Source organism: Pinus tabuliformis, chromosome 5_2, assembly GCF_031772625.1.
Source record: "Pinus tabuliformis cultivar Carrire ecotype Pingquan chromosome 5_2, CPIR1, whole genome shotgun sequence".
In the NCBI taxonomy this organism is placed as follows: domain Eukaryota; kingdom Viridiplantae; phylum Streptophyta; class Pinopsida; order Pinales; family Pinaceae; genus Pinus; species Pinus tabuliformis.
In genome coordinates, this window is record NC_142306.1 from 455,877,783 (window position 1) to 456,021,961 (window position 144,179).

Sequence of the window (144,179 nt, forward strand, 5' to 3'; positions counted from 1 at the left end):
TGAGCCTTCTGATGCAATCCCTTCAAGAAATGTATTTCCTTATGATACACTATAAACTGTACGAAACCCAACAAAAACTAGAGTAGCAGGTCTTCTCTAAAGAACATTAGATTTATTATTGAGATTATTACAAGTTTGATTTTAAAAAGTTGATAGCCATCACACTATTTTCTTGTGCTTGGTGGGCGTATGTATTTGTTTGCGTGTGTTGTGATTCTACTTTTGATAATGCAAATGATGTAACCTATTCTAGGTGTTCTGGAAGTAAGAAGGATATGCACAGACATTAGGTACACCCTTTCAATTTGAAAAATAAAAAATAAATAAGCACATATCAAACAGAGAATATATGACTAAATACCTAGTGGAAGCTACTTATTTAGTATGTTGGCTCGGTTGGCATGCTTCATTTGAATGTAACTTTGTTTATGAAGGTCTAAGCAGGCCTTTAAGGTGCATGCAACAGTGTCCCAACTACAAATGCAGTCTCCTCGAGACTTCACACATGAACAAAATAGACAAACCTCTCTAGGCATCAGCAGCAGCATAGTCTTCTGAAATCTCCCATGGCTAGCTCCTAAAACGTCGTTAAACCATGCACTGAATCATTGTAAACACTCACTATATCTTAAAAAATTATTATTACTTGTAAAATTTGTCATTGAAAACAGAATTTTTGTGCGACAGGATAAACAAATTAGTGCAGCACGGACAATCAAGTGAGGATCCGCAGGTTGTTAAAAGGCGAGCCCGTTCGAAAATGCACCTCCCCTTTGAACTTTCTCATTACATAATTTTAGGTCGAGGGGACCCATGTGAAGGCTTCATAGCAGCACGGATTAAGAACATATGGATGCTGGTTATATGGATCTTTCAATTTTTGTAACATGTCAAAGGTTGTACTTGAATGGAGTGGTGTTCATTTTTTATGAAATGAAATAAAGTGCGAGGTTGAACTGCAGGGAAAATGGACACCATTTTTTCCAATAGAATTAATTTAGATTTATTTTAAATATAAATCTAACATGAGTTTAGAGGGATTTAATTTATTTAACAAATATTATTTTAATGTTTTGTGTGGTTATTTTTTTTATTTTTGTTTTTGTAAAGTTTTATTTTTTATTTTATTTTGGTGGATATGAGCAAAATTTCAACTTTGATGATGGAGGGACACCCTTACACATCATACTCGATCGGTTTAATGAGACAAGTAAGAAACTTGCAAACTAATGACACTAAGTAAGTTAAAAGACAGGAGAATGGAAAAAAGGGATGCATGGAAGGTGTTGAGTATGAAATGATATAGCCACTCTATTTTAATTTATTTAGGCTTATTATTCTTAATGAGGTTGGACAAGTCCCTATATGGTTACACTTCACTAGAAGGAGGATATAACCACAAAAATGAAATAATGCAACAAGTATAACTTCCAAGCATCATGATTCATTTCCAACTTCAACCCACAATCTTTACATCCCAATATACTAAATGAAAAATATTCTTATGAATAAATGACTAATGTACCTCATGCGTGTTGAGTCTCCATCATTGGATGAGTACACTTATTTCAAAAAATGACCTGAGCATATGAGGAAGATGCATCACAAGAGTTGTGTATGTGGATAATGTCAATTATTATTTCTATAATGTGAATCATGGAGGGATGATGATTATTATCTCATGATGCCCATGGCTTCTTTCAGTCTGCCCTTCACCAGGTACCACCGCGGGGACTCCCAAACGAATGGCAGAACGAAGATGCAATACACGGCCGAGGGAATCGAACCCGCGACGTACAGATATCTCCAATTGCTGGAAAAGTAGGACAGAGCCGGCAGCACTGCTATGCCGAGAGAAAAGAAGTAGAAAGTCGACATGCCAACCGGTGCTCTCTTGGACGGTCCGACGACTTCCGTCGCCAAGACGAACAACGACAACCCCAGGCCACCATTGCTAATTCCAGTCAATAGACGGAGAATTAAATAAACCCAGAAATTCGGCGACATTGCCGTTAAGAAACCAAAAAATGGCATTGCAGATGCAGACCAACTTCAGGACACCCTCACGCCCCAGCGAAGAATCCGATAGATGCCCAGATATCCCTGCACCTGTATCAAAAAATAAATCAGAAACTGAAAGAAAATCTTAATGGCGATCAGCCGTCAGATATAAAAGCGCACAGGGGCTGAAAATATCAATTACCGAGCAAACACCCGACAAAGAACGCAGACTGCAGAAACCCAACTTTGTATTTCTGGCCGCAGACGAGATCCCATCCGCAAACCGTCGAAACCCCGGGGCCTCCGTCCTAGTCCCATGAGGCCGGGTCCATGGAGCATATAGATCCCGTCGGGCTGCAGGATTCGAACCTTGGCTTCACGGAAAGGAAATCCTCTGGAGTTTTCCCTCCATTGCAATGCCAATGGGGTTCATAGTCGGCGAAAATCATGACCATCGTAGGAAAGGCCTCCAGTGTCCGTGCGAGGCTCGACAGCAAGAAATGCTTAATCTGCCACCGCCCGAACAATAACTCAGAAGACACAGAGGCCATTGGGTTGGGAGACAAAAGGACAGTGTGAGGATCAACGACCAAACTTCCTTCAATCGTCTGACACCACAAATCTACGGTCAACAATAAGACACGGCATCGGCTGGGGCAATTCATTTCAAAGGGAAACGCCTTATGGCGTAATGAATTGAATTTTGTATCCCAAACTCGGTCAACAATAAGACACGGCATCGGCTGGGGCAATTCATTTCAAAGGGAAACGCCTTACGGCGTAATGAATTGAATTTTGTATCCCAAACTGTTTTCGAAATTATATCCATATGGATTAACTGTTAATAGTTTTTGTGAAGATCTATGATAAACACTTCACTGTTTTTGTGGAGATCTATGATAAAGATCTATGATAAACACTTCACTGTTTTTGTGGAGATCTATGATAAACACTTGCACTAGTGGATCACTTTGAAGAATACCTGCAACCAGGGCAAAGCCATGTCCAAATGACTTGGTCAGCTAGCCAAATAATGCTAGAACATAAATTATAAACTAATGAATATATTCTCTATTCTCAGGAATCCTCTGCTTTTTATATTCGGATCATATAGATAATGAGATCAACATAGATGAGTCAGAATAAGTGATTAATAAACCAACACAAATCCACAATACAACGAAAGTCACCTTCCTGATCTTAAAATGACCTTGCATTCTGCCACCAACCAGCATTTTCTATTAATTAATTTAACAAGAGTTCTCTCTTGTTTATTTAAACTGCATGACTCCATTCCATTAGGCCTGCACAAAATTTAATTTGAATATTATTAAATGCAGGCCTGCTAATGGTGATGGAGTAGTTGATGGCCACCATTTCCAAATCTTATATTAAGTCGTAGAGATGGAAATCGTGCTATAAGTATATATATATATATATATATATATATATATGTATATATTTAGTCACATTAGCAATTATAATTCAATGGTGCTGGCTTGGGCATTGATTTTGAGAATATCATCATTCAAATTCAAAATTCAAGTAAGCAACCTGCCTACTCTTTCCGAATCAAAAAGGGAAGTTATTGGTTTTTTCTCATTTCAAGGATAATCTGTGTTATGAACTCACAAAGAGTTTATTATAGATAATAGAATTTTTCGTCCAATTTCTGTGTTGCAGGGTTTTTTTCTTTTCTTTTCTTAGTGCTGTTCCCTGCAATTGGAAGTTATATTGAGTGGTAGAGTCATTGTAACTGCTATGTATTAATCATGGATAGGGATCATTATGAATAATATGTACATGTGCATGGGAAATGATAAGCTCTTGCTGCTTGCTCTATTAATGATGAAGGGAAAGCGTGAACTTTCACAGGAAGTCCTCAATTTTTGGAATATTTGATGGCGTCTAAGCTGGCGGTAGAGGATAACTTTGACTTTCTCCATCCATGGCACTGAAATTCTATCTTCGCACAGATTTTCCTAAAGCTATAATCTCATCAGAAAGCCTTTTCAACCTTAAATTTCCGATAAAACGTTAATGCTTTTAAACTGTTTAGGTGTGCGTATTATATGACTTGGAATTCTGAAACTGAGTCTAACTTGAGAGATTTTGAACCAGAACTCCTTGATGTGTCAGTCTTAATTATTCAAAATCATTGAAATTGGTACATCCAGGAATTTTACGAAGTAAAGATGGAATTGTACCACTAAGTAAGATAAAAGAAGATGGATTTCTGCGACGAATTAATAGATCAAAACATCATAATGAGAGTCCATGAACTCATGGGTATCTTAACGTAGATAAAACTGAGTGAATGAGGAAACTTGCAGGCATAAAGTAGAAACCTGAGCTTAGAGAAGCCAAAAAGCACAGTAGATTTTGGAATGGAAATAAGCTTTCCTATTTTGGGTATTCTAAGATATCTGTTTTTGTATTTGAAAAATCAGGTGACGTGGCAAATTTATCTCGACACCAGACTTGTGACTGAATTCTGATACTGTTGGTCTGTGATGAACAATTGAAAGGCTACAGTCCTTAATGTGAATAACCTATGAAAAATTATCTTTAACTGCTTCAATATAAATGAGTTCCATGGCCTTACAAGAAGGAAAAGTGTCTGATACCAACTTGACAACTTCTGATAAAAACAACATACATGATACAGTACAGAAAATCATACAAAATATTAAGAGTTCAAAAAGAGAATTTGTTGGTGGAAGTACTCTGGTAGAGGATCTCGATGCTGAAGGTGCACTCAAATATCATAGAAGGAAAAGCAACCGAAAAAATCCCAAGTACTTTCAGAAAAGAAAACTTGTTGCTGGAAAGAGCAAATCTACATCTTCAAGATCATTCAAAATATACCAGGGATTTACCGATGAAAACCATCCTGCAGCTCTGAATTCCTTCCATGAGTTTACACTGCCTGTAGATGAAGATGATTTTTCATTGATTAGTTCTCCCACTAATACTTGCAAAGAAGAAAGCTTCGAACTTGTTTTAGATGACAATGGGGCTTATACTATAGACCCTTACATTGGGCCTTATGATCATAAAACTTTAAGGGAGGAAAATCTGCAAAACAACATCGATATACAAAGAAATGTTGAAGAGTTTGGGGGTTGTCAAACAATTTCAAGAAATGGATGCAGACTTCCTTGGTCCTGGTCTGGAAGGCGAAATGGTAGAGGTAAAAAATTGAAGGGCATCAGAGGGAAGAGGTTTTCATGTGGTGTGCTGGTTGCCAATAGGAGAAAATCACTCTCTGATTCTGCTAGTACTCTGCACTATCAAGAACCTATTCAATTTGAATATGTTACAGATTTTTCTTCCTCGGATTGCTCCTATTCAAAGGATGAAACCCCATTGGTCAGATCCCCCCCCCCACACGAATGTTTTAACCTTGGACTGGCCTCTGGACGATTATGGTGATTCTCCCCATGTAAACAACAGACGTTTCAGTGAGCTAGATCTCCATCCTCTCATCAAAACTCATCACAGGACTAGAAAGTCAGGGATTAGTGAATATGAGACAGAGGAGGAATCCTTACAGATGAGGACTAACGAAAACATGTTAGTGAATAGAAGCTTGAGTCAAAAGTACAGTCCCAAGTCTTTCGAGGAACTGGTTGGGCAGAGCATTATTGCTCAAGCTCTTTCCAGTGCAATTAACAAAGATAAGATTGCACCCTTTTATCTTTTTCATGGGCCCAGAGGTACAGGGAAGACATCTGCTGCAAGAATATTTGGTTTTTCTTTGAATTGCATGGCTGATTGCAATGCAAAGCCCTGTGGAAATTGCAACGGGGGAAAGAATAAGAATAAAGAATAAGAAAGCTTTCGCCAACAGAGAATGAGAATGCCGAGGAGCCATGAAATGAGTGACCACAAAGTAGAGCGATCAAGTGAAGAACTGGTGTGAATATTCGGCTGACTGTGTACCATGGGTTTTCTGTCACCTTCTTCACCGCCGAATGGATGGACGGCTCTCCTCACCACACCCTGCCATCTTCGTCAAGGGACATGATCCGCTTCATAGAGCTCCCTGATGTTCAGATCGAAGGGGATCGAGGTGCCTCAGATTGCTGTCCTCTCTCATCCATCCACAGACGCTTGGCCTCTCTTCGCTGACGCTTGGTTTCTAAAAAGGCTGATGATCTAATGGTTGGATTTTATTCCATCGTCTAACAATCGATCTAAGGGCCGATAACGAGACACCGCGGCACGGAGGGGAGTTCCTCTCAGAGAGAACGCCTTACGACGTAATTACGGTATTCCAACCACTATTTTCTGCCATTTTGGCTCCGAAAAATGACATTTCCTAAATTTAAGATCAATTTTCTTTCCTGATTAAAAAATTGAATGATATAAATCAAGTACATTGTTGTAATAATTATTTGCAATTGGTATAAATTTAAATAGTCTAAAAGGTTTGGAGACTAATTGAATCCTATGAACTTGGAGTTTGACTATTAAAGATAACACATGAATGAACTGCCAATGAACTGTGTTCAGAAGCTTCCTTTTAACCTCTGAAAAGTAAAGAAACTTTACACTGCCAGGAAACAACACGGGTCCCAAGAGATTTCGAAATTTCCAAAAAGAATAAAATGATAACTCTATAATATGACATTTGGCTGTCAGCGACCTGAAGTTGAAAAAAAAATGTTATTTAAAATGCATTTATGTTACAAATATCCATCAAAGACGCTAAGCGAGATGAATATGCTAACATTACAGATAAAATTAACAAGATCCAACCATCCGCCAAAATGTAGAGAGACCAAAAATACAATTCGCAATATTTTAGTATATATTTCAGTTGTGCTGTAGGGATCTCCCCTCAATACATAAAGAACCAGCCCAGAGATGCTGCATAAAGCTATACTCGCTTAACAAGTTGATATTCCAGATTCTCCTGTAATGTACACTTTTGAGAAAAGCACAGCCTTTCTCTAAAATCTATATACAGCTTCTAGCCATCACAACTTGACGACATGGCTCTCTAAAACTGATAAACTGAGATCTTCTCTTGATTGTGATCGTCGACTCTGCAACCGCATTTGACCTCTGTGAGGCGTCCACAAGGGTCCAGTATCAGTTTGTATTTGCCCCAAATTGCTTGGAAAACACAATCCAGCTGACACAGTTGACTGGTGCTTGAGAGAATCAGCATGTTGCACACTTCCACCCGCAAGGCTTTGCGCAAGTCCACATGGTTGCTGACACCCTGAATTTGAAGGGCTAAGTGGTATCTTTGCTCTTCCATCCCCTGAAAATAATGAAGAAAAATAATTCCAGTTACATTACAGAATATGATGCTTGGGAAAACACAGAGAGAAATCATATACAATTTGCAACATCATGATTCATAACTGTTTTAATTTCATTTCAAGGAAGAATAAACAACATTATTAGAATTACATGACAAATGAATTTGGAAGGTTTCCTGTGATGAGATCAATAAAGTAGATACAAAATCCTTCTTGTAAAGTAAAACTAAACAATAGAAATCTTAATGGCGACCACGTGAATTTCTATCCCATCCAATCAGGATTAGTAGACTGAGCATGTTATTAAAAGAAGCAAAGCTTCTCCCCCGAACCACTTATAGGGAAGGCAGTTTCACAACACATGAGACAGAATAAAATGGGGGAAACTAGTTGAAGGATCAAAGCACCAAAGACAATAGAAACAGATCTACAAACTGTAGTCCTGGACTTAAATTTCAGTTCAATGATAATACATGAGAAGAGTAGAACATGCAGCCTACCTCCTACAATGGATGTCAGCCCATCCCCTAGAATTGCCTTATTTGATCCTTTTTTAGTTTTTTATAGTAGCTTCAACCACACCAGTTAGCAATTCTGGAAATGAGTTCAAACAACTTTAGGAAAATGGAAAAGAAGAGATGAAATTCCTCATTGTAAATAAATGTCAGTTGCATCAGAACCAAGCCCATAAAAAAAGAAATCCAATCAGATCCAAAACGTATCCATGTTTACAGTATGTGTAAACAAAGCTAAAGCTTTTGGAGAGATGCAAAAGTGGTGAACTTCTATTCGATCCTTGCTAATTCTGTCCATGATATGAACAACTTCCCCATATAACTCCGTTTGTCAAGAATAACTTAGAGCAATGCCTTTGGAGAAAAAAGGAAATGATAAGCAAATAATGAGCATGTAAGAGGTTGGGGAAAGTTAAGCCTAGATCACACGTGAAACACATTCAACTTGAGTTTGTCACCATGTTGATGGTTATCCCCTGGATTAACTACCTACGAAGGTGCACTGTCTTCGATATCTCTTGCATGTAAAATTTTCCCTCAATTTCCAGGATCGAAGAAGTATGCATTGTATTAAATTATAACCAAAATTGGAATCAAACTATTCTAATGTTAAAAACTTCTTCTGAATGTCACTCATCAGAAAAGGAATGCATTGCCATGGATCAGTGGCCAATGAAGAGGAGCATAAAAAAAATAGTGACAAGCATGATCTGCAATGTTACAATTGATGTTATAGCTCAGATCTTTTTGACACATTTCACAAGCAGGGAACAAGGAAAGAATCGTGAGCATATGACCAGAAACAAGGGTCAACTAAGATGCCCTAAGGCACTTGCCAAGAAACGTGTTGGTGTGAAAACAGAACTAGAGAGGACACTCCTTTGTGACCAGATGCTGAAAAGAGTCATGGCTATGCAGGTTAGCCCAGTAGCAAATTGAGGCACTATGGATCTGGTCTTGAATAGAAAAAACGAAATAACTAATTGCTAGATTCCTGTTTGCATATTAAATACAAGGGGTGAAAAACATATCATTAATAATTTCTCAGTACTACAAGGTACCTCCAGGGAAATACACTTGCTGTTTCTTCAATTTGGTCGCTTCTTTAACATAGTTACGACACATACTAATGACCACACAACATTTCAAATTCAAGTTAGCCTCTTTTCCTAAATGACTATCTCGTCCGTAGAAAAGATCAGCTCTATAAACTCTATTATAAGGTTTATTAAGGAACACACACATGGTATGACTTCTACATTTGAGAAATATATGTGTTTTATAATTAAACAAGCTTTGGGAAGTATCCTGTGTACAGTGTTAAATCTTTTATATTTGCTTTAAGGAAGGCATGCTTTTTGAAATTCATGGAATCTCCAAATGTTTCATTGTCCACTTTGACTGTTTGACATAATCCAACAACGTCAACGATATCATGTAGAATGTCATCGAGTATCCCATTCTTCATATCCACAGTTCTTGACTCACGCAAATGGTGCATCAAAGGCACTTGGTTTCATCCTTGTGAACAAAGCATCCAGGAAGGGAGGCACCTCAGCTCACTTGGAATCCCAGAAACCTGATTATGAGGAAACATTAGATGCAGCCACAATGCCACATTATAATATACCCATTTTCCACACAATACTGCCATAGGTGTTCCCAATCATCTGAAACACTTCATAGACTTTAAACCTGTTCTGCATTTAATTGTGTAGTAATCACAAAAATGAAAAATGTGGAACAGCAATAGCCAAACATATCAAGAGCCCATGAGCTTTTAGTCTTGAACAGCTCATGACCTGAGGATGCCTCTTCTGTGGTTTTACCCTTGTTGAGATTAGTGGAACATGAGAAAATTAATTGACATCCTCAACGGGAGTGAGCTGACTTTATTCCACATACTACAGGTTCACATGTACAGATCCTTTGTTGTGTGTTATTTTTTCATGGAACAAATCATCATCATGAGTATAGTTACAGAAATTATAAACTATTGCTAATACTCAGCTGAGCACTAGTCCAAACTAATCGTATTAATCTTCTCAAAACCTTTGGCAAACCAAAGACAACCAAGCATGGCACTCAAGCAACAAACACTTGTAAATTCAATAAGAAACTTAAGTGAAAATTTTATGCAAACATATGCAGCGGACTTGTGGAAAAAGCAGGGGAATCAACATTTCTGTAACCACGGAGGTTAAAAACTTGACATAAGCATAAGATGCAGCGATGAGTAATAAATGCATAGCCTCTGAAAGAAAAGAGAATTAAAAGGCAACATAAACACAAACATATAGAGGCAGATTGTCAAGTGAGTGAAGGAAAAGAAAAATGATCAATCAAGATTATTCAATTGGTAAAATAAGTTTTTTCTAAGTTAAGGCTTCTGTGATATGAATAACTTTGATTAATTTTTTTTGGATCCATCACACTGAGTTTTTTGAGTTGATATTTGGAGGCTTCGAGCCAGCAAGTGTTTTTTGAGTCCTGATGGTGAGCCACTCTGGCTGGATCAAAATGTCAACTCAAAAAACTCACTGTGATGGATCTGGAAGAATTTAATCAAAATGGAAAAAAAACTGTTGAAGATGAATAATTTAAAGTTTCAGTTACAGAGCTTACCAGAACGACTTGGAGAAATTCCATTACCGATGGAATTACGTCCTTGGAAGCGAAAAGGCGATGGAATTTTGATAATGGGGCTGCCACTTGAAGTGTGTTGTCCAAAAAGAGGCAAATGCGGTTTACGCCACAGCCTCAAGATCCCTTTACGAAGGCACGATAAAGCAAATATTATTATTAAAAAGAACATAAAGAGCACTGCCGTAAGAGTAGTTGGATCTAAATCGAAATGTCTTTTCTCAAAAATGTGAAAATTAGCCTGGCCTCCCACTGTCGGCCGTTTTAACAAAAATGTTCCAGCTTCAAGCAATGCAGCACCTAAAGTCCAAGTAATGCTACCAGACCCCACAACTACTTGTTGCTCCTTCAATTGCAAACCATCTCTCAGGAGTGATACTATATATGGAGCACGAAAACAATATTGTTCTATAAAAGGCTGTGGAACAACACTCCGCTCAGCATCTTGCCAAGTTTTAGTGCAGAACTCCCGACCCTTCTCTAGAACATCATTAAATGAAGCAGCAGCAGATAGATTAAAAAACTTGAACACAACAAAGAAACCTGACATAGCATAGAATTGCCCTTGAGATTGTTGCTGCTGATCACTGATAGCACAAGGATGTTGTTTGCAGTCTGTCCCTGCCCCCGAATGTGACCATTCAGAGGCATTTATGGTTGATTTCGCTAGAGCTTCACATTCTTCCCAGTTGGGCTCACCAATCAACTCAAGCCCTACTCGAGATTCTTCTTTACTTATGTCTCTTCCACCAACCAGAGGACTTCCATTCTGGAGTAAGAAAGAACACTGAGAACATGAGTATTGCTGTCTATAACCAGCATGTATGCAAGGATGATTGAGATGCAACTGACCACCAGAGAATTTCCCACTGTCAGTTTTTAAATTTTTTCTGAGTAGAAGTACAACGGACTTTTCAAAGGCATCATTTAGGCCATAACCTGTAAGAGAATATGCATTTAGATGGCGTTCCATTGTTCCAATGGTCAGATTCAAGCCATATTTAGATTCAAATGTCACCTGTAATGAGGAACCCCCTAAGTCAAGTGCACCAAACGTCTCCAGAATCGGCATATTCTGCAATCTACCCATCATATAATTAAGAGCTACCCATCCATAGTAAGCCTCTTCTACCCCAGTAATTATCCTAACCCAATTTCTTCGACACATAAATGGAGATTCTTCTAGAATTGACCATGCCTTGTCCAGGATCCATTCTGAATCTGAACTTGGCATCCTGCGAAGCCCTGCTGTGGCCAAAAGGAAAAGAGGGCTATTTTTATGAGCATGAGCCGGTATTTGCTTTTCAGCCCACTGGAGCAGTGGTTCCATGGCTGACCTCAACCCTGATTCATTGTGTAAAAGTTTATCAAAACCAGGTTCAGTTTCCATGCGATGATAAGCTCGACCATTCTGTTGCCTTGACTTGCCATCAGTACCTTCAGGAAATGGGCGCAGCACCATTGGAAGACTCCCTTGATGCTTGCCATCATTCCGCACCCACTCATACACATAAACTCGGGTACCAGTGCTCCCACAGTCCAAAACTATAGAAAAATGTGATGCCTCTGTACTCCGATAAGATTTTAACCAACCAAATCCCGCAATGATCAGAATTAAAAGCATTAAGAGAAGTAAAAACCCAACAGCCACCTTTAACCAGCATTGTTTTCTCAATGGTGTTGAAGGTAGGCCCTTCTCCTTTGAAAAGCTAGTGCCTCCTCCTGTGCCCTCCCTTATCGATGAAGGTTTTGTTCGAAGAATACCAGCACCGCTCAAGGCTAAATCCCCTTCTTCAGAACCAACCTTGCGGTATGTTGAGAAGTCTTGGAGAGACGATGAATGCCGCAGGCCACCTGTCTTTCCATAACCTGCCCATGCAGACCTGAAGGGTGAAGCTAAGGGCGGCAATGCAGAAGATGAAACAGAAGAGCCAGAAGCTGATGAAGATGCAGAGAAATGACTCGCCCTGAGCCGGTATTCTCCTCACCACACCCTGCCATCTTCGTCAAGGGACATGATCCGCTTCATAGAGCTCCCTGATGTTCAGATCGAAGGGGATCTGAGCCTGCCATCTTCGTCAAGGGACATGATCCGCTTCATAGAGCTCCCTGATGTTCAGATCGAAGGGGATCGAGGCGCCTCAGATTGCTGTCCTCTGTCATCCATCCACAGACGCTTGGCCTCTCATTCATCTACAGACGCTTGGCCTCTCTTCGCTGACGTTTGGTTTCTAAAAAGGTCGATGATCTAATGGTTGGAGTTTATTCCATCGTCTAACAATCGATCTAAGGGCCCATAACGAGACACTGCGGCACGGAGGGGAGTTCCTCTCAGAGGGAACGCCTTACGGCGTAATAAAAAAATATAGAGATGTGAAATTTATATAAATACAAATGATATTATAAAGAATCAACATAGATTTATCTTAACTTTGTTGTTTTGAGAGGGATTAAATTTTTAGAGGTACAAACTTTTCCTCAAATTTACACTCAAAAGAAAAAAAAATTACATTTCTTGCTCTCAACACTTATAAATTTAAGATTAAAATAGATTTATGTTGGTAATATATATTATGCAACCAATTAAAATTAAGATTAATGAAATTCAAACTAATTACATGACATATAATGTGGTTTGATTTTTTAAATTAAATATTGACTTTTTTTAATTAAATTATTTTTAATAATTTAATAATTAATTTTCCATATATTTAATAAATGATTATTAATGAATTTTGTGTATAATTTTACTCGATATAGTGTAACTAACTTTCCTAGATGGATTGTATTTTATTATTATGAAAGATGATAATATATTCCTCATACGTGCTTGACACAATAAATAAAAATACTTTATTTAAGTATACACATGTATATAAATATTGTAAAAACGTAAATGTAAAATTACTTCGTAATGAAGTTGAATTATATAATTATATAAACATGTTTATGGTTATTTTTTCATATATATATAAAAGGATAAAGTTTTAATTATATAAAATTTAATTTGGAAAGAAATTAGGCTATTCATTCCTATTTACTATTTATTAAATTCATGTTAAATAATTATGTATATTTGTTTGAAATGATTAAAATTTTTAAAAAATATTTATATATGAAATCTATTTTGAAAATTTTCTATAAAAAGAATATAATATATAATATTGTTTATTTATGAGTATATTTATAAATGATTTAAAAATCATTTTTCAAGTATATTCTTTTCCTCCTTTCTCTTCCCGCTCTCAACTATAGAAATATAAAATTTATAATATATTTGTGAATAGATAAAACTTTGTTATATATACACAATTTCAACTCCTATCCTCCTCGAAATGAAGGTACGCACAATTCTACATCTTCACCGCCTAGGAAAGTGGGGGTCAAAGTGTTGCATTTGTGTAAAAGGCCTCCTCCCTAGTGATGGAGTGAAGGTATATATTGTGCATTTATGTGGTGGGGAGTGTAAATATGCATGGTGTTCGAAAAGAAATATATGTTATATGAAGTTATATTGTCGTTTAATTAATGACCCATGATTTTGGACAAAATTAGTGTATTTTTTAAATCGTAATATTTGAAACTAGCTTCAACAACATTAATTTGAATGATTATTAAATCCCTCTAGCCACATATCATATATAAATATTAAATTAATGTATTTGTTAAATCATATTTATAATATTTAAAACTAGCTTCAACAACAAAATGTTGAGTGATTATTAAATCCTTCTATCCCCATATCATATATAGATTTGTTATAGTTGGAAATTTCCCAAATAAATTTGTAATAATTACAAAGTAATATGGAAAATTTGATCCATGCCAAAATCTATGTAGTTTACTTTATGTAAAAGTTTGTTGTAAGATTATTAAGGAATGTGATGATTTTGAATGAATCTATTCATGGGATAGTGAAAAAGTGATTTTCCAAAGTTAATTTTGTATACAATATATAAATTTAAGGAATTTTACATTAATTTGAATATGTTTCTAGGTATGAAGGAGAAATCAACAAATCTATCGAATCACAAAACCTAATGATGAGGCCCAAAAAAACACATTCTAAGTTTATAGCTCCAATAAAAGAACCCATTCCACCTTCTAAAAGATGTGTTGTTGATAAAGATATAAACCTGAGTAAGGAATCTCCATCGTAGTTTTCTTAATATCCTTGGAGTGAAGGGTAAACATAAATCAAATAAATTATGAAAGCAATCAACCCTTTTACTCCATTCAATAATCTACTAGAGTTAATATGGTCTTAGCCTTTGGTAATTGAATCAAAATTTTAAATTATGAAAGGAATCAACTCTTTTACTCCATTAAGTGATGTACTAGAATTAATATTCTCTTAGCCTTGTTAATTGAATCAAATTTCCTAATAATTATAATTTATTATTTTTTATATATAAAATTAAAAAAAAATCAATAATAATTTTTTATAATTAATTTAATATAAGGATTGAAGTGTATAAATTTTCATGGGTTGGGGAGTGATGGAGGTTAGGGTTTTATAGAGTCTAGACATTTGTAGCAATGGATATGATATTGACAATGACTCACCCTGGTTATTGGTGTGTTGGTTAATGATACTTCTAGCTACGAAGTTTGATGGGGGGTTATTTCATTTGTTACAGTTTCCATAGTATTCTATTGCTTGTCAGTGTCTTTTCCTCAGGTCAATGACAGGTCTGTTTTATTATCCTATTTATTTTTGCGAAGTAAAAATGTAGAAGTTTTTTTTTCTTTTCTGCGGTATTTTTACTGTGAATCACTACTTCCCTATTTGTCTTGCCCTAGAACGGTGTTGGTGGTTTGAGCTGAGTTGGTAGGTTTATCGTTCCAAGAGAGGATGGAGATGGTGGACTATGAGCTGGAAAGCCCTACCAATGGGTCTATTTTTACTTCCCCAACAATTATTAGGGTTTCTAGTGCTGAGAAGTCAGTGAGTCAAGGACCAACTGCAATTCCACAACACCAGGTGGATGGTTTTGATAGGTTTGGAGGTCAGATGCATGCTGTTGGCCACTTGATGGAGGTGGTGGTGAATTCTAATGAGGTATTTTTTTTTGCAAATTTATGTGGGGCGAATTCTGTGATTGAGTTGTGGAAAATTTCTCCACAGTAGACATATTTGAATGTTTACGTTTCGAGTCTACAACAAGACTCATCGGCTTGTCCTAAATATGGGTCTTGTTGTAGACTCGAAACGTCGACATTCAAATATGTCTACTAGGGAGAAATTTCCAACAACTCAGTCCAGTGGGGTAGTCGGACCACAAGGTTCATGCAATAATCCTTTCTCTCCTCTTACAAGTATTCCTAGTAGCCTCTTACATGCATTCTGGGGGCCATGGGGTCGGTCTTGGAGTGGATAAGGGTTTCATGGAGCCATCGGCTACTAGTTTTCTGGGTCTAGGTATTTTTGATCATCCAGGTGGGGGAGGTCTTGTAGACATCTTTGGATCAAAGAAGCAGGCCAGGGTTTTAGGGGGAAGGGATATATACCAGTCTCAAATGTCTATTGCATAAGATCTTCAAGCTTTATTCCACAACCAAGAGTTCGGGGTCTACTCTCTATAGTTCAAATTTCTTTGGAGAGTGCTCTTTCGGGGACATTGGTTGGAGCGGATGAGGGAGAAACACTACAACAAATCCATACACAAGGCAGTGGTTTCTAGGGCAGAGTAGTAGGTGAGGGGAGGAGTACAAAAGAGACCGGGGGAGCGGTTAAGTGACCAGAAAAGAAAAGAAAAAAACCATAAAAAGAAGCACAAGGTCTTGAAGAGTGAAAGCAGGTGAATTAAGTATAACACTTGTGTAGGGGAAGATGTGGAGATGGCCCATGCCTCTGAGTTAGCTAAAAAAATTCTTGTTGGGAGGGCACGAAGAAGGTTGTTTAATGTGTAAACCGTGGAAGGGTGGATGAATGAAAACATCAATGATAGGGTTTTGGACTCTCTAATAATTCGTCTGCTTGCGAAGAGGTGGATTCAACTATTCTTTCATTCGAGGGTGGATGTAGAAGTGTTAGCCAAAGAGGTATGGTTTATTGATTCCACCCCTATTGCCTTCAAATTTTGGAATCCCTTATTTGATGCACGTCTAGAAAGAATGGATGTGATGCTTGTCTAGGTTCACATCCTGGGTCTACCTATACATATGTGGAATCCAAATAGTTTCATGAATATCGAGAAAAACTTGGGGAAGTTTTTGGGAGTGGATTACTCTTACAAAGAGACCAAGGACTGGTCGGTGGCAAGAATCTTGGTCATTATGGACTTGAGATCAAAGTTATATCAAACAATGAATATAGGGAAAGAAAAGGAATGGCTGTTGGAGCTCAACTATGAAGGGATTCCCTTTAGGTGTAATAGGTGCCACAAATATAGACACCTTTTAGACAATTGAATAATGTCCTTCAAAGAAAAACAATTCCAGGCTAGACCAAATAAAAACCAGAGGAAGGATGAGGGGGTAGGTGTTATAGGTTCAAAATCACAGCGTGAGGAAAAGATCCCAAATGAGTCATTGGTGGCCTTAGTGGGGGTACAAACAGATCATGAAAAGGACATGGAAGGGATTGGGAATGAAGGATTGGAATCTATAGGGGATGTGGTGCTCTTTTTAGCCCTAGGGGGGAAGGCTTGGATGCTGAAGGATTAAAGGATAATGTTGAGGATGAAGCTAGGTGTATGGAGGTAGAAGTGGCAACGATGCAATATTTAGAGGTATTAGACCATATGCAACAGATTGAGGAGCTCATGGATATGGCATGTCAGTTGAAAGAGGATGTCATCTTGTAGGGTACTTCTCTTCCCCTCCACTATTTCCATTTATTTTATTGTCCTTCTTAAGTATTGGATCATCACTGGGATGAGGTGTGTAATGAGCAAAAAGTGGATTCCATACAAATCCTTGTAACATCTCTTTCCTTAGGACAAGTTCCATGTACCCTTCTGAATGTTATGGGAGGGCTCTCATCCCCCTTAGTTTCCTTCAATTAATTCTTATGAGAAGATGAAGGCATTATTCTATTCGCTACTATCTAAGATCAAGGTAGGTCCTCCCTGCCTTCGTTGGTATCCACAGTGGCTTAGGAAAACTCCTGACTCCTTGTGGTATAGGGAGAGGTCGGGGAAGGAAATATCATATTTCTCTTGCAAAATCCCACATTAGGGAAGAGTTGGCTTCGGGTAGACAATCCTCAATTGATCGGGCCCTTAGAGCATTGAAGGCCCATGAAGCTGTTTCCCAATGAAAGTGCTCACCTTTAGTTGCAGAAGGTTAGCAAGTAACCCTAAAAGGCTTGCTTTCAAATAATGATTAAATCAGAAGGTCCTCAAGTTATTTTCCTTCAAGAAACTCTGCAAGAAGGGGATACCATCATTGCTTTCCTTAAGCATTCTATGCCTTTCTGGAAGTTTACATGTCTAGATGTTCATGGGAGATCTAAAGGTTTGGATTTGGGGTGGGGTTCTCGCAAAATCCAAGATCAAAATACTTGGAGTGTTCTCTCTAGATCGAGGATGGAAGGTTTTTCCTCGAATCTAGACTCTACTTACACCTTTATTAATATCTACGGTCTACATGAAGAAAATATAGGTTTTTGGACTGATTTGTTTGGGAAGTCAATGTTGAAGCGAGACAATCTAACCTTAGGTGGAGATCTAAACTTTTCATTGGGAGCTGCCAAATCCTGGGGAGTGAGGGCTAGGTTGGATGTTCTCACAAACTTCTTCTCCCATCATCTAGGCTTGTGCAAGCTTGTTGATGCACATCCTATTCGGATCAATCCTACCTAGTGAAATCAAAGGGCAGGAGAGGGTAGGGTGGAAAAGTGTATTGATAGATTCTTGGTGGCAGAGGCCCTATTCTAAAATTTTGGGTTTATAAGACAATGGATTGACATGGGAGAAGTTTTTGATCACTCCTTGATTCTGCTGGAAGTTAAGGGACAATTATAGAAGCCTGCCAACCCTTTTAAGATGAATTCGGAATGGTTGCAGGATGACAGTTTCAAAATTATGGTTTCCGTAAACTGAAGACATCATGATCAGAGTAATGGAATCTCTACAACTCAACAATTTGTGGATAGTCTAAAAAATCTCAAGTTGATGTCTAAGGTGTGGGAAACAAAGAAAAACATAGGGAGGATGAGGTACCTTTAAATATTGAACAACAGTTGGGCCTAGCCTCAAACTCATCGGAGGAGTTTTTTAGGGATCAAGTCTTTAGGGAGGTTTTGGTCAGATTACTCACAAAGAAAAAAGATATCCTTTCTTCTCGGGAGGCAGATTGGAGATTAAAGCAGAGCGATCTAGCTATAAAAGGGTGATGAAAATACCAATTTTTTTTAGTCTTATGCGAAGAGACAGAAAATGGCAAATACAATATGGGAATTAAATGTTCACTTAGGAAGATAGGTTACTAGTTTTGAAGGACTGGTTGACCTTGGAAGGAATCATTTTGTAAACCTCTTCAAAGCTTTGGGGGGAATTTCCATTGCAAAAGTCATAAGGGTGGATTATTATTATCCGAGATTTGTGGAAGTGGAAGACAACCTTGATCTAATGTAGGAAATGACTTAAGAAGAACAAAAAAACCCCTCTCAAGTTTTCAAAAGGATAAAACTCTAGGGCTGGATGGGTGGATAATGGAATTCTTTAGTGGCTTATTTGACTTGCTGGGTGGGGATTTATTGAAATTGATCAATGATAGTTGAAGGGAGGGTAGAATTCTTCCAGCTTTAAACTCAACCTTCATCTTCTTAATTCCGAAAGCTGGTAACACTTCCTCCTTTGATGAGTTCATGCCTATTTCTCTGTTCAATTGTGTATACAAAATAATCTCTAAGGTGATAGCTCATAGAATCAAGCCCATTCTTTCGAAAAATATCTCTAATGAGCAATTTGGTTTCTTGGAAGGAAGGCAAATTCATGAGGTGATAGGGGTGGCTTAAGAAGGTATCCATAGCATTAAAACAAAAATTAAAAGGAATAATTCTCAAAATCGACCTCTCTAAGGTTTATGACCAAGTCAATTGGATCTTTATTTGCCTCCTTCTTACACATGTGGGGTTTGAGGTCCACTTCATTAACTAGATTATGAGCTGTTTACATACAATATGCTTTGCAGTTCTCATAATTGGTGCAACTTCTCCTTTTTTTTGAGAAGAACGGGGTCTTTGACAAGGATGTCCCTTATCACCTCTCCTTTTGCTTATAGTGGTTGAAGGACTTAGTTGGATGCTAAAATATGCCAAGCATAGAGGTGACTTTAAAGTGTAAGTGTTTCCAGAACTCTTGCTATTACACACTTGCTCTTTGTAGATGATATAGTAATATTTTGTGATGGATCAAGAAGGGATGTTCAAACTCTACATGTTATCCTTAAACTTTTCTGTAGTGCAACTATGATGGTTATCAATCAAGAAAAATACACTATTACTACTCACAATCTGGATATGCAACAGGTTAATTTTATTAGAATGTTCTTTCAATTTGAGTTTCTAAATTTTGACTCAGCTCTTAAATATATAGGGTTCCACTTAAAAACCAAATTTTTACAAAATTGAAGATTCTTTTTGGTTATCAGTAAAATTGGAAAATAGGTTGTCCTGCTGGACTCATAAATGGATGTCTATAGCTAGTCGTCTGGTGCTTGCTAAATCTGTGTTGGAAGCGATCCTAATATATTGGATGTCGTTGGCATAGATTCTGAAGGGCGTTTTAGAAAAAATTAGGCGGGTTTGTTTTAAATTTCTATGAGATGGTACTCGAGAGGTTTCTATCCTCCCATGAGTAAAATGGTCAATAATTACAATTCTAAAACTCCTGGGGGGATGGGGTCTAATTTTTATTTTTATTTTTTTTTCCAGTTCTCCAAAGGGCCAGCATCAAAACCGGGATGGTGACTTCTCACTACTACCATCTTGTGGATGAAGGTTGTTATCCAAAAGTATATAAGGCCAAACTCGCTAGAGGACCGAGTTAGGAGATAAAATAGATCCAAAGGTAATATCTCATCATTGTGGAGGGAGATTTTAAATTCTTTCAAGTTAATTGCTTATGGTTTGGCTTGGAAAATCAGGGATGGGAATAAGGTAATATTGGGGATCCCTGGCTAGGCAGCTGGGGAAATCATTTAATTTCCTAAAATATTATTCTGCACTTATGGGATAAAGGCTATACCAAACTCAGCCAGATTGGGAACCTGATGGAAACAAATTTATGGAGACAAGGTTGGCTTGTTGTTGATGTCTTAAATATTCCTGAAGTTCTTCAAGAAGAATGGAAAATGTACTTGAGTGCCTTGTCTAGGGATCATATCAGACTCAATAATTGAGGGGATGAGTTGGTGTGGGCATCTTCTCCTTTAGGTATTTACACTCCAAAATTGGGCTACATTTTCTTAAATATTCAGGCACATATGGGTGAGGTGGAGTACTGGTGGAGAGCAATTTGTAAGGAAAAATTCCCTCAGAGGGCCAATCTATTGGGTGGGTGCATCATGGAAAACAAGGTCCCTACATGGGAGGTAATGCAACAAAGACATGCCATTAGTCCAGGGTGGTGTTCCTTGTGCAAAGGGGCAAATGAAATGACTAACCATCATTTTGTAATGCGTCCATTCACTCAGCAAGTTTGGAATGGATGCAGAGTCAGTTTAGGGATACATTGCAGATGGGAGGGTCATACCTTTGCTATCTCTTGGTTAAATTGGACATAAGATCGGGTGAACAAAATTATAAAGGCTCTTCCTCTTATTGTTTGCTGGGGAGTTTGGATTGCTAGAAATATAGAGATTTTCTAGGGGATTTCCTCCTACCCGAGGATCCTGGTCACGGAGGGCCTTGCCATCCTTAAACATTTTCCCCAAATAAAGGACATGCCAGTGATCAAGGATGTCCTTGAAGTGCTTCTTGACACTTATATACCTTGGGGTTTCTTCGACGAGGCTTCCCAAGAGGATGGGAATTTAGCTAGTGGGGGTTTTATTCTTAATTTGTCAGAACAACATGCTTATCATGTTAAATTTGGTTCAGGTTTGGGTACAAACAATTGGGCAGAAACACTAGCCTGCATATCACTGATTGCTTTTGCTATTGAGAAGGGATGTGATAGGATTCAAATTTTTGGTGACTCCTTATTGGTGGTTAATTGGGTCAATGATGTACAACAATGCAAAAATATCCATTTGGTCAACATTGTGGAGGACATTTGCAGATTGAGCCTTTCTTTCCATCATTTCTCTTGTAGGCACATTTCAGATCAAGGAACCAGGAAGCAGACACACTATCTAAGGCACACACTTTCTTGGATAGGGGGCTTTGGCAGGTGACCAAAATTTGGGGCCGGGACAAATCAAAATAATATCACAGGCCATTCATGGATGAAATTCCAGATATTTGAGACATGGACCAACACATGTCTTCTTACTTTTCTTTGTGATTTTTGGGTTCTTATGATACAATTTTCTGGACATTGTTTTTTATACCGTTCGAGTTTTTATTTTCTCTCTGTCTTCAGAGGGCAATGTTATATACATATTCTACAATTACATTTCATGTGCCAATTTTGGAACATATTTTTTATCTGATGTTTTATTTTTGATGATATTTCTAAATTGGTTTATATAACTGGTGTATTTGTATTTAATATAATAAATGTTAAAGGTATTACTAGTATAAAATGTGGATACATCTTGATGAATGCACCAATTTTCTTGTTATATATTCTTTGAAATAAATAAAATTAAGATTTTTTCTATGAAAAAATTAATTTAATATTTTTTTTCTTGATTATTAAGACATAAATGGTATTTATAATTTTTTAAATAATCTTAAAAACCATATATCTTAAATGCCTACAATCAATAATGAAGCAAAATGAATACATAATAATATCATGCACTATTAAATTTACTTTTTCATTATTTCATACGAGTATTAAATGATTATATGAAAATGACACTGCCTCGATATAACTAACAAATGACAAATGATTATAATGAGAATGACACTACCTCAATATAACTTTCTTTTTAAATATACAATAAAATTGTTTTTTCTACTCCTTGAACTTTTATGTTTTAAATTTATTTATTATTATTTTATGAGTATCAAATGATTATAATGAGAATCACACTATGTCAATATAATGTTCTTTTCAAATATATAGTAAAATTGTTTTTGGTTTTTGTTCTACTACTTTATAACATAGCCAATTGGTTATCATATTTTGTATTATTATGATAGGTTATAGTACTTTATATTATTATGGTAGTTTTATGATACCTATTTTATTAGTCTTTGTCTTATTAGGGACTATAGTACTCGATTTGTAGTTAAAGTGTATTGATTTTCTATTATTTTACTGAGTTTTTGTAATTTTAATTAAAGTTTAGGGAAAATGTTAAAGATTTTTATTTTTTTGTAAATTTTAAAATAATTTTCTAATTCCTTGAAATCTTGTTTCTAATTTTCGATTAGCTGAGGAGCCTTGATGCCACATAATTACTCTAATGGAGGATGATTTATTTTCGGTATTTGTCAGTGCATGACATTATTTTAAAATAAAAAAGGTAATTTGTAAGTCACCATTATGTCGATGAGTGTGTTGACACTGACATTGATAGAATGTTTTGAGCAAGTCCTTTACGTAAGCAGGGGCGGGTCGGGGCGACAACCAAGGTGCATTTCTTTGGTTAATGCTTTAGCATTGACAATAAGATAGGTATTGCTAGCGCCTTTATCTCTTATTTCATTTTAAACTTTTATAGATTTAGCTATGCGAGAGAATAGTTACATAGAACTGTGACTTTGTTCAGAATGAAGGATCTGTGGAGGAGGGGGTATGTGTGGGAGAATGAGGGTGCAAAGGGACCTTTATTCTGCATACACGAAATTATTTTAACTTTAAAAATAAACTTGGTATCCAATATTAAATTAAGCCTTTTTTTAATGTGTGTGATAAAGGAGTGTTGTGCAGGACAACAAGTGTGTGAAGCAAGGAACAAAAACTTTAATTTGCAATGTTCTGCATCTTCGGAAACATTTTCCCTTAAGGGTGGATTGACATGGGATGTGCAGTTTTCAAAACTATGTTCAATAGCTTTGATCGCTTAAAAACTAGAAAAAATGAATCTTGGTATTCAAGGTTTTCAAATATTAAGCACATTTGTGGATTAAATACTTATTATTAAGCCATAGTAAATTAAGTACCTTTTTAATGAATGTGAATAAGCAGTGTTGTGTGGAGAACGAGTGTGTGGAGCAAGGAACAAAACTTTCTTCCGCAATGTTTTGGTCCTCCTTCCACACACCTCCCTCATGCACGATAGTACATAATAATGAATTAATAATGAGTAATGGGGGTGTAGAGGGAACTTTATTCCACATACATGAAATTATTCAGAAACTCAGTATCCACTATTAAATGTTGTCTCTTTTTGATGCATGTGAGAAAGGAGTGTTGTGTGGGAGAACATGTCTGCGGAGCAAGGAATAAAAACTTTAATTCATAATGTTCTGCATCTCAGACACAACTCCTCAAAAGGTTGGATTGACGTGGGCTCATTTTATTTGATATCAGGGTGATTCAATGATTCAATGTGCGATTTTCAAAATCCACACCCTAGTCAATAATCATCCACACCCTGAGTCAAGGCTTATTAATAGTTTCACGGAACAACCATCATTTCATAACATTTAAGAGGAAATGCAATTTAATACTCATACAATCTAAACGATATGCAAGGAGATGACTTGTGCATGTGCGTATTTAGTGAATCAAATGATGAAAAGACATATATTTATCCGTAGTGTTGTTTTCTATTAATCATATATACTAGTCAAATTTAATCACGAGTTATTTAATGTTTCTATGACATTTTCTGAATTTGATGTGGAGGGACATGAATTATATTTGAAAATGAACAAGAAAATTGGTGCTATGAACCTATTAGCACGAAACATACAAGTAATGAGGACACATATATACCCATGTGTTGTCGTTGCTATAACACCCTCCAAAATTTCACTACATTCGAATTTGGAGCCTACTATCACTGTCGTACCTAGTGTCTATTTGATCATCAAATGTTTTCTCATGTTATTACATGTGCTTCAAGTGTCCTCAAATCGTCTCAAGTGCCATCACATTGATTATAACGTCTTTAGGTGTATTTCACGATCGTAACATATTTGTTGCTATAAAACAACACTTTTGGGCCGCAGTCGCACACATTTCACTCGTTGTACTCGGGGAATGTGTACAAAGTGGCGTTTTGATGTATATTTTTCATTGTTCAAGTTTTTCTAAGTTTTCTTGATGAGTTGGTATGTGCCGCACATGGTTTTATGTCTATAGCTGATCCTGTCACCCCTCGCCCTATATCTCAAACTTATATAAATATTCAGTTCAAAGAAAACCCATTGAGAACAAAATCACATCAACACACTTTGAAGCCTTGATCGAGGATACTTTCTTGTTTAGAAGTGCACCATGCGCCCTCCAAGAGTGCAAAGTGCACTCCTTAAGCCTCTTTCCCCTTCCTTGCTCTGAATTGTGCCCTTCAAGAGACTAAGTCTTCCTTGAGCACACTCCTTTGACTCGAAGAAGTGCACCCTCCTTAAGCGCATAAGCACACCTTGAAGGCCTTAAGATTTACCCTTCAACCTTTCTCAATGCGCCATGCGTCCTCCAGACCCTTTGAGCATGTGAGCACACTTCGAAGGCATAAAGCTCTTCCTTTCAACCTTCAGACTTGCGCCATGTGCCCTCATGGGCTTCCTGAGCGCATGAGTGCACCACGAAGTCCTAAATCCTTCATCCTTCAACCTTCAGGAGTATGCCCTGCACCCTCCATCTCTCCCTTGAGATCATAATGCACTTGGGAAGCCGAAAGCCTTCTCCTTCATCCTTCAGACTTGTGCCATACACCTTATCTTGATTGCCTCTCTCTCTTAAGCATATGCCGAAGCCCTTCAGCCTTTGAAAGTGTGCGCATGCACCCAGAAGATCCTTTTGTCCCTCTTGATTGCACTAAAGATGCATGAAAAAATATATATGCATAAAACATGGTATAATAGGATATTTTCAGGCTGATGGTTGCTTGTCATGAGTGAGTGCAGATACACGTATTCTAGAAACAACATGGAAAGCATGCATAAGGAAGGTAAGGCAAAGGGAACAAACAAAGGAAGCATGGAAAGAATGAAAGAACACACTTGAATCTTGATGATCAAAGCACCCCGAAGACTACATTGGATCAAAGGTCCTCTGGAGGGCGAGGACATTGACGATTGAAACGGTATGAAGAACGTAGATACAAGTGGAAACCATGTCATCATTGGAGAAATTCTATGTCGTCGGTCACTATTAGTCCTAGTCATCAACGATAGTGACTTGTGACCGTCTCATCACATGATGACGTGGAAGTCATGATGTATTGTTGTAATCATTTTAAGGACAAATATGTGGAAGTCTAAGAGTCATGTATGAACTAAAGAGTCATGGAAGTCCAAAGGACATGTAATACCAAAAGTCATATGTAATTCCAAAATTCATTTGGAATTCCAAAGGTTGTAGAAGTCCAAAGGTCAATAGAAGTTGGAAATTAAAGAGCCATGAGGATGTGAAAGGTCATGCCTCAAGTTATAAAAGGATCCTCATTTCTCATGTAAAGGAATTTTAACCTTGGCTTCTCCCACAAGGCATTAGAGAGATAGAGTTAGTACTTTTGGGGAGCAAGTAGTGGCTCTAACACTCCACTATTGGAGCTAGTGATGTTCATTGTATTTATGTATCTTGGGACTTTTTCTTAATATTAAAGCCTTCTAGGCCAACACATTTTCACACATGGATTGTGAATGTTTCTAAGACTATTATTTGAATGTTTATGGTTCATGTTTTCTTTCGTTCGTATTGGAGTAATTGAATTATTTCAGTGACTCCAGTGCTTACTTATTGTAAAGGTGTTATTATGTTTATAATGATCATCACATCCTTGTGATCTATTTTTCTTGATGTTAAACGAGTCATTCTCAATTACGCGTGTCTCGATTAGGGTAGTACTATTAATTAGATCTTAGAGGCTCTCTTTATTTTCCCCTCCGTAGTAAGAGAACATTGATACATCTGCAACTGAACATTCACAAGGCGCACTCACTTGCTCATTCAAAACAACATTTTCACTTCTCTCTCGCATTGATAGCTAAAGCCAAGGCATATCTTTAAATAAATGACATCCATGCTGTATTGTGGATGGGAATCCTACAAAAAATGGTGGAGGTCTAGTTGGTGTTAGAGTCGGTCTTTACGTCCCTCCGTCAGAGATCATTTCTCTTATTGCATTTCATTTTTAGGTGTCTCGCTCGATTCACTCAATTGCATTCCGCTAGGGGCATGCCATAATCTAACGGGAGGGTCTTGTTATTCATTACCCCTCATGCCTTATACCTGCTGGCTCAGGTCTTTTAATCAAGCTTTTAAAGTCACTTACAGTCCTGTTTTAGTCTTTTGATCAGTAGAGTCATTTCAGTCACTAGGTCTAGGGTTTCACAAATTGTGTCTTCAAAGTGTCCAATAATGCCAGCAGGCCAGAGGGAGGTTTTATTTCACAAAATTTTATCGTCATATGGATGGATTATGACTTTTCTTCAAAACTCTGTTTTGAAGAAAATTCGTCATTTCGTTTTGTAATAAATTGCCATGTAATTTTCAAAATTTTTTAGTTGTTGAAATCTCCAGGCGCAGCCCTGGTCTTCCTTTGTCAAGACATGCCACTATCCCTGCAAAAATAGCCAAAATATTCATTATTCAAGTCAGATAATCAAAGAAGAAACAGAAGAACAGGGTTTGTATTAAAGTGAAAAAGTGCCAAAAGCTAAAACATTACAAAGATGGGTTTTTGAGAACCAAAAATCAAAGCCATGTCTTTATAAAGATATTTCTGTGTATAATGTCATTTGCATCCAAGAAGATGAAGGAAAGTCGAAGTTAGTGGTGAGAAGGCGATTTTCAAAGCCAAGACTGTGTTTATTGGCTGCGTGGCGCATTGGGTTAGAGCGCGGCGCACATAGGCTGCGCGACGCATTGGGCCTCCTGCCACAATGCTTTTCTCCACTGGCGCGACGCATCCATGAGGCGCGGCGCACTGGGCTTGCGTGCGGTGCACAAAACCTCCAAGACAAAAAATCATTGTGGCTTCAATAAAAATCAAACCCATCATTCCATTAGACATGTTCATTGCTTGAAACATCCATTGCTATGCCAAGAGGTCAAAGGATGAAGACTTGAGGGTTAGAGGAGCGAATTTTGTGTTTGAAGGACCGAGACTGTGTTTGAAGGGCCGCGCGGCGCATTGGAGGAGGTCATGGCACACACAGGCCGCGCGACGCATTGGGCGCAAATTATCAGCGTAAAATTCCACTGTCGCGGCTCATCCAGGAGGCGCGGCGCACTGGGTTTGTGCGCGGCGCACAGAGCCTCAAAGAAAAAAATTCACCACCAACATTCTCCTTTCCTTCTGGAGAAGAATTTCATGGAAGCGGAATATTAGTAAGATACCTTGGCCGCATGATGAGTTTGCCTGACTTTTTCAACCGTGAAGCGTTTGCGATAGCTCAGATTGATGAATGGTTGGAAAATGCCAATGTATTTTCGGCTGGAGCTGAATTTAAACGTGTGTACACGTTTCCCCCTTGAGCCATGTGGTTATCTTCGTATAGGGCACACAAAGGCTGCTCTTTTAAACCAATACTTTGCTCATAGGTATAAAGGGCACTTAATCATACGCTTTGATGACACGAATCCTGCTAAACAATGAATTTGTTGAGAATATTCTAAATGATTTGGATACACTCGGTATCAAAGGAGAAGGACCCACATATACTTCAGATTTAAATGTAACAGAAGTGCAATAGGAACCATTAAAAGATCTTCATTAAAGGCGAAATATTATTTAAAAGCCATTTTTATAGAAAATTGGTTTTTATTCAAACGGCAAACAGGAAAGCGAACGGTCAAAGACCGAATGCCTAAATTAAAACGGAGAAATCTACAACAACAGAGAAATAGGATTGGAAGCCGATTTTTGTCCTCAGTCATGATTTCATGGGATTTGCGCCTACAGTTTTCGCCTTTTCATTGGTCATAAGAAATTTTCAAGTGTAATAATGTAACACTGTTCTGTCTATAGAACAGATGGACGACTCTTCTTCTATCTTCATGATTTTAGTTGAAACAGCTCCCTATTTTCATCGATCTGTTTTCCCACCTCTAGGTTTATTTATTGTATTGAAAATATTTTGTAAAGGGTCGGAGTTTCTAGGAAAGGTGTGGAGGAAAAACTCAGTGCTTCACTGTACAGTTTGGCCAGGAAATTAATGAAATGATGCAGCTCTGATTCATGAGATTCATGTGGTATGAGTGTAGCAGATGTTTCTTCTTTCTGTTTCATATGTGTCTTGTTATGTTTTACATTTCATTCATAATCATTTCCAGTTGAATGTTTTTAAGTAAGAAAGGTAGAATCCAGTTTATTGCTCTGCCTTGGAAAAGCATTCATCCTCTGTGTGTCTTCTTCTGTTTGAAAAGGATTAATTGCTTATGCCCTTTTCAGCTTCTCAACAATCTTTTCACTCCATATTATTTCAATTTGATTGCTAAACCTCCTGCCTATCTTGCCTCACGAAATACTCTGTGTCTTTGATTTAATTTTCTCAACTCAGGCTGTCCTTTGTCCCATACAACCCAGAAAATTCAGTCATTCAATAAATTACCTCTTTCATATCTATTTACTAGCCTAAAATCAGTTCCCATTTTAAGTCATCTAGAGCCCATTGAAACTCTTTTCGCTGAGATTGACCTGGAGAGAGCCCTCTCTTGTCCTCATAGGGCTAGCTGCGAGGCTGAGCGTGGTTTGATGTTGGACCTAGAAGCTTGCCTTTTCAGCCTGAGGCAAATCTAGGCTCTAACATAGTGGCAACCATACTGGGGAAGAAAATGGTTTGCTTGTTGATGTAATTTGTTTTATAAGCTACAGACGGAGCCTGAAGTTATGCCAGGTAGCCTTCGAAACGCTTTTTCTCTGCATTAGCGGAAGTAGATAAACGCTGCTTCAGTCAATCTCCGGTCTAGCTTGTAAACGTGACATCTAACTTCTTAATTGGCCCAGTACATGTATTAAGTTTAGTTCTGATGGTTGATGGTGGACAACAATCAGACATAAGAAGGCTGAAATCATTCACCTGGTGACTTTTGTAAAGACTCCACTGGAGGACTAACTCTTTCTCTGAGAAAATGGAAGGATCTTACACAAAGGTCGGGTATCCAAAGTGGAATGGTATTCAGGATCTGGTCTGATTTCTTGTGAATTACTTCTTTGCTGTTCTTGATGCTGTCCTAAAAGTTTTTCAAATTTTTTTGTATGATAAAGGTGATCAAAATCTTCACTCGACCTATTCAAAAAGTGTAAATATTGAGTTTCCCTTTGATCCTAGCCTCCTTACTTTTTCCACATCTCATGATGACTCTCTTCAGCGTGAGGAGCCTAAAGAACACAAACCTGATCCCGTCACTCTTGTATATACTCCTACACCTTTTATAATCCCAGATAGGTATAAACCTCTTGTTTTACCTTCTGTTCTTCATGCTTTCCCCAAAAACTATAATCTATACTTGCCAAGGTTTGATGGTGAATGTAACAATGTCAATGCTGAGCAACATGTGCAGAATTTTGAGTCTTTTCTAGACCTTTTTGAAGTTGATAACGAAGATGTCAGTATAAGGCTTTTTGCTCTTTCTTTGCAAGGCAAAGTGAAGAGTTGGTTCAAAGCCCTGCCTGATGCGAGCATCTCAGATTTCCAGCAGTTCGTCAAAGCTTTCCTCAATAGGTGGATGATCGGACAAAACCTTTTCTTGATTATAGAAGAGTATAACCAGCTGAAAAGACTGCTAGGGGAGACAATACAACAATTTTTTGCCAGATTTAACCAAGTTTATTATTCAATGCCAGTTGATATAAGGCCTCCTCCTAGATCTGCTCTCTTGCACTATCCGGGTGCCTTTGATTCGGAAATGGAGTTTCAACAGAGAGAAAGAAATCTTGCAACACTTGAAGAGACACATAACAGTGCAGTAAATGTAGAGGCTGATCTGCTGATCAGAAGGGCAAGGTTGAAGGAAGAAGAGATAAAAAACGTGGATCCAGAGAAAAAGACACCTTCAGAGGAAAGGCTTGACATTTTGGTGAGTGCAGTAGAAGAGATGGTGCGGAAAATGACTGCAAAAAATGAAAATGACGTTCATGAACAAGTGGCTGATCCAAAACATTTTGTTTCTTATCCCAGTTGTCATAATTATTGTTTTGTAGATCATCTTGGAGAAGAAAGATCTGTTGATATGACATGTATGCTTGATGATGTGTTTTATACTGACGATTTGCCTCAGTTTGATCAGTATTATGATGATGATTATGTTCTCCAAACAGAAGCTAATATTGCAAACAAATCATCAGCTAGTTTGTGGGAGGAGGAAGTTCACTTACAACAGCTCGAGTACAGTGATCAACCGATGCATATCAGCTATGACAACGGCAAGGAAAGTGCAGCAAATTTTGAAGTAAGTGAAGGGTCTTTACCTTTTTGCTTTGATTCATTTCAATTCATCAAAGACTATTTCCATGCAATTTGAAATCAACTGTCGACAAGTCTTGATCTGGACCATCTTGAAGGCAATGAAAACCTTGTTCAAGACATTTCATATTCAGATTTACAACCCCCAAATGCCATTGATTGTCAAGTTGCACATGAAGAAATGGAAGCTGGCACATATGATCAAATAATACAAGAAGATTCCATACCTTTCTGTTTTGAATCATTTCAGTTTTTGAAGGATAAATTGCATAGTAAATCTTCAAATGAGCAGCCTGTAGGAAATCAACAATCTCTCAGTTTTAATGTTGAGGATAAGACAAATGGCGAAATTCTTGAGCAAGTTGTTAATAAGAAATATTCCCCTAAAATGATTGATGAAATCATTTTGGATACAAAACCCTCCCTAGCACCAGATTTGCAGCCACCAAACACAATTGAATATCAGATGATAGATGAAGGTGTGGAATCTGAAATACATGATCTAATGATGCAAGAGGATTCTGTACCCTTTTGTTTCGAAGCATTTCAGTTTATAAGGCAAAATCTTCGTAATATCTCTAAAGAAAAAGATGAACAGCCAGTAGGATGTCATACAGTTTCAATAGACACATCGCAGCAATCTTCTCAAGTTTTTTATGATCCTATTGCTCGTGTGTTGGATGATGTTTGTTGTAAAAGTTCTTCTCCATTAGGTAACCATGTGCCAGAAAAGAATGTTGATAATAATCTTATTCAAGAGTCGCCTTCATTGTCTTGTCTAACATATTTTTCATTACAAAGCTCAGATCAAAGTTTGCAGTCATATCAGGAGATTGAATTTTGTTCTATTTGGAATCAGCAACAGAGTTTGGTTATTCACGAAATTCAGGATCCTTTTGACAACCTGCTGCTATCACCAAAGAAAGACAGCACAGGTGTGAGGAAAATTTTAAAATCCATCTATGAAGATTACTTGGACCAGAGCAGTAATGTGTTAATGGAAATCAATGGCGATGCTTATGAAGATCTTTTTGCAATATTCTTGAAGTCATCCAACGAATTCATGCTTTGCAAGTTTATCAGCAGTGAATTTGATTCCAAGTTTCCATGGGAGTTGCCTTTCGATTCTTCCCTTTTCCTGCGCATCAGAAAGCATTTGGGAAGAAATCAAATATCAGCCATGATGCTTACATGGTTGCATTGGCTGTTCCATTTAACTTGATTGGGTGGTGAAAAGAGTAATTAGAGTAGGTTTGATGAATAAGCTCAAATATGAGCATCTTGCCAGTTTGTTAGTTATGATTTAGTCATGTTTGGTTTTAGTATGATTTTCAGTTTTAGTCTTCAGTCAGAGTCCATCTGCATAATGTCAGTTTCCGTGTTTTGACTCCATAGCCCAATGGACGAAGGCACTATCTAGCTCTTCCAGAGATCTACAGTTCTTGGCACCTCCAAGGAGCCACCATCCCCATTGGAGCCAATGTTAGAGTCGGTCTTTACATCCCTCCGTCAGAGATCATTTCTCTTATTGCATTTCATTTTTAGGTGTCTCGCTCGATTCACTCAGTTGCATTTCGCTAGGGGCATGCCATAATCTGACGGGAGGGTCTTGTTATTCATTACCCCTCATGCTTTATACCTGCTGGCTCAGGTCTTTTAATCAAGATTTTAAAGTCACTTACAGTCCTGTTTTAGTCTTTTGATCAGCAGAGTCATTTCAGTCACTAGGTCTAGGGTTTCACAAATTGTGTCTTCAAAGTGTCCAATAATGCCAGCAGGCCAGAGGGAGGTTTTATTTCACAAAATTTTATCATCATATGGATGGATTATGACTTTTCTTCAAAACTCTGTTTTGAAGGAAATTCGTCATTTCGTTTTGTAATAAATTGCCATGTAATTTTCAAAAGTTTTTAGTTGTTGAAATCTCCAGGCGCAGCTCTGGTCTTCCTTTGTCAAGACATGCCACTATCCCTGCAAAAATAGCCAAAAGATTCATTATTCAAGTCAGATAATCAAAGAAGAAACAGAAGAACAAGGTTTGTATTAAAGTGAAAAAGTGCCAAAAGCTAAAACATTACAAAGATGGGTTTTTGAGAACCAAAAATCAAAGCCATGTCTTTATAAAGATATTTCTGTGTGTATAATGTCATTTGCATCCAAGAAGATCAAGGAAAGTCGAAGTTAGTGGTGAGAAGGCGATTTTCAAAGCCAAGACTATGTTTATTGGCTGCGCAGCGCATTGGGTTAGAGCGCGGCGCACATAGGCTGCGCGACGCATTGGGCCTCCTGCCACAGTGCTTTTCTCCACTGGCGCGGTGCATCCACGAGGCGCGGCGCACTGGGCTTGCGCGTGGCGCACAGAACCTCCAAGACAAAAAATCATTGTGGCTTCAATAAAAATCAAACCCATCATTCCATTAGACATGTTCATTGCTTGAAACATCCATTGCTATGCCAAGAGGTCAAAGGATATCGACTTGAGGGTTAGAGGAGCGAATTTTGTGTTTGAAGGGCTGAGACTGTGTTTGAAGGGCCGCACGACGCATTGGAGGAGGTCGCGGCGCACACAGGCCGCGTAGCACATTGGGTGCAAATTCTCAGCGTAAAATTCCACTGTCGCGACGCATCCAGGAGGCGCGACGCACTGGGTTTGTGCGCGGCGCACAGAGCCTAAAAGACAAAAATTCACCACCAACATTCTCCTTTCCTTCTAGAGAAGAATTTCATGGAAGCGGAATATTAGTAAGATACCTTGGCTGCATTACGAGTTTGCCTGACTTTTACAACCGTGAAGCATTTGTGACAGCTCAGATTGATGAATGGTTGGAAAATGCCAATGTCTTTTCGGCTGGAGCTGAATTTAAACGTGTGTACACGTTTCCCTCCTGAGCCACGTGGTTATCTCCGTACAGGGCACGCAAAGGCTGCTCTTTTAAACCAATACTTTGCTCAGAGGTATAAAGGGCGCTTAATCATACGCTTTGATGACACGAATCCTGCTAAACAATGAATTTGTTGAGAATATTCTAAATGATTTGGATACACTCGGTATCAAAGGAGAAGGACCCACATATACTTCAGATTTAAATGTAACAGAAGTGAAACAGGAACCAGTAAAAGATCTTCATTAAAGGCAAAATATTATTTAAAATCCATTTTAATAGAAAATTGGTTTTTATTCAAACGTCAAACAGGAAAGCGAATGGTCAAAGACCAAATGCCTAAATTAAAACGGAGAAATCTACAACAACAGAGAAATAGGATTGGAAGCCTATTTTTGTCCTCAGTCATGATTTAATGGGATTTGCGCCTACAGTTTTCGCCTTTTCATTGGTCATCAGAAATTTTCAAGTGTAATAATGTAACGCTATTCTGTCTATAGAACATATGGACAACTCTTCTTCTATCTTCATGATTTTAGTTGAAACAGCTCCCTATTTTCATCGATCTGTTTTCCCACCTCTAGGTTTATTTATTGTATTGAAAATATTTTGTAAAGGGTCGGAGTTTCTGGGAAAGGTGTGGAGGAAAAACTCAGCGCTTCACTGTACAGTTTGGCCAGGAAATTAATGAAATGATGCAGCTTTGATTCATGAGATTCATGTGGTATGAGTGTAGTAGATGTTTCTTCTTTCTGTTTCATATGTGTCTTGTTATGTTTTACATTTCATTCATAATCAATTCCAGTTGAATGTTTTTAAGTAAGAAAGGTAGAATCCAGTTTATTGCTCTGCCTTGGAAAAGCATTCATCCTCTGTGTGTCTTATTCTATTTGAAAAGGATTCATTGCTTATGCCGTTTTCAGCTTCTCAACATTCTTTTCACTCCATATTATTTCAGTTTGATTGCTAAACCTCCTGCCTATCTTGCCTCATGAAATACTCTGTGTCTTTGATTTAATTTCTCAGCTCAGGCTGTCCTTTGTCCCATACAGCCCAGAAAATTCAGTCATTCAATAAATTACCTCTTTCATATCTATTTACTAGCCTAAAATCAGTTCCCATTTTAAGTCATCTCAAGCCCATTGAAACACTTTTCGCTGAGATTGACCCGGAGAGAGCCCTCTCCTGTCCTCGTAGGGCTAGCTACGAGGCTGAGCGTGGTTTGATGTTGGACCTAGAAGCTTGCCTTTTTAGCCTGAGGCAAATCTAGGCTCTAACAGTTGGGACCTTATAACAAGGAGATCCCCCATATGTTGGCAGTATCCAACACCATAAATACCACACTAGCACGAAATTGGTCAACAAGGACAAACATTGGGAAGATAAAAAATCTCTATGTTAGCTTTATCTCTGTTATAAATATTTCATATTTATTTCATTTCGTATATTTAAGTGAGTTAAGGTGTATATGTGTATATGATGTGTCTTGTGTAACATGTTTCACACACAAAATAGTGGCAGGTGGTGATTATATAGGGAAACAAGAAATCTACAATTAAACAACATTGAGAACGTCATTGATTAACAAAGCATTTTTAAGTACAGAGAGGAAATGAATAGCAGAGTGAGGAAATAATCTATTTTCAATGATACAATTAACTCATTTTTTCATATCTATAGGAACTTTCACTAGTTGACCACGTATTTGGAATAACAGAGCGTGCAAATATTTTTTATTGTTTGCTTTGGTGACAATGTTTGTTTTCTCTTTATAGAATGTGTTTGATCACATCTTCAACTTTCAATTGTGTATGAATGGAATGTATAACTATAATATGAAAATGATGAAATTATAAACATAAGGCCATTAGGATATGATATTAATTCACTATTGATGACAAATTAGGTCTCAGGAAGTGGTGTGTCATGGCAAGGGGATAAATATATCTCACAACAATGTAGTATGATGTTCCTTGTTATTGATAGCTAATACAAGTTAGAAATGTCGTTCAAGATCAATTGGAAATCAAGATGTGATCCTATGTGACTTTTGCAAGAAATCATGAATGTGAAAGATAACGGACGATTCAACAATCGTGACCCTTGCTTTCCAATGCTGTGAGTATTTTTAAATCTTGAAGCATTTTCCATGAGTTAAGTTGATTTGTGGTTACAATTTATTGAATGTGGAGCCTCTTCCTTGTTACGTCAACGAGAGATGTGAGAGATGCGTAAGTGATTTGAAAAAGGTGCAGGAGTGTAGGTTGATACATGTAAACCAAAAATTTCATGCCCCAAACTTTAACAAGCCAATACCGCTAAATATTTGATTAATATGTACTGTTATGTGGGAGTTAGTTGTGTGGAGGAAGAATGTGGAAGGAAAATTTATGCACAACTACATTTCATGTAACACTTTTTCGATACGTTCATGAATTATTTTTAAATGGGGTTAATTTTTCATTTTTCACAAGTTTCCATTTCACGTAACACTTTCCCTGTATATTTATTTAGCGGTAAGTAGCGGGTTCGTAACTTTCTTTCGCACACTTGCATTTCACATGACACTTTTTTCATTTATTCATGAATTAGTTTTAAATGGGATTAATTTTACAACAAAACTTTATTTAGGGGTAAGTAACAATGGGAAAGTCGATAGTAGATTGCATAATTCTAAGCAAAGATGAAGTGTGGTTCATAGATAAGTGAGCTAAGAAATTTCTGTTGATTGGTGAACAATGTACACATTTATGTGGTTTTTGATTTCGAATGAATTGTAATGTTCATTTCTATTTGCATTGAAATTTCTAAATTTTTCAATGAGTACGATGTTAGCATTTATGTTACCAATATCCAGTGACTTGAATGCATTAAACATAAAGCTACTGACATAAACTATTAATTCATTGTTGGTAGCATTAATCGAGGAATAATTTAGTGTATCACAATATTTTTTTGTCGAATATTTCGTATTATGATTAGAGCTAATTCTTGTCTATGTTCAAAGATTTTAGTTTTTTGGGTACATTGTATATGATATTCCTTGTTATCGATAGCTAACACAAGTTAGAGATGCCACTCAAACTAAATTTCAAATCGAGAATGTACTTTCAAAGAAATCATGAATGCGGAAGACAATTTCCGCTTCAACAATCACAATTCTTGCTTTCATATGCTGTGAGTATTCGCATCCGATATACACATAAACCAAAATTTTCATTGCACAAACTTTAATAAGCAAAAATAACTAACTAATTGATTAATATGTAGTGTTGTGCGGGAAGGAGGTGTGAAAAAGAAATGTGTGAAGGTAATGTATGTGAAGAGACATAATATTTCGAAAGATAGTTTCTGTTCCTTGCTCTGTGTAGAAGACTTGAATGCATTGTGATACTTAGTTTTGCAATGTAGTCTTCAAACCCAAGTGTCAAGTTATTCATAAATAAAATTTTGTTAATTTTTTTTTTTACACTCCAATATCAAATAAAACGAGTCGACATCGACATAGTGGTGGGGAACAACTCAGCCACCAAGTCAATTCGTGGTAGAGGTAGCCGAGCCTGTCTCTGCATAATATTTATTTGTGGTTGTCCTTGCACAATTTTCTATTTACAATTATTATTGACAATATCTAAGTTAATTTTCATGATCATTAATAGTTCATATTTATCTTATATCATAAATTTTTTCCTCTTATGACACGTATATCAATGATATTAAAGTAAGAGCAAAGTGTGAAGTAAATGGACAATATGATTTTGGAATTTCAAGGTTTATTTCCATTACTTCCCGTAAATGTAATCTTTGGTATATTCAAATTCCATTTATTAAGAGTGTCGTGTGTAACGATTTTCACACGAGAAATAGTAACAACCGGTGGTTGTGAAGGGAATTGAGAATTGTATAGTTAAATGGAATTGAGAACATTATTGATTGACGAAGTATTTTTGAGTACAAAGCTTAAATAACTACGAGAGAAAGGAAATAAGCTATTTGCATTGATACAATTAACTCACTCGTATCGATGAGACTTTCACTGGTTGACTGCGTATGAGAAGTATGTGAATTTGTCAAGGGAAGAGAAAAAAAGCAAAAATATTTGGACTAGTGCATTGACAAATGTTGCATGTGTTCCATAAGTCTTTGATTTCAGAGAATTGTTTATTTGTGCACAAACAATTTCGATTCAAGAACAAAATAAATCATGCTAGTAGAAAAGAAGATTCCTCTAAATACCAAGGCATTCAAATGGATATTCAAGCTACCGAAACCGAGTAATTGTTTAAAATTTTCTGACATAGATAGTTTCTTAAGTTAGAAGTAAGTGGGGTTAACATTATTCAAGAATTCATTCCCCAACTTCTCAGGTTCCTTCCGAACTTTATCTCCTAGATATTTATTTGTTTACACAGTGTTTTAGGGACTTTTGTTGGTTACATGCCCACGTGAGGGGCCTTGAAAATACAACAAATGTCCTAAAATGCATTTTATATCTACTTTATCACTCATACAAAAAAAATGTATATTCGATTGGGCTGATATCATTTCCAATAAATTAGCTTTTCACGTAGTCAATTTGTCTAGGAGCAATCAATTCTTTATGATGGCATATCTGATAACAACCCTCGTGTCAATCAATCTGTTTGATGACTTACCCTATAATCTTAAATTCAATTTTAACGAAGAAACATTGCATTTTTGGTATCCCATACTATGGAAGCACACAACATCTTTAGAATTTTGTTTAATTCAAGATGTCTTTGTAAAGCAAGTCCATTACATGATAACTGGATAAAATCCTTGTCGAATATATACACATGCCCAAGTTTTCCTATGTGGAAAAGGGATGCATGAAGAAAAAGAAAGTAATACGGTAGCTCAAATTTATGGTTTTAAAGATAGGCCATTATTGTTGCCAATTTTGTTTTCTATATAGGCATTTTGTTGCCGAAGTCTGCAGGAAATACAATCGTTGGCTAGTTATATTTGAATGGAAAAGGGAAAAAATATATATTTCTTTGTCGTTTATTGTTGGATAAGTCACTATGAAGAACACGACTCATGCTAGGGATCTTGCACAATCTTTATATCCTTTTCACTTAAGTGAAATTGAAGCCGTTGAAGCCTTTCATATAGAAGGTCTATTTGGCACACACCTAGATACTTTTAGGTACGAGAAATTGTTTCCAAGGATTAGAGCAAAGTAAGGAAAGTCACAATGCACCAAAAAAAATCAAGAGTTGCTAATAGATACTCAAGAAATCGTTGAAGAAGAGAACGTTGAAACGGGAGGAAGATACAAGCAAAGAGGCACAAATCCTACATAGCAATCTCAATCTTGCATACCCTGTATTGGTCGAAGTTCATCTACCAGTCAAAAAAAGAGAAAAACTAGTGTAAGTGAAAGACTGGTTCATGATGGGCTATAAGGTGGCAGGGATGGAAAAGATCCTCCTCAGAGATTCATTCCAGAAATAGTGCACACGGTTGAATAAACCAAATCCAAAAGTCCGCAAAAAACAGTGAGCATTGAAAAAGCTATGGACATGGAAGTCAACAATGCTATACTACCTTATTGGGTTAGTACTTGTTTGGAAAAAAATAAGAATATGATGGAGCAAATTACCAAAGAAGTTGCTTCTTACGATGACTGCCCTATCCCATTGCAAAATGAAAATTATAACAGGGGCTGTAAAAGATTGAGAAATGAAAGAGTAAAGGTTCACAACAAAAAGATTATTGATTGATCATAAATGGATGTTGATGTGTCAGGGGTTGGAGAGATAGAGTTCATGGAAATGCATCAAGATACTGGTGACATGCTTGCAGATTCTATTATTGAATGAGAAGCATAAAATATGAGACTAAGAGTGAGAATAACAGAGCTAGAAGATACTCTAAATTCGAGTCCTTTTTTAATGACTCCACTAGTAATACAGGCACCACCATTGGAAATTTATACCCCGGTACACCCCATAGATTTGAGAAACCCGTTCACCTCCTTAATGCAGTAAAATCGTATATTATCAATAATATGTCTGAAAGGTTGTAAATTATTGAATATGCATTGCAAGAAGCTTATGATCTGAGACATTTAGTCCAGAGAATTAAGTCATATGTTGAGTGGGTTAAAAGTGATCTCAACAGAGATAGAGAATTCGTAGACAATGACTTACTTTCAGTCAGAAGCTCGATTTATTATCTGATCTAGAGAAAGAGAAATAATGACTCTCAAATGCTTGTCGAATGAAGCAGATAAAAGTTGGATTGTTTGAGAGAATCAAAACATTAGAGAACATTGTTTCTAAATGTGGAAGCATAGAAAGTAGAAGAGATGACGCATATGTCAAGGTGGTAGCGATTGCCTGGGATTTAAATGGTTTGTGCATCACATGTGAATCTGGATTAATTTTGAAGGACACACTAATGGCTAAATTGGTGAAGCTAAAACAGTCAAAGGGAACAGAGTTTGAAAGTATAACTTATTTTATTGTGAAGGAAATTAGCAAATGGCCAATTACTTTTATTAGTGTTAACAAAGAGTACTCTTCCTTGGTTGCGCAACTACAAGAAGAAGCTAGGGAGATTGAGGAGGAGATATTCAATGAATGTGTCAAACAAGAGATTATTGTCCACCTGATGAAATATTTAATTCAAGCTAAAGTGAATGCATTCCTTCAAGAAATCGTGAATCCAAGAGACAACTAGCACTCAAACAATCACGTTTTATGCTTTCACATATTGTAAGTGTTTTTATATCTTGCAACATTAGTTTTTCTATTTATGGTCTTTAATTATACAAGTTTGTTGGATACGTTATCATGAAGTAATTTAATTACTAGATGCAATTTCTTGTTTTTCATAGCAGGTTCCTTCTTGACATTATAGTCTATGGGAGCCCAATCCTAGTCCTAGTGGGGTGAATGCATTTAATTTTAAGATTTAAGTATCAATATTTCGATAAATGCTTTACGAAACAAATATTATTCTTTGGAATGTGACTCTATATTCAATCCTCGTTTCAATTCTGATTACTCTATGTTCCAATTTTGAAAAAAATTATGAGATAATGTTTTGGTTGAGATGTTATATAGGTTTGAATTCCGTGACGTTGAGAAAAAAACATTATCTGATCATATGTTTTCGAGAATTTTCTTTGAGATTTTAAATATTGCCTAATTTTGTGTAATTGATCATAATGAAAATGAATTTATGATTTCTTTGTTCTAATACTAAGATTGTTTACCAGTTTTGTGAAGAATTCTCATATAATGCTTTGCATATGAACTTGTATAGCTCTAGATTCTGTAGCATTGTCCAAAAACATTAATTGAACATAAGTTTATGAGCATATGCTTTTGAGCTTTTATATTGTATCCAATGGTTTATAATTGATCACAATGAAAATGAACATTCAACAAGAGTTTTGGACATCATATCTATGTTTTATCTATAACATTTATTTTAATCATAGTTATGGTGATTCAACATTTGAATATGAATACAATTCTTTATTATTGTAACTGTGTTGGTTACTATTTAAGACTTCTCAAGCACAAAGACTGATTACTCTATTCCAGTTCTGATTATGTTTACCAATTTTGTGTAGAATTATGAGATAATGTTTTTGCATAAGTTTTCAAGGATATACTTTGAGCTTTTATATTATATCTAATGTTGTTTTATATCTAAAGACTGATTACTCTATTCTAATTTTGAATTTGTTCTCCAATTTTGTGAAGAGTTATGAGATAATGTTTTGCATAAGTTTTCGAGGATATGCTTTGACCTTTTATAAAAAAAATAATGTTTTGTTATTGATAAGAATGATCTTATTTTTTGTAATTAAGTAATAAATTTCAATTTAAACTGAATTTACTAGTTTCAGATCTATGTTTGTGTTGCATGCATCAATTAGGTGTAAGAAAAAGTTACTCTTCTGCAATTACGTAAGAGGTCATATGATAGTTATTCATTTAAGTCGATAGATGTTTTGCTTGAGTACATTGTTTATTTTTGCACATACTTTATCTTGTCACACGACTTGCTTCCGCATAGTAATTGGCTCATTTTTCTCTTCATACACTTTTTCAGAGTACTTATATCCATTTAAATCTAATATAGGCCAAAGCACCATGTTATGCAGTGACACTGCAAAATAATGCTTCAATAAACATTACTTCTGATGAAACAAATTACTGTTTTATTTTTTGATATTGGATTGAGATTGCGAAAATACAAATTATTTTTATTGTCTGCATTTTAATGGTACAAATTATATGTTTTCTTATTAAAATTCAAAGGTAAGAGGTTTTAATTATATGGAGTAAAATATGCACGGAACAAGGGTATGCGCGAGAGAGCCTTTATGCCCAACTTCCACATTCCTATACACATTTCCCCTCCGCACACTTCCTTTACACAATTATTCATAATATGAGATCAATTCTATGAGAGTGATATGCTCTTTCTCTACTTTTCTATGCATGTCCACAAAGTGTCAATTCCCATGGTATTTGACATACGCAAAATGTCCCATAAAGTTAATCAATATTCCGCAGTGCAGACTAGCATTTATTTAAAAAATATTTAAGGCTTAATTAATGTGTAATCAAGACATTGTTCAAGTGCTTAATAACATTTATTCTGACACATAGTGTAATTATCATTGTGCCGGGTCGGGAAGTGTGAAGAAGCTTTCATTGTGTAGATGAAGATTTCATTGTGCAAAATGCGGAAGAAGCTCATATATAATATTGATGATTGTTTACCTCGATTCCTTTTCATGCAACTACTTAATATGCATTTCATTCTGTGGAATGTAGAAGTGCGACTTGTAGAGACAAACTACATGAAAATTGTTGCACCAAAGTACAAATTAACTCACAATAGGAACATTGAGGTACAAAATTACAAATTAGCATAATTTACGATGATAAAAGCTTTCAAATTGTGAAGGAAGCATAATGAAAGCTTCCTCTGTACCTTTTCACTCCACACAATGAAATTAACTCAATTAAACTTATTTTCTCAACAAATGCTTCACATTCTCACCACTTCACCTTTAATCCAACGTAATATTTTTAGTGAAGTGCTCTACATGGAAACTATATAATGGTACCAAATGTTGGCTGGTGCCAAAGGCTCCAATTGTAATTCTTATTGATTTATCAAGATTCCTTTCTACCTTTGGTTATTGATATTGTTAAATCTTATGCCCACAAATTTAAGTCCCCACAAAATTGATACATCAATTTCACTGCAAGGTACATAGGAAGCTGTCATTGTGTAGGGTGTGGAGGTGTGGATGTGTGGAAGAAGCATAATGAAAGCTTTCTCTACACCTTTGCACTTCAAGGAAATATATTTTGTATTACTTGTGAAATATATTTTATAGAATCTTGACCAAATTTATAAAATAAAAATGTGTAAATATCGACTTGCAATATAAAATATGGATATTTTCCACTAGATCTCTAGGGTTTCGTTTATCCAATTTATTTGTAGATGGTCTTTAATTGTTAGACGTATGCCGAGCACAACAAATAACAAGATCATTGATTTTGTTTGTCAATGGAAAAAGTATTTTAATGTTTCTAAAGGTTGTAGTCAAAATATCGTTAAGCTATACTGTTTCAGTTGACATTGTTAAGGAGGTGTGAAGGAAGCTTTCATTGTAAGGAGTGTGGAAGAAGCACAATACAAACAGAAGAAGCACAAAATTACAAATTAGAGTTATGTGTAGTGGAAGAAGCTTTCATTGAGTGGAGCGTGTCCTCGACATTTCCATCTCCTGCATAATGACATTAACTCAATACTAAACATAGAATATCTTTAGAATTTTAAAATATTAAAACATATAACATATTTCGAACTTTAGTAAATAAAGGCTTCACTATTGAAAAATGTAAGAAATTTTGACTTTTTTTTGACGAATCGATGAATTGACATGTAGTTGGGAACGAGAAGTGTTTCCACATACAACAAGTTGTTTTTATCAAATAGAGCCAATTGAGTTCGACATAGTAGTGGGTACAAACCCAACCATCAGCTCACTTCGTAGTAGATATATCTACCCCGCATCTCCGCACAATATTTATTTGCGATTGTCCTTGCATGCCTTTCGACTTAGAGTTATTATTGACAAACTGTATGCTAGCTATCATTATCATAAATAATTCATATTTAATTTAGTTCTTCAATTTCTAACACTTAGGGTACATATATTGATGATATTAAAGCAAAAATAAAGTGCAAAATAAATGGAGGCGATGACTTTGGAATTTTGAGATTTATTTCCACTACTTCCCGTAAACTCCGGATTTTGTATCTTGAATTGCTATTTATTGAGAGTCTTATGTATAATATATTTCACACACAAATTAATAACAAATGGTGATTATTTAGCACACCGAGATATACAGTTAAAGGGCATTGAAAACGTTACTGGTTGAGAGAATATTTTGAAAGTACAAAGTGGAAATTGATAGTAGAGGAAGGAAATAAGTTATTTGCACTGATACAATTAACTCACTTTCTCTTGTCGATGAGAACTTTTAGTGGTCGAATGTGTATGAGTAATATGTGAACCTGTGAAAGGAAGAGAAGAATAGCAATAAGATTTGGTCTAGTAGATTGGAAAATACTGCATGTGTTCAAGAAGAGTTTGATGTAGAAATTTTGAATAATATGACACTTATTCACAGAGATTATCCTGATTATACACTATTGCGGAATGCATGCATAATACATAACCTCCTCTACGTTGATCATCAATTTTGCAGCATTAAAAACAATGAAACATCAATCGCATGCACACATTAACACAATATGTAACCCGGGGAAAGCATACAGCTGAAAACCCCACACTATCTGTATATTATAATGATTGAGAACATGTAACAATACATATTACAATAATCCTCACAAGTGCTTAGTACTATCTCCACCTGTTACACACAAACTAGCTCAGATCTGATGCCTCAAATCTCCTCGACTATTTGCCTGCTGATGAGCCCCAATTTTTGGTACAATTTGGGCTCATTTGGCCTACTTGCTCTGCTCAAACCATTCATTTTTTATTGCTTATGCATTCATTTCTTGGTTTATTCGTGTTGTTTGTAGGAAGAAGGGTAGGCATTCTATCTACGTGACTAATGCATGATAATTTTAGGTTTTTGGCATTAAAAGGGAGCAAGGATCACGAAAAAGGAGACAAGGAGACAATGAGGTGGCACTGCTGGTTTTTAGGAGAGGATGTCCACGGTCTTGGGACCTTCCTCGTGATTCCCACCATAGCTCTGAGCTCCAATCCATCTCCCCACCGAGCTTAGAAGCAGCCAACTGTTCTACAGGAACAACAGTTATAACTGTTCTACAGGAACAGCAGTTATGATTGTCCTACAGGATCAGCAGTTTAAACTTCAGTTGGACAGCCGAGCTCCTAAAATCAAGGACACCTGTTAGATGATCATTTGGCATAAATACTGAGGCCGTAGCATTGGATAGGAGCTTTTTGAACTTTTGTATTGCTCTTGTAATTTGGAAGTACGAGCTACAGCTCGGTTTTGTAAGCCAATTTTGGCATGTCATCAGACTTTCGTTTATGAATAAAGGCAGGCAGATTTTGATCTCATCTTGAGTTTCTAAGGGAGCTATAGCTCTCAGGTTAGGGCCCAACCTGAGAGCAATAGATCTCCTCGGTGTTGTAATGTGTTTTCATTTCGTTCCAGCACTTTGAGTTTTACTCTAACATGCAATTCGAATTTACAGTTTGTTAATTTAGTCTTTTTCATGAGCTTAGATAGGATTAGTTTATGGTGAATTTGTTTCAGTTACTGAGATTCGATAGGAGGATAGTTATAAAATTATTGGAGCTCCAGCAAAAGGTTGTTAAGGCTCACTGCCATCTCTCTTAGGGATTGGGGTGCAGTCCATAACCAACCACCCAAAAAAGAAACGCAGTTCTTCTCACTTCCATGCAAGCTGCAACATAGACATTTTCGTTGAAGATCCATCCATGCACTCTTGACATTGAACCATACTTCTACATTTCACTTCCATGCACAAGTTTCATTTCTTGGTTTTCCATTGCTGTTCATAGGTTTCATAGCACAGTTATCATAGGTTAATGAATTTCTCGTTGTTGGGTGCATAAGTCATTTGTTTCATTCACGCTGCTCCTCATCATTCCACTTTCTTCTTCTTCTTCTTGATCTCTCCTCAATCCACCTACTCAGCCTCTGTCCAACTCATTTACCCTCCAACTCATCCATTATTCACTTAGCTCCATTCACTTCAACTTTCGTTGATCACCATCCTTCCAACCATCAAACCACTGCATACACTCTTCCTCCATCTGATTTCTCTGCTCCTGAGCCATCACCAGCTCCATCTCCATCTCACCTATCCTTCCACACCACTCCAACACTCCTCCATCTCCAAAAACCTCCACGGCCAAACATCCTGTAGAATTGCACAGACTTCCTGTAGAAACCCCTGAGTTTCCTGTAGGATCCCCTGCAGACTTCCTGTAGAAACCTGCAAACTCGGTTGCTGAGCATCCGAACGTGGTAGGCTTCTGTGGACTGATGCTGGAGACCCTCTGGGACCTCCCTTAGCCATCCTGACCTTGCCCATGCTTTCCTTCCATTCCAACCGCTCCTGCACAACCAAACCCTAATCAAAAGCATCATCACAATAGATCCAACCACTTAATGAAAAAATACAAAAACATGATTTTTCAGATGCAAGTAGCTTAGATGCATGTATTTCAGTTCACCGCAAGTAATGGCATTAGTGTTAGTAGTTTCATTCACAGTTTTGCATCGTTAGGATCTAGCCTAGTCAAATTAGGGTTTACTAGGGTTTTCATGCTTTGTTGGCTTTCAGTTCCTTTCTGCAACTAGATTAGTCTTCTTTCAGCTAGCTTTCGTCCATCATTCATAAAGCTTCTTCTGTGAGCCTATAGAAGTTGGCTTGAGCCCTAGCGGACTTGTGCCAGCTGACCAAGTGACAGCTGCGACAAGAGCTAGTACTTGTGCATACAGCACCGTCGCTTCCAAGTTTGTACGAACTACCGGGTTGATAAAATTAGAGATAGGAAGCTCCAGGAGTTGTAGCATTATTGCTACAATACTGGAGCCCACCATCTTTTTGGCGCCATTGCCGGGGAAGCGTCAGAGTATTAGTAATTGTTGCTTTTCTTCTACTTCCTTACTCTTGCCTTCTGCTAAGTAGTTTACTTCATTTCCATTCTGCAAAAGTAGCATAGCATTTCTTGCTTTCATAGATTAGCATTTCCTGCTTTCATAGATTAGCATTTCCTTTCTGCAAGCGTAGACTAGCATTTCCATTCTTGCAATTTCCTTTGAGCAACGTAGATTAGTTCTTTCCTGCTTTCAGTTTAATTTCGCATCTTTCATAGTTAGTTGTAGATCAATTTGTCTCAGTTTTGCAGGTACCAAAAGAAAAGCAAAGCAAAAGCAATCAAAAAGAAAAAGAAAGTCTTTTCCATTTCATGCCTCGTAGGAACCGAGATAGATCAGGCAAATTCCTACCAAACACCCCCACCACATCACTGAGTCACCCTTCTCTCTTCTTTGGTGACAGTGACCCAGAGGAACCTATAGGTGAACATCCTGAGATATCCAAAGACCCTATAGTCGAAGAAGAGTTAGAGACCACTCCATCTGAAGCTATGGCTGACAATAGAAGAGAAGATGAGAGAATAGAAGGTGCCTTCCCCATCCGAGAGACCAATGGAGAGACGAAAATGAAAAACATTAGCCCCTCCGCCTTACCTCACTTCCATGGGCTGACCACTGAAGATCCAAATACCTTCCTGTTTGAGTTTACTGTCCTTTGTAGAACCTATGACTATACTGAAGATGAGCAAAAGTTGAAACTTTTCCCTTCCACTCTTAAGGATGCAGCACTACGCTGGTTCATGGGCTTACCTGGGAATAGTATCACCACTTGGGCTCAGATGCAGCAAGCTTTCAACACCAAGTACCGAGATTACTGTAGGTCCAAGGAAACAAAGGGGGAAATCTTTCGGATGTCCATGGGAAATGATGAGTCCTTAGAGGATTATGAGGAGAGGTTCCAACTAAGCTATAAGCGGTCCAGGTGCACGCTTGACCCTGAATCCCTCAAGTTGGTCCTGCTCCGAGGAGTCCCTGAAGACCTCTTAGATACCCTTCACATGTTAGCTGGGGGGGACATTTACCAACTGCCTTATGAGGACATCAAGACTGTGTTTAGAAACCACTCCAGGGCAGCTCGGAAACGAGGTAGAGGAAACCACCTCTCAACTAGTGTCCCTTTCTCTAAACATGAGCTTGCAAATCAATTAGAAGATCTTAAGAGTGAGGTGAGACAAACCATTGCCATGCAGCTTGACACATTCAGGATTCAGCAAAAGAAAGAAGAGGCTGAGAGAGCCTTGGCTGTCTTCTGCCCTAGGTGCACAAGGAGGCACCCTAAGAACGAATGTCCATTGCATTCGGTTGAAGTGTGTTTCGTTTGTGAGGAGGACCATCCCACAAATCAGTGTCCAACCTTACCTGGGTTTAAAGCCATGTACCAAGGGACAGAAGCTCCCACAGAGCCTCTCTATTACCTCAACCAAAGGAGGCCACAGGGATCTAGACCTTATCAGCAGGGGATGCAAGGGGCATCTCAAGCTTATTACAGTCCCAACCAATCGACTCCTATGCCTTCCTGGGGTCCCCCTGCTCATCCTTCATGGTCCATGCCTCCTCCATGGTCTTATCCACCTCACTACCCCACTCAACCTACTTCTCATTCATATCACTCACATGCCCAGCCACAGCCTCAATGGAATGCACCTCAGTCGGGGTGGAGGCCCCAATACAACACTCCTCCTGCCATCTTGCCTCCACCACCAGTTCAACCTCAGCCATTACCTCCTGCTCCTCCAAGGCAGCCTCAAATGCCTGCTCAACCGAACCCGAACCCCAACAATAGACAGGCCCAACAGGTATACACTGGGGAAACCTCATGCCTTACCTATGCGGTGGAGATCCAGGAGATCAATCTTCGATCTGGAAAGACTCTACTAGATCGCCAACCTCCTTCCCCAGAGGATGAGGAAGATAAACAGGAAAGTGAACCAAAGGCTATTCCACCCTTTCCTGAGAGACTAACAGCCACCACACAACCCAACCCAGAGGAGGAAGAGCTTCTGGGTGAGCTCAAGCAGTTGTGTGTAAAAATACCACTTCTCCAAGCCATCAAGGATGTGCCAATATACAACAAGCTGGTTAAGGAGAAGTGTTTCAAACACCCAGGCAGACGGAAGAAAGATGCCTCAACTATCAATGTCATAGGACAACTGTCTGACCTTATGTTAGGACAAGTCATCTGCCCAAAGTACCTAGATCCTGGAAGTCCTGTAGTAGATGTTCACATCAATGGCACCATCATACCTCACACCTTGATTGATCTGGGGGCTGCCATTAATGTGATGACCAGGGATACCATGCTTAAGCTTAATCTTCAGGGTTCCTTGAGGAAGACCTCGACATTGCTGCAATTAGCAGATCGCTCCACCGTGACTCCCGAAGGGATTGTGGAGGATGTCTTGGTCTCTATTGACTCTTGGGAATACCCTGCAGACTTCCTGGTTCTGCAACCAAAGGCCAAGCTTACTGGATATCCTCTCATTTTGGGAAGGCCTTGGTTAGCTATTGCAGATGCTTACATAAGTTGTGGTGCAGGGAACATGACCATAAAAAATGGTCCCATGTCCAAGCAGCTAGTCCTATACCCTCCTGCCCAACCCTCCTTAGAGCATGACTTACCACTCTGGTTGGAAGAAGGAGAGGAAGACGAGGTGTACTCAACACCTCTGTGCACCTTAGATACCACTAGAAGAGACCCCCCAACCGAGGATGACTTGATCGAGACCTTGATCCAGAATCCACCTTCCAGTGCACTACCCTTAGAGAAATTGGTGGAGGATGCCCAAGCTAGCACCCTAGTGGATCTTTGTACAACCAACCCTGTTACTCCCAGAGTCAAGAATGTGGAGTTCGGCCCTGAGAAAGCATTGAAGATCAGCTCCTCCCTATCTCCTTCCCAGGAAAAGGAGCTGTGTAGTCTGTTGGCCAACCACCTTGATGCTTTTGCTTGGAGCTATAAGGAAATGAAAGGAGTCCATCCTTCGGTCTGTACCCATCATATATACATCAAAGAGGATTGTAAACCAGTTAGGCAACCTCAGAGGAGAATGAATCCAGCCCTTAAGGACATTGTCAAGGAAGAATTGCAAAAACTGTTGGATGCCGGATTCATCTACCCCATCTCAGATAGTGAATGGGTGTCCCCTCTAGTGTTGGTTCCCAAGAAAAATGGGAAATGGAGAATCTGTGTGGACTACCGAGAACTGAACAAAGCTACCAAGAAGGACCATTTCCCTCTACCTTTCATAGATCAAGTGTTGGATGGACTGGCAGGAAAGAAGTTCTTCTCTTTCCTGGATGGGTTTAGCGGGTACAACCAAATCCAAATCAGCCCGGAAGACCAAGATAAGACCACCTTCACTTGTCCTTGGGGTACCTTTGCCTATCGAGTCCTTCCCTTTGGGCTATGCAATGCTCCTGCTACCTTTCAGAGAGCTGTTCTGAACATCTTCTCGGAGCTGGTCCATGATGCAGTAGAAATCTATATGGATGACTTTACTCCTTATGGGGCCAACTTCCAGGAAGCATTGTCCAACTTGGGAAAAGTCCTAACCAAATGCACCGAGATGAACTTGTCCCTTAGTCCTGAAAAATGTGAATTCCTAATGACTGAAGGGACCGTGCTAGGCCATACCATTTCTTGCCAAGGATTGCAGGTGGATCCTAACAAAATTGCTCTCATCAAGAGGGTTCCACCTCCTCAAAAGGTCAGGGATGTCTGGAGTTTCTTGGGATTAGCAGGATACTACCGGAGATTCATTAAAGATTTCAGCAAGCTAGCCTCGCCATTGTTTGGCTTGTTGGCAAAAGATGTGGAGTTTAATTGGACTGACGATTGTCAGAGGGCTTTAAATGAATTAAAGGACAAGTTGGTGTCAGCCCCAATCCTGAGAGGTCCAAACTGGGCCCTACCTTTCCACATCCACACTGATGCCTCGAACAAAGCCATAGGTGCAGCTTTAGGACAAGTTGAGCAGAAACTTCCATATGCCATTTACTTTGTTAGCAAAAACTTGTCCAAAGCTGAGCTGAATTACACTGTAACCAAGAAAGAATTCTTGGCTGTGGTCCATGCATTGAACAAGTTCCGACATTATATTACTGGTTACCAGACCTTTGTACATACTGACCATGCTGCTATTAGATATTTAATGAATAAACCAGATGTGAATGCTCGTATTATTAGATGGTTACTTTTATTGCAGCAGTTTGATTTGACCATTGTTGACAAACCAGGTAGAGAAAATGTTGTTGCTGAATTTTTATCTAGATTGGATTTGTCTGCAGATGAGGATGGAACAGTGGACGACCAGATGCCTGATGAACATCTGTTTTCTATTTCAGTACTCTCTCCATGGTTTGCTGATATAGCAAACTATCTTGTTTCAGCACAGTTCCCTCCACACCTATCTTCCAGAGAGAAGAGCAGAATCATCAGAAAAAGTGCCTCATTCACTTGGATCGGGGGCAATCTGTTCAAGCTTGGCCCCGATCAGATCTTAAGGCGTTGTGTAAGGGAGGAGGAAGTCTTTGATATCCTCCTCACTTGTCATGATGGGCCTTGTGGAGGACATTTTGCAGCAAAGAGAACTGCCTTCAAGATCCTGCAGGCAGGCTACTATTGGCCCACACTTCATCAAGATGTCAGAAGATATGTCAGTCAGTGTGACCAATGCCAAAGAATGGGGAAACCGACCCAAAGGGATGAGATGCCTCTCCAACCTCAAGTGACTCTTGAGCCATTTGAGAAGTGGGGCATGGACTTTGTGGGCCCAATCAACCCCTCTTCGAGGCAAAGGACTTACATCATTGTGTGTACTGACTATTTGACAAAGTGGGCAGAGACCAAAGCAATCAAAGCAGCAACAGAAGAAAAGGTGGCCGAGTTCCTAAGAGAGAACATCTTCTATAAGTTTGGCTATCCAAGAGAGCTGGTCACCGATCAAGGGAGCCAGTTCACCTCCAACCTGGTTGAAGATCTCCTAGCTCATCACAAGATCAAGCATAGGAATTCCACCCCTTATCACCCTCAAGCAAATGGGCAGGTGGAAGTCACCAATAGAGCATTAGAAGGGATCTTGACTAAAGTGGTGAGCAGCAGCAGAAAGGACTGGGCAGATCGCCTGGTTGAAGCCACATGGGCTTACAACACCACTTGGAAGACCACCACCGGCTTCACACTGTATGAGCTGGTCTATGGGAAGAGAGCTTTGTTGTCCATTGAGTTTGAATACAACACTTTGAGGATGGCAGCTCAGCTGGACCTAGATCTCAGCCATGCACAACAAGAAAGGCTACTGCAGCTGAATGGCCTGGATGAGCACCGAATGCAGGCCCTCCTTCACTCAGAAGTGGTTCAACTTCAGAGAAAGGTGTGGCATGACCAACATCTCCACGACAAGCAATTTCAGCCGGGAGATTGGGCTTTGTTGTATGACTCAAGATATAAAGATTTCAAAGGGAAGCTGAGAACGAGATGGCTGGGACCATATGCAGTGGAGAAATGCCATGACAATGGATCTGTCCTCATTCGAACCATTGAAGAGGAAGCCATTCGCATGCTTGTCAATGGGCATCGTTTGAAGATCTACAGGAGACCTCTCTCAAGACAAGAGTTCATCAAAACCATGGAGAAATCTGTATTGGTCATAGAGAAGGGTTCTGCCTCTGCCTCTGGCATACCTGAAGAAAAAATGAAAAAAAGAGAAAAAAAGAAAAAAAAAAAAGAAAAAAAAGAAAAATAAATAAAGATCCTTGGGTGAAAACCTCTCTGAGGCGCCCAAGGCAGGTAGTAGGGGTGAAAACCTCATTGAGGCGCCCCTATTGTCTTTCAAAAAAAAGGAGAAAAGGTGAAAAAAGATCCTTGAGTGAAAACCTCTCTGAGGTGCTCAGGGCAGATGGCAAGGGTGAAAACCTCTCTGAGGCGCCCCTGTTATCTTTCAAAAAAAAAAGAGAAAAAAAGAAAAAAAAAGAAAAAAAAAACAATAAGCAAAATATGGTAAAATTGCATGCAGGTTGCAGATGTTTATGGAGGAGAGGAAGCCTTCAACTCAAAGCCAAGGGTCCTTACCATGCTGTCAAGGAACCTCATCAGCACCTCCTCCAAGAGTACCCATGTTTTTTCAAGGTATGTGCAATTTTATCATGGTTTGAATCTTCTACAGGAAGATGCTGTCTTTCTACAGGAAGATGCAGTCTTTCTACAGGAAGGCGCGGATTTTCTACAGGAAAGTACAGACTTTCTACAGGAAGGCCGAACTTTCTGCAGGAAGCTCTGTGTTCTACAGGAAACTTCCTGTAGGAGTTTTGGACGGCCAGAATTCATCTTAAAAGAAGATTTAGCGACTATGGATTGGTATGGATGCATGCAAGCCTCTGTTGGCACCCTTGCACATTGCTGTCACCTTGCTCCACCATCCTTGTCGACATGCGACCAAGTCCCTGCACAAACAGAGAAGATCGATGAGTTCTCGCGGGAAAGCCATTTTCAAAGTTAAACAAATGCTGGATCTCATACCGCAGGCATCAAGAGCTCCGGGAACGTGATTGAAAGGCCAGAACCTCCATCGTGCAGCATGCACCCAAGGAGAAAGGACTGTTACGAGACACCTCGCGGGAATCCTGTAACAGTTCAACCTGCTCGAGTGGATACCATTCACAGCACCGCCATCTGAAATAAAATGCGGGCGCATGCAAGCAAAACATCCACTCCATCGTTGGCAGCCTGTAACCACGAGCCTTCGGGTCTGTGTAAGTCGCATGCAGCAGGTAGATCCACTCACCATCGTCCAAGAACTGAAAAAATCGTGTGCAGCCACGCAGGTAAGTGTCTCAACCCTTCCTTCCATCAAATCGCATGAATTTTACTTTGAAATCGTTTGCAAAGTGTAAAATTGAATGGTTGAGCGGCTGTATGGCTAGTCGACTGGCCACGTCGGCTAGTTAAAGTGTAATTGGATGTTTGGGTGGCGGCCACGACAAAGAGAATGAACGGCACGCACGTGAGAACACTCTCGTCAGAGCATGAGTTTAACAGGAAAGGGCGGCGGCAAGTCTGTGGGAACGGATGCGGCAGCAAGTGAATACGCAGGCGGATGATGGATGACGTCGCCCAACGGTCCGGCGGGGACAGCTCATCCCCCGCGCCACGGATTGCGCCGATTCAAAATCTAATCGGCTAGATCATGCGCATGCATTTATCATCCAACACTTCAAACTCGGTTGGCTATTCTGATCTCCTCTGCACTTTGATACGCCGAGCTGTTGGCTACCAGAACGCCGGTAAAGCACACCTCGAGCGCGGGCCAACTACAGTCCTCCCCGAGAATTGCGCACTGCTTCTACAGGAACGCAGTTCTACATGAACGCAGTCTACAGGAATGCAGTCTACATGAACGCAGTCTTCTACAGGGAAGCGGGTGCCTCACGAAAAAGGTGACCAATTAAAGAGGTAACCCTGAACTCTCATGCAACTCGTTAGTAGAAGTGGCAAGACCATCGTCCACAGTCGGGTCATAAAGATATTGGTGGAATTGTTGTTTGCTGTGCCTATGCTGTCGTTCTACAGGATGTCAGTATAAGTAGACTGTGTTGAATTTTGTGGAATATGTGCATGCTCTGTCTTAATAGACCAAATCTCGTTTGCATTTGCCACCTTTAATTAAAACGACCGTGTTCATCATGCCAGGTGGGTTTATAAGACGGGAACCCACTGATTCAACTAAACTAAGGAGAAACCCGGCAGTGGTAGAGCTCTTCACCAGAGCACAATGGATGCCTTTTTGTGATAAGCTGCAGGGTTACAATGATGAAGTAGCCGAAGAATTCTTGCAGGCTCTGAAGCCTAAATCTCAGACACTGGCCACAGTGAACTTCAGAGGTCTAAGCCTCAAGCTCACCCCAGAACATATCAGTCGAATCACAGAACTTCCTATGGGTCTGCCGTGGGATAAAGAGGAGAGAAAGCTGAGTCAGCAGGCAAAGAAAGAATTCTTTCCACCTGAGGAAGAATTCTCGGAGGACAAAAATGGGGTGCGAAGAACGAGCCTGTTGCCACCTTGGAATGAAGTCAGTTTGCAAATCATGAAATATATTACTTGTGAAGGCCGTTTCAGCATCGTGTATGCATATCACTTTCGGCTGCTCACTGAGTTGAGGCACCGAATTGACCTTCCTGTAGAACAAAAACTGAGCATCCCTTATTACCTCCTGCAGTCTCTAATGGAGTGTGCTACAAAGCTGAAAGAGGGAATACCAGATCAGATAGCCCACCATGGGTTGATCAAGCTTCTTGTGGAGGATGCATTGCATTCATATAAGGTCCCCCTCTCATGGGAATCCTTCCGGAATTTAACAAAAGATGGGGACATTAAAATGTTGATCGAGGAAACGGGTTCCTCCAGCAGTGAGGAACAAGAAGCAGTGGCCGAGGAATAGGAAGAAGAAGGCCAAGAGACCTCGACAACAGTATAGAAGAAGGAACAAAGGAAGAAGCATGAGGAAAAGGAGGACAAAGAAAAAGGTGGCACACCTATCCTGTCAGCAAGGGAAAAGAGGATGAAGAGCAGAATGGACAAAGCTGAGGTGGTCCACGTCAGCCCAAGTACCTCAACAACACCTGCAACCAAAGTAAAAAGTAAAAATCAGGCAGGCAAGCAAGCAGAGGTGGAGACACCTGTGTCTACAGGAAAGCAAAAACAGGCTTCTACAGGAAGCCCGAAAACACAAACAAAGGCTTCTACAGGAAGCCCGAAAACCATTGAGAAAAAGGCTTCTACAGGAAGCCCAAAAACAAAAACAAAGGCTTCTACAGGAAGCCCGAAGATCATTGAGAAGCAGGCTTCTACAGGAAGCCCAAAAGCAAAGACCAAGGCTTCTACAGGAAGCCCGAAAATCGTTGGAGAACAGGCTTCTACAGGAAGCCCAAAAACGGAGACAAAGGCTTCTACAGGAAGCCCGAAATTGCAGAAACAGGCTTCTACAGGAAGCCCCGAAAAGGTGAAACCCAAGGAGAGGAAGGTGGATATTCTGGCACGGGAGGCAGCAGCTGTATTAGCTGGCCTCAGCACGCCACCTAAGCCAAAAGGAAAGAGGAAGAGGGAGACCCCTCTATACTTTAAGGCTCGAAGAAGTGTTAGGATAAAGACGGGCAAGCCACAGGCCCAATCCAGCAGCCCGATTATCATCGAAGATACACCTGCTTCTCCCAAAGAAAAGTCACCCTCCAGGATCACAGTCACCTACGAGAAGGGGAGTCCAAAGAAAAATACGTGGCAAGAAAGGTTAGACTTGTTGACTGAACAAACGCGGCTACAGGAAGCTGAAAATGTTCTACAAGATACTCTGGCCCGGCTACAGGAAACGAAAAAGAAGGAAGGAGAAGGACTCTCATCACCACCAAGGGAGGGTGAGGTAGAACCACCTGAAGAGATAGAAAGAGAACATATACCAGAACCTAGCCCTTCACCTAATCTGAATTCATACTACACCTTTTTAGAAGCGGGCAAAATCATACCGTAGAAATTTACTGTGCCTCTATTTTTTGAACTAGAGAAAGAAAGAGTCCGTTCCCACACATGGATGCAAATCGCCAAATCAAAGGGTGTGGCGGACATAGGCCCTCTACAAGATCAACTCAGGGAGGTCAGGAGTGAATTCACCATGGCTAAACATGTGGCTAATTGCCAACGTGTGCTTCTACAGGAAGAAAATCAGAAACTGAGATTGCAGCTACAGGAACTAAAGGCATGGGCAGGAACATCCTCCAAGGACATCACAAATGAACAAGAAGTCAAAAAGGAGCTGACCACCAGCCTTGAAGGGCCAATGACACTTCTACAGGAAACAGAACAGCAAACAAAAATCGAAGTGCAAGCCCTGAGAGAACAACTGCAACAAAAGGAAGCACAATTGGCCTGCATGGCCAGTTGGGCCATGGAGGCAATTCAGTGCAGAACACCTGCAAAATCCTATGGATTGTTCTTAAAAGATCAATGGCTGTAGTTCCAAATAAACACCTTGGCACAAAGAGGTATTTCACATATCCAAAACCCACAACAATTTTCTGAATTGTGCAGTACTAGTTCGTCTGAGGACAAAGCCAAATTAGCCGAGTTTTACCTCCACAATTTGGCTTTGCCTAATGAAGTCTCCTGGGATCCCAATGTTGCCTTGGGTGATATGCAATTGATGGCGTTCGCCTCATGGTTAAACCATGAGGATCAGAGAGCAGCTGAAGCAAAATCGGTCATGAACCGAGAAGTAAGTGAACCACTGTTCATTCGACCAGAAGTAGAGGATCCGGTGGCACTCATCTCAGCCCACCAACAGTTGGCTACAGATCCCACAACTTCCTTGAGATTTATGGACCAACAGGCCCAAGCCATAGCCCACATTGAAGACATGGAAAGGTTGTTGGGAGAAAGTGCTGCCCAAGCATGTGCACGAAGATGGAATACCCTGGCACACAGCTTGAAAATCAGAGAGTACCATACCCCCATTCGGATGAGGGAAGCTTTGGCAAGGGTTGAACTTTACAAGAAATCCATGCAAAGCCTCCAGGCCAGCTGGATTGGCCTTAAACTCAGCCCACCTCTACTGCTAGGACTGACTGAAGGCAATACAGAGGAAGATGACAATCAACAATGGGAAGAGGTGAACAGGAAAGCAGGGTTTCATATCCACAGAGAAGACACCACCACAGAGCCTTGCGATACAAGGGAAGCAGTGAAAGCAATGAAGGATGAAGATTTGGACTAAGTTGCTCAAGGATGAGCAAATAGTTTAGCTGGGGGGTGATGATGAGCCCCAATTTTTGGTACAATTTGGGCTCATTTGGCCTACTTGCTCTGCTCAAACCATTCATCTTTTTTTGCTTATGCATTCATTTCTTGGTTTATTCGTGTTGTTTGTAGGAAGAAGGGTAGGCATTCTATCTACGTGACTAATGCATGATAATTTCAGGTTTTTGGCATTAAAAGGGAGCAAGGATCACGAAAAAGGAGACAAGGAGACAATGAGGTGGCACTGCTGGTTTTTAGGAGAGGATGTCCACGGTCTTGGGACCTTCCTCGTGATTCCCACCATAGCTCCGAGCTCCAATCCATCTCCCCACCAAGCTTAGAAGCAGCCAACTGTTCTACAGGAACAGCAGTTATAACTGTTCTACAGGAACAGCAGTTATGACTGTCCTACAGGATCAGCAGTTTAAACTTCAGTTGGACAGCCGAGCTCCTAAAATCAAGGACACCTGTTGGATGATCATTTGGCATAAATACTGAGGCCGTAGCATTGGATAGGAGATTTTTGAACTTTTGTATTGCTCTTGTAATTTGGAAGTACGAGCTACAGCTCGGTTTTGTAAGCCAATTTTGGCATGTCATCAGACTTTCGTTTATGAATAAAGGCAGGCAGATTTTGATCTCATCCTGAGTTTCTAAGGGAGCTATAGCTCTCAGGTTGGGGCCCAACCTGAGAGCAATAGATCTCCTTGGTGTTGTAATGTGTTTGCATTTCGTTCCAGCACTTTGAGTTTTACTCTAACATGCAATTCGAATTTACAATTTGTTAATTTAGTCTTTTTCATGAGCTTAGATAGGATTAGTTTATGGTGAATTTGTTTCAGTTACTGAGATTCGATAGGAGGATAGTTATAAAATTATTGGAGCTCCAGCAAAAGGTTGTTAAGGCTCACTGCGATCTCTCTTAGAGATTGGGGTGCAGTCCATAACCAACCACCCAAAAAAGAAACGCAGTTCTTCTCACTTCCATGCAAGCTGCAACATAGACATTTTCGTTGAAGATCCATCCATGCACTCTTGACATTGAACCATACTTCTACATTTCACTTCCATGCACAAGTTTCATTTCTTGGTTTTCCATTGCTGTTCATAGGTTTCATAGCACAATTATCATAGGTTAATGAATTTCTCGTTTTTGGGTGCATAAGTCATTTGTTTCATTCACGCTGCTCCTCATCATTCCACTTTCTTCTTCTTCTTCTTGATCTCTCCTCAATCCACCTACTCAGCCTCTGTCCAACTCATTTACCCTCCAACTCATCCATTATTCACTTAGCTCCATTCACTTCAACTTTCGTTGATCACCATCCTTCCAACCATCAAACCACTGCATACACTCTTCCTCCATCTGATTTCTCTGCTCCTGAGCCATCACCAGCTCCATCTCCATCTCACCTATCCTTCCACACCACTCCAACACTCCTCCATCTCCAAAAACCTCCACGGCCAAACATCCTGTAGAATTGCACAGACTTCCTGTAGAAACCCCTGAGTTTCATGTAGGATCCCCTGCAGACTTCCTGTAGAAACCTGCAAACTCGGTTGCTAAGCATCCGAATGTGGTAGGCTTCTGTGGACTGATGCTGGAGACCCTCTGGAACCTCCCTTAGCCATACTGACCTTGCCCATGATTTCCTTCCATTCCAACCGCTCCTGCACAACCAAACCCTAATCAAAAGCATCATCGCAATAGATCCAACCACTTAATGAAAAAATACAAAAACATGATTTTTCAGATGCAAGTAGCTTAGATGCATGTATTTCAGTTCACTGCAAGTAATGGAATTAGTGTTAGTAGTTTCATTCACAGTTTTGCATCGTTAGGATCTAGCCTAGTCAAATTAGGGTTTACTAGGGTTTTCATGCTTTGTTGGCTTTCAGTTCCTTTCTGCAACTAGATTAGTCTTCTTTCAGTTAGCTTTCGTCCATCATTCATAAAGCTTCTTTTGTGAGCCTATAGAAGTTGGCTTGAGCCCTAGCGGACTTGTGCCAGCTGACCAAGTGACAGCTGCGACAAGAGCTAGTACTTGTGCATACAGCACCGTCGCTTCCAAGTTTGTACGAACTACCGGGTTGATAAAATTAGAGATAGGAAGCTCCAGGAGTTGTAGCATTATTGCTACAATACTGGAGCCCACCACCTGCCTCCACTGCGCAATCCTGCATGAGAATAATGATGAATGGCTGAAGCAAACTCGTATTTCCTTGGCTAAACCACGCAATCTTCATTGGCATTACTCAATCCATTGATTGTGCAAGATCTCATGCACAACTATAGTCACAACTGATAGCAATCTCAACCTCTAACACCTGTCTCCACTGAACTGTCCATGCACTGAGTTAACTGATGTATTCTTTAGTTGCTTTATGAGTTAATAATTAGTGAATTAATTAACAATTAATTCACATCACTCATTGTGTATTTGCAGTTAAACTAAATACAACTAGTTCAACCAAGTCAAACTGAACACAACTCCATCAACTCCTCAATCAACTCTACCAAACTCAACCACATGAGTTCTAACTGAAGTCCTCCATGCAATAGCTCAACTGACCCATAAGAAAAGCGTATTTCCTTCTGACAGTTGCATGTGCCACATCTGTAGCTCAAACTGAAGTGCTCCAAGAGGATAAGATAATGTTTATAGTCCAAATATTATTATGAGCTAATAATATTCGACTGTTCTATTTTTAGCATGGCAGTCTAAAAATAGAAACCGCCCATATGTCTAAAAAAGAAGTCCATCTATTTTTACCAACATGACCAATCATCCACAAATAACATCCTACAACTCATAGACCATGATCCATATGTCTAAAAATAGACTTTGCGCCAAAAATAGCCTGCGGGCACACTTAGTGAAGGCGACTCCTTTCTACTAAGCTCCATCATCTTGTTGCATTCTCAACATTTGATTTCAGAAAAAAAAAAAAAAAAAATTTATTTATGCACAAACAATTTAATTCAAACACAAGAACAAATATGCTAGCAGCGAAGAAGAATCCAATTCATCTGACTGCCAATGCATTCAGATGGATATTCAAGCTATTAGAATTGGATATGTGCTTAAAATTGTCGGAAGCAAATAATTTTCTAAACTTAGATTCAGGCAGGATGAACATTATTTGAGAATTAATTTCACTAACGTAGGTTCCTTTTGATATTTTCGTTCTAGATATTTATATATTTAGACAACTATTTAGAATCTTCTGTAGGCTGTGTGCCCATCTAATGGGTTGAGAGACTACAATGAATTTCCCAATATCGATTCTCTATCTGCTCTATTACTCATAATAAAAAGATTGTTTATTCGACTGGGCTGATCTTATTTCAAATGAATTAACTTTCCAGTAAGTCAATTTTTCCAAAAGTAGTAGATTCTTTATGATGGTGTACTTGATAATAGCCCTCGTCTCGAGCCATGTCTTTCATGACTTACCCGATAAACCTAAATTCGATTCCTATGAAGAACTGATGAAATTTTGCTATCCCATACCATGGAAGCAGGAAGCTGCTTTAAATTTTTGTCTAATCCAAGATGTCTTTCTTACGCAAATCATTTACTTGGTAACTGGATAGGAGCCCCATTGAATATCTGCCCAAGCCCAAGTTTTCTTGTGGGAAAAGGGGTGCATGAAGAAAGAGAAAATAATGCGGTTATTTGAATCCATGGGTTTAAAGATAAATCACTGTTGCAACAAAAAAATGTTATAAATATGTATTTTGTTGTTGAAGTTTGTAGGCAATATCGTGAATGTATAGTTATATTTGAACAAAAAGAAAACAATTTATTTCTTTGCCATTTACTATTGGACAAGTCACTATGAAGAATGTAGCTCACATTGTAGAGCTTGTAGAGTCGTTGGATTCTTTTAGCTTAAGAGAAGTTGAAGCATGTCACGGCTTTGATCCAAAAGTCCTATTCATCAAACACCTTGGTACTGTCATATAAGAGAACTTGTTTACAATAGTTACGAAGGAAATCTGGGGGATTCATAGTTCTCCAAGAAAAAATCAAGAACTGATAATGGATATTGAAGAAATTGTTTCAGAAGATAGTGTTAGCGCGAAAAAAAAATATAAGAAAAGAGGCACAAATCCTACATAGAAATCTCCACCTTGCACATTCGGTACTAGTCCGACTTCATCATCCAGTCAAAGAAAGAGAAAGGATACTGCAAGTGCAAAACTAGTTCACGGTCAGTTATCAGGTGGCAAAGATGATGAAGAGCCTCCTTAGAGATTCATTCTAGATAGAACACACACAACTAAATTAGCCAAATCCAAAAGTCCCTTGAAAACAAGAAGCATTGAAGAAGTTATGAACATGGAAATTGAGAGCGCTATACTACTTGATTGGGTTAGTACTTGTTTAGTAGAAAATAAGAAAATAATGGAGCAAATTACCGAAGAAGTTACTACTTTCGATGACCATCCTTTCACTTTGCAATATGCAAACTATAACAAGGATAGTAAAAAATTGAGAATTGAAAAAGTAAAGTCTCATAATAAAAAGGGTATTGATAAAGTAGAAATAGATGCTTATGTGTCTGGGTTGCAGTCACTGGAGTCATGAAATTGCATCAAGCTAGTTGTAACGCACTTGCAAAGTCTATTGGCAAACAAGATGCAAAGAACCTCATACTGAAATCAATAATAAAAGAGCTATAAGATGCTCTAAATTTAGGTACTTTGTTAACGACTCCACTCGCAATATGGGCACCACCATCGACAATTTCTACTCCTAGCACATCCCTTATATCTAATAAAGTTCTCAAATTCCTTAATGTAGTCAAATATTATATTATCACTAAAATATGCTAAAGATTGGAAATTATTGAATATGTATGGCAAGTAACTTTTGATTTTCTGCTTTTAGCACAGGGAATTAACTCATTTTTCGATTTGGTTAAAAGTAATGTTAAGGAAGATAAACATTTTGTTGACAATGAATTACTTACTTTTAGTCAAAGGCTTGGTTTGTTGTCTGATCTAGACAAAAAAAACAGAAGAATCCCAAATGCTAATTGAATGAACCATCTCAAAGCTGGATGGTCTAAAAGAATCAACACACTAAAAGGCATTATTTCTGAATGTGAAAGCACAAACATTAGAAGAGGTGATGCATCATTGCTCAAGGTGGTGCAAATTGTTCAATATCTAAACGGTCCATGCATCATATGCGATTATGAAATAATTTCAAGAGATATGCTAATAGATGAATTAGAGAGGCTAAAAGAGTCAAAGGCAAGAGAGTTTGATGATATAATTGATTTTACTATAGAAGAAATTAGTAAATGACTAATTTTTGGCTAATTTATTTTGTTAGCATTAATGAAAAGAAGTTTGTCTTGGCTACTCAATTGTAAAAAGAGGCTATGGAAATTGAGAAGCATATACTCAATGAACATGTTAAGCTATTGATTATAATTGGTTAAATGAAATATTTTATTAAAGCTATGTTGGAGAAATTCGTTCAAGAAATCATGGATCCAAAAGACAATTTATATTCAAACAATCATGATTTATGCTTTCACATATTATAAGTGTCCTTAAATCTTAGCAAATTCATTTTTTTGTTTACTAGTATTTAATTATTGAGATTTTTTGGTTGTGTTATCGCAACCTAAACTAATTGCTGGATGCAGTTTCTTGTTTTCTCTTGCAATTACCTTTTTGCATATTACAGTTCACAAGAGACCAATCCCAATCCCCATTGGGATGAATGCATTTAATTTTGCGATTAAGTAGTAGTATTTTGATGAGTGCTTTAGACACCAAACATAAATGTAGGTTCAATTACATAATCCCTTCCATCTGCACATGCCTTCCTTTTACTAGCTATCTTTGTTTCAGAGATAAATTATAATTTATTGTGTTTACTTAATTTATTAGAGAACATTATTGGTAATTTTTCCTAAAATGCAGGAGCAGAGAGTTAAAGAAAGACGATGCTAAAATAAAATAGTGAATGAGCTCGTAAGGTGAGATGCTAAGCATTCTCATTACCGACATAAGCGACTTCCGTCGTAAATTAGGGTTCATGATGTTTTGCATAAGGTCTTGTATGAACCTGAATTCTGCAACGTCACCCAAAAACATTAATAGAAAATAAGGTTTCAAGGATATGCTTTTAACTTTTATATTATATCTAAACTTTTGTTACCGATCACAATGAAAATGAATGCTCGAGAACAATTTCGGATTTCAGATTGGAATTCGAATCTCAATATAGTTCTTGTTAATGTAACTATGTTGCTTACTATTTGAGACTTATATTTTGAGCTCTTATATTACCTCATATATACATATCTCACTAACATAAGGCTAACACGCTGATGCTCAATAAAAAATCAATGAGAATACATAATGTGCGACAACATTTATTATTTTCATTATCAAAGATTTGTAGCTCTATTTACTATGACGTTCGAAAGATGTTACATGTTTTAGTCTTTTAAATTTGTGCAGAGTGTGGAGGTGTGGGACAAACTTTCATTGTGCTTCTCCTATATCTCTGCACTCCACACATTGAAAGCTTCTTCTACACCTCGAAAATAAATTGATATATTGATTATGTGCAACTTGGATTTATGGATATACATGTTGAAAATAGCAACAAGAAATGCTAAAAATAGCATTGCTTAACATAGCATTTCAAGATATTCCAATTTTAATTTGTCCTTGAATTAAAATTCGAATTTAGTCTCACTAGCTGCTTGAAAAATAACTAATTAATTCATCTTGAGTTAATTAGTTGGAGAAATTCAAGCTAGAAGTATTTGTGAAGTCATGCAACAATTATCTCTTAAATTAAGGAGATTATCCCTTAATTAAGGAGAAAAGGATGAGTTGTATTTGAGTTGTAATTATTTAGCTCAGTTAACTAAGTTATGTCCAGTTAAATTAGTTCCAAACAGTTTGAGGAACTAATTGTGAGTTCAGTCAGTTAATGCATGCATGCATCAAACTAGTGTACTCCAGATAACAGAAGATTCTCTCACAAATAACTCATGCATGTTTATTCAGAGAAAGACCCAGTTGAGATTAAAGACAGGGAAATTGTACTATCAGTTGCATGAGTTTTCCTATAAAGGAAACTCATCCATGCAGAGGGAATAAGGTTCCTTGAGGATTGTGCAGTTTTACAGGGTGTGAGATCAGTGTGAGTGATCATTGCTACACTTGGTAACAGTAGGATCACCCAGGAGAAGCAGTGCAAGGAAATAGGAGGCTTGGAGGGCAGAGGAGAAGGCTTGTAAGAAGCTTTGTTTGCCTGTGAGCATCCAGGAGGATTGTACTGAGAGCTGGCTAGTTGTGAGAGCTAAGGCTTTGTGTAATCTTGATGTATTTCCACCTTGTATGATAATACAGATAGCGGGGTTTTTAGCTGAGACTTTCCCGAGAGTATTTTCTGTGTTTCATGTGTATTGATTCTTCTTCTCTATTATATGTGTTCTGCTTGATCTTGCTCAAAATCGATTAAGCTTCCGCAAGTTTGATTGTAGAAATAGATTAAGTATTTTGCTTTAGTACATTGCATAATCAATTTAATCTACAGTGAGAATTTCTACAATACACTTGATATATAATATTTCTTGGTGTTTTTCTCGCTTCCATTTAATCTTATTTCTTTATTACTGGATAATGTACAACAAATTTTATTATTTTATTATCGAATTAAATGTTTTAATCTCAAGCACAATGAAAGCTTCCTCCACATTCTGCACTCCACACAAGGAAAGCTTTTGGCATAATTTTTTTTTTAGTGTTTCAATAAGCTCTTCTTAATCTATGGTTAAATTTAAGGATTATTTTCTTCATGCAAAACTCTTAAAGCCTCTAACCTATATCAAATTGACTACAAAAGAACCAAAGTTTTACTTTTGATGGTGCTATTAAAATTATGCATTTTTAAACTTGTTTTTGTTCCTTTTATATGTCCTTTTTTAATTAAATTCAGTTCAAGAAAAAATCATATTCACCATAACATTGATACATTGTGCGGAGTGCAGAGAATTATATGTTTTAATATTTTCATTTTTGATTGAGTTAATTTCATTGAGTTAAGATTTTAAATTTTTAGTGTGTAGAATAAAGGATTTGCACAAGAGGCGTATCTGCAATAAAAGCTTTCTTCCCACCTCCTTACTTCGTACAATGAAAGAGTTCGTCGCACTTTTGCACTCGACACAATGTAATATTCCTCCCCGCCTCCATGCTTTGTACAATGAAACCATTCGCCAGACCTTAAAACTATGCACAATGAAAGTTATGTGAATTCAGAGCAATTGTTGCACGATTGCAAGGTTTTTATGTCTCAGGGTTTGACTTTCATTGTCCAAAGTGCAGAGGTGCAAAGTGATATTTCATTCATTCTTCCTCCGCATTTTTAAGTGAACTTGGGGTAAATGCTATAACGATTGCAAAGTCCACATATCTTAGGATTTGGCTTTCATTGTGCATATTGCGGAGGTATGAAATAATCTTTCATTCTACTTATGCACTTACATGTGATTGTAATTCAAGAGTCCTTAGAGTGAAATTGATATATTAATTTTGAGGAACTTAAATTTGTGTGGATGAACTTGCTCCTCATCTCAATTTAATCCAATTACTCAATTTTTTAATACTTGGCACAAAGTGTGATGATTTGATCAACAATTTTCAAAACTATGTTCGTCGACTTTTATCCATCACTGGATTATTGAATTATATGTTTAATATTTTATTTTTAATTGAGTTAATTTCATTGTACACAATGCGTCCTCCGCACTCGACACAATAAGAGCTCCCTCCGCACTGCGCACAATAAAACCTTCCTCCCCACCTTCACACTTCATACAATGAAAGCGTTCATCTCCCCTATGCAATTCGCACAATGTTAAATCCTCGAAGTGAAATTGATATATTAATTTTGTAGGAATTAAATTTCCGCGTATGACTTTTCTCCTAATATGAATTTTAATTGATATAATTTATTTCAGTTTTAATTGAATTAATTTCATTGTGCAAAATGCATAAATGGAATGTTCTCAAATAATGACACACTTTGCACAATCATGACTTAACTTTCCTTGTGCAAAATACATAGGTGTGGCGAAAGATTTCATTGTGTGCATTGTTGATATTATATGGAGTGCAGAAGTGTGGATGAAGCTATGTGAAGGCGGATTTCATTTTGTGGAGTACAGAGGTATAAAGGAAAGCTATGAGAAGGTGGATTTCATTGTATGAGGTGAGGAGGTGTTCATTGTCTTTTATCTATCACTAGATTATTTTTGATCTTTTATTTTTAATTGAGTTAATTTCATTGTACATAGTGCTTCCTCCACATTCGACACACTAAGAGCTCCCTCCCCGCTCCACAATACGCATAATAAAAGCTTCCTCCTCATCTCCAAACTTCGTATGAAATTGCTCCTAATATGAACTTTAATTGAGATAATTTCTTTTATTTTTAATTGAATTAATTTCATTGGAGTGCGGAGGATGGATAATGAAAGTTTTCTCTGTACTGTGCACAATCAAGTTTCATTGTGCGAAATGTGAAAACGAAACATTCTTAAATAATGGCACAATTTTCACAATCAATATTTAGCTTTCATTATGCGAAATGTGTCCAGAGAAAGCTTTCATTGTGAGCACTGCAGAAATTTTGTGGAGTGCGAAAGTGCAGACAAAAATATGCAACAATGGATTTCATTATGCAGATTACAAAGGTAAGCTATACGAAGGTGGCTTTCGTTGCGTGGAGTACAGAGGTAAGCTATGTGAAGTTGGATTTCATGGTGCGGGGTATGGAAGTGCAGAGGCAGAAATAACGATAAATTGCAGAAATATGGAAATTCTCGAATAACAATAAAGTGTGGTTCCCATACAAAGAGACACAATCTTATTCAATTGATTAGTGGTAGAGGAATGAACTATGCTACATAAATTTTTTTAATCTTGTTTATATATCTCTCACATAGATATATTATCATACATTGGATTCCTACCTTATCCAAATTATCATATGTTGGATTCCTAAAATCGAATGCTACAATTGTCACTAAATGGGTCACTATAGAGGCAATTTTCCTGAGAATCTGAAAAATAAGAAGAGAGAAAGGGAACATGCAAATGTTGCTGATGAAGGACCACCAAAGAATAAGAAGAAGGAAGAATATGAAGTCAAAGACTTATTTTCTAGGGACTCTCTCCTTCTACTCTAAAGTTTTGAACTATTTTCCTTTATGCTTTGATTTCTAGCACTTGTAGGTTTAACATACTTTGGAAAAACAATTTTGAATTGTTTTAAAGTTATAGGTATCTCTCGAGATGGGATAAGAGGGATACCTCACCAATTTTCCAAAGATAATTATCTTAATCCTTGTATTATCTTTCATATTTTGTTTTCCTTTTTCTTATCTAGATATGTTTATACTAGATGCTAATAACATTTCTTTTATATTTTCCTTGTTTAGGAAAATCTTGCTGATATGCTCAAGGGCTATGTGTAATATCTCCCAAAAAGAAGCATTAGAATTTATGTCCTATAAGTTTTGTCTAGAAAACAACTCAAAGGTATGTTTTAGATCATAAGTTGTCTTCTCTTCAAGATAAAGGTACATTCATTAATTCTAAATTAATCTGCTTTACATTACTAACAAATGTTATGTCTAGTACCTTTGAATCATAGAGATTCTTGTTTGGGTGATTAATCATTAGATTGAATCTACCGTCATTAAAAGAATCATGTTTATGGAACCCTTAAAGGTTATCTATAAAGCCCTAACCTAAGGTTATTTCAATGCTAATGTGAAAAACCCTAGTCTAGTGTTATTGATGAAATCTAGAAAATAGTATTCTTTTGATGTTTGGAGTTTTGATGGTAATGTCATGTTTGAAGGTTTTAGTATTAGTATGGAAACCCTATTCCTTTAGGTTTGGATGGTAATGTGTTCTTAGACCTTGAGGTTTTGTTAAATTATGATTTTAGAGCGAAATCCTCATTTATTGAGAGTAAGCTCCTAGGAATGAAACGATAGGTGTATATTTGTCCGTCTGATCAAAACCCTAGCCTAATCAAGATCATTATATGTATTGACTTTAAATGATTTGATAATTGTCTCTTCGGTTTGTCTAATATATGTTATGATATGCTTGTGCATGATTATCCTAGATATGTATATGTGCTAACCTATTTGTTGATAAGTTCTAGGGTTTGTAACTAAGCCCTAGTAGAAGTTTGATATTCTAGGATGTGGTGATATTGTTTCCATTATGATGATAAAATCTAGGGTTTACAACAAACCCTAGTAGAAGTTGGTCATTTAGTTGAAACCTTAGATTGTGTTGTGATTGGTTTTGATTGTTGACATCTAAGGCTTAGTGTCTCAAAGATGGAATCTAGGGTTTGCATTAAATCCTAGTAGAAGTCTAACATATGAATTCTAAAGTTGTTGGATGCATTGTAGAACTATACTTGTTTGAATTGCTTCTAGGGTTTGCAATATATTATAGTAGAGTATGTCATATCTCTGGAATAAATATTGAGACCCTAGATATAATGAAGATTGTTATCTTGATTGAGTTGCTTGAAGTCTTGATGATGAAGTCTAGGGTTTATGACAAAACCCTAGCAAGTAGTTGAAGTATAAAAGTATGTGTCTCTTGTTGATTATGAACCTAACTAAGTTTAGGTATTTGATGTATAAAGTTTAATGCTTCCATTATTATATGATTATGATATAGTTAAGTTCATGCTTCTATATATGTATTTGGTTGTACTTGTTGTTTAAGTTGTGTAGGTACATAATCTTCAAGAGGTTGAAGATATTCGTAAGTAAGGTTGATTTGATTGATAATAATGTTGAAGGAAGTTATATGAATAATGATGATCAAGATGACTCTGATAAGAAGGATGGAAGCCATGAAATATTATCCAATGTTATAGGAAGAAGTTGATCTCCCTAAGTTAAGAGGGAGTTGAGATAAAAGGAAGGATATCTCCCAAATTGAGAGGGAGGTCATATTATAGTTATGATGGATACCTTGAAGAAATTGGAGAATGCATATTGAGGTCCTACTGAAAGAAGGAAAGAAGGATTTGGTTGCTGCATGTGAAGTAGGAAAGGAAGCTGAATGATTGAGGAATCTTCTGTCAAGGCTTGTTTAGAAAGCCTCTAAGTCCTACTGTGATAAATTGTGAAGCAACATAAATATGTATCAATACCCCAAAGATTTGTGTTTACTCATGAGTATTTGAAAGGTTGTTACTAATTGGGGTTGTGATTGTTAGGATAAATATCTTGAAATTTTGGAAGCATGCTCGATAAGGAGAGATTTGATTTGTTGAGGCATTGTGTGTGCAAAATGCTTTGGAGGACATCTGGACGACATATATGTTGATATCTAGTTCCCGAAGTAGTAGGGAGGGTGGCGTTGGTCATAGAGCTCTGACCTTGCATTACACACCTAGTTCCCTGGGTTGATGGTTAGCAAGTAATCCTAATGGTACCTAGAGAGGCTGAAAGATTTAGTCCATCTTAGTCCCACCTGGATAGATTGCCCTGGTTAAGAATCTAGTCTGTGGCACCGTAAGTGCCTAAAATCTTCATGGTTCATGTGTTTTGAGATCTTCCATGTACTTGTATATGTATGTATGAATACCTCCCTAGTTAAGAGGGAGTGTTGAAGAATGTAACTAGGTTCAGTCTTCATAATTGTATTTGAGTCATAATGAAATGTATTTATCAAAAGAAAGAAAAATAATTTATTATTATTCTTATTAAAGCATGGGTTTCATGCTTGGGTCATCATGTTTTAGGTCAAATTCCCCATTGAGGACTTCTAGGTTTTGTCTTGATTCATTAGAGTCATTGTCCATTTAAAGAGACCCTTCTTGGGCTTTTGAATCATGTAAAAAGAATTAATATTGAGTAAAATAAGTCATTTGTCACCTCCACACCAAGTCAACCCTTACCCGATCAAGTTGGCCTACATGAGGGTAATTCAAACTCGAAAAAATGGTATATATACAAGTAGTTCTATTCTTTTGAAGAAAACTCTCACACAAGTTCGATATCCAAGAGAAGGAGGCAAAAAAAGTGCGAAATTACAAGGGAAGGAGGAGATTTGCTGGAGAAGGAAAAAAAAGTTTATGGGTTGTCTCTCTCTCACACGTGTGGATTTACTAAGATATTTTCTGGAAGGTCAAAGATTCTGCTGGGTTGAAGTTTTGTTGCTATGAAACCAACTCACAAAAATATAGAAAAGAGAGATAAACGCCTTAGAATTCAGCCTCTTCGAGGGGGCAACCTCCTTACATTACACAAATGAACAATTCTTGGATGATACAAATGACAAAACCTCCTTTCTGTATATAGGAGTCTAAGGGGTCACAATATAACCAAAGTTGACCTAACAATAATAATATAAGGGCACAAAAATAACAATAGTGGGCTTTTATGGGGCACAATAATAACAATATGGGGACAATAGGGGCACACCAATAACAATAAGGGATACAATGGCAGTATTAATGGGCGAATCACTAGTATTATAGGGACCTAACATGCCCCTCTCCTTAAGAAAAGTGTTGTCCTCAACGCTTGAGTAGTTATGGATGCTTTTGTATAAAATTCTCATCCTCCCATGTGGAATCTTCAATGAGTAAGTTCTTCCACTTGATGAGATACTCTGAAATTGATCGATTTCGTAACTGTCGAGTTCTTGTTTCTTTGACTGCTTCAGGTTCCAATATGATTTTTCCTTCCTCATCAAGTTCTGGAAATATTGTTTGAACTGGGAGCTTGTCACCTATAACCTTCTTTAAGCATGACACATGGAAAACTGGGTGCACTCGGGAAGTTGCAGGAAGCTCCAATTTGTATGCCATAGTACCTATCTTTTGCAACACCTTGTATGGACCATAATACTTTGGTGATAATTTATTATCCTTCTTAGCTTGCTTGATGGACATTTGTTTATATGTTTGTATTCGTAGGAATACCCAATCACCTACATCAAAGCTTCTTTCACTGCAATGTTGATCTGCGTGCGGTTTCATTCTATTCTGCGCCAAGGTGAGGTTATCCTTTAAGAGTTGGAGAACTTGTTGTTGATGCTCGATGTGATCTTCCACTTCTTGAACATTAGAAATATCTCTTAAATATGATGTGATGGATGGTGGATGATATCCATAAAGTTCCATAAATGGGATCATTTTTGTTGCAGTATGGAAGGAAGTGTTATACCACCATTCAGCCAGAGGCAACCATTTGACCCATTGTGTCTGTTTATCAAATACAAAGAAACGAATATATCCTTCCAAACATTTGTTTACTATCTCTGTTTTCCCATCAGATTAAGGATGATAAGATGAACTATGACCTAACTGAGTACCAAGACAAGAAAATAATTCTGTCCAAAAATTTCCAGTGAAAATGGGATCTCTGTTGCTTAAAATAATATTTGGGTTTCCATGTTTCTTTTGAATTATTCCCATAAATGTAGTAGAAACTGTACTCGCTTTAAATGGATGAGATAAAGCACAAAAGTGTGCATACTTGGTAAGTCTGTCAACTACCACCATGATAGCACCCTTTCTTTCGGATTGGGGTAAACCCGTGATAAAATCTATTGAAAGCTCCTCCCAACGTTGGCTTGGAATGGATAAATGTTGTAATAGACCTGGGGTATTAATTGTTTCAACTTTATTTTGTTGGAAAACCAAACATTCCGCCACAAACTTTTGAATATCCGATTTAAGGCCATCCCAAAAGAATTCCTTCTTAACCCTGTGGTAAGTTTTTAGAAATCTTGAGTGCCCTCTTAAGGGAGAGGTGTGCAATTCCTTAAGAAATGTGAATTCTTACATAGGTATAACCGATCTTTGTACCATAACGAATCATTTTTCCAGCTAAATGTATCAGATGTACTAGGATCTTGTTGTATCTTTTGAATGAGTGCCCACACTTCTTCGTCATTCTTCCTTTCATCCCTTGCTTCGTTTATCCAATCTGGTTGGATAATAGAAATGGATCAAAGAAATGCTTCCACATCCTCATCCTTTCTTGAGAGTGCATCTGCCACAACATTTTGCTTCCCTTATTTGTAGATGATTTCAAAAGTCATAACCGAACATCTTTGTGACCCATTTTTTCTGCTCTTCTAAAGATACTCTTTGTTCTAAAAAGTATTTAAGACTATCATGATCTATTTTTACCTTGAAGTGTCTTCCCATTAGGTAGGGTCGCCATTTCTTAAGTGCATGTAGTATTGCCAACATTTCCTTCTCATAAATAGCTTTGTGTAAATACTTTCCTTTGATTGGACAACTTTCGAAAGCAATGGGTCTTTCTTCTTGCATTAAAACAACACCAATTCCATTTCCTGAGGCATCACATTCCACAATAAAGGTTTTTGTGAAGTCCGGTGTAGCTAAGACTGATGCTTGGCACATTTCCTCTTTAAGATGTTCAAAGGGCTTCGTTGCTTCTGGAGTCCATGAAAATGCATCTTTCTTCAATAATGTTGTTAGAGGTGCTGCTATTCTCCCATAATTCTTAACAAACTTGCGATAATACCCTTCCAACCCAAGAAATCCTCGTAGATTCTTTATGGATGTGGGATTTTCCATTCCTTAATGGTTTTAATTTTGCTAGGGTCTACCTTAACGCCTTCATGAGATACAATATGACCTAGATATTCCACCTATTGTACTCCAAAGAAACATTAGGAGCTTTTTGCATATAATTGTTTCTCCTCCAATAGTTTGAGCACCTTGTCAACATGTTGAACATGATCCTTCCAAGACTTTCTGTAGATTAGTATATCATCAAAAAATAATAACAAAAATTTTCTAAGAAAGGGTTTGAAAATGGAATTCATTAAACCTTGAAATGTAGAAGGTGCATTGGTAAGGAAAAAAGGCATGACCAAAAATTCATTATTACCCTCATGAGTTCTAAATGCTGTTTTTGGAATGTCTCCAATCTTCATTATGATTTGATGATATCCTGAATGAAGATCCAACTTGGTGAAGTAAATTGATCCATGCAATTCATCCAATAATTCATCAATATTAGGAATGGGAAATTTATCTTTAATAGTGAGCTTGTTGAGCTCCCTATAATCTGGACACATGCACCATGATCCATCCTTCTTGTGAACCAATAATACTGGAGCAGAGAAAGAACTTTGACTAGGTTGAATTATACTAGCCTCTAGCATTTCTGCAACCATATGTTCAATTTCACTCTTTTAGGCATAGGGATATCTGTAAGGCCTGATGTTTGGAGGAACACTTCCTGGCATCAAATGAATAGCATGATCATGATCACGAATAGGTGGGAGACCTTTGGGAGTCTCAAATAGCTTGGAATGATTGTCCAAGACTTTTTGGAGATCTGGAGAAATAGACGACTTCGATGTGGGAACCTCTAGTGAACATAATTGTGCAATTATGCCTCGTTGTTCTTTCTTTAGAAGCTTTGTCATTCTGTTAGAGCTGATTATCTTTCTCGGTTTCCTTGTGATACCCCTTAATTCAACTTCCGTTCCTTCTGAAGAAAATTTCACGAAAAGTTATTGAAAATTAAAAGCTATTGTACCCAAGGATTGTAGCCATTGGACTTCTAGTACAACATCAACACCACCCATTGGAATGGAAAGCATTGGGCTATTCAATTCATATTCTCCCATGAATAGCTTGATATTATGGCACTTTCCTAAGCAATTTATGGTTCCTCCACTTGCATTTATCACTTGACACTCTGGTGCTGGATATAGGAAGCAATTCAATTTCTTGGCTATCTTACAATGAATAAAATTATGGGTACTGCCCGAATCAATCAACACTATTACCTTTTTCTTCTTGATATGCCCTTCTATCTTGATAGTTTGAGGAGTGATAATTCCAACCAATGCATTACAAGATATGGTTGGATTCATTTCTTATTTCTCTAGGGTTTTTTCCTGGTGTATATCCTCTTCTTTTGACGTTTCTTTTTCCTTTTCTTCCTCTTCTTCACAATCTATGTAAAATAATTTCATCTCAGCACACGTATGACCTTTAGTGTATTTGCTATCACAACTGTAACAAAGCCCTTTTTCTCTTTTTTCTTCCAATTGTTGTGGTGTCAACCTTGTAGGTTGTGGATGGCTAGGGTCAACAACACTTCCATCTTTATGATTGTGAGTGGTAGGCTTCCTTGTTGCCATATTTTTTCTTTCCATTTTTCTTGCCAACCTGAACGCCTTCTCCAATGAATCAAGTTCCCAAAGGCGAACCTCATGTTGGATGTTATCCTTTAAAGTCCCTATGAACACATCAATCCTATGCTCCTCTGGAATATATTTTACCTTTATATTCAATTTTTGGAGGTCCTCAATGTGCTCCATCATTGAAACCTTTTGTTTTAGATTTATCAATTGGCTAAAAAAAGTGTTGCTTTTTGCATCCTCATAATGTGCTATCAATTCATTTGTAAAAATAGCCCAAGTGACAATTTGTTTACGAGAGAAAAGCCATTGATACCATACAAACTGATTTGGTTCCAAATATAAAGTTGCAATGCGTACCTTTTGTATGTTTTAGACATTATGGAGATCAAAAAATTGCTCCATCTGTAGTATCCATGTTACGGGATCCTTGCCATCAAACTTCCTCATATCGATCTTTGGAACATGGTGGTTCTTCAATCCAATGTTAGAGTTTATGAAATCATGATTAACATTTATTTTGTTCTCATCATGAGTTTCCTTTACTACCCTTTCACCATTAGTAAGCATTTCTTGTAGAAACTTTGTCAAATCTGCCTTCAGATCTTCCATCTTAGCTTCCACGCCTTTCTTTAAATCATCCATCTTAGTTTCCATGACATCCATCTTATCTTCCACGCCATCCATCTTAGCTTCCACGTCATTCATTTTAGCTTCTATGCCTTTCTTTAAAACATCCATCTTAGCTTCCACGCCATACATCTTAGCTTATACATCTTTCTTTAAACCATCCATCTTAGCTTTTGTTACTTTTTGTGTGAGTGAAATTTGTTGCACTTGGTCGCGTAATTTTGATATATCATGTTGCATTTCTTCCTCTTCTTCATGAGTCATGCTAGATATTTCAGGTTGCTTACTAGGTGTTTCCATTTTCTTTTTTCGAGGCATCAAATTACTGATAATAATGCTTCACTATGCCCTTTGAATTCCTTCAAACTAATTTTTCAATCCAAACTTATGCAAAAATTTAAACAAACTACACACCTTTTTTCACTTAGCAGGAGCTTGATATTGAATCCGCTGTATCTATGTAATTTTGGATCTACAAGGTCTGAAATTGCTTCTTGCGGTAACCCTATGAGTACTATTTCTAACTCCACAAGTTTGATTAATATTGGATTCTCCAATGAAGAGTTATGCCAAATCTCCCACGATGACCTGATTATAGACTGGTTCAGTAGAGCGATCTTGTACGAAGTGCCACGTGTCACTTTTTTGACCTTAGGATCTGAAACTGATACACCGAAAACTAAAGTCCGTCCTCTTTTTGGAACTTCTTTTGAAATTTTTCAATCTGATGCTCAGCAAAAAAAGTTATAAATATTTTCCCCAGGTCACCTGTTTGAGATATAATTCGGGATCCTGCAAAAACCCTAACTGCCTTGGATCATATCTCCGAAAATATAGCAATACAATATTTGAAATTTGGACCCGTGGTTCGGAGAGATTTCTGCTCAAATGGATCTTTTTTTTGCTTTTGAAACGTCGCAGGGAAAAAGTTATAACGAAAATTCCACAATGACCTGTTTGGAGCAACGAAACCCTAGAATCCAAGCTCTGATACCAAATGTTATGAAACTAGCTCACAAAAAGATAGAAAATAGAGATAAACGACTTAGAATTCAGCCTCTTCGAGGGGGAAACCTCCTTTCCATTACACAAATGAACAATTCTTGGATGATACAAATGACAAAACTTCCTTTCTATATATAGGAGTCTAAGGGGTCACAATATAACCAAAGCCGACCTAACAATAATAATATAAGGGCACAAAAATAACAATAGTTGGCTTCTATGGGGCACAATAATAACAATATGGGGACAATAGGGGCACAACAATAACAATAAGGGATACAATGACAATAGTAATGGGGGAATCACTAGTATTATAGGGCCCTGACATTTGCTGGGATACTTTTGGGTCAAAGTTTTGATGGATCAAAGTTCTGTTGCTGCATCTAGGTCGAAGTTGTTGCTAGAAGGTTACCATCTGCAGGATAAGGGAATGGATGAATTGGTTGTTGGAGGAAGTTTGAGTCTAGGTCAAGGAGTCTTGGATCATCTCGTGAAATTTTAAGGAAGAGTTGTTGACTAGTTTTTTTGCTAGATAGGGGTTTTCCCTTGGTTGTCTGCCTACATCTTGTGTCTATGATCTTTGTGTTATTTTTTTGATATTTGCTTGATGAACTAAAGATAAAATAAGAACATAAGAAAACATAATAATATCGCAAGTAATTATCAATATAAAGAAAATCTTTCTTCCTTTCTGATTTTATAACAATATCCCCATATAATTATTGTCGTTTATAAATAATTTAGTGTTTTACGTTTATCCTAATTTTATATTAGAATGTGGTAACAATTAATTTAAAACAAATGTAAAATCCAAAATTTATTTAAGTAAATATTTGTTGGTTAGTCTAATGGTGTTGATTTACAAAACCGGTAGTAGTTTGTATAACACACATAACAATGCCTACTTTAATATATCTTTAAAGCTCAAACTATTGAAATAGTTGTAAGCTTAATTGCAACTATTCATCATGTACAATAAAATATCTTACCTTGCCTCGTGGATGTTTCCCTAATAAACTGTTAGGGTTTTAGCACATAAATTTGATGTTGTGTGAATTATTCATCATATTTGTATCATTATTTATCTGCTATTAATGTTTTATACATACTCTAAATACCAACAGGTGGTATCAGAGCCAAAGTGCAAGGGGGTCAAGATCTTTTAATCGTAGCAAAAGAACATGGGTTGAATAACCATGCATGTTAAATGTTGAATGTTGTTGTCATTGATGCCAATGTCAGTCTTTGAATGCTCTTAATATACATTAGTGGATTGCTTTAATTGTAAGCTTTGATGGACAAGAATATCTGGAAGGAATACCAAAAGTTTAGAAGCCCCTATGGTGTAGTCATGATGCCCCACATTCGATGAGGAAATGGAATGGGAATATCAATGAAATTATAAGCAAGACCATCATTGGATGATATAAATCATCATGTCATTTCTAATGATAGGTGGCATGCCACATAACTCCTCATGATTGAGGATACATTCTCTTTCAAAGATGATTCCCCGAAAGTGTGGTCATGATGCCCAAAGGTGGATGATATAAGACAACTTTATGATTGGTTGATTCTTGGCAACTATGTTTGAGAAAATCTTGAAAAAATATGTGGATCTTTAGTTGACCAAGTCACCCTCAAAAAGGTATTTTTAATTGATATCAAAAGGATTTATTTATTTATTTATTTTCCAGCCCTCAAAACATTAATGTATATTGTTTCAAAGGAAGTCGGTTCCACAAGAAATGTCAAATAAATTAGAGATCAGGTCAGCTCATTCAAAATATTGAATTTAAAATTTAAATTTTGAGGTTTACTCATGTCGGTTCCATTCTTTAAGGGAAATTCAACCCCCCTCATTCTGTATATATAGAGAGCTTAGTTCTCCTATAACCATGATCATTATCACACTTATTTCAAGTAAGTTTATTTGATTTTCTCCCAAGGCCAAGGCATAATGATTATTTGAAGTAAGTTGAGTTCTTAAGGAAATTCTGGGCTTAAATGTTCTTATTATTCTATAGATATTTTGCTTGATAGAAAACACTATTCTAAGGTTATTATAGACCTCTCTGTGGTAAGATTGAAGGCCTGATCTGAGGCACATTTTCGGCCTTCCTGAGGAAGATTCCAAGCTTTCTGAGGCATCTTCGACCTCATTTTGAGGCCTATTTTGGCCCTCTCTGAGACAACTCCTAGGTTGAATTGGAAGCCATATTTGGGATATTCTTTGGTTGTTCCTGAATCCTATTTCCAACTTGATTAGAGGCATAATTTTGGATCCTTTATAAGTATGTTCAAAATCCTGTATCCAAGCTTGTTTAAGGTGAATTCGAGGCAAGGTGTGAGGCTTCTCATTCACTGGTCTTAAGGGCTAATCCAAGGTCAAATTAAGAACTAATATGAAGTCGAGTGGAAAATCTGAGGGCAGATATGGATCCGAGCTAGGGCATCAGAAAAGGACCAAATTTAAAGCATGTTTGAGGCCTATTTCTTTAAGGCTTGTTCTAGCTTCCATTGAAGATCAACTCAGGGTTGGTAAAAGGTAGGATTAGTGGGAATGCATCTTATGATGGTTGGAGGACTATTTATGTTAGAATATAATCTGATACATTATGCTATAATCCATCCCTGGTCAAATTTCTTTCTTTGATATATTTGTTCTTAATCACTTGTCCTAGATCTATATGCCATTCTCTATCAATGTTGGTAATGATATATCGTTAAGCTTGAAAAGATGCTCTGATTATATTGCAAAGAATTTTTTTCCATGACACTGATGGTGATGCATGTTGACAATATTTATATGAGAGAGAGGTACCTTGTTGGTGATTATATACCAATGGAGCAAAGAATTGGGTTATGGCATGAACAAATAATTCACATTGTATAGTTGCTATGAGCCATGTATTCTCATGATAAGGGAGATGTAGCTTGAGACAAAGAGATTCATGTAATTTCTTGGATATCTAGAGTTGTATGTCAAGATGTCATAATTATAAGAAAAGGATGATTATTGACTTGTCTCCGATGGTTGATATGGCCAAAGCTACTACTAGGGTTTGATGATTTATTGAGTAGTGTATTGAATTGAGTTACTATTATTGTCTTATATTCTTGTAGTTGGTGGCCTATTGCTGTTGCTACTGTCCAAGAATTTATTTGACTAAAGCATCATCTTGCTAAGGTTTAATAAAGACATGCATATGTCTTGAGCAGAGTTGTTGAGACAAGGTTTGTACATGGAAAAGTTATCGTATGGAATCGATAGTGATGATTGCACGATTATGTAGTGATAGAGACATTGGGAAATCTTATTCAATTACATTCTCTCTTTAGGATGGTAGGGTGGTGCTAGGGAAAGTTGTAACTTGTAGGGTGTTGGAGCATCCTTTCAGTTTGAGATAAAAAAACCAGGTCGTTGGAGCATCCTTCTAGTTGGAGCTGGTAAAAGTAGGGTGTTGGCACATCCTTTCAGTTGGAGCTGATAAAACAAGGGAGTTGGAGCCTCCTTCCAGTGGTTTCTAGAGAATCTTGGAAGTTGGAGCTTCCTGTTGATGTAATATTTAGGACATATATTAAAAGCGTTTGGTGGTTTTTTTCTCTCGGAAGGGTTTCCACCTAAAAATCGCTTGTTTATTATCTTTGATGTTGTGAATGTTGAATGGTGTTTTGAACTATTTAACATTTGCATGATATGATTAAAATTGCTAAAAAGTGGCCAATACTGATTCACCCCCTCTCAGTATTGGTGAATATTCCAATAGTCAGGTTATGTCTATTGCACATAAAATAAGTGGAGTCGTATCCACATAGAGGAGGAGTAGAAAGTCAAGGCCACAAAACCATCATATCGTGATAACAAGAGGACCCTATGCACAAAGGAAATAACTAAGTTCACGAAGAGTTGAGTAGGAGGTTGGGTCAAGCCATGCATTACAATCTAGTTTGTTGTGGGGCCAACACAAGTAGTGGAGTGAAGGAGCAACATATGTTAGCAACCAAAACCATAGATACCATTTTTAGTTGTGTGCACTCAATGGGTTTTTTCAAGTCACAAAGAGCCAATGTATGCAGTGGAAGAAATGGATATGTAGAGGAGAATTAAACAATCAAGTGTTCATAGGGAGAACCCTTGAGATATAATCATTTGGCTGCACATAGCTATGTGTAGATATTTGAGCTTAAGTTCACATAATAGTTAGAGATGCACAAAACACCAAAGTTGTATAAAACCATTGAATTGTATACAACCCCAAAATATGAGCCCTATAGACTAGTAGAGCTAGAGGAGCAGGAAAGAGCTCGTGTAGAGGTAGAGGAAAATCTCGACCAATAGAGCCATTTTTATTTTAGGAAGCTTAAAAAATTATATATCCATGGATTTCATTTTTAATAAAAAGTGAGCATCTAAATGTTTTAAAAGAAGCTAAGTTTGGTGAATACCTAGGCTTTGTGAAAGCATTTATATATTTTTTATTCCATAATTTATGAATATACATAATTAAAAAATATTTCAATTTGGAGGGATAGCATGTGTGTAGAAAATAATGGTGAAAATGATGAATGTCAAATTCAAGGTGAATAAATTTAATGGTAGAATAAATTCAAATTATGAAAACCTAAAATGAAATATTTGTTAGTACAACAAGGTTTGCATAAGGCGTTATATGGAAAGAGGAAGAAACCTGCAAATATGGTTGATGAAGAGTAAGAAGAGCTGGATGCTAAAGCCCTTAGCATAACTTGGTTATGTCTTGCAGATGATGTGTTGTGTCAAATTATCAGAGAAGTAACAGTAGTAGGCTTACGGAGAAAGTTGGAAAGCCTTTATATGACGAAGTCCTTGATAGATTGAATCTACTTGAAGAGGCAACTATACAAAGTAAAAATGAAAGAAAGTATGAAAATTGCAGATTATTTGAATGCATTTATTACTCTTATATGCTAGTTGAATAATATGGATATTAAACTTGATGACGATGATAAGGTAGTTACATCATTGTGTTCATTGCCTAAATCGTGGGATTGTTTCGTCACTTCCATTTTCTTTAGTACAACTAAGACTCTCGAATTTGATTATGTTGTTGGAGTGTTATTGTATGAGGAGGTGTAAAGGAAATCTAGTATTGAAACTTCCATAATATAAGAAATGGTGACTGGAGGATACTATAGAGATAAAGAAGGGATATTAAGATGTAAATCTAGACTAAAGTCAAAAGGAAAAAATAACAAAATTAAATGTTGGTATTATAACAAGTCAGGGCATATCAAGAAGGATTGTTGGAAGAGATAGGAATCCAAGGAAGACTAAAAAAAAGAGGCAAATCTAGTTGAATGTCTAGGTATGGTTGATAAAGTTTTATATATTTGCAATGTCCATCAATAATATGAATAATTTTTGTTGGATATCAATGCTTCTCATCATATTTGTCCACATAGAAATTGGTTTTGTTCATATCAACCTATTGATGGTGGAGTTGTTCTTATGGGACATAACAATTTTTGTAAGATTATTGAGGTTGAAAATGTCAAAATTAAAATGTTTGATGGTATTATAAGGACATTGATAGATATTAGACATGTTCCTAAACTAAAGAATAATTTAATTTATTTGGGAGCTTTGGATTCTAGATGTTATATTTTTATGGGTCAAGGTGGAGCACTGGAGGTGTCCAAGAGTGCTTTGGTGGTTATGAAGGCTACAAAGACAAGAAACCTTTACAATATGGATGGAAGTACTTAGATCAATGAAGAAGTGTTGGTATTTGAGTTGGCGATTGAATCCACTTGTTTATGGCATCAACAAGTGGGCTATATGAGTGAGAAAGGACTGCAGGTAGTGATTTGTTGTTGTTGTTTGTGTAACTCACGAGGATTTGAACTTTGAATCTCATGCTTTACATATTACTTCATAACAAGATGATCACCGATTGTGATACACCAAGTGGGAAACTACATGTAGTGATAAATAAAAAATTACTTCCAAATTTAAAATCTTTGAATTTGAATTTCTATAAACATTGTATTTATGGAGCAATGTAGACAAAATTTCAAAGTAGGTAGTCATATTAGTAAAGGTATTCTTGATTATATCCATTTAGATGTTTGGGGGCCATCCCCTATAGTTTTTTTTAGAGGATTGTCATATTTTGTAACATTTATAGATGATTTTTATGGAAAATTGTGGTAACTTTATGTCTTGAAAAGAAAAGATAACGTGTTTAAACATTTAAAAAAATTAGACTTATGGTAGAAAAAAAATTTGGCAGAACAAAAAAATGTTTAAGAACATATAACAAATGTGAGTTCACGTCTTTAGAATTCAAAAATATTACAAAGAAGTTAGGATCGTAAGAAACAAAACCATTATACATAGTCTTTAGTAAAATGGTGCAGTGGAATGCATGAAAAAGACTTTTCTAGAAAGAGCAAGGAACATGCTGAACAATGCCAATTTGCAACAAGAGTTGTGGGAAGAAGTAGTCACTACTAGTTATTTTGTAAATAAATCACCATCAGTTACAATAGATTGTAAAGTTCCTAAAGAGGTATAGATAGGCCATCTTTGCAGTTATTCAAATTTTAAAAACTTTGGTTGTGAAACTTATGCTCTTATTCCTAAAAATCAAGGTTTTAAGTTAGACCCCAAATTGAAGAAATATGTCTTTGTTGGTTATATTGATGTAGCTAAGGGATATAGAATGTGGGATCCTACTACCCACAAAATCAACATTAGCATAGATGTAATATTTGATGAATAATAATGTTACCAACTTAATGAAAATTGTAACCTCAAAATGAGAACTTTAGCCCCCAAAACCCCTATTTTTTGCGCAAAAAACATGAAAAAACACCCCGAAATAAAAAAGTGGTGATGTTACATCACCACCTTTTTTGTAGGATGAAAATTCCAACATTTTTTCAGCCATAACATTAAAAAATCAAAATCACGATCATGGAAAACCTTAAAATTCCAATAATGTTCAACTATGGTGTTAAAGATCAAATAACATGATTCTGAATGACTTTAAAATTCTTACATTTTTCATCCATAGAATTAAAACCAAATATAAAAAGTATAAAACAAACCTAAAATTTCAACATTTTCCAGCCATAGCATTATAAACCAAATATCATGAGTGGAAAAAAACCCTACAATTTCAACATTTTCCATCCATGGCATTATAACCATGACCAGGGTATAAATTTGGCAGGCGCTCTTGCCTGATAAGTAAACTTTTTATGACGGGTTTCTTTTTAAAATTTCCCTTCGTGGGATGTTCAATATTTATTTTTTCCCATCATTTCAATAATATATATTATATGCATTTTTGTTTATTTTTGTCATTGTTGTTTGGAAGCGTCATCGAACATGTCTTATCACAACCATTGAAAAAACATTAGTATGCCTTCAGTGAAGATGGAATATAACAAAAAAATCGTCATTTGCATGGTGGATCTGTTAATTGCAAGTTATCTATAATTTAATGTAAAAAACTATGGATTGCATAGCATATCCATTAATTTGAAGACCATAATCATCAAGCCTTACTATACACAGTTCAATCAATAATCATCATTTAGTGGAGATCCATTAGTCACAATCACCAAAAAAATTCTTCTAGTTTGCTTTATGACCATTTCGCCATAACAAAATTCCACCACTATAAAGACTTCTTGCACTGCATTTATGGTTTATAATTGGTATTTTATAATTGAAGAGTTCTGACAAATACATTTTGTGCTTTTAGGAATTTTATGAATGGACCTCCACTTCCAAAAATTTATGATAGATATATTTAATTAAAGTGATGAGAATTGTTATTATTTTGAAATTATATAATATTTACTATTATTAAATATTACAACGGTAAAATAAAAGTGTGAAAAAGAGTAAGCAAACAACCAACATACATTTGAGTAAAAAGGAAAACTTGGTGTTACCAATCTACATACCTAATTATTGCATAACAAATATGTCTGTGTGTGTGGGGCACAAGAGGCCTGTGAGGCAAAGTCCATTTCACTGGCTTGATACCCATTATTCCTAGGTGTATATGGTGTCGAGAAATTTGTAAAATGATTAATAAGGAATATATTTGCTCAACTTACTTACAAACTAGGAAGCTCTTAAATGTGTATGTGAAGAGATTTTAAACTGAAGATCCTCCTCTCCTCTCCTTTAGCTACAACTTTCCCATTGAACAACTTGGTAACTCCATAGTCATGAACAACCTGCAAACAATAAATATAATTCATTAATATCAATTTGAATCAAAATAAATAAATCCTTGGAAAAACAAATTGTATTAAAGAAAGTATGAACCAATTGAAAAAATTAAAACTTGCATATTTAGCATCAAGCCGATGTGTTGTGTTTGACTATATTGATATATAGAAATGGATTACACTTCAATTGAATAGTCATATGGGATTTATAGTTTTCTATAAAGTTTGAATGCATAATTAGTTATGGAAAAATTAAATTCTCTATTATTAATTATGGAAAAAAATGCTTGTTATTTGATAGAAAAATCAAAACTCCTTGTAAACATCAAAATTTTATGTGATTTTTTTATTATTATCTTTAAGATTTACTGGATTATACTACAGGGAAATTTTCTAATTTTAAGCCCCCAGATCAGGGTGATTGCAAGATTAAATGACCAAGGATGGATATTCCATTCCCAAGGCATGTGGTGGAAGATGACCCATACCCGCAACCATCTGGCAACTAGTCGAGATTTTAATGAACATTAAGTTGGAAATGGGGATATTTTCATTTCATGCCGCCACCTAGTTATCATCCAGAGCAAGTTTCCTTCATTGCATTGTGAGGAAAGCTAGAGGTCGAGACCTCCTTTGCGTTGTTGCAGTTTCCTTCTTGTTTTCTGGAGAGTGCCTTAGTCCTCAAGACCAAGCCCATCCATGCTCCTTGTTTGTAATCATTTCCAACGGTGTGAGTTGGCGCTCATATGCTTTGTCTAGACCACTGATCTGATAATCACCCTATGGGCGACCTCAGTTAAATATTTATTAAATGAAGGTATTATAGACTCATATGTTGGTGTGTGTGTCTATGTTATTTAAGCAACGGATCGATCAAATTGCAAATACATAGACACTTGAAATGGAAAACAGCAGAGAAACACAGTAAGCAAATACAAGAACACAAGAATTTAATAAGGAGTTCACCCTATCCTCTAGGGCTACATCTCCGGTCCAGCTCTTAGTGGTGGCCTTCTTTTATTGTGTCTTGAAGCAGAGAATTACAATGAAGGAGCTCAATATGAGTCTCCTGAAACAGATTGGCTTGGCAGGGTGGTTCTTAGATTCCCCAAGCCACTGGAGTACATAGACTCTTTTCCTTGCCATCTCTTTGACCTCTCTGGTCTGATAGATCCTCTCAGGGATGGCTTGAATATCTAGGGCTCTCTGGTGCTCGACGCTGCCCTTGGTCAGCTCGGCCCTCTGCCTTCTTTCTGCTTTTTGCTTCACTAATTCTTCTCTTTTCTGGTTTCTGTCTTTCTCTTCAGGTGTGTGTTTTCTATTCTCCGTTTATGGCTTTAAATCATTCGAGCTCATTACGGTTCGTTTCCTCTTCCACCTTTGTCGATTCGCCTGATTGCAGCTGCACTTGGAGTTCCTTGTTCTCGGCTTCATCATCAGACTCATAGGGATGGCCACTTGTCCTCCTGCGAACTGCGCTAGCTTGCCTCGTCGGTTCGTTTCTTTAGTTACGTTATGGAATGAGTCATTTGCCACCGTGGGGGTTAATTCAAACTTCAAATTCTTCTAAATCACAGCTTATTCTCTCGTCAATTCCGTCTTCTCCATCAGGCGCGATCTCAGCCGTTAGATCTGGAGCCCCCAGATCCAACGCCATTCACTCGTCCCGCGCAGTTGACTAGCTCGACTGTTAGCACACGATAAGTGGCGGTTTCCTCTCTCCTCCTCTTGCCACACGTCAGGCACTGAGTGGAATCGCTCCTTTTCCTTATAAACTGCTTACTGCCCATGGACGCCCCCGATCAATACCGCTAGTTTTTGGAGCAGGTCCCGTCGTTCACTCTTACCCTTTTATCCCACGGTTTTCCCGGCTATCATGCGACTGAGCACTTGAGGCTTCTCCAATTTGAGGTTTTTCGCCCAGCGATGTGTGATTAGCGCTAATTGTGCATCAAAAACTACCTCTGTTTCCCGATCCGGGCCTCCTAGGGGCTAATTTTGCCTCCCATGCAGTCTCCATGGGCCTCGGTCAGCGCGCTTTGGCCGAGGTCCTCGTCGTTCCACGCTGGCTGCCATTGCCACTGGTTTAGAGGTGTTCTTGATCGTTATTTTAAATCCTTTGAAGTCTGTCCTGACCTGGTACAGCCATGGCTCTGTTAATCATTCTTTATGGATCCAATTCGGATCACAGCCTTCCCACTGAAAAGCTTTTGGACCACCAAAAGTTGGTTTTCTTTCAAGCATCGACTAAGTGAGGGTACTGTTGTCTCACTTTCCCAATCTCAATCCACTTTGCACTGCTCGGCTTCGAACCTTTGAGTCCAATTCTGAGGTACTCAACATCTCCTCTGCACATCATCCTCACCTTCCTGTCCAACACTGTGTCTTCCTGCAATTCATTAAGATATTAAGGTAGCAGGTCATCAATAGAAGGCAATTGACTTTGCTCTTCAGGATCCTCAATCATCGATGGTTCAAGCAGTCTCAAGCAATCTACATTTACGACTGAGTAGATGTGCATGTAAGCTGGTAGATCAAGGTGAAAAAAAATTTCACCAATCTTCTCAAGTATCCTAAAAGGTCCATACATGATAGGCTTTAGCTTTTTACCTTCACCTTGCATCCTGTCCTTGCTGATATACAGCCAGACCTGGTCTGCAACTTGAAAACTATGCTCCATCCGATGCTTGTAATGCCTTACCTTGTATTTGGCTTGGCTCTTTTCCAGCTGTTCTTGTACTGCCTAGTGGATCTCCTGGATCTGTTCAATGAACCTAGTTGCCTTGTCCACATCACTGTGTCCATCAACTGTGGTATCTTTACCAAAGACAAAATCCAAAGGAGACCTTGGTATGAAACCAAAACAGGTCTCAAAAGGAGATCTCTATGTAGAAGAGTGTTTTTCTCTGTTGTAAGCATGCTACACATAACATAAGTGTTCATCCCAAATCTTAGGATGTTTGCTGCAATATCCCCTGAGTAACTGGATCACTATCCTGTTGACTACTTCTGTCTGGCCATCGGTTTGTGGATGAAAAGCTGTGCTTTTCTTCAATTGGGTGTCCATCAGCTCCCACAGAGTTGACCAAAACTTCCCCACAAATCTGGTGTCTCGATCAGATACAATAGGAGTGGGTAATCCAAAATGAACCCATACATGTTCAAAGAATAGTTTTGTAGTTTGTTCAACTGTAATATGTTTATTACAAGGTATCAAAATACACATTTTGCTGAACCTATCCACAACCACATATAGATAATCATGACCTCTCCTAGATTTAGGCAGTCCTCCAACAAAGTCCATGGAAACACTTTCCCAAGGGTGAGAAGGAACTGGTAATGGAGTGTACAAGCCTAGTTTTCTATTGTTGGGCTTGCTTTTAGCACACATAGTACACCCTCTTACATATCTAGAAACCGTCTCAATCATTTTTTGCCAATAACAAAATATTTGTAGCTGTGCAACTGTTTTACTTACCCCAAAGTGACCTGATATCAGAGAAGTGTGTGCTTCTCTAACTATCTTTACTCTCTCAGTTTGTGGAATGCAGAGTTTCCCACAGTGATATAAGAGTCGGTCCTTTACATGATAATCCAATTCTTCTACTCTCTTGCCTCGACTCAAAGTTGCATATACATCTTTAAAGTCTATATCTTGAGCATATTGTTCAATGTAGCTTTCATGTAGTATATAATTATGCTTAAGTATAGTAGATGCATTTATAATGGGTCTAGATAACATGTCTGCAACTTTGTTATGTATGCCCTTTTTATATCTGATGACTAAATGAAACTGTTGTAGAAAACCCATCCATCTATAGTGTTTTGATTGCTGCAACTTAGTCTGGGAGTGAAGATATTGGAGTGGTTGATGATCAGTATGTATTACTGTCTCTTTGCCCATTAAGTAATGTTTCCACTTTTTCACACTCTGAACTAATGCATACAATTCTTTATCATATGTAGGATAGTTAACTACTGCAGGATTAAAAGTCTCAGAATGATAACATATGGGTTTACCGTGTTGTGTCAACATTGCTCCCATGGCATAGTCACTGGCATCTGTTTGGATCTCAAACGATCTTTGTAGATCAAGCAGTGCTAGTACAGGTGCTGTACTAATTTTTTCTTTCAAGGTGTCGAAGGCTTTCTGATGTTTTCCTCCCCACTAAAAGACCTTGTTCAATCCTGTCAAAGCATGTAAGGGAGCTACAATTGAGGAAAAATTAGAAATAAACTTCCTCCAATATTGTGCTGCTCCTAAGAAGCTTCTCACTTCTGTAGCAGACTTGGGTTTAGGCCAGTTTACAATGACTTCCAATTTAGAGGGATCTATTTTCAATTCACCACCCCCTACTATATGACCAAATAATTTAGAGATGTTTTGCCAAATTCACATTTTGAGAGTTTAACATAAAGTTTTTCTCTTTTCAAAACATCTAATGTCTGCTTAACATGCTTTAAGTGTTCTTCCCATGTTTTACTAAAAGTCAGAATGTCATCCAGATACACAATAACAAATCATAAAGAAAAGGCCTGAGTACATCATTCATTAATCTCATGAAAGTAGCAGGGGCATTGGTCAAGCCAAAAGGCATAACCAGCCACTCATACAATCCCTGCTTAGTTTTGAAAGGCATAACCAACCACTCATACAATCCCATGCATCTTTCTTTGCAACTCTGACCTGATGGTATCCACTATGCAAATCTAGCTTGGTGAAATAAACAACTTCCTTCAATTGATCTAAAAGATCATCTATGTGTAACGATTTTTGATTGTTATCTTATTCAGTGCTCGGTAGTCAATGCACATTCTCCACGAGCCATCTTTCTTTCTCACGAAAATGATTGGTGACCCACATGCTGATGTGCTAGGCCTGATGAACCCCTTCACGAGAAACTCCTGCACCTGCTTCTTGATTTCAGCATTCTCTAAAGAAGACAACCTATACATTCCAATGTTAGGCAATGGAACATCTTGCTGCAAAATAATATCATGTACTATTTCCCTTTTGGGTGGCAGACCTTTAGGTTCCTGAAATAGGACATCATACTCTGAAATAATATTTTCTATATCAGCTTGCTGCTTAGCATTACAACCCTCAAATGCATTGGTTTTATCAGGTTTCTTTTCCTTTACAACCATTAGTAAGAATTGTTTGCATGAATTTATCATTCTTTTCATCTGCCCGAAATTTATGAGAGTATAATTATTCTTGATCTTGTGAGCTCTTACAAAGTATTCGATTCCATCTTGAACAAGTAGATACTTGTTCTAAGCTCTATAGAAAATGGCTTTTCTATCATACATGTAAGGACTCCCTAAAACAATTCCGCATATATCCAAAGGAATTATGTCTAACTCAACCTCATCTACAAATGCTGACCCAAAAGAAAACTTGAGTTTGCACTATCTAGTCACTTGTAGTTGTGCTTTATCATTCAACCATCCTAATGGGTATGGTTTCTTGTGAGGTGTAGTTGCTAATCCCAATTTCTTTACAATTGCTTCAAAAATCAAATTTACTTGTGAGCCACTACCAAACAAAGTATCAATCTTTTGATGTTTGGAAATAACTCGAATATGGAAAAGCTCATGTCTTTTGCTCTCATGTTCTTCATCAATAATAGTTTGAGCAGAATTACTAGTAGATGCTTTAGAATTCTTACCTTTTATACCTATGGCTGCAATGATTGTTTCATCTCCTAAGTCTGACCCCAAATCTTTCTGAATAGCTGCAGCAGTCTTCTTCTTCTTGCCCTCAGACTTCTTAGGTCTCAGCTCTGGATGCAGAATCCAGCAATGCTCATCATCATGCCCCTCCTTTTTACAGTGAGTGCATGAAGCTTTGCTTTTCTATGCAGTGTTAGCCTTCCTTGCTTTCCACTTCTGCTTTCTTTTCTCCTTTCTCTTGCTTGCAGTGGGTTGGGATGGTCCCCCAACTTCTGGATTTCCATTCTTTCCTCTAGCTTCTAGATGAGTAGCTTGTACAGATACCTCATCTATACTAGTGGGATTAAACATGAGGATGGTATGCCTCATGTAGCTGTGTAGACCACCAATGTACTTCAAAAGAGTCTCTGGTGAGTCTAACGAGATCCCTAGAATCAATTCTCTCTTTCTAAATTCTTGAGTGTACCCTTGCAAACTTTGCCCTCTCAACTGCCGAAGAGTTTGCCAACTCATCATGGCTTGTTGCATGTAGGCCAATGGATAAAACTGCTTCTTGATTGCAGAAACAAAGTCACTCCAGACAGAGATAGTCTTCCCATGTCTTTTCATGTCAGCTTGTGTTCTACCTTCCCACCAAACCAAGGCAGTGCCTCCTAGGTGTAGGTTTGCCAACTGAATTTTTCTCTTGTCTGAGTCAATGTTTTGAACTCTGAAATACACATCAATTTGTCTAATCCAATTGTCCAATTTTTAAGCATTTAGCTCTCCATCATATATAGGCAAGTCAAATTTAACATCTAGCTTGATCGAAGATGATTTCTTATTATGCACAGGGCTATTAGGAGGTGTGAGAAAGCTTTCCTCTTTCCCTTTTCCCTTTGAGTGGTCATGGGGATGAGACTCATCTTCTTCTTTGTCTTGTTTAGAACCTGATGAATCTTCATCCTTATGCTTTCTAAAGTCCCTATACATTTCTTCTACATAGACTTTATAGCTAGGAAACTTTCTATGAATTGAAGGTCTGGCCCCATAGAACCTTCCTCTGACATTGTCTTCTGAGGATAGACTCTCCCAATTTTAGAATTAGTTTCGACCAACTCTCCTTCTCCTAATTTGAGCTTTGATCTAGTGAGCATTCAACAGCTAAACCAACACAAGCTTGTCTAACCTTACAACCTAGAGCTCTGATACCACTTGATCTGATAATCACCCTATGGGCGATCTCAGTTAAAGATTTATTAAATGAAGGTATTACAGACTCATATGTTGGTCTGTGTGTTTATGTTATTTAAGCAACGGATCGATTAGATTGCAAATACACAGACACTTGAAATGGAAAACAACAGAGAAATAGAGTAAGAAAATACAAGAACACAAGAATTTAATAAGGAGTTCACCCTATCCTCCGGGGCTACATCTCCGGTCCAGCTCTCAGTGGGGGCATTCTTTTATTGTGTCTTGAAGCAGAGAATTACAATGAAGGAGCTCAATATGGGTCTCCTGAAACAGATTGGCTTGGCAGGGTGGTTCTTGGATTCCCCAAGCCACTGGAGTACACAGACTCTTTTCCTTGCCAACTCTTTGACCTCTCTGGTCTGACAGATCCTCTCAGGGATGGCTTGAATCTCTCAAGCTCTTTGGTACTCGACGCTACCCTTGGTCAGCTCGGCCCTCTGCCTTCTTTCTGCTTTTTGATTCACTGGTTCTCTTTTCTGGTTTCTGTCTTCCTCTTCAGGTGTGTGTTTTCTATTCTCCGTTTATGGCTTTAAATCATTCGAGCTCATGGTGGTTCGTTTCCTCTTCCGCCTCCGTCGATTCACCTGCTTGCAGCTGTGCTTGGAGTTCCCTGTTCTTAGCGTCATCATTAGACTCACAGGGATGGCCACTTGTCCTCCTGCGAACTGCACCAGCTTGCCTCGTTGGTTTGTTTCTTCAGTTACGTTATGGAATGAGTCATTTGCCACCGTGGCGGTCAATTCGGACTTCAAATTCTTCTAAATCGCGACTTATTCCCTCGTCAATTCTGTCTTCTCCATCAGGTGTGATCTTAGCCGTTAGATCTGGAGCCCCCAGATCCGACGCCATTCGCTCGTCCCACGCAGTTGACTAGCTCGATCGTTAGCATGCGATGAGCGGCAGTTTCCTCTCTCCTTCGCTTGCCATGCGTCAAGCGCTGAGTGGAATCGCTCCTTTTCCTTCAAAACTGCTTACCGGCCATGGACGCCCCCGATCAATACCGTCAGTTTTTGGAGCGGGTCTCGCCGTTAGCTCTTAGCCTTTTATCCCACGGTTTTCCTGGCTCTCATGCGATTGAGCGCTCGGGGCTTCTCCAATTTGAGGTTTTTCACCCGCGCATCAAAAACTGCCTCTGTTTCCCGATCTGGGCTTCCCAAGGGCTAATTTTTCCTCCTGCACAGTCTCCATGGGCCTCGGTTAGCGCGCTTTGGCTGAGGTCCTCGTCGTTCCACGCTCGCTGCCATTGCCACTGGTTTAGAGGCATTCTTGATCGCTGTTTTAAATCCTTTGAAGTCTGTCCTGACCTCGTACAGCCATGGCTCTGTTAATCATTCTTTATGGATCCAATTCGGATCAACCACTTCGTTTGCCAGACATTTTTTAGCGCTTTATGATTGTCAAGGAAACTCATGACTCAATTTTGGTCGCCCTGGGTATTTTTTTGGACAAAGGTTATATATTCCTGCTTATGGTTTGGTTTCCCTAATGGTAGACCATATCAAAACTCTCTATGATGCAATCTGATTTTTAATTAATGGGATGTTACTTTAGCTTACAAAACAAAAATTTCTAATTTTAAGAGTTAGAACTACTATTTATCTGGAACTTAAAGTGAAGTAAGTATATGTGTGTGTGTGTGTGTGTGGATACACGTAAATTTTAAATGTACTCATCAAATCGACACTTTCAAAAACTAGTTGAATGTTATTAATGGCATGTAGATTTTAAAAATACAATTATATAATGATTAAAAGAGTGAAATACTAATAAATACCTATCAAATTTAACCACTGATCATGACAAAAATAACCTAGAATTCAACACCTAAATCAAAGAGTAATTATATGGGGAGCAATTTTTTTTAAAGGCTAAAATTATAGTTTTTTTGAGATCTTAGCCTAAACAACTTAACCCATTTTCAACATGGCACTAAAATTGCAATATTCTTTAAGCATCTCCTATAAAATCATTATTAATGTACATAAAATCATGAAAACCACGCTTATAAATAGATGTATAACAATTTTTTTTTTTTGAAAAAAAAAAAATATTTTTATTTTTAAAACTTATTTTTTTAAACAAATTAAATAATTAAAAAAACGCATTTTCCAAAAAAAAAACCAGTAAAAAAGTGATTAAAACAAAAAATTTAATTTATATTTAAAAAAAAACAAAATTTATAAAAAAGGGAAAATTTAAAAAAAATATTAAAAAAACAATTAATTTTTTTTTTATATAAATAATAATAATAAAACAAATAAAATAAAAAATTATGCATATATTAAAAACTAGAAAAACTAAAAAATAATAATTTTATATAAATAATAATAATAATAAAACAAATAGAATTAAAAAATATGCATATATAAAAAAACAAAAGAAAGCAAAAAATAATAACAACATATTTAAAAAAGAAAAAAAATATTATTTTTTAATATAAAAAAGAATAATAAAAAATATGTTTTAGGGAGGGCGATGCCCCACATTGCCCCTCCACCTATGGGGGCTGCTAAGCAGTGGGCAACATAACCCACAACCAGTTGTTCCACTAGCTGCCTGGTGCGCTCGTGGGTGTAGGAACCTCCCACACATACCATGCAACATGCACTTGTTACATGTTGTGTGGGTATTGCCTGGTGCCCTCATGGGTGGAGGACCCTCCCACACATAACATGCAACATTGCACCTGTTACAAGCTGTGATGGAGAGGTTGATGCCCGACATTGCACCTCATCCCACGGGGGATTCTAGGTAGCCACCAACACAACTTGCGACTAGCTGCTTAGCAATTGTCATAGGCGGAGGGGCGATGCCTGACTGTGCTGCTGGCTGCTTGGCGGCCCTAGTGGGCGAAGGGGTTATGCCCAAATTCCTAGTGGCCCCCGTGGGTGAGGGGCGATGCCTAGATCCCTTGCAAACCCTATAGGCAGAGGGGTGATACCGAACATTGGTCTCCCCCATGCAACATTTTTTGTTTTGTTTTTTTTTTTAAATTTTAAAAGGTTTTGTTTTGTTTTGTTTGTTTGTTTGTTTGTTTGTTTGTTTTTTTTTTTTTTTTTTTTTTTAAATTTATTTATTTGCTTATAATTTTTTTAATTTTTAATTTTAAAATTATATATATATATATATATTTTCGTAAGTTAAGATTTATATTACCTTTGAATTTCAAAGTACATCATTGATAAACCCAGAGATCAAAATGTTACCGGTCTCAGTCCGCCACAAGGGAAACTAGATTTGCTGGATGATAATTTAAAATGAAAGTATCAACATAAAGAAATTGTATATGACCACATTGATGCCAAGCTAAAATTGAGCCACATGTTAAAGCAAATTAACTATAAATAAGCAAGATAAGGAATCAGATGAGGTCATAAGAGTAGGATTCTTCACACTTATGCCAACTGTTACATGTGGCTTCAACTCACATTGGAGATGGATCTCCAAGTGGGCCAAGCGAGAATCCAATCTCTCGAAGCAAGATCATTGGTAACACTGCATCCCCTGGATCTCATTCAAAGAATAAATAATATCATTATGATCTTCATGCTTCTCCTTCAGGACTCTGCCCAATAGAGTCTTCATTTTCTAATGGAGGGTAATAAAATGCAGGTATTGGTTTCGCCTTCCCCTAGTATGACTAGGTTCAAGGATCCAATTTGAGACTTCTTCCATATTTTCAAAATCGTAATATGCTTAGAAATATTTAATGGCAAAAATTTCCTGTTGACGAATCTCCTTTCAGATATAAGGAGAATTTACTGAGTGAAAACAACCTCCGCTTCTCGAGCCTTGACCTAGGCACATGACCAACTTTGTTGACCACACCCACCAACTCTTCTACAACTACGCATCCTTTGACATGGCATTGAGTTCCAATATAGGGAGACCAAACACAAGAACATTGATCCAGACTTATGCAGGAATGAAACTGAATACAAATATAAACATAAACACAAAGATGAAGCATAAATAAATCTTCGTTTCATTAATATCAAAGAACTAAAAGATGCTTACAGACATAATGGAAATAAACTAGCTCAGGGGATGGTAGCTTATCTTTGAGAAGAGATGTGGTGGTGTTGATGCCCCGAAAATCGTTGTATCAACATTCGGGGATAACCACCCGGTCCGGACCTTAATATAGCTCCTTTTCCGTTTGGAATGGTGGCTCCGACTGGGGATAATGGGACCAGTTTCCCAGCAATGAATAAACGGGATGAATGAATGATTGATTGACTAATTTAATGATAGGCGAATTACTTAATTTATCAGCGAAATAAAAAGAACTACTACTAATCCCGGGAACTATTGTACTTTGAAGTGTAGCGCTTGGTGATCTATGTTTATTAACAGGCATGTAGATGACTCCATCCGATAAACATGGACATTTACTCATTCAAGGATTACTTTGCTTAAATAGTTAAAAAAGGTGATTGACGCAGTATTGCTACACTCATCATTTATATCATCAATACATATATGATTAAAAGAAAAGCATTACCATAAACATCCAATAGTGGAGGGAATAAAGAAATGCTGTTAAAACACATACATATATTCGATAATAGCAAAGGCGATCAAATAACAATTCATATGAAAAGAATGGATTCAGACGTAGATAATAGTACCATATGAGCTGCGAGTCACTCTCCAATATCAATCGCTATTCAAAATTCTTCCTCTAACGCAGAAATACTTTCAAACAAAGACAGTAGTGCACATTTGCATAAAAGCTTCTTTGCCAAAATCAGAATGATTGGTCCAGTTTTATAAAAGAATATGCCTGAAGTACAGTAGTGCAACTTCAGGTTTTAAGTCAAGTACAAAACTTTACGACCCTTTCCAAAACAATGAAAGGGTCTATAAATACTAAATTAAACTAACTATCTATGAAACTGAAATCCTACTTAATTGGTATCAAATGATCTTGAACATATTCTTCTCAGCAACCTGGCAGTCGGCGGCATGAATCATCAAGTAGGCTGTTTGCCTTAAAACTTGAGCTGACTTATCGCAAGCATTGGCTCCACTTCGGGCGGTCTGTTGAGGCGAGAGTTAAGCTGGGCGACATAGGTGGCATCCTGAATATCGGGGATAAAATACCCGATTGCTTCTGTAAGGCATTTGAGGGCGGCTCTTTGACTGTGTGGTTTTACCAAGAAGAACCAATAGGTGTCCCATGTTAAACTGTTAATTCTAGCAATTAATCTCCCCTTTTCCTCTAGATCTAGATAACATGACTGCTCCAATGTTTTCATCGCTGTCAATTTACCTGGAGTGCATTGGGAAATCATGTTTGACAAGTAGAGAGTATTATTAACTAATTCAACCAAATTACTTGTGGTTGATTTGCATCTTGAAATTGCCCTCTCTGCTTTCATTAACTGGGACTGCCATTCTGTAAACAATATTTCTTTATGTGACTCTAAAATTCTTGGTAAATTTGCCGCTTGTCCCTGATCGGTATCTTGCCAGTCAAGAAATTCAGTTAATATTTCTTTAGCTTGATCCAATTCTGTTCTAGCCTTTTCTGTTTTTTCACTTATTGATGCTGTCAATTTGCATAGTGGTTCCGCCTGGGCGATTTGTTGACATAAAAGCTTAATCTGTGCTATTAACGCCTTATTTATCTGTAATGCCTCTACTCTGAATTCAGCTATCTGTGGAAGATTCTTTGTCTTTTCTAGCTGGGCTGATAGTTGAGCAATCTGCTCATCTTTAGACTTCAGCATTTGTTCATTTGCTGCCCTCAGTTGTGCCAAGGCTTCAGACAACTCTTTCTGCTTCTGGATTGCGCTGTGATCAATCCTCTGTTTCTCTTCCCGCAATTGTTGAGTTAATTGATTATTTATTTGTTGTTGTGTTAACAATTGCTATTCTGCCTGCTCTGCTTTCTGCTGTGCTTCTGTTAGCTGTGCTTGCAATAAAAAGATTTCCTGGTATTTTTTTTTAATAAAAGACTCACCTCTGATGCCTTGTCTATTGTTAATGCCGAATAGGCTCCAGCATATTGTGATAGCTTTGTTAGGTCATCAGAGGGGTCGACTTCCTCCTTCCAAACCACATTGCCCGTGACCGTCTGTTCTGGGAAAAGGGAAGGTTGATCAGTCCTTCTTCTCTTCCTCTGTTGTTTTACCACCACTTTGTGCTTTGGGCTATAGAAGACATCCAAGGGAGGAATTTCTTCTATCTGCAAAATAATTTGATCGGAGGGGTCCTTTGGGATTATTTCTACTTCCTTTGAACTGGGTAGGCCGCTGCTTCCACTTGGAACCTGTTGTGAAGTGGTTTCCTGTGTATCTGCCGCTTTCGAAGTTTTGGTGTCCTTTGAACATTCAAGACTACTGATAATTGAATCAAATTGCCGCCATTCCTGGAGCAATTTGGGATCAATTTGAGTATCCACATTCACCTCTATGGTGCTCTGTTCTTGCTATTTAGTCTGGGTTTCCTCTTGCACTTTCTCCTGTTTTTCTGTTGTAACCGGTGGTTCCTTTGAATGTAGTTGTTCAGGCTCGCTTGTTCTTGTTGCTGGGGCTGTTGCTAACAGATCCAGAGGCAAAGTTTGCAACTCTGTTCTCTGAGTCTGTTGAATTCAACTAACCCTTCATCTTTGTATTCCATTATGGCCAGCGATCTAACTTGATACATTGATTCAGCCGAAGAGAACAGGTCATCAAATTTATCTTCTACATGATCACACTTTGTCAATTTAGCCTGTTCAAGTGCATTATAGGCGACTTTGTTGGGATCAAATCGCCTACTTGGGAGAGTTGCTAGAGTTAATGATTTCATTTTTGTAGCTTCTTTTTCTGCATGTTTGAAATCATGCAAAGTGTAGACACCACATCTCAGAGGAAAGGAGGGCCAGACCTGCTTCTTATTTTTCTTCAGAGTTTGTGTAACTCCTTCGGCAATAATCTGATAAGCTATCTCCCTCGCCAGCAGTTTATCAGGTATGTACAAAGGAAGAACATGAGGTTCGGCTTGGCTGCCGAAAATTCTTATATAAGTAAATTTCTCCTCTCCGAACCATCTTCCTATTGATGTTAAATCAATCCCTGCTTGGTAAGAAATCTTGGGAGCAGGTTTATTAAAAATAGAATAATGAATGGGTAACATGAAACCATTGCAGACTTGGTACAAATGGTGCTTATACGAAGTCTTCCACAATTTCTGATGGTATATGTGAATAGGCGTGGGGTCTTGTGGAGTCCACCTCCAGCTAAGTACAGGAAACTCAGAATTAAAACACAGGGTATCTAGTATATAAGCAATGTAGTAGAATGGGGGAATAAGCCTTTCGGTGACGCGAGTTTTAGTTCTAAACTCAAGAACTGCTGTTGCTAGCTTATCTGACAGTATAGTTGCCCAATCCATTATCTCACTATTACACGCTGCTTCCATCAAGGGAACCATTTCTATAGTGAAATTAGCGGAATCATGCAACCCCCACAATCTACACATCATTATCCCAGCATAACAGTAAGGAGAACATAGGGAATCAACAGAATACTTACCGGAAGTTTCATGCTTGTGTTTCGCCGGATTTTTCCTCCATTCCCGAATGGGTTCGGATTCAGTTTCGTTCTCACTTTGGAATTTCTCCAGAAATGCCTTGTTGTACGTCTTCTGTGGCTCAGGCAAATGATACATTTGCCTCAAATCATCAGCCTTGAATGAACCGAATATCCTCCCATCTCTGGTGCAGAAAGTTCTGTCAGTGATTGGGATTTCCTCAATTGCCCATTTTACTACATCCGTATATGGGAGAATTTGTTCCCGAGCCGCTATCCGATGAAGGAAAGAGTCGGCCAAGTCTTTCAAAGTACCATCAGATTTTCTACTGGAACCCGCTGTAGCTTGTACTGCTGTCACTTTTGGTTCTTCGGCTTCGATCAAATTATAGGTACTTTTCCAAGTGGTCTTGGTAAGTCCTAAACATGTAGTATCAGATATTAATCCTTTCTTTTTATTTGCTGGATCAACGACGGCTTGTCCTGTGGCTGGTGCAGTGGTAGCAATTGCGGTTTTCTTAGACTTCTTCCCCATTCTGCTTGAATCTATTACTTCGGAAGAATTCTGCACAGTAGTGGAAATAAGCGTAACACAGAGAATTGGTAGCGAAAACCAAATACGAATGAGATATATTGATCAATGCATGATGAGGGATTAACTTAAAAGTGGCCGCGGATACAATCTATGAGAAGATTTTTAGACTTACTATTTCATTAAATGGCCGTTAAAACCTGCCAATCCTTTAAATGCCCATCATATCATTAATCGGTCGAATGATTTGTTTAAGCGTGCCTTGGATGTTTTGGCGGTTGAGCGCAGGTAAATCATTGTTTGAAAGATAAGGCCTTTAATACGAATTAATCGTAATATCCCTCTGCTTGAATGGCTTTTTGAAGTTTGCGCTTTTGGCTTTATCGCAATCGGGCGTTGGGGAAAAACTTAAATCATTATATTGACACCTTTTGAAATCCCCGATCGCCGATAGCGATATCGCATCGCATTGCATTGGGAGTATGGGCACTTTAAAGGCATGCATGGTATATCGCCGATCGCCTAATTGCGATATCGCATCGCATCGGAGCGAATGGGAGTTTATCGCATCGCATCAGATCTAAAGGCACTTTAAAAGCATGCATGGTATATTGCCGATCGTCGATAGCGATATCGCATCGCATCGGATCTAAATGCACTTTAATTATGGGAACTTATGATTGCCGATGTCCGATAGGCTAATGCATGTTATCGCGTCGGAGCAAACCAATGGTTTTTTAAGTTATGCCTCCTTTGCCATTGCGATATGCGATCTTGCGATCGCTTTATCGCAATGATAAAAGATTGATTATTTATATTATAAGACCAAAATTGGTTTGTCAAAAAGGTTTTTGTAATGTTTTCATTTTTTTTTCGAACCTATTTGAATAATACAAAGTTGATACCAATCAAAACTAAAAGGGACCCATTTCATATGATAGTTTTGTGAATAAAAATGATATGAAATGGGGGGTTGTTGTAGAGCACAACAATTGGCGATTCGCTGGAAGAAACAGTTATCTCTGAAAAGTATGGAAATACTTAAACTTTTTCAAAATAGAGTTCTAATCAAAGGGGAAAATTCTAATATAACTAGGTATATATGCATTCCAAGTAAACTGAAACTATCTTTGCTAATTTCCTCTCTTATTTAAAATTAGGTACATTCTAAGTTTTAAATAGGCCTCTATTGGTTTATAATAATAAAATAGAAAATCTTTCCAAATGAGCTTTTGTAGTTAACTCGTCTGTCATAGGTAGAGCCTCTGCTGCCAGCAAACATTCATAGTTTCGACAGGGATACCTTTTAACCATATTATTGTCCATTATCCCATCCATTTAAGAGTGTGATTAACAGAATGAATTCAAAAATGTTTTCATATTTTGTATTTCCTTTCCTTTTTATGTTATTGCTAAGATAAAAAGCCATTGTCCTGGTTTGGTGGCCAGCTGTTTGACAATGCCATTCACTGGTAGTAATTTAACCGAACAAGCTGGCTCATGATGAGACCCCTTGTCTTATAATTCTAAGCCATTACCCTATTATGGTATGCAGTATTGGTAATGTCGGTTAAAATATTTCCCGATGATCATGGTAAGCAAGCTTGTAATAAGACCTCTTATCTTTTATATCAAATATTTTAGAATTACACTCTGAGTAACCATAAACTTTGGTGAATGGGATGGACAATTTTCTCCTTAAGAGTAAATGGATGACAGGGTAAGAGTTGAAGATGCTAAAATTGGATTAGTTTTTGTTTTGATATTGATAACCTTTTGTGACCAATTTGAAAACAGAGAATGATTTACAATACTTCTAAACTTTGAGAAGAGTTCACAAAAATTGAAGTGTGGTTTCAGAATGCAACTATACTTAGTTTCCTAGAAATTGTTCCTCTTATCTAAGACTTCTATTATTTTAAAAGTAAATATCATCACTACTTCTGTTGAGCAACTTTTAAGTACAACAAAGGTCAATGGAAGATACCTTACAACTTTATTTTCTAATGGTCCTACAAACTACAAAATTCTATTAAAAAGGAGAAGGGGTTACCTTCTCAATTGAAGAATTTCTTTAAGATAAGGCCATTAACAGGGAGAGAATCTCTCAAACCTGATAAATCTTGTAATATGAAGGTCGAATGGCCTATCTTCTCACAGATCTGAAATGGCCCAAGCCACATCTTCTGGAACTTGGTGTGTTTTCCCTTATCTTCATGGGCTTTGTCCCATTTCAGAACTAAATCACCAACTTGAAATTGTTTTGAACCGGATGAGACTGAATCAAAGGATGACTTGATGATTTGCTGATGTTTTGAATGAATAACCTTGGCTTTTTCTCTTTCCTCTTCTAATTTTAGAATTTGGTCATGTCTAAGTTGAATAGAAGAAGAAGGGTTTTCCTCAATAAACTGCACTAGGGCTAGAGAAGGAAGAACAAGATTTGTTGGTAGTACTGCTTCTTTTCCATATACAAGGTTGAACGGAGAAGATCCTATGGAAGCCTTCTGTGTTATCCTATCAGCCCATAGTGCGAATATTAAGGATTTGTGCCATGTTTTATGATTCTGTTCGATAGTTTGCTTAATAATTTTAATCATATTTTTATTTGTAGACTCTGCTAAACCATTACCCTGAGGATAGTAATTAGCAGAATATTTTAATTTAAATCCTCTTTTAATAGCGAAATCAAACATAGCATTGCCTGAAAAGTAAGATGCATTATCAAAAACAAGAGCATTTGGGACACCAAACCTGGTAATGATGAATTGATCTATGAATTCAATGATTGCCTCAGAATTTGTTGTCTTCAAAGGAATTGCTTCAACCCATTTAGTAAAATAATCAGTGGCAGTAAGGATATACTTATGCTGTTTGGAAGAATGAGGAGTAATTTCCCCAATGATATCCAATCCCCATTGCTCAAATGGTTGTTCAATGTTGACTGGTTGCAAAGGGAAAGCTGGTTTTCTTTGTCTTCCACTAGAAGTTTGACAATTTCGGCATTTCCTTACATATTCATAAGCATCTCTAAACAGAGTGGGCCAATAATATCCAGCATGAATGATTTTGTGGGCTGTTGTGTCAGCTCCAAAATGTCCTCCTGCTGGTCCATCATGTAATTCCTGCAAAACCTTTTGTGCTTCAGGTTTTTCTAGGCATCTTAATAAGATTGAATCATAATTTTGCCTAAAAAGCACATCATCAATAATTGTGAAATTTTTTGCTTTCAATCTAATGGCCCTTTTGTTTTTGTAAGACAGGTTAGGAGGTGCATATCCATTTTTCAAATAAAAGATTAAGTCAGCATATTGTGATTCAGAATCAGTAATACTTATCTGGTTGATTTCTTCGGTTTGATCTGTATCACCTGATTCTGGAATGTTGGATGCTCCTGCCAATAACCTGCAAAAACCTTGGCCTCTAACAATCTTTGCTAGTTTAATTTCTAAATCATATTCTTGAAGTGATGTAACCCAGTTTGCCCTTTTTTCACCTAGTTCTCTTTGGATTAATAGTTGCCTTACTGCAGGGAAAGGAACTATAATTTTTGTGTAGGCTTTTAAAAGGAAGGGTCTGTAATGTTTGATAGCTTTATATACAACAAAGGCTTGTTTTTCTACTTCGGAGTAATTCAATTCAACACCCTGGAGATTTGAACTATAGAACGAAATGGGTGCTTCCGAATTGTGATTGTTAATCTGTGTGAGTACTGCTGCATAAGACAAATCAGATGCGATAGTATACAGTGTGAAATGATTAGAAAAATTGGGGGTATTTAAGGCGGGGGCATTAATTATTGATTGTTTGATTAAATCAAACGCTTCTTTTTCTGCTGATCCCCACTTAAAGACTGAATTTTTCTTAATCATAGTTTGAAGTGGCAAAATGATTTGAGAAAAGAATGGAACAAATCTTTTGACAAAATTGATTTGGCCTAAAAATGACTGCATGGATTTTTTATTATGAGGGAAAGGGATTTCAGAGATTTCTTTGATCCTATCGGGATCAATATAAATGCCATCTTTAGAAACAATAAAGCCTAAGAGCTTTCCTTGGTCAAGAGCGAAGAAAGATTTTTTAGGGTTAAGCGAAATACCATACCTTTTGCAGCGTTGAAAGATTTGATTTAAATCATGCAAATGATTGGACTTCTCCTTAGAAAATACAGTAATATCGTCTAGGTAGACGACTACTGTTCTGTTAATCAACCCTTTAAAAGCTATATCCATCGCTCTTTGGAACGTCGCTCCTGCATTAATAAGTCCGAAAGGCATTTTCTGATACGCATATGTTCCCCATTTTGTTCTGAATGTAGTTTTGAGTTGGTCATCAGGATGGACCAAAACTTGGTTATATCCTGAGAAACCGTCTAGAAAGGACATTAACTCAGAGCCTGCTACTGATTGGAGTATCTGCTCCATAGTAGGTAATGGGAAATTATCTTTTAAGCTCGCCTTGTTCAGATTTCTGAAATCTATACAAATCCTAATGTCGCCATTTTTCTTTCTGACTGGCACCATATTGGAGACCCAGTTTGAGTGCCGAACGGGAAAAACAATCTTAGCTTTCAAGAGTTTATTAAGTTCAGATTTTATTTGACTCTCTAAGTTCGGATGTATTTTTCTCAACTTCTGCTGAATTGGTTTCTGTTCAGGAAGCATTGGGATGGTATGCTGGATGCTGGATGTATCATATGTCTTTAAATCATCATATTTCCAAGCAAAAACTTGTTTATTTTTCCTTAACAGTCTAATGAATGCTTCCTTTTCTTCCAAGGAAAGTCCTAATCCTAAATTAATGTTTTGAGGAGCTTGCTCAGTGCCAAGGTTTATCAATTCAAACCTTAGGGTAGAACTTTGGAGCTTTGTGTTAGTCACAGGTTTAAACCTGTCTTTAATATCATAAAGATCCTCAAGCTTCACCACAGGCTTAGGGATTGAATTCTCCTCGGGTTTACCTCTCATTTGAAGGTCATGCTCGTTTTCTTCAATGATTTGATCATCATAGGACTTTTCGGAAGTTAAAAACTGTAAAATGTCTTCATCATGGTTGAATACTCTCCAATTAGTGACATTGTCAGGAATTGATGGCCTAAAAAGCAATTCTACTGAAAATCTATCTAGGCTGTAGTCTTCGAAAGGCAGGAGCTTGGAAGCAACATCGGCTAGCAGGTCGGCTGCTGAATTTTGAGACCTGGGAATGGAAGAAATATTGAATGCCGAAAAGTGGGAGGTAAGTTCCTGTACCAGCGATTGGTAATGTTTGAGATGGGTGGAAAGACAATGAATTGTATTCCTTACCTGTTTGATAATAATTTCAAAATCTCCAAACACTTTCAAATATTGGACCTTGAGGCCAATAGCTTTGTATAGTCCTTGGACTAAGGCTTCGTATTCTGCTGTGTTATTTGTGCATTCAAATTCTAACCTACAGGACAACATTGTTTTTTCTCCTTGCGGGCTAAGCAAAATACATCCTGCTCCTGAGCCCTCACTGGATTTGGACCCATCGAAATATAACGACCAAAATAAAGAAGTATTAACAATCTTATTTACAACTTTCTCAGTATCATTGAAACATCTTGACCTATCTGTTTGTGAAAAATTTTCAATCTGAGATGTAAAATGGTTTACTGAGAAAGGGGATGGCTGGGCCGCGAAGTTGCCAAAGAATGACTCTGATGAATAATTCCCCAAAATGTTGCTATTAAATGCTATCGGTTGATTTTCTTGTTCAAATTCAGTAACTGTATGGGTCATATGCTTTTCCCGATCGATTCTTATTTGATTTGGCTTTCCCTTATAGGGAAGCCACATATGTGACCAATCAGTAGATATATACCCATGTAGTTTTTCAGACCAATCCCTACTTAAGATCAAGCCATAAAATTCAGGTATATTGGCGATTAAGATATCAATCCTTTGTACTACTCTAGGATTAGCAGATAACCTGATAGTTACAGAGTTGATCTCTCCCAAAACCTGTACTTTAGTCTTGTCCAACTGTACAATATGAATAGCGGACTTCTGGGGTTCAATGTTCAGTTCAGAACAAATTGAAGCTGGCATTATATTAGAAGATGCCCCTGAGTCAATCAGACAGTTGTGTAGGTTTCTGTTGTATATCTCATAGGTCAAAAGGAAAGGTGGAGTATGAGACTTTGATCTATCTCCAATCAGAACTGCATCAGTAGCTTCAACCATACCAGGAGGTGGTTGTCCTGAATCATTTGCAGCTTTAGCACTGGGAAGAGGTGAAGTAGGAACATCATTTAATTCTTTGAGAAGCAATTTTTGCTGATGTTTCAATTTACTAAGTTCAAACATGGTAATGTTTGCCTTAGTCTTTTTCATGTCATCAACAATATTGTAATCCATTGAATCAGACACTACCAGTGTCTTAGATGTTGATGGGATTGTTGAGGTTGAAGGTTGGTTTTGTGGAATTGTTACAGGTGACTTCTTGGGGGTACCTTTTCCTTTGTTGTAGCAGCACCTGCACTTCTTTTTTTCGAAGTTGTCTGAACAGGTTCGGAGGTACCTTTACTCCTGGTAGTGACAGGAAACGCTTCTTCTTCGTTTTCTGTATTGGAGTTAGGCAATATAAAATCCCACATTCCATGACATTCAACAACTTCCTCTTCTTCATCAGTTGGTGTAGCTGTTTCTTCTTCTCCTTCTTCAAGATCTGAATCTGCATTTGATATAACATTTGGTGGTTTTGATTCAGTTTTCTTATAATTTCTAAAGGGTCTTTTGGTTGAGGTTTCGGCTACTTGTTTTTTGATTTCAACCATTTCATTAGACATAGTCTTGAGGACCTTTTGAAGACCTTCCATGTCATATGGATCTTTAGGGGTTTTCTTCTTTGAATCATCTTTAAAAGAAACTTTTTTGGTTTTTCTATCTTCAAGAGCGGCTTTCTTCTCTAGAGCATTAATACGTTTCTCCACAGCAAGTGCTTCTTTCATGTTTTCAGCTAAAGTCGGTTTTCCAGCCCTGTCTACAAAAATAGCTATATTGGCAGGTAGGGCAGTTATATACCACTCACTTCGGATTTGCTCACTTGGTTTGGAGGCCGTTGGGATTTTGTTCAAGAGTTTATTGAATCGTGCATTAAATTCTTTAATTGGTTCCCTATGCTCTATCCTAAGATTGGAGAGATCGTTTATTAGTGTAGCCAAAGACCTATCATCTCCATACTTAGTAAGAAACTGTTCTTGGCAAGTCGTCCAACTGGTAATGGAACCAGAAGGCAGGGAAAAATACCAGGATCCTGCTGATCCCTGCAAAGTATAAGGGAAAAGCCTAACGACAACATCTTGCTCTGTTACTCCCTTCAAGTTAACTGCCAACATGAAGTTATTAATATGTTCCTCAGCTTGTGTTCCATCATCTGGATTAAATTTGGGTAGCCATTTTTCAGGAGCATCAGGTAATGCATGCAATGGTGTAGGCATGTTGACTGCACCAGGCCTAGTCCATGGATCTGCCATTATAACACCAGTAGTAGATGATACTACTGTTGAAATTCCAGATGTCTGGGAAGGAATTGATGTTGCGGAGTGAGCAGGTTGGGATGTTGAAGTTCCTAATCCCTGATGAACAACAATATGTAATGAGGGAGTGGATGGTTGACTTTGCCCTGGGGAAGATGAGATGGAGGATGTGGATGAAAGTGTTTCACTATCAGATCCTTCAGTGTTTTTCTTCGCTTTTTTCCTTTTGGGTAAAGGGAACTCAGTAGGCTCAATACCGAGCTTTCCACTCTGAAGTCTGGTGAGAGGGTGAGGTAAATTGAACTGCGAAGTCGCACTGCTTTGCGATACCTCAGATTTCTGTGGTGAAATCGAGAAGCTCTAAAGTTTGTGGATAAGAGACTGGACTTCAGGGGATTCAAGACTTAGCTGTTCTGGAGTATAATGGGTTTGAGCAGTGGTAGTTGATTCCTCTTCTTCTTGTTTGGATACTGGAGAACCAGCATGCAATTGGGAAGTACGAGGTGATGCGGAGGGAGAATTACTCTTAGAATGGCCTGCAGACTTGGGTTTGCTTGCCATTCACAGTTGATGGCCCTCCTTCTAGCGCCAAAAATGTTGATGCCCCGAAAATTGTTGTATCAACATTGGGGGATAACCACCCGGTCCGAACCTTAATACAGCTCCTTTTCCGTTTGGAATGGTGGCTCCGACTGGGGATAGTGGGACCAGTTTCCCAGCAATGAATAAACGAGATGAACGAATGATTGATTGACTAATTTAATGATAGGCGAATTACTTAATTTATCAGCGAAATAAAAAGAACTACTACTAATCCCGGGAACTATTGTACTTTGAAGTGTAGCGCTTGGTGATCTATGTTTATTAACAGGCATGTAGATGACTCCATCCGAAAAACATGGACATTTACTCATTCAAGGATTACTTTGCTTAAATAGTTAAACAAAGTGATTGACGCAGTATTGCTACACTCATCATTTATATCATCAATACATATATGATTAAAATAAAAGCATTACCATAAACATCCAATAGTGGAGGGAATAAAGAAATGCTGTTAAAACACATACATATATTCGATAATAGCAAAGGTGATCAAATAAAAATTCATATGAAAAGAATGGATTCAGACGTAGATAATAGTACCATATGAGCTGCGAGTCACTCTCCAATATGGTCCAGTTTTATAAAAGAATATGCCTGAAGTACAGTAGTGCAACTTTAGGTTTTAAGTCAAGTACAAAACTTTACGACCCTTTCCAAAACAATGAAAGGGTCTATAAATACTAAATTAAACTAACTATCTATGAAACTGAAATCCTACTTAATTGGTATCAAATGATCTTGAACATATTCTTCTCAGCAACCTGGCAGTCAACGTCATGAATCATCAAGTAGGCTGTTTGCCTTTAAACTTGAGCTGACTTATCGCAAGCATTGGCTCCACTTTGGGAGGTCTGTTGAGGCGAGAGTTAAGCTGGGCGGCATAGGTGGCATCCTGAATATCGGGGATAATATACCCGATTGCATCTGTAAGGCATTTGAGGGCGGCTCTTTGACTGTGTGGTTTTACCAAGAAGAACCAATAGGTGTCCTATGTTAAACTGTTAATTCCAACAATTAATCTCCCCTTTTCCTCTAGATCTGGATAACATGACTGCTCCAATGTTTTCATCGTTGTCAGTTTACCTGGAGTGCATTGGGAAATCATGTTTGACAAGTAGAGAGTATTATTAACCAATTCAACCAAATTACTTGTGGTTGATTTGCATCTTGAAATTGCCCTCTCTGCTTTCATTAACTGGGATTGCCATTCTGTAAACAATATTTATTTATGTGACTCTAAAATTATTGGTAAATTTGCCGCTTGTCCCTGATCGGTATCTTGCCAGTCAAGAAATTCAGTTAATATTTCTTCAGCTTGATCCAATTCTGTTCTAGCCTTTTCTGTTTGTTCACTTATTGATGCCGTGAATTCGCATAGTGGTTCCACCTGGGCGATTTGTTGACATAAAAGCTTAATCTGTGCTATTAACACCTTATTTATCTGTAATGCCTCTGCTCTGAATTCAACTATCTGTGGAAGATTCTTTGTCTTTTCTAGCTGGGCTGATAGTTGAGCAATCTGCTCATCTTTAGACTTCAGCATTTGTTCATTTGCTGCCCTCAGTTGTGCCAAGGCTTCAGACAACTCTTTCTGCTTCTGGATTGCGCTGTGATCAATCCTCTGTTTCTCTTCCCGCAATTGTTGAGTTAATTGATTATTTATTTGTTGTTGTGTTAACAATTGCTGTTCTACCTGCTCTGCTTTTTGCTGTGCTTCTGTTAGCTGTGCTTGCAATAAAAAGATTTCCTGGTCTTTTGTTTTTAATAAAAGACTCACCTCTGATGCCTTGTCTATTGTTGCTGCCGAATAGGCTCCAACATATTGTGATAGCTTTGTTAGGTCATCAGAGGGGTCGACTTCCTCCTTCCAAACCACATTGCCCGTGACCGTCTGTTCTGGGAAAAGGGAACGTTGATCAGTCCTTCTTCTCTTCCTCTGTCGTTTTACCACCGCTTTGTGCTTTGGGCTATAGAAGACATCCAAGGGAGGAATTTCTTCTATCTGCAAAATAATTTGATCGGAGGGGTCCTTTGGGATTATTTCTACTTCCTTTGAACTGGGTAGGCTGCTGGTTCCACTTGGAACTTGTTGTGAAGTGGTTTCCTGTGTATCTGCCGCTTTCGAAGTTTCGGTGTCCTTTGAACATTCAAGACTACTGATAATTGAATCAAATTGCTGCCATTCCTGGAGCAATTTGGGATCAATTTGAGTATCCACATTCACCTCTATGGTGCTCTGTTCTTGCTCTTTAGTCTGGGTTTCCTCTTGCACTTTCTCCTGTTTTTCTGTTGTAACCGGCGGTTCCTTTGAATGTAGCTGTTCAGGCTCGCTTGGTCTTATTGCTGGGGCTGTTGCTAACAGATCCAGAGGCAGAGTTTGCAACCTCTGTTCTCTGAGTCTGTTGAATTCAACTAACCCTTCATCTTTGTATTCCATTATGGCCAGCGATCTAACTTGATACATTGATTCAGCCGAAGAGAACAGGTCATCAAATTTATCTTCTACATGATCACACTTTGTCAATTTAGCCTGTTCAAGTGCATTATAGGCGACTTTGTTGGGATCAAATCGCCTACTTGGGAGAGTCGCTAGAGTTAATGATTTCATTTTTGTAGCTTCTTTTTCTGCATGTTTGAAATCATGCAAAGTGTAGACACCACATCTCAGAGGAAAGGAGGGCCAGACCTGCTTCTTATTTTTCTTCAGAGTTTGTGTAACTCCTTCGGCAATAATCTGATAAGCTATCTCCCTCGCCAGCAGTTTATCAGGTATGTACAAAGGAAGAACATGAGGTTCGGCTTGGCTGCCGAAAATTCTTATATAAGTAAATTTCTCCTCTCCGAACCATCTTCCTATTGATGTTAAATCAATCCCTGCTTGGTAAGAAATCTTGGGAGCATGTTTATTAAAAATAGAATAATGAATGGGTAACATGAAACCATTGCAGACTTGGTACAAATGGTGCTTATAGGAAGTCTTCCACAATTTCTGATGGTATATGTGAATAGGCGTGGGGTCTTGTGGAGTCCACCTCCAGCCGAGTACAGGAAACTTAGAATTAAAACACAGGGTATCTAGTATATAAGCACTGTAGTAGAATGGGGGAATAAGCCTTTCGGTGACGCAAGTTTTAGTTCTAAACTCAAGAACTGCTGTTGCTAGCTTATCTGATAGTATAGTTGCCCAATCCATTATCTCACTATTACATGCCGCTTCCATCAAGGGAACCATTTCTATAGTGAAATTAGCGGAATCATGCAACCCCCACAATCTACACATCATTATCCCAGCATAACAGTAAGGAGAACATAGGGAATCAACATAATACTTACCGGAAGTTTCATGCTTGTGTTTCGTCAGATTTTGCCTCCATTCCCGAATGGGTTCAGATTCAGTTTCTTTCTCACTTCGGAATTTCTCCAAAAATGCCTTGTTGTACGTCTTCTCTGGCTCAGGCAAATGATACATTTGCCTCAAATCATCAACCTTGAATGAACCGAAGATCCTCCTATCTCTGGTGCAGAAAGTTCTGTCAGTGATTGGGATTTCCTCAATTGCCCATTTTACTACATCCGTATATGGGAGAATTTGTTCCCGAGCCGCTATCCGATGAAGGAAAGAGTCGGCCAAGTCTTTCAAAGTACCATCAGATCTTCTACTGGAACCCGCTGTAGCTTGTACTGCTGTCACCTTTGGTTCTTCGGATTTGATCAAATTATAGGTACTTTGCCAAGTGGTCTTGGCAAGTCCTAAACATGTAGTATCAGATATTAATCCTTTTTTTTTTTTTGCTGGATCAGCGACGACTTGTCCTGTGGCTGGTGCAGTGGTAGCAATTGCGGTTTTCTTAGACTTCTTCCCCATTCTACTTGAATCTATTACTTCGGAAGAATTCTGCACAGTAGTGGAAATAAGCGTAATACAGAGAATTGGTAGCAAAAACCAAATACGAATGAGATATATTGATCAATGCATGATGAGGGATTAACTTAAAAGTGGCCGCGGATACAATCTATGAGAAGATTTTTAGACTTACTATTTCATTAAATGGTCGTTAAAACCTGCCAATCCTTTAAATGCCCATCATATCATTAATCGGCCGAATGATTTGTTTAAGCGTGCCTTGGATGTTTTGGTGGTTGAGCACAGGTAAATCACTATTTGAAAGATAAGGCCTTTAATACGAATTAATCGTAATATCCCTATGCTTGAACGACTTTTTGAAGTTTGCGCTTTTTGTTTTATCGCAATTGGGCGTTGGGGAAAAACTTAAATCATTATATTGACACCTTTTGAAATCCCCGATCGCCGATAGCGATATCGCATCGCATCGCATTGGGAGTATGGGCACTTTAAAGGCATGCATGGTATATCGCCGATCGCCTGATAGTGATATCCCATCGCATCGGAGCGAACGGGAGTTTGTCGCATCGCATCGGATCTAAAGGCACTTTAAAAGCATGCATGTTGTATTGCCGATCGCCGATAGCGATATCGCATCGCATAGGATCTAAATGCACTTTAATTATGGGAACTTATGATTGCCGATGTCCGATAGGCTAATGCATGTTATCGCGTTGGAGCAAACCAATGGTTTTTTAAGTTATGCCTCCTTTGCCATTGTGATATGCGATCTTGCAATCGCTTTATTGCAATGATAAAAGATTGATTATTTATATTATAAGACCAAAATTGGTTTGTCAAAAAGGTTTTTGTAATGTTTTCATTTTGTTTTCGAACCTATTTGAATAATACAAAGTTGATACCAATCGAACAACAGGTGGCTACATGCCTATGAACTATGTTACAATGAGGTTCAAGGGCCTTTTTATTATTGAACAAAAAAGGGAAAACCTAAACAACCAAAACCCTAACCATAGGCGATGGAACGCCAAGATTTGGTGGGCCCCGTTGGTGCTAGTTTGGCAGCCAACTTCCCGGGGTTGTAACTTGGTCATATGATCTCCATTTGGTGCATACCATACCTCGTTAGAAAGGTCTCTTCGAGTACTACCCTATTTGTGTTTGTAGAAATGCTGTAGACCTCAAAAAAAATGCGGTTTAGGTAGTCAAAACGCTCCGAAAGTTCAGGTCACGAAAAACTGTTAAAAATAGTAAATTGTGTTATAATCAAGAAAACTGATAAAACCAACAAGAGGTTCAGGTGGAATAGGTGGGTGACCACCAATATCCACCTGGATCAGTCCTCCCCCCTTAGGAAGAAATTGTGTTCATTGCGTGCAGAGTCTCCATGAGGTAATTTTTTTTTGTTGAACCTGGTCCCTGGTGACCCACTTGCCTTGGTGAAGGAGTTGGCCTGCTTTGAAAACTCGATATAGGTAGATCCTCTACTTACGAGTGTTATTGATATGTGTTTCCATGATCTTGTCAGTTGTGTCCTATTTGATACAACTTGGGTTGAGCTTTGTTGGTGTCAACTGCTGAGCAACGTCAGATGTGTTTAGCAATGGGGGAAAGTATGGTCGTAGCCAATCCAAATTGAATACTAGGTGTAGGCCAAGTAATGATGGAATGTTGAGCTCAAAAGCATTATCCCCTACAACCTTAGTGATGGTGTATCTGCAAATGTAACCAAACTTTGTCACCCAGCTGGAACTTGTGTGGCACCTGATGCTGATCATGACATTGTTTGTACTTAGAATTTTCTCTGTTCAATATATCATGGACCTACTGGAGGATGTGATGAATGTGCTCAATGAAGCTGTTAGCTCTGTTAGCTTTGGACTAGACATGAGCCATATTTTCCTGAGTAACTGCAATTGGTATGCCAACATCAATGAGACATAGTAGCTAGAATCCCAATCCCACCTAAAAGGGGATGTGGCCATTTGAAATGTGGAGAGCTCTATTGTAGCTGTGCTGGACATAGGGGAGGTTTTCATCCCATGTGCATGGATGTTTCGAGTTGTACATGTGCAGGATGTGCACGATCATCCTCTTGATGACCTCTGTCTGACCATCAGTTTGGGGGTGGAAGGCCATGGGCTTAGTGAGCTTGGTATCCAACGACGACCAGAGGATTGACTAGAATGTACTTAGGAAACTACTATCCAGATCTGAGATGATGGACTGTGGGATCCAAAAGTGTACCCATACTTATTCAAATAAGAGTTCAACAGTGAATTTTGCTATGATACTCTTCTTGTAGGCCACCAAATGGTCATCTTAGAGAACCTACCGACGACCATGAAAAGATAGTCATTGCCATGCTTGGTAGAAGGAAGGCCCAACATGTAATCCATGGATATGGATTCCCAGGGCTGGCTAGGAGTAGGTAAATGTGTATAGATGCCTTATTTCTTGATTGTAGGTTTGGAAATGGTGCAGGTAGTGCAGGACCTCATGTACTTCCCAACATCCTGTCGAAGGTTTGGCCAATACAAATACTTCCACAACAATGCCACTGTCTTTTCTATCCCAAAATGTCCAACGACCTAATTGTAGTATGCCTCCCAAATCATCTTGGCAAGATCGCTTGAAGGAACACAGAGGTGTCTCAGGTGGCAAAATAGTGCATCCTAGAGGTGAAAGTCTAGAACTTTCTTACCTTCCATGAGCATCTGGTATGTGGTGCCAAATTCTGGATCACTCTTGTAAAGATATGACCATCCCGAAGTCTCGTGTCCACAAGAGTCTAAAAAAATGGTTAATGCCATAGCTGTGTAGGTTTTAACCTCGTATAGAAATTACCTGCATACGAATTCTAAAACACAAAAAATAAACAATGCGAGAGCATAACACATAAAAGACATATATACAGATATTTTCCCTTGGATCCCAAAACCGGGACTACCAGTTTGATTTTTCATTATCTTCCTTTCAATGTTACAATACATATTTATACATGCCGAAGCATCCAATACCATGGACCGAAAACTATCGCATCCAAACCATGGACTGAAAACCATCGCGTCCAAATCCTTGTGCGAACAACCTGCACAAAACTATAGGTAGGTCCGCCCAACCTAATACAGTGTCCAAAACCAAAATTTTCTGGGGCGTTGCCCTGGACCCCATAGAGTGGGGTTACATGCACCCCTCAAACCCCCTGTGACTCCCACCCCATGCAATTGGCGCAACGAAGGGGGGGCTCTGCTCCCCTTCTAACCCCCCGGTTAACTACGTGGGCTAGTCGTGGAAAGAATATAACACAACCCAACATTATCTCACTTGTTGTTTTCTTTCCACAGGGGGCCACAAGAGAGCTTAGTCATTTATCCAACCTTGCAATGCCAATTGTTTCTCTACAAGAAGAGAACTTCTCAGAGCTCACAAATTTTGTCAATGCATCTGCAGTATTCTTCAAAGTGTCCACCTTTATCAGCAACACCTTTTTGTCTTCTATCATATCCCTCACAAAGTGATACTAAACATCAATGTGCTTTGTCTTTGAATGATATGTGTTATCACTGAAAATTCTGTTGCCAAAATTGCTCAGACTAGCTTAAGGACAAAGTGTTTTCGCAGCGCATAAATCCTTTAGCAGTTTCACAGCGCAACCTGTTTTAGGTGATTTCGTAGTGCATAATTCATATTTTGCACTGGCTGCGCTACGAAATTGGGAAATGACAGATATTTAAAGTGGATTGATGGAAATACTGCAGGAAACGAGGTTTGTCAAGCTTGTCATATTTTGATGGTGATTATTGGCCAGGCGCTGCAAAAGATATGATAATGCAACTTCAACAAGCGAAAGGAAAGACCAAGAAAGCTGCAACCAAAAGAGCATCAGAAGCTGCATCAGAAGCTGAGCTTGCAAGAAATACCTCAAAGGATGCTTTATTAATGCAAAAGCTCGGGGAGTCCATATCTCCAATGAAAGAAGACTTTATTATGGTTCGTTTGCAATATGCATGTTCTCATTGTTGTCACTTCATTGTTTCTGGCAAACGCTGGGCTTGCAGCCAATGTAAGAGTTGACAATTATGTGATATTTGTTACAAGGCACAACAAAAGCTTGATGAAAGGGAGTGACATCCTGTCAACAGTAGGGAAAAAGCATTTATTTAATTCTGTTGAAGTCACAGATGTTCCTGCAGATACTAGGGACAAAGATGAAATTGTGGAGAGTGAATCCTTTGATACCCGTCAGGCCTTTCTTAGCTTTTGTCAAGGAAATCACTACCAATATGATACCTTGCCACGTGCCAAGCATTCTTCCATGATGGTTCTTTATCACTTACATAATCCTACAACACCTGCATTTGTAACCACATGCAATACCTGTCATCATGATATTGAAACAAGGCAAATAAGGCATATTTCTCTGTTTTAAGTTGTCAACTTCCATGAGGTATTTAGAGCAGCTGAAAGAATATTTTCGAAAATTGAAAGAGGTTTTTATTCCTAACATACTGAACTAGAAAAACCTCTTTCAGTTTCTTCAAATTGATTATGAGATGGGAGAAACGAGTGACTAAAGTTGCGCTACGAAACTGCTGTAGGTGCAGTTTTTAATTTCCTGTTTTACACATCTTCTTCAAAGACAGATTCTGGGCAGCTGGAGTAGTTTTTTAAAAAACCAAAAGAGGTTTTTGTTAAGTACGGATTGTTTCACAAAAACGTCCTTCAGTGTTTCCAAATACGTCTTCTGTGAGAAATTAGGAGCTCTGTCTCAAGACATATTTTTCAGCCAGAACATATGGGAGTAGTTGGTTCGATTGTAGATTTATGGGTTAAATATGAAGCTGAAGTGAAGGAAGTTTTCTCAAATGATAGTGCTACTAAAGCTGTTGTTGAAGATACCCTTGATGACAATGAACGTGAGCCTGAGAGCTGAAAGCAAAGCCTTGAAGAAGGAGGTTGTAAATTTGAAGATACAGCTAGGTCAACTAGCTCACTGACTTGAAGAAAAAGGTGCCATTCTTAGTTTTGGGTCAATTTTGTTTAAGCTCCATTATTTTGAAGTCATATAAGTCTTTGATACCTATGGAAGAAGTCTAAAGAGTCAGAAATTCAAGCAAAGAATGCCTTAAGACAAATGCACTCTGTTTTAGCAAAAACAGCAGTTTCGTAGCGCGCTACGAAACTGCTGTAGGTGCTGTTTTATAAGAAAAACAAAGAGTTTAATGATGGGGTCAGTGAAGTTTTGAATGAAATGCCTCAAGAACGTAAGGGAGACCATACAAGACTCTCCTAGCTATTCAGAGAGTGACAAGTGTACTTTTTTGGAGAAAAGGTGAAATATTTTGTCTTTAGCTAAAGCTTTGTTAAAGGTACTTTATGACCGAATTGTTAGGGTTCTGGTTATGGTTTCCGGTGATTTGGTTTGTACATGTTCAGTCCACAAGGCTTCCAGCTCATTGGGAATATGGTGATATGCGTTGTTTTTGAAGAATTAAAGAGCTGGGAACATGTTCTTTAAGTAGTGAAGAATAGTGGGAGACAAGGATCGTGAAAACAGGGCACTTATCTTAATTGATTAATGAGCCATCTACGCAGCCAGTATCCAAAGCCAGCTTGTTCAGTGTATTCTCCTCCAACATATCTCGGCCAAAACAGAAAGTATACAGGTGTCAAGAATCAGAAAGTGATCATGCTACGAGGAGGACAGATTTGAGTTTTGGATAAATTAGGACCTTTTGTAATTACAGTTCAGCACTTATGTAATTAATGAATTAGTTAAACAGTAGATATGAGTAGTTAATAGCTCAGTCTTCGAGCTCCCCTCATGCTGGAGGAGGAGGCTCAAGATGGTTAAGAATGTATTTCTATATATAGATCAGATTTGGATGTAATAGGGGTTGGAGATTTTGATAAAGAACAAGTCTATTTTGGTTTATGTAAAAAAGTAGATTTCAGTAATGCAAACAGCTGTTGTTTCTTCTCAAGATTCTCAATAGACCTTATTGTTCAAATGTATGGTGGTTTATTCTCTTAGTGTTCTTTTACAGTCTTGCTACAGCATAATCACTCAGAATTCATGTTTCATGCTCTGACTTCCTGTATGCTTAGCAAGCTGTGTTTTATGTAAAGTATGTTTGAACATCTGATGTAAAGAGCCTTGATTTCCATGAAAAGATAGTGTTTTTGTTTGCTGAGATGTGTGAGACTCCATAAGCCCAATGGAGATTACTTTGATATTTGTCCAACCAGCTTATTTTTCATGTGTTGTTTAAAGAGTTAGCCATATTCCCTTGTCATTAATCCATATTCATAATCTGTGAGAGAGCCCTCTCTGACTAAGGAGGCTAAGCCTTAGTCTAAAGCCTGGTTTGAAATAGTTACATAAGATCTTGCTAAGTGGCAGCCCTTAGTACCTGATTTTGTGATAACATTTTGGTGCGTCTGCCGGGAGTCGAAGATTATTCTTTCCCGAAATCATGAAGCTGAACTTCTGAAGGTAGCAGGAGCTCAGAAGGTTTTTGAGGCTGCAAAACTACCTTGGCGACTCCATTGTTGAAGAATTCGAAATTCATACATTCATGGTGATTCCACTGGAGTCATGAAGGACCCAGAAGCTACCATTCTTAGTTCAAGGTATGCATGCATAGATTTTTCAGGAATTCATGGTTTCCCAAATCATTTTCCCAAGGATGCATATTTTCTAAAGAATGGTCCAAAATTCAACGGTGAAGATTTGAGTTTAACCTTGAAGCATATATCAGATTTTTGTGAATTTGCACAGCTTCTTAGAGTTAAACATGAGGATGTTTGCATTATGTTATTCTATGATTCACTTCAAGGGAAATGCAAACAGTGGGTTGAAAGCTTTCCTGTCAAATCCATTAAGTCATTTCAAGACTTTTGGCTTATGTTTTTGGAGGAATGGATAGATAGGTCAGAGGAGGTGGCAAACTCTCCCTCAGTTGAAGGTTTCAAACAATGGAATAATGATCATAGTAAAGAAGAAACAAATGAATCTTTTTCTTTGTCCTTGTCCTCATATCTAAAATCCTTTGACTGCAAGGCAGAGGATAGGATGAGATTTTTGGATGAATTTGCTGAGGACCTTGAAAAAGAAATTGAAGGTTTAGAAGGTCAAATTCAGGCATATAGTTTTCATAATCATGATCATTATTTTCAGAAGTTTTCTATGGTAGAACGCAAGGAGAGAATGCTGGTTCCTTTCTCTTTCACGATTGAGGAACTGAACATTGTCGTTGAAGATCAGTTGGCACAACCTGAAAGTTACAAGAATCATCATCAAGCTGATCATGTATTCTGGGATCCTGTAGCTGACTACATGGAAGAGTTTTACTCTCAAGTTTTTCAGTTTTTCTATGAAGATCAGAGGCAATTTCAGTGGCAGTGGTCATCACAATATCATTGTGGCTCTGAACTCCGATGCAGTCAAAAAACTCAAATATCAGATAAAACAGAGGATTGGCTACATTGGAAATTTCATATTGATTGAGCAGAAAGAAGTTGAAATTGTTAGGGTAGGTAGGTAGGTAAATGCAAATAAGCTCAAGGTTGACTGAGCATTTTTTTTTTTTAGTAGATGTAGTTTTCTTTTTCCTAACAGTGATCAGCAAGCTTAAGCCCAAGGTGAATGCCCCAGAAGCTTGAAAGGGATGCTTGTCAAGCAAATTTCTGTTTGTCATAAATAGATAAGGCACTGGACCTGCGAGTTCTTAGTGTACCACAAGGGCACACTATCCCAAGTGGAGCCACTGTTATCACTGAAAATTCTGTTGCCAAAATTGCTCAGACTAGCTTAAGGACAAAGTGTTTTCGCAGCGCATAAATCCTTTAGCAGTTTCGCAGCGCAACCTGTTTTAGGTGATTTCGTAGCGCATAATTCATATTTTGCACTGGCTGCGCTACGAAATTGGGAAATGACAGATATTTAAAGCGGATTGATGGAAATACTGCAGGAAACGAGGTTTGTCAAGCTTGTCATATTTTGATGGTGATTATTGGCCAGGCGCTGCAAAAGATATGATAATGCAACTTCAACAAGCGAAAGGAAAGACCAAGAAAGCTGCAACCAAAAGAGCATCAGAAGCTGCATCACAAGCTGAGCTTGCAAGCAATACCTCAAAGGATGCTTTATTAATGCAAAAGCTCGGGGAGTCCATATCTCCAATGAAAGAAGACTTTATTATGGTTCGTTTGCAATATGCATGTTCTCATTGTTGTCACTTCATTGTTTCTGACAAATGCTGGGCTTGCAGCCAATGTAAGAGTTGACAATTATGTGATATTTGTTACAAGGCACAACAAAAGCTTGATGAAAGGGAGTGACATCCTGTCAACAGTAGGGAAAAAGCATTTATTTAATTCTGTTGAAGTCACAGATGTTCCTGCAGATACTAGGGACAAAGATGAAATTGTGGAGAGTGAATCCTTTGATACCCGTCAGGCCTTTCTTAGCTTTTGTCAAGGAAATCACTACCAATATGATACCTTGCCACGTGCCAAGCATTCTTTCATGATGGTTCTTTATCACTTACATAATCCTACAACACCTGCATTTGTAACCACATGCAATACCTGTCATCATGATATTGAAACAAGGCAAATAAGGCATATTTCTCTGTTTTAAGTTGTCAACTTCCAGGAGGTATTTAGAGCAGCTGAAAGAATATTTTCGAAAATTGAAAGAGGTTTTTATTCCTAACATACTGAAATAGAAAAGCCTCATTCAGTTTCTTCAAATTGATTATGAGCTGGGAGAAACGAGTGACTAAAGTTGCGCTACGAAACTGCTGTAGGTGCAGTTTTTAATTTCATGTTTTACACATCTTCTTCAAAGACAGATTCTGGGCAGCTGGAGTAGTGTTTTAAAAAACCAAAAGAGGTTTTTGTTAAGTACAGATTTTTTCACAAAAACCTCCTTCAGTTTTTCCAAATACGTCTTCTGTGAGAAATTAGGAGCTCTGTCTCAAGACATATTTTTCAGCCAGAACATATGGGAGTAGTTGGTTCGATTGCAGATTTATGGGTTAAATATGAAGCTGAAGTGAAGGAAGTTTTCTCAAATGATAGTGCTACTAAAGATGTTGTTGAAGATACCCTTGATGACAATGAACGTGAGCCTGAGAGCTGAAAACAAAGCCTTGAAGAAGGAGGTTGTAAATTTGAAGATATAGCTAGGTCAACTAGCTCACTGACTTGAAGAAAAAGGTGCCATTCTTAGTTTTGGGTCAATTTTGTTTAAGCTCCATTATTTTGAAGTCATATAAGTCTTTGATACCTGTGGAAGAAGTCTAAAGAGTCAGAAATTCAAGCAAAGAATGCCTTAAGACAAATGCACTCTGTTTTAGCAAAAACAGCAGTTTCGTAGCGCGCTACGAAACTGCTGTAGGTGCTGTTTTATAAGAAAAACAAAGAGTTTAATGATGGGGTCAGTGAATTTTTGAATGAAATGCCTCAAGAACGTAAGGGAGACCATACAAGACTCTCCTAGCTATTCAGAGAGTGACAAGTGTACTTTTTGGAGAAAAGGTGAAATATTTTGTCTTTAGCTAAAGCTTTGTTAAAGGTACTTTATGACCGAATTGTTAGGGTTCTGGTTATGGTTTCCGGTGATTTGGTTTGTACACCTGTTCAGTCCACAAGGCTTCCAGCTCATTGGGAATATGGTGATATGCGTTGTTTTTGAAGAATTAAAGAGCTGGGAACATGTTCTTTAAGTAGTGAAGAATAGTGGGAGACAAGGACCGTGAAAACAGGGCACTTATCTTAATTGATTAATGAGCCATCTACGCAGCCAGTATCCAAAGCCAGCTTGTTCAGTGTATTCTCCTCCAACATATCTCAGCCAAAACAGAAAGTATACAGGTGTCAAGAATCAGAAAGTGATCATGCTACGAGGAGGACAGATTTGAGTTTTGGATAAATTAGGACCTTTTGTAATTACAGTTTAGCACTTATGTAATTAATGAATTAGTTAAACAGTAGATAGGAGTAGTTAATAGCTCAGTCTTCGAGCTCCCCTCATGCTGGAGGAGGAGGCTCAAGATGGTTAAGAATGTATTTCTATATATAGATCAGATTTGGATGTAATAGGGGTTGGAGATTTTGATAAAGAACAAGTCTATTTTGGTTTATGTAAAAAAGCAGATTTCAGTAATACAAACAGCTGTTGTTTCTTCTCAAGATTCTCAATAGACCTTATTGTTCAAATGTATGGTGGTTTATTCTCTTAGTGTTCTTTTACAGTCTTGTTACAACATAATCACTCAGAATTCATGTTTCATGCTCTGACTTCCTGTATGCTTAGCAAGCTGTGTTTTATGTAAAGTATGTTTGAACATCTGATGTAAAGAGCCTTGATTTCCATGAAAAGATAGTGTTTTTGTTTGCTGAGATGTGTGAGACTCCATAAGCCCAATGGAGATTAATTTGATATTTGTCCAACCAGCTTATTTTTCATGTGTTGTTTAAAGAGTTAGCCGTCTTCCCTTGTCATTAATCCATATTCATAATCTGTGAGAGAGCCCTCTCTGACTAAGGAGGCTAAGCCTTAGTCTAAAGCCTGGTTTGAAATAGTTACATAAGATCTTGCTAAGTGGCAGCCCTTAGTACCTGATTTTGTGATAACAATATGCAGGGTTCTTTGCCAAGAAAATTGCACTTTGGCTGTCACAGTCTATCCTTATAGCTCCCTGTACTAACCCCATACTTGAACACAATCTATGCAACCAAACTGTTTCCTTGCTTGCATGAGTGGCTGCCATGTATTCTGCCTCTATAGTTGATAGTGCCACTACAGATTGTTTCTTAATCATCCAACTGACTGCACCTCCAAATAGGTTAAACACATACCCACTTGTAGATCTTCTCTGATCCAGATCTCCAGCCCAGTCTGCATCAACAAAGTCACGAATATCCAACACTCTGTCCAATCCTGGTCTTCCTTGGTAGCACAAACCATAATCACTTGTGCCACGCAAATACCTAAAAACCTGCTTCACTGCTGTCCAGTGCTCCTTCCCTAGTTTTGACATAAACCTGCTCAATACTCCCACTGCATGTGCAATGTCTAGTCTAGTACAGACCATCGCATACATCAGGCTACCGACTACACTTATATATGGAATACGGGACATGTCCTCTTCCTCTTCTTGTGTCTTGGGACACTGTTCAATAGATAACTTTACACCTACAGGAATAGGAACCTTCACCGGTTTACTATCCCGCATATTAAACCTCTGCAATATTGTCTCGACATACTTCCTCTGGTTTAACTAGAGCTTCCACTTTGTCCAATCTCTTTTAATTTCCATGCCCAAAATATAGTTTGCAACACCAAGATCTTTCATGTCGAATTTGGAGGACAATTGGGTCTTCAAATCCTGGATAATTTCTTTGTCATTTCCAACCAGCAACATATCATCCACATACAAGACCAGATATATAGCACGGTCATCAATTAATTTAAAATACACACAATGATCTGCTTTGCTTCTAGTGAAGCTAAGTCCCTGTATAAATATATCAAATTTCTGATACCACATCCTTGGTGACTGTTTTAACCCATACAAAGACTTCTTTAACTTGCATACCAGTTCTTTCTTACCCTTCACCGCAAAGCCTTCAGGTTGCTTCATGTAGATTTCCTCTTCCAGATCCCCGTGAATAAATGATGTCTTCACATCCATCTGCTCTACCTCAAAATCAAAAGCAGTAGCAACAGATAAGAGTAATCTAATAGAAGTTACCTTGGCAACAGGAGAAAAAATATCACCAAAATCAATTCCCGACACCTGGGAATTACCTTTTTCTACCAACTGAGCTTTGTATTTCTCCACCTTTCCTTCTGCATTTGTCTTCTTCTTGAACACCCATTTGCTGCCAATGGGTTTCCTTCTAGCCGTCAACTCCATCAGATCCCAAGCCTCATTTTTGTGCAAAGATGCCATTTCATCAACCATGGCCTCTTTCCAGAGTTTTCCATCCTCTGAATCTATTGGTTCCTTCACAATTCCAGGATCATCATCAGTAATAGATAAAGCAAAATTTGAATAGAAATCAGATGGACTATACCTTTCTGGCTTCCTTCTTTCTTGAATTGATCTTCTCACACCTGGAGTTTGTGGCTCTTCATCTTTTGATTCCTCCTCCTCTGTAGAGTCTGATTCTTCCTCCTTTAGCTCAAACTCTATCTTCTCAGGTTCCTTTTGTTGGACTTCATGTTTAATAACATCTTTTACCTCTCTGAACACCACATCTCAACTGTACACAACCTTCCTTGTTACTGGGTTCCAAAGCTTATAACCCTTTAAACCATCCTTATACCCATTAAAGATGCACTTTTCAGATTTACTATCCAACTTGGTTCATTTCTCCTTTGGAACATGTACATATGCATCACATCCAAATACCCTCAGATGTGAAAGAGAGGGTTTCTTACCAATCCATACCTCTTGTGGAGTCTTATCCTCCAACGCTAATGAAGGTGATCTGTTGACCAGGTAACATGTTGTCTCCACCGCTTCTACCTAGAATTCCTATCCTAACCCAGCACCACTGAGCATGCTTCTTGCCCTTTCCATGAATGTCTTTTGCATTCTTTCCACAAATCCATTTTGCTCAGGTGTGTATGGAGTAGTCTTCTGCCGTGCTATACCACACTTCTTACATAATTCTTCAAATTCCTTACTACAAAACTCTCCACCGTTATCTGTCTTCAAGATCTTTATCTTCTTCTCTATCTGGTTTTCCACCAGAGCCTTAAATTCTTTAAACTTGTCAAAGACTTCAGATTTCTTCTTAAGGAAATATATCCATGTATTCCTTGAGAAGTCATCTATAAATGATACATAGTACACAGACTTACCTAGTGATGGAACCTTCACAGGTTCAAACACATCACTGTGCACAAGTTCTAATATCTGTTTCGCCCTCTTACCACCAGAGGGGAAACTTACCCGATTTTGCTTCCCATATACACAATTTTCACAGAAATCAAAATCCAGAGAGCTATTACTCATACCTTCTACCATACCTTTACCATGAAGTATTCAAAGGCCCTTCTCTCCAATATGTCCAAGCCTTTGATGCCACAACATTGTCTTCTCTCTAGAGACCACTAGATTTTCTACTCCACTTTCAGGAACCACAGAGCTGTTGCACCCATCAACAATAGTGCTACCTCGAAGCTTGTACAAAGTTCCAATCCGAACACCCCACATCAATACTAGTGCTCCCCGAACCATTCAACTTGCTTACAAAAATCAGATTTCTGGCCAATGTAGGAATATGCAGAACACTCGGAAGTGTTCTAACCCTTCCACCTTGCAACTTCATCTTTACTTTTCCGCGACCAATGATTCTAGCCTTCCTATCATCCAACTTGCTTACAAAAATCAGATTTCTGGCCAATGTAGGAATATGCAGAACACTCGGAAGTGTTCTAACCCTTCCACCTTGCAACTTCATCTTTACTTTTCTGCGACCAATGATTCTAGCCTTCCTATCATCCCCTAAGAAGGCATCACCACCATCGTATTTCTCATACTTGCAGAACCAATCTCTATGGGGAGTGAAGTGAAAGGATGCACCTGAGTCAATCAACCATGCCTCATGATCTACATGTGTACTTGAAGAAGCCAAGTACACATCCCCACCTTCATCTGAGGTGGTTTTCACCTCTGCAGAAGGAGCATCATCAAATCCCTTTCCTTTATCAGGAGCTTTAGATTTATAGTCCCTTTTGTAGTGCCCTTCTTTTCCGCATTTCCAGCACACCACCTTTACAAGTTTTCCTAGAGATTTAGATCTCCCACTCGATGAATTATTTTTGTTTCTGTTCTTGGACCGTCCTCGTACAGAGAAGGCATCACCATTTTGGCTCTCCATATTTTTCCGTCTCATCTCCTCCGTCAACAATGATGAGACTATTTCATCAAACTGTAAGGTAGTTGCATTGCTACCTATTGCAATAACCAGACTATCCCATGAATCTAGTAGAGAACACAATAAACTGATGCACTTATCTTCATTTGAAATTTTAATATCAACAGATAATAACTGACTTACCACAGTATTAAATACGTTCAGATGCTTTGTCACTGAGTCTCCATCTTTCATCCTCAGGTTATACAGATTTTTCCACAAGAACAGTTTATTGACCAGAGACTTAGATTGGTACAAATTCCCTAACTTGTCCCACAAAGCCTTCGCGGTAGCTTCCCCTGATACATTCAACAATACTGAATGTGAGACACACAATCGTATTGTGCTCTTTTCCTTCTGATCCAGCTTCTTCCATTCTTCATCGGATACTACTGTTGGTTTAGTACCTAGATCTACCGCGATCCATTGATCTTTGTCTACCAATAGATCCTCCATCTTGAGTTTCCACAACTCAAAACTCTCACCACTAAATTTCTCGATCTCTATCTTTCCACTGCTTGCCATCTTACACCACCAGAATCAATCCCACAGATCTCCCACTGAATAGGTCTACCATAGGCTCGAGCGCAACCCCTCAACAATAAAGGGGTTCCCTTGAAGCCAAAACAGCTATGATACCAAATGTAAGTTTTAACCGCGTACAAAAATTACCTGCATATGAATTCTAAAACACAGAAAATAAACAATGCGAGAGCATAACACATAAAACACATATACACAGATATTTTCCCCTGGATCCCAAAACCGGGACTACCAGCTTGATTTTTCATTATCTTCCTTTCAATGTTACAATACATATTTAAACATGCCGAAGCATCCAATACCATGGACAGAAAACCACCACGTCCAAAACCATCGACCGAAAACCATCACGTCCAAAACCATGTGCGAACAACATGCAAAAAACCATAGGTAGGTTTGCCCATCCTAATATAGGGTCCAAAACCAAAATTTTTCAGGGCGCTGCCCCGGACCCCATAGAGTGGGGTTACCTGCACCCCTCAAACCCCTTATGATTCCTCGCGCTACATAATCGACAGAACGAAGGGGGGGCTTCACCCCCCTTCTAACCCCCCGGTTAACTACGTGGGCTAGTCGTGGAAAGGATATAACACAACCCAACAAGCTGATGGTCAGATGAGGCAATATGCAACATTATTGGTGCTTCCATTCTTATACTTAATGGTCAAATGGAATTGTTGCAGATATGTGGACCATTTCTTATGGAGATTGTTCTACAAACTTCCTTGTTTCTTTACGAACTGCGGGGATCGATGGTCTGTGTGGATGACCATTTCCTTCCCCAGAATGTAATGCTTCCATTGTTGGAAAATCTTCACAATGTTATACATCTCTTTATCATAAGTGGGATACTTTCAGACTGTATCTAAAAGTGTATCACTATGATATACCACTAGATGACCCTAGTGGGTAAGAACTGCACCAACAACATAGTCGGAGGCATATGTCTCAAGTTCAAATGATTGATGCAGGTCTAGTAGTATGAGAACTGGTGCAGAGCAGAGGTGATGCTTCAACTCTACAATGCCTTTTGTTGGGATTTGGACCAAAATAACTTTGCCTTTGCTCCACCCTTGGTGACATGACTCAAAGGCCAAGTGATATGAGAGAACCCCAACACGAACCTGTGATAGAAATTGGCAAGACCCAAAAAGCTACGGATCTCTGTCACAGTGGTTGGGGTTGGCCAATCCTGAATAACTTTTATCTTGGCTGGGTCCACATGAACACCCCATTCATCAATGATGTACCATGAGATTGAATCTGGGTCAGACCAAAAGTGCATTCTCCAAATTGGTACATAATTTGTGTTGCCGCAGGGTTTGGAGGACTTGTCGAATATGGTGTATGTGCTCTTCCCAACTGTGGATGAAGATCATGATGTCATCCATATATACTACCATGAATTAATTGCTGAAGGGCCTCAAGATGTTGTCCATTAGCTACATGAAGGTTGCAAGGGAATTCGTCAATCTGAAAGGCATGACCAACCATTCAAAAAAGTCCTCCTTGGATTCGAAGGCAATCTTCCACACATCAAAGGGTTCGATTGGTACCTAGTGATAACTGAACTTCAAGTCAATCTTGCTAAAATATATTTCCCCCTTGAGCTGGTCCAGAAGGTCATCAATCCATGGGATTAGATACCTATTATGGAAAATGATCTTATTCAACACTCGATAGTTAATACAGAGCCTCCAAATTTTTTCCTTCTTCTGTACGAACACAATCAAGCTCCCACAGGGTGATGAACTGGCCTAATGTGCCCTTTCTGCAACAACTCCTGAATCTTCCTCTTGATTTCATCATTCTCCAAAACAAAGCATCGATAGATTGGTCCATTGGGTAGCGACACACTCAGGGTCAGAATGATGGAGTGCTTGATTTGACAGTGTAGGGGTACTCCTATGGATGATGTCAAGATGTCCCTGTACTCCTCCACGACCTTGTCCATCTACTGCTTCCATGTGGAGGAGCCTTGTCTGGAGGCTGTGGATGTGGCCATAATATTCCTCGTGCTCTGAGGGAAAATCATAAGGAAGATAAATTTCTTGATATGCGAAATGATCTTACTACATTGTTTAGCAAAGATCAAAGATAAGGTAGTAGGCAACACTATCTCTGGTATCCTGTACAATTTCTGACCCAAAGTAATAATAACATAATGAGGTCTAGATTCATATATAACATGACACTTCCATAGGTATGTTTGGCCTAATAAATCATCACAGACTTCTAGAGGGGAAACATCACACAATACCTCATCTGCAAAGGGCTTGATGCTATAAGGCAAGCGACACTTCTGGCTGACATGAAGTTCTAGCCCTTGGTGGAGCCACCCAATGGTGTACGGATTTGGGTTTGGAATCATTGGCAGCTTCAATATATTAATGACCTCGAATAAGATCAGGTTCTTCCAGCTCCTGTTTTCAATGATGAAATGCGCCGGTGAACCCTTTACCCATATCTACAAGTGGAAGAGGTGCTCCGCTTCCTCTCGATCCTCAGGTTCTGCCTTTTGGAGCTTGATGGTGGCTACTGTCATAGTGAGTTCAACATCAATGATCTAATTTTCATTGTCAGTTCCCTTATCGCGTTCCAACTCAGAATCAAAGCATGCATCTATATTTGAGTATTTTAGCTCGACCACTAGCGCCTGCTTCACACGACATTCATTTGTGTTGAGAGTGGGAGTTTTATTGAACTCATACCACTTTTTAGTGTCTTTCTTCGCCTTCCCATTATTTTCTGCTTACGGCTTTGAGGAGTTGTCCTAGGGGGTCGCGGCCTATCTATGCCCTTTTCTCTGTGGCCTAAGGGTGCCTTTATTCTGCTTCGGGTCCGCAGATCCAAAGTCTCGCTTCTTCTGCTTGAATTTTTGCTTAATCTTGGAAACATATCGATATGCTGCACCAAGCAAGGATATGTCCAAGAACTCCATTTCATCATAGATGTATTTTAGTAAACAACTGTGGTACTTTAACACCAGAAGTTCTCAAAATATTTGATACCCAAATTTGTGCGCAGGGTATGGAAAAGATTCATTAGCTATTTCACATATTGATCCCTTTTCTATCGTAGCATACTCCATTATATGTACCTATCCTCAGAGCTCCTTGTAGGGTAATATTATTCCTTGATTGTGTTTCAGAAAGAAATCCAAGTGGGTGCAACTAAAAACAGTGAGGGTTATCTCTCTTCCCTCTATTCACAGTAGGTTTCCCACCAGTCCTTGACATGGGGGGAAATTTGAGGAGTGAAAAAGTAATATTTTCCTTACTGGAAAAATCACGAACCAAAAAATATCCTTCCAATAGATTTAACCATCTATCTATGATGCCTGCATCTATTTGGCCTTCAAATATCGGAATGCCAAATTTGACTTGTACCTTAAAGAGAGTGGCACCTCCAAAGTGGCTATCGGATGAAGATGTGTTGCATGTGGGCATTTTCTGAAGGATATGGGAAAATTTGACCATCATCACATTCCTTTGTTGCTTGAGGGATTCTTCGAGCAATATTTTGAAAGGATCTCCTGCTCCCTCATATTTATTTTCTTTCGCCATGGGAGGCCATCAGGGTTTGCGAGGCTAGTCTTGCAAAGGTTCAACTAGCTCAAGCCCTAACTCCTTATACCTCGACCTCGTTGGGGACATGAAAAGAAAAAAAGAGAAAGATCAGACTCCTTTAATACCACAGATCCATACTTATGTAGGAATGAAACAAAATATAGATATAAACATAAACATAATGATGTAGCAGAAATAAATCTTCATTTCATTAATATCAAAGAACTAAAAGATGCTTACATAGATAATGGAAATAAATTAGCTCAAGCGATGGTAGCTTATCTCTGAGAAGAGATGTGGCGGCTAGATGCCTCTAAAATATGTTACAATGAGGCTCAGGGGCCTTTTTATTATTGAACAACAAAGGGAAAACTTAAACAACCAAAACCCTAACCCTAGGAGATGGAACACTAAGAGTTTGTGTGCCCCATTGGGGTTAGTTGGGTAGTCATCTTCTCAGGGTTGTAACTTGGTCATATGATCTTCATTTGGTGTGTACGATACCTCGTTAGAAAGGTCTCTCCGAGTACTACAAGATTTGCGGCAAGCTGTTGTGGACCTCAAAAATACACCATTTAGGGGGTGAAAACAGCTCGAGAAGTTCAGGTCCCGAAAAAATGCTAATATTAATTTGTGCTATAATAAAGGAAACTAATGAAACCGAATAGAGGTCCAGGTGGAATAGGATGGTGGCCGCCAATATACACTTGGATCAAACATAGCTTCGACCAACCCACCCACAAAGAAATATATACAACTAGCTTACACTTGCCTAAGAACTAGAGACTGTATATACAACATAATCCCCCAAGCCCTCCCTAGGAAAAAGGCTAATACACCCCTGACTCAGCTAGGTACTGCCCTACATGAACCCCAAAGGTCCAAGCAACCACAAGGTGCAAGGCACATGATAAGGCCGAAACAAAGGGTGATATGCCAAAAGGATTAAACCCATTCAACATAGAGATAAATGTGATAATAACTAGAAGAGGAAGAGTTATAGGAGCCACTAAAAAATAAAGGACCTTGGGGCACAAAAGACAAAAAAATTCTGTGAATAATATATGGGAGAAATTGAAAAGGAAAACCTCACAAACGTATACAAGAAAATAAAAATCAAAGAGCAAGAGGGAAGGTAATACCTTCATGCCATGACCCAAGGTTTCTAATGATGACTAAGTTTCAAGTACAAGGAGTTGAGAAGTGGCATTGATATTCTCGTCATCTGAATACTATAGTCTCCATGGAATTCTAGTACATAGAAATATAATAGGTTTTGGTCCTAATACTAAGTCACCATTGAAAAGCCCGAACAAATAAATTGAGTGCATATGACCATAGGGTAAAATAACTTGCATGTAGTTGTGGGTCTTTGTCACTGCTGCCCCAAAGACACACAACCTCCACATTATGGAAAACTGAGTATCAATCGACACCTCAACTACTTTACTACCAGTTGCAAACTCCAATATGTAAAGAAGATGTAAAGTTAATCCCACCAGTGGCGGGGATGAAAACTAATCCAGGCATACATACCATAGAACTCCCAACAACAAAGAATGACAGAGTCCCAATGAGAAATTAACCATCACAATAAATGAGATAAATCCTCTTATGCTTCATGCATGACAGGGCTTGGCCTCGTCACCCCCCTCTTAATTACAATGGGAGGCACTAGGGTGGCAGATGCCCCTCCCATCTTCTATTGATACCAGTTTGCTCACCTTGATCAGGGCCTCCTATATGCTCTCATTAATTACCCCGATCGAGGATTATTTAAGAATTTTTAATTTCATAGTTTTGTTAAAATGATTTTAAATTTTTAACTATATTTTTTAAAAATTAATTTCTATTTTAATTTTAATTTTTTGTTATTATTATTTTTAGTTTGAATGAGTTTTTTTTTGTTATTTTAGGAATTTCAAGGTAATTTTTTTTTTTCTTTTTTAATTTGTATTTTTTTCCATTTAAAAAAGTTTTCTTTTTCCATTTTTTTTAAAAATTTGATTTTTGTACAATATATTGTAATCAATTTCAGTCAAAATGCTTTGACTCTTAATTAATTTGCATTTTTTTTTGTAAGCTTGGTAGATCCTTCTTTTTCATTAATAATAAGCAAATTAACACCACATAAAACAGGTTAGGTGGCCTCAACTTGCCCAGTGGGAAACCAAGTCTGTTGGCCACCTAACTGCATGATAAGCCATCCAGTAGAAAAAAATTATGAGTCTTTCTACCCAAGCTATATAAGTTTGATTCTCATGTCCACAACCATACTCTAGTTTCCTATACTCATATATAACTGCATACTGAAAAGTAAAAGCTATCCGCATAAGTACTGAACAAAACTAACAGTAAGAAAACATTCTAATCTTCCTGCTCAGTAGAGGTAGATTCAACCGGAGCCAGATCTTTGGCATTGGAGCTTGACAGCCGAGGCGTCCTTCTTGTTTTTGCATTCGAAATTGCAGCTTCTGAAAATCCTAAATCGTTGTCACCATGCTCATCGAAATTTGCTCCAAGGCCTTTCCCAAGAGACTTTTCATTAGACAATACAGATAAGGGTTTGCTTAAATTCAGTCAGTAACCCATGGGTGCATCGAGGGTCCGACATGAGGATTCACTAGTCTTCCATCTCTATCTCAGTTGCACTCGCCTGATGGTTCAAATCAACTTCCCATTCCTCTATCAGTCTCTTGATCTCCTCGCTGGTCCCCTCCCGATAAGCTGTTGTCGCTTCATTGATGAGGTTAGCGACAAGCTTTCTACTGTGTTTTCCTCTCGAGGAGTTGGGTTCATTTTCTTGCTCAGTACCCCGCGACCTCTTGCCTCAACCTCTAGTCTTTACAGTTTGAGCCATAGCCACATGGGCCCGATGCTTGGTAATCAGATATGAGCTGGCTGATCCCTGTGTTGGTGATGGGGTGAGCCTCGAAACCCCTTGCGCCCGGGGAGGCTTACCACTCTGTGTACCTGTCATGGAGGCAAGAAACCAGATTTGGCAATCAATTATACTATCGTTCCATCACCCATAGGCTCTGCCACCCACCGAAGTCCAGCATCCCCATTGTGCATGCAGTCTCGTGCCCCCCCGACCTCTTGCATAACAAGCAGAATAAACAATCCCGAACCTAGTATGACCCATTCCCGCGCCTGCGTGAAAATTCCTGTGCCTCGACTGGTGCACCACCACAACAACAACCTTGCATACACTGTAACCCAGTCCATGGGTGCAGCACCACGATAACCAACCAACCATAGGCCCTGTAACATAGCGACCCAATACACAAATACAAAGCCTCTCGCACCCAATTCCAACCCTTTTGTGACCATTCCCCAATCCCAGGTAATGCAGCACCACCTCAACAACCCTGCAGACCCTCAGGTGGCTCACCCCCTCTATAGTGACCTTGCGACCATTATGACGCAAGCCTTGGTTGCCCAACCCCGGAAGCCAACCAACCAGAGACCCATTAGCCAAACAACCTTCACCCAACATTCCAATTTTGGCGTAGCCAGTCCCTGTTGCATGCCAATTCCCAAACCCCCGACAACACTTCCCCATAACAACAATCCTGCAGACCTTTCGGCCCAGTCCAGAAGCTAGAAGCCGCCCAACCATAAGATAAAAAGATTCAACATTAAGACATGTATGAACACTATCCCAGCACCTGACCCCCTAGCCTTCGAACCAAAGGCAATACCATTCCCTAGGGTTGTCACCCCTGCCCCATAGCCAAATTAACCCCATGCAGGAGAGGAAAATCTCGTAGCAGATTGAAATTGAAGAGGTTCCAATAGGACTCAAGTTCTTCTTCCAGGCTACCGATGCCAGACCATTCCCCCAACCCCAATTTCCCCCACGTGCCAGCCAGTTGCCCCCATGCAGAACCCACAAACCAAACCAGAGACAGGGGAGCATGATGGAGGGGAGGAGAAAACAATTTACATACCCGATTTCCTTCGTTTGGAGCTGATGGAACCTCTGTTGCTTCTGGAGACGCTGCAACGACCCGATACCAGAGTCCCCTTGCCTCACACACTGAACCACACTCACTTGGTCACAGAAACTACCAACTTCCTTCCCACTATAATCACCACTAACCAGAAAACTTACTTGCAGATCTCTACCACCTTTCTCTGTGGCGATAGTCTTATGCATGCAAAAGGCCACCGCACCCATTGCCTCGAGCATGTGGGGGGCGGTGGTCCTGTACCTTGGCATACTCAACATTTACTCTGTCTTGATGGGTCCGTCCTCCAGCTCACACCCTGATCGGGGGTTAATTTGCAAGTTTTTAGAAACTATTTCCAATGTTTATTAAATTTTTGTAAAATGAAATATTAAATTTATATTTTTAAGAAATTGAAATTTATTTTTTGAATTTTTAAAATTTGAATTTCTAATTTATGATTGATGGAGGACTAATTTTATATGGTTTAAAATCAAATTTTCATAATTAATAATTGTTTAAAAAAATTAAAAATAAGAAAAAACCTCTAATCGTTAAGTGTTCTCATAAATTAATTAAAAAAAAAATCCAAATTTATGGATTTTTCCATAATATTTTCTTAAAAAAAAATAGTTTCCATTATGTTTCAAGATTTTACTAAGGATGGAAACTGACCGATTTAAAAAACAAAAGCAGCGACGTTGCATGTTACATTGGTTTTTCTCTTGCTGATTTTCTTCATTTCTTCCCTTACTGATTTTTATTATTGAATGGACTTGGTTCAATCATTTTCCTCAATAAACCTTACCTATATTATATATTTTCACAATTCAATTTTAAATCATGATGCAATATAAAAAATCAAATCTAATTCAACGCTACAATAAGAAATTTAAATAAAAATGAAATAAAATAAAAATGAAAAATTAGTAACTAATAGAAATGGAAGTTACTAAACAACCTATAATAAGACCTCAACAAATCACCTTAAAAATAAATAAATTTAAATAATAATAAAAAATAACAAAAATTGAATTCCTAATGTTCAAACCCAAACTCATATGTAGTCAAAGGAAAAACTAATGCGTAATACCATGCCCGGGGAAGGTATAATGCATCTTTTCTCTTCACAATTTTAATCATTATTTAAGAATATAAAATAAAAAATAAAAACAAATTTTAGGAATCTTTTGCACTCACACTTAAGCCTTTGTATAACTATTTTTTATTTTATTTTAATATAATAGACATTGTAATTTTTTATATTAGATATTTTATTACATATGAATTCTTTGCCATGCGATTAAGATGACATGCAATACTTCATATCAATTTGATTTTTTCGACGTAGAAATTCTACCATAGATTATTTATTTGCCGCTAAATTAAGATGAGTATAAATTTAAAGTTAAATAAATAGTTTGTTACAATAATTAGCTTTTTAAGAATTTTTTTATTTTATTTATATCATATATATACATTATTTAATATAAAGATACTAGACATTGTATTTTCTCCTCCTTATTTGGTCCCATAAGCTAAAGATGGAATAAAATGTGCACAAACACATTTCAATAAACGCTTAACTTTTGTAACAAATTATAATGTTGGGGCTAATATTTCATCCAAAATTATCTATGCACGTATCTCTATTTTGCTCCAAGGTTATTTAGTCCATTAATTACTTCTTTTCCCTTCGTTGTATCCAAATATGTTTCATTATTAGATTTATGAATTTGTTCATGCATTCAATAATTGCTATCAATTACTTTATGCAGAAGAGGCAGGTACTAAGAAATAATGCTGCATATTACACTTGCTTACTATATTTTTTCAAATGTAGGCTGACTCATCACCGTTATTTAAGGAAAAACACGCCGCCTGGAATTACTTGCTAGTGGTCCATAAGGGGGCAGGATTTCGTTACTGTCAGATGCCTCTGGGTCTTGGGTCATTAACCTATTCCCTTATGTCCGAGGATGACGAGCTCTTTGATCTGTTTTTGTATGATTAGTTTTGTTGTGCTAATAACAATTACAGATTTCTAAACATATGCTTGCTTATTGCTTCTTGTACTGGGGTTTCCTTAGTTGTTTGTGCATGTAAACAGGTAAATTTCCTTAAGTTTAAAATGACATTCATGAGAAAAATAGCTTCAAACACAAATACTGAACAACAGACATTCAAAGTACAACAAACCATCAAAGAGACACTTTAACACAGTGTTTTGATGAAGGAGTTCACCCCTCTTGGGCTACATCTCCTTGGTCCAGCTTCCATGGCTTGGGCCTTTGTATTAGCTCAATGTGATTTTTTTCTTCAAATCTCTATGGCTCCTGATACCTACACCAACGTGTTCATAATGTCCAAATTAGCTAAGAACACCTCTTCCTGAGCTCAATTTGGTTGGAAATTGCCTTATCTATGACTTAGACACTCTTTTCCTACAGTTTCTCCTCTAATTCTAGATTATCTCCAATTAGAACCGCTAAATATGGAGGTAGGCCTGAATTTGGGGGCACCGCCAAATCCTTCGCCAGATTAATCTACAGTTAATTAATTTTAAAAATCGGATTAATTAACATAATCCCGCAATTATTGTTAACTGAAATCGTAACATCCAGCAATTTTTGATGGCCTGTTCACATGCAGAGTTAACATCACATTAACTATCATGGTAATGGTTTGTCGGAACACTAACCGTAACATTAACCACAACCCTGTTCACATGTGGTTAGCACTTATCGTCGCAGGTTTGTGAACTGTCCACCACGCTAACCGTTTTATGTTACAATCTTTGCGTTCACATGTGGTAACTGTTTGGAGTATGGTAAACTGTCACCTGGGGTAGAATGCAACCATTTATGGTTTGTAACAATGTGTTCACATGGGGGAGGGCTGGCTTGCAGGTTGTCCCTCCCCTAACCACCCAACTCCACACAGCTTGACTTTAAATGTAAACGAAGATCATACATGGTAAGAACCACCCAATAGAGAAGTTGGTAAAGTCACGCGGACGGTTTGCTGGAGGTTGTGGGTTTGACTTGACCTCCAACCAAAATTTTGTTCCACTTTATAGACTATCAAGACCTTTGGGAGATGCAATGTGGTGGCCTCTGGGCTTGCCACATGGCATTCTTCCATTGGTCCAAAAATAAACTAATAAGAATGCGCCAACACACCACCTGTACAACCCAATCAAATAATGCCACTTGTCCACCTGTGATTCACCGTTGACCACTATTGACCATGCCTAGTCACCTTCCACGTCAGCAGTATGGATTGCTGACTGTGCAGTGACTAGGCATTTTTTTTGCAAATTTCGCCTATTTAGCAAAGCGATCAGAACACAATAAATTTCTCATACGAACTCGGTTTTTGACGAAACGAGTTGCGTTAGGATATTTTTTCTGAGACGGATGCGGTCGTTCAGGTTTCAAGCCATTATGAGAACTTTTATTTTTGAGCTAAATACTGAGCACCTGATCACTCTTAGCCAAGCATAATCAGTTTTAGGGCATATTCCAAGCAATACATACACACACGCAAAATTTCCTTTCTCAAATTTCTAAATGTAAATAATTAAATAATTAATAAATAAAAAAAACTTATGTAATGTTGCTTGTGGATTCACAATTGAGTTTATGTTTTTTCGCTATGGTACCAATGACCAGGGCTATAATGTCAATTAGTTAGTAGTAATAACCCCAAAAATAAAACAAAAGTTAGACAATTTTAAAAACACTTAAAAAAAAGCATTTTAAAAATAAATAAATAAAAAGGTACACAAATTTTAAATGTCAAGTTTTAGAGTTTTTTGTAGTCATGATATTTGGCATTTAATGCCATGATTGAAAAATGTTTGAATTTTAACCCTCCCCAAAAAAGGGTGATGCTGCATCACCACTTTTGCGTTTCAACGTGTTTTTTCATGTCTTTCATAGTCATGATAATTCATTGTTAATACCATGATTGAAAAATGTTTAAATTTTAACCCTAAAAAAAGAGTGATGTAGCATCACCAATTTCACATTTCAATGTGTTTTTTTATGTCTTTCGTAGTCCTGATATTTCATCTTTAATGCCATGATTGAAAAATGTGTTAATTTTAACCTTTAGAAAAAAAGTGATGTTCACCACTTTCATATTTCAACATGGTTTTTCATGTATTTCGTAATAATTAGAATTTTTTTAATGCATGGTTAAAAAATGTTTCAATTTTAACCTTGAAACGAAAAAACGTTGATGTTGCATCACCACTTTTTAAAATCAGAATGAAAGTCATGTTTTGATGTGACCTTCAAAAAACAAGAACTCGGTAAAGTTCTCGTTAAGTTGGTAACATTGTTGAATCCCCTCTAATTAAATAAGACAATGTAAAAGCTGATTTGAAATAAGAGAAAATACCATTAAATCAACAAATTTAGTTGGAGACTCAACCATCTACATGCACAAGGAAGCAAGAAGAAGCTTCTGATGATAAAAAAGTCATAGATGCTGAAGATATTAAGGAAAATGTGAAAATTCCACAACCAACACTGAGAAAATCTACACTGGAAAAAAAATACTCCTAAAAAGTATATCGATTTTATTTTATCTGCTTTGGTTATTGATGACTGGGAACCTTCTTGCTATTAGGAAACAATAGATGATGTCATAATGTCAAATGGAAGGTGACAATGAAAAAAGAGATGGATGTATTGGAGAAAAGAAAAACTTAAGACCTCGTAGAACTTTATACAAATAGAAAGGTTGTTGGGTTTAAATGGGTTTACAAATTGAAGAAAGGGGTTGATGGTAATGCTTGAAGGTATAAAGCTAAATTGTTCGCAAATGGTTACTCTTAGAGGGAAGGTATATATTTCCAAGAAATCTTTTTGCCAATTGTTAAGCTTGTATTTGTTCATATTGTGTTGGCATTAGTTGCTTCACTCGATTAATAATTATTGCAATTAGATGTTAAAATAACATTTTTACATCGAGATTTGGATGATGAAATATACATGGGACAACCATAAGGTTTTGTGAAATATCGCAAAAGAAGGAAAGTTTAGAAGCTCATGAAATCATTGTAATACGTGAAGTAGTCTTTTAATGGTACAAGGAGTTTGATTCCTTCATAATGAGCTAGAATTATACTTGAAGTGAGTATAAACATTGTGTTTACTTCAAGAGTTTGAATGGTACATTCATTATCTTGGTGTTATAGGTTGACAATATGTTTGTTGCAAGTAAAAGCATAGACTAGATCAACATGTTGAAGGTTTAGATAGGCATGACCTTTTATATGAAGGATCTAGGAGCAACAAAACAAATATTGGGCATTGAAATACACAAAGACAGAAAAAATGGTAAGCTCAAGTTTTCACAACAAAAGTATGTTGAGAAAATACTTGTGAAATTTAAGATGAATAATGTGAAACCTATAAATATCCCTTTCGCTTCCCATTTTAAGCTTTCTTAGGTTTATGTCCTAGTAGTGAGGAAGAAAATGATTATATGTCTTGTGTACCATATGCTAATGCAATAGGAAGTTTGATGTATGAGATCATATGTACCAGAATAAATATTTCACATGTAGTGGGTGTTGTTAGTAGGTACATGGCAAATATGGAAAGAGAACATTGGAATGTAGTGAAATGGGTGCTTTGGTATCTTAAAGGCACTAGTGATTATTGCATCACCTTTAATGGTAGTAGTGTTTAAGTATTTCCGTTATATTGATTCAAAATTTGTAGACGATTTGGACAAGATGAGGTCTACTTTAGGTCATGTCTTTACTCTTGCACAAGGATCTATTAGTCGGATGTCACAAATTTAAGAAATAGTTGCTTTATCCACTACTAAGGCATAATACATTATTGTCTCACATGTTTGCAAGGAGGCAATTTGGTTGAAGGGTCTTCTAGGTGAGTTTGGAAGAACACAAAACGATGTAATTGTATTCTATTATAGTCGAAGTGCTATTCATTTGTCTACATATCCAACTTATCACAATAAGACGAAGCTTATTGATATTAAGTACCATTTTGTAAGATAGGTTATTGATGGAGGTGGAGTAGATCTTAAAAAGGTCCACACTCAAGAAAATTGTGTAGACATGTTTACAAAACTAATGTTGTTAGAGAAGCCACGATGGTGTTTAGCTTCTTTTGGCTTACATAATAGGTGATGAAAGGGTGGCATGGTATTAGGAAAATTAATTAAATTGAAAGAAAATGTAAAATGTAAGATTTACTTAAGTAAATATTTAGTGGCTAGTTTAATGGGGTTGGTTTACGAAATTGGTGATAGTTTGCATAATGCACATAATGGTGCATACTTTAATATATCGTTGTAGCCTGAAAGATTCAAATGGTTGTAAGTCTATTATAATTGTTCATCTTGTATAATAAAATACTTTACCTTACCTCGTGGATGTTTCCCTAATAAGCTATGAAGTTTTAACTATGTAAATTTCGTGTTGTGTGAATTATTCATCATATTTATATCATTAGTTTTCTGTTGATAAATATTTTATATTAATTCTAAATACCAACCTTCTATAGATAAAATTTCAATTTTTTTTTACTAATTAAATAATAATATACAAACATTAAAACCTTTCTTCTCAATCTTTCATATTATTGTTTTGATATATTTTATTTTTAATATAAATATTATAAAATAATATTCATTTTCTTTTAAATTAATTTTTATTTTAAACCACTTAAAAAATACAATTTCCCTCTTCCTTAATCTCACTTAAAAAAGAAAAAATCACAATTCCCAAAAATAATGAGTTGCATTTTTCCTTACTTCTTTATCTTTCACATTATTGTTTTGATATATTTTATTTTTAATATAAATATTATAAAATGATATATATATATATATATTTTAAATTATTTTTATTTTTATTTTAAATCACTTAAATAAATAAATAATATTTCTCTCTTTCTTAATCTTACTTAAAAAAATCACAATTCCTTAAAAGAAAAGAAAAGAAGAAGCTACATTTTTCCTTAGTTCTCAATATTTCATAAAAAGAAAAGAAAAGAAAAGAAGAAGCTACATTTTTCCTTCTCAATATTTCATATTATTGTTTTGATATATTTTATTTTTTAATATAAATATTATAAATTGATATTCGTTTTTATTTTAAACCAATTTAAAAAAATAAATAATATTTCTCTCTTGCTTAATCTCACTTAGAAAAATCACAATTCCAAAAAAAACGAGTTGGCTTTAGTATCACCAAAAACAAATAAATAAATAAAAAATTTGTTTATTTACCTCTTTAGAAAAATAATAAATTCCAAAATATTTTTATTTATTTAGGTTTATTGTCAAAAATTAAATACTCACTGAACATCACCCCTTTATCTTGTTCTTTCACATGTTATGATTTTTCAAAGAATAAGAAGCAAATATGATTATTAGTGGAGTATTAAGTCCTTTAAGACATGCCAAAACCCTTCTTCCCGAGCCTCATTATTGGTACCAAACTAGATGGCAACCTTTTAAACCCCCAATTTTCATAAGTAGTATTCCACGCTCTTTTGCGTTCTCACTTAGTTAATTAATTAAGTGACATTCCCTATGTGATTAAGACATTCCCTATGTGTTTAAGTAATGTATTAGTTAAGTGTTTTCTCATTGTTGTTTATGGAGTTTTGGATAAATAGTGATTGGGTGTTTTGTTAAGGCATATTTAGATGTTAAGTCATTAATTCAATTCTCTACTGGAGTGTTTTTCTTAGACATGACTATGATATAACTTTACCACTGTCCAACTTACAAAAAAAATAACATTAGCTAAATTCATAAATCTTAGAGGATACATAAATTTTGTGCTATCCCCTAATAAAAATGAGAAATTAGACATAATGAAGATATAATCCTACCAAACTTACAAAAAAACAAAATAAAAATTACTTAATTAAAAATAACCAATATTATAAAATAATCTTCTCATGTACTACACTTCTCATGATTAAAATTCTTGATATAGATAATTTTCCCTAGTAAATCGCTTGTCATATATCTTGTCATACTAAGAAAATTAGAAATGGAGTTGTCTTTAGTGCGACTTATTGGATTTTCGGGTGCCACAATCCGGTGGAAAATTTTGAGGTGAAATCTTGATTTGTGTTATTTAAACGGGTTTTTTGACTATATATATATATGGATTCAGCACCCTAAAAAACCCCTAAGACACTTCGATTGTGCAAAGTTACTTATCAAACTTGTAATCTCAATAAATTCCTACTGGATTTTAGAGAAATTAGATCGGAAAAACCCAAAAAAAATTCCAAAAAATCGCACAAAAACAACTTTATTAAAAATTTAATTTTAAAGATATCAATTTTTTTTTTATCTTTAATCCATGAAGGTAAGATCCAGGACACTTACTAACTTTTTGGCAAATTGAAAGAAGAGAGAACCATTGATGATCCTCATGATTCCTCAAAGCTCTTTGCCATTAGTGAGGGAGGGTTCAAAATTTACCTTTTTAAAGCCTTATGCAAAGAAAATTAATATTATTAATTACACGTGTCATTATACTCACCGCTAGTGCTACTTATTAGCAAGTAATAAGTATTAGTTACGTGTTACAATTTGGGTGCGAGTATACACAATCAATGAATTTCATTCTCCTCGTGATAGATATATCAGATCCTAACGTTTACATTCCAAGCTAAAGTTGAATGTACAGATCCAAAATATTCCACTCCTTTATTGCCACGTCACCCTGTATTACACTTTATTCTCACACCACCACCCTTATAAAAGTATAAAAGGGTATTGACTTTATGGATTGTGATTTAATGGCAGTTAAGCCAAAGATTTATCAAATTTGAATTTTAATTGCTTCTTTCAAATAATACCCCAGTGAAAATTAACATTTTCAATACAAAAAATTTATAAAGGTTTTTTTAATATTTAGTGTTTTTACTTTTTTATTATTAATTTTTATAATACTTTATTTTTCATGAGAAATATATGAAAAATACATATGTTTCACATGAAATATTTCTTATGATCTTAACATCTAACATGTAGGGATTGGTGGATAACAATATTTTTCCTAATCATTTGAGCTAAATTTAATTGACAATCTCTTAAAAAGGACACGGGGTGGGCTTTGATCCACATATGTTTACACAAGTCATGAGACCATTTTTAATACAATGTTCTAGGTGCAACCGCATGTTCAACCACTACCTTAAGGTGCCCCCATGCCTTCAAGGCTAGGCCCTCACGGTAATCGAACCATGTCTTATAATGATATTGATGATGGTTAACATCGATTAAAGTCAAGTTGGTTTATGGAACCTTAAGAAAGGTAAGGAATTACTTAGTTTGTTTTAAAATTGTCATCTATGCTCAATTTTTTTTAAGAGAATTGTTCCTAATGCACCATAGTTTTGATGAGTTAGAACGTTATGAAGTTCAGTATTGTTAAGAATAATTCATTCAATTCCTTCAATCAAATTATGCAATTGCACAATATTTACCTCATGTTCACTATCCAAATGACCTCACAAGTAAACCAATGTTGTTCAACATCATCCTTCCCTGATTCATGGAACACAATATGTATTTTTAAAGAATTTGTCATAGTTCTTAACATCATTGTAACCACCCTCTCCCACATTTATCTAATTTCATCGACTTGCTAGGGTAAACACGAGATAAAGAGTTACTATGACATGACCTGACCTTCAAGCTCATATTAAGGAAGTGGGGCCAACAAATTGACCAAAAACTAACAACTTACCTCATCCCTCAAGGTTATAGGACACTCAGGGGCTAGAAAACCACCCCAAGTGACCAAATCTTGAGTTGGGCCTCCTTTTCACACAATTTAACCCCCAACTGCATGCATGACAAGGCCTCCATCAAGTCGAAGGCCTCCAACCGCACTCACAAGATTGCTTGAGTGTGGTTGCGACCCAAATTGTCTAGTTCAGAGGGTCCGGTCTCGAGCTCTGAGCCACAATTACAGGTCAGTCTCCAGACCACTACCCAAAACTCCCTAAGACTTCTCAGAATCATAAATGACATAACAACAAGGTTACACATTCAAACTTAGAGGTAGAACTTGACCTAGACTTCCTTGAACATAACAAACATTTTGTCAAACACATGGCTAACATGTAAGCTACATGTCATGAATGCATATGTGATCACAATAGTAT

The 144,179-nt window shown here is 37.7% G+C and overlaps 1 pseudogene across 1 annotated transcript; it reads right to left on the bottom strand.

Moving 5' to 3' along the window:
• Positions 1–6,658: 6,658 nt before the first annotated feature.
• Positions 6,659–92,811, bottom strand: LOC149159654 (putative apyrase 7 pseudogene; annotated as a pseudogene). Its single transcript, XR_016261300.1, has 3 exons — positions 92,688–92,811; positions 10,418–12,415; positions 6,659–7,276 (listed from the first exon to the last, which is right to left on the bottom strand). The product of XR_016261300.1 is annotated as a putative apyrase 7 pseudogene (transcript).
• Positions 92,812–144,179: the final 51,368 nt, after the last annotated feature.